General features: G+C 41.4%; 1 protein-coding gene across 2 annotated transcripts; it reads left to right on the top strand.

Moving 5' to 3' along the window:
* The first annotated feature begins 69,957 nt into the window (after positions 1-69,957).
* On the top strand, positions 69,958-130,310 carry LOC147628560 (protein TONNEAU 1b-like). 2 transcript variants are annotated; one of them, XM_086813749.1, is made up of 9 exons: positions 69,958-70,140; positions 92,291-92,423; positions 99,325-99,413; positions 99,518-99,643; positions 127,845-128,032; positions 128,125-128,219; positions 128,883-129,063; positions 129,275-129,316; positions 129,860-130,310. In XM_086813749.1, exons 1-9 carry the CDS (start codon positions 70,054-70,056, stop codon positions 129,924-129,926), a joined length of 1,008 nt encoding a protein of 335 aa, XP_086669875.1. In that variant the 5' UTR covers positions 69,958-70,053; the 3' UTR covers positions 129,927-130,310. The 2 variants fall into 2 exon arrangements, with proteins under 2 accessions (XP_086669875.1, XP_086669874.1); XM_086813748.1 differs by having other exon boundaries at positions 69,959-70,140; positions 127,842-128,032.
* The last annotated feature ends 13,869 nt before the right edge of the window (positions 130,311-144,179 follow it).

Genomic DNA, 144,179 nt, shown 5'->3' with positions numbered 1-144,179 from the left:
ATAAATATGAAACACCAAAATAAATGCCAATCATGTGATACCTCAAATCGGTAACCTTCACAACACGATTACACGGTTTTTAATATCAAGTGTAAAATTCACTGCAACTGTCTATGAAAGGAGTCGATCAAGGGGCAGAGTGTGTAGCAAGTGCATGGTCTGGAATCCACTAAGATTCTTCTATAGGATGATTCTTGTACTTAACCAAATATCTGACATAAACATTGCAATTGCGAGTTGTAGTTTGCTCACAATCAAGAACTACTTCTGGAACTAAAATTTATGTATCATCCTATAGGAGAGGTGGGTCATCATAAATGGGGATAGAAGGTGGTGTATCTTTAATGGGTCTAAGAAGACTAATGTGAAAGGAATTATAAATAACCCAATGGTCACGAAGGGACAAACGATAAGCATTGTCATTGATCTTAGCAGTTATTCTAAAAGGCCCATAAAAATCGTGGAGATAATTAAATGGCTGGATGTTTCTCAAACAATAGACTCTAACCTTCAACCTTTAATTTTCTATCCCCAGGACCTAAGGTCTTACATGACGACTTACAAAAAAATAAAGTAAAAATGAGATGAATGCATTCCATCTAAAATAATCACCCTTTATATAAAGAAATCATGTGTGTGTGTGTGTGTGTGTGTGTGTGTGTGTGTGTGTGTGTGAAATACTTATTTACGTATTAAAAATATTTAGACTAAACATATATACATATATATGGATAAGAAATTGTAACTATAACTATGATGCATGAAAACACTTTTAATGAATAATTGGGTAACATAGGAAGCAGTTATGGTATATGCAATTCTAACAATCTTGATTAAGTAAAGAAGTCTAGATGATGAAAGATTAATTTTCATTTGAAGTTGAAATAAACTTGAATAATAAATATGAAACTTAGCAATCATAAGGTTGAGTTAAGCGTAAGGAAGTCATACCTTACATATATTCGATTGCAATGATGTTTTGGAAGGTGCTTGAATCACTGTCTGAAAGGTAAAACTTACATAGAAATATTGGAGGAATTATTTACTAAGTTTTAAAGGCTAGAAACTTACTTACAAGTGTTGGATAGCTTTGCTACAAAATACATTATTAGAAGAACACAAATCACAAGTATATGTGATGTTTTAATTTTGTTGTTTGTAAACGAAGTAGATTTAGTGTCACATACACATGGGGGATGGACTTAGGTTTTGATGAGTCATTTACATATGTGCCTTTGGGGGCCTTGGGCTATATGATATATTGGGCTCATGGGCATTTTATTGATCATTTGACTATTATCTTTCTTGGAGCTCTCATGCCCAAGCTTTCATGGTGAACTTCTCCCATATGAGATGTGAAGATGGTGACCCACACCCATGTTGTCACTCCATGCCTTGAGTGGCCAACCCTAGTTTCTTGTAGTGGTATCACAGCCTTGTCTTTGATCCAAGACTTTTGAAAAATTCAAAACAAATTTAGATTTTCTTGATTTTCTTGGAGTTTCTTGGGAATTTTCTTGATTTTGATTGAATTCTTGATCAAGAAATGGGGCATGGGGAGTGTGGAATGCTTGAATTTTTTATTTGAGTAAAGTTTTGGGGCCATGGATTGGCTGAGGACCAAATTCTAAGGCGGCTTCTCCAAAATTTAAAAGAAGGGACCAAAATTAGAAAAAAAATTAGTTACTAATCTTGATTAAGTTTTCTCAAAATATTTATGATTTTCTTCCTTCTCCACATGCTTGATTTCTAAGGGAAATAGGGCTTCTTCCTTGCCATTGAGTAGCATTGATTTAGGGTTTTGGACGAGCAATTCTTGATCTCTCAAACAACATCTTGATTAGGCGTTTTGTTTTTAAAATTTCTCTCCTTGTAAGGTTCCTCCCTCTGGCTTTTGAGGTGTGCATGTGTAAAAACCTCCCCTTCTGATCTTATAATTATTCCCCTCTCTAAAATAAAAGAAAGATCCTGTTTTACCGTGTTTTAGCCTAGAGAGAAAATGTCTACAGGAAGGTAATTCAAAATTGAGATATTTTTGGATATAAAAATCCTCCTAGTGTCTAAAATGGTTTCCCCTGAAACAGATATTCAAAAAGAAATTTCCAATGTGCAATTGGAATAAATTGAAGTCAGGTAAAAGGGACCTTAGCCTAAGGGTCTAGATTTTCTAAAATTTTTGAATTAAGGTTCCTATGGACCAATTAGATTAATCCAAGTGTAGGGAGGAGATAAATTGAAGAATAAAAGGAAATCCTCCCAAAAATGAGTAAATACTCACATAAGATGAAGAGTTGACTAAGGACAAGGTTATTAGTTAAAAAAGAAGAGATATTTAGAAGAAATGATGCATTTTTGATACCTCTGTGTGGGGGAATTCCCCTCATGAAGGAGGTGCCTATTTCACATGTGTGGTTGAGTTTAAACTCACAAATAATGAGATATTTTTATCTCTCCTCTCTCCTGCTTCAACTAGATCCAAAAAGTAAGCTAAACTGACCTAAAAATGGTCAAAAATTGACCAAACTGATGTAGAAAATTCTAGAATCAGTTTGCTTGGTTAGAGGCTCATTTTTTCCTATAAATGAAGCCTCCCCCTTTGTAAATGGTTAATAGTGTTTTATGCAGTGTTACTCTACTCCTCCACAGAGCCAAAAACACTGAATTTATTGATAATTCATTAGTTTTTGTCCATTTCCTCTTCAAAAGAATTGGTGGCCACTCTTGTTGCAAACAAGAGTAGATCCCTCAAACCATCAAGCCAAAGGAAAGCTCACAAAAATTCATGTAAGCTAGAAATCCCACTTTTTCTTTATCCCATTTAATGGTTTTCTAATTTTTGTTTTCTTTAAAATAAAAAATGATGCTATGCCTTGTTGGAAAGACTTCCCCCTCTCTTCATTCTTGAATTCAGCCTTTCTTTATCCTAGATGTGTAATCAAATTGTTAGAATTAAACTTTTCATATTGTTTCTCTTTAAAAAGTGAATTTGATTAGTTTAGAATGCTTTAAACCATTTGGGATAATTTCTAAGTAACTTGAGAATGAAAAAATTTGAAAAATGGTCAGCCATACAAAGGAGGTTATGGAAAAATTTTCTTAATTTTTGTGAACTAAGTTTTATCTTTTATTATTCAAAAAGAGTAATCCCCACCACTTGTATATTCTAAAAGTGTTATTTTTACTCTACGCATAGAAAAATGCATATTAGAAATATTTTTATAATAAAAGTGTTATTTTCATTAGAATTAATTTCTATGCATAGAAAGATGCATATTGAGAATATTTTGATTATAAAAGTGTTACTTTCATCAAAATTGATTTTTATACATAAAAAAGATACATAAAGATTTTTTTTAATTCATAAAAGTGTTACTTTCATTAAAATTTAATTTGTGCATAAATAGATGCATAAAAGAATTTTTTTTATAAAAGCGTTACTTTCATCAAATTTTGATTTTATACATAGAGAAGTTTATTTTTATTTCAAAAGAGTTATTCTTATCAATTTTAATTTTATGCATAGAGAAATTTATTTTTATTTCAAAAGAGTTATTCTCATCAATTTTGATTTAATGCATGGAAAAATGCATAGAGAAATTTATTTTTATTTCAAAAGAGTTATTCTCATCAATTTTGATTTTATGCATAGAAAGATGCATAGAGAAATTTATTTTTATTTCAAAAGAGTTATTCTCATCAATTTCGATTCTCTATGCATAGAAAGATGCATAGAGAAATTTATTTTTGTTATTCTCATCAATTTTGATTTTATGCATAGAAAGATGCATAAAGAAATTTATTTTTATTTCAAAAGAGTTATTCTCAAATGAATAGAGAATGGATGTGATGAGAATAGAAGTGATGAGAATGAGAGGTAAATAGATGTGATGAGATGGGATGCAAATCAGATAGATGGGAAAGAATGGATGGATGGATGTGATGAGAATAGAAGTGATGAGAATGAAAGGTAAATAGATGTGATGATATGTGATGCAAATCAGATAAATGTGAATGAATAGATGAGATGTGATGTCATGTGAATCAGGATGTAAATGAATAATATAGGATGTGAATGAATGTGATAACATGTGAATGAATGTGATAACATGTGAATCGGGATGTGAATGAACGATAAGGGACGTGAATGAATGTGATAACATGTGAATCGGGATGTGAATGAATGATAAGGGATGCGAATGAATGCGTTAGCATGTGAATCGGGATGTGAATGAATGAGATGTGATGTGAAATGGATGTGATGAGATGCGATGTAAACTGGATAGATGTTAATGTATGTGAAGTGATGAGATGTATGGGTAGATGCAAGTAGATGTGATCTTGATGAGGATGAATGAGGGGAATAAGTGATGAGTTAAAAAAAGATGTGATTAGATGAGAATGGGAATACTTATAAAATGAATATGGATTGACGTGTGGATTGATGTGGATGTACGAGTGGATCATGTGGATTGATGTAGATGATGTGGATGGATGTATGGATGATGTGGATTGATGTGTGGGTAATGTGGATTGACGTGTGGATTAATGTGGATGGATGAGTGGATAATGTGGATGATGTGGATGAATGTATGGATGATATGGATTGATGTGTGGGTAATGGTGATTGACGTGGATGGATGTATGGATGATGTGGAGGATTGATGTGTGGGTAATGTGGATTGACGTGGATGGATGTATGGATGATGTGGATTGATGTGTGAGTAATGTGGATTGTAATGTGGATTGACGTGGATGGATGTATGGATGATGTGGATTGATGTGTGGGTAATGTGGATATTGATGTGGATGGATGAGTGAATAATGTGGATTGATGTGGATGGATGTATGGATGATGTGGATTGATATGTGGGTAATGTGGATTGACGTGTGGATTGATGTGGATGGATGATGTGGATTGATGTGGATGATGTGGATGGATGTATGGATGATATGGATTGATGTGTGGGTAATGTGGATTGATGTGAATGGATGATGTGGATTGATGTGTGGATAATGTGAATTGATGTGGATGGATGTATGGATGATATGGATTGACGTGTGGATTGATGTGGATGGATGTATGGAAGATGTGGAGGGATGTGTGGATAATGTGGATTGATGTGGATGATGTGGATGGATGTATGGATGATGTGGATTGATGTATGGATAATGTGGATTGATGTGTGGATGATGTGATTGGATGTGAATTGATGTGGGAATGATGTGATGTGATAGGGATCGATGAAGAAAAAAAATTTGTGGGAAGATGAGAAAAGATGGGGACTAATGTGAAAGGATGTGGAGTGAGGAGAAAAAATGGAAATATTGTTGGAACTTATTTGTATGTGAAATCTGTTTTTAAATGACTGTTTTATGTCAAGAATGCTAGGGAAGCATTTTGACCGTCTTGTGAATGAGGTCGTAGAGACCTATCTGTTAAAGTTGCAACTGCACGGAGAGTAAACGGAGGACGTCTCACGTAGCAAGGTCGGTCGAGGTCTTGACCAGCCTCGGTTTGATTTAAATGGTGAGCTTCCAGTACAGTGGATGAGGGACCAAGCGGCCTATGAATGAAGCGCCAGGTGACCTGCAAAAGGATCCTAGAGGGTGACCATACGGTGCTCGGGCTCTGGGTCGTCGAAGACACCCACATGTACGTCGGGGAAGATATTGGAACAAGGAGGAGTAAGAGTTGTAACAAGGAGGAGTAAGAGTTGTTTTCTAAATTCGGGCATGGATCTGGTTGGTTGACCTTGCTGGTCCTCAACGAATGAGTCCATGACTCATTCGTGTTGCTGGTCCTCAACGAATGAGTCCATGACTCTTTTATATGGATCTGTTGGTTGATCTTGCTGATCTTCAACGGAGATTCCATTTTGATATGTGAATATATTGCCGGGTACTATAAGCTAGGAACTATCAAAAAAAGTCCCCTGAGTGAACAGGTGGTGAGTGTTCTGGTTGCCAATGATGCCATAGGTACACCGATGAAGGAATGATTGGAAATAAGGATTCAACTGGAGATTTTGAGGATTGTGATCAGTGACATGATGGTTTCATTAAATGATTGTTTTAAAGATAGCTGATGCTGAGAAAAAGGCAATTTCATATTGGGTGTGTAGGTGGTGTGACTAGTTTTAAGTTTGCATGAATATCCGGCTAGGGGGCCTGGGAACTCTTTTCCCTGGTACCCAAGACAAAACCTAACCAACTTCTTGAAAAGATGCAGGGGGGAAGAGAGCTTGAGCTCTTGCAAGCACACACACACACTCACAAAACCCTAATAGAGAACACACAAGGTGAGAGGCTGAAAATCTTCTTCTTCTTCTCTACTCAACACTCAACACACCATATACAAGAATAAGAGTACACCCAATATGAAAGGTACTCAACCAAATACATACACGAGTTCTCTATAGTGTGAACCCGACTAAATGAGCTGGCGCTATAACTATGCCAGTCTCTAGAATGGCTGTCACACAGCCTGTCATCCCACTGGCCACATATCACCCAAGATCTCACCAACCATGCCAGTGGTGTAAGTGTGGGGCCTATCCCCCAGGCGGGTCATCCGTGTCCACCGCCTCACTAGAGCTCGATATCTCAACACTCCCCCTCGAGCTCAACTCCATCTCATGTACACCAAGCGAAGCCCTGAATCTGCGGAGCTTCTCTGTACCCAATGCTTTGGTGAAGATGTCAGCTACCTGATCCTCTGTGCTGACATAAACAAGGTCAAGGTCTCCTGCCAAGACCTTCTCTCTGACGAAGTGGTAGTGGACCTCTATGTGCTTCGTACGAGCATGAAAGACTGGGTTCCTGGCCAACTGTATACTGCTAATGTTGTCACAGAAAATGACAACTTGTCTATCCACTGATAGACCCAAATCTGCAAGTAGCTTTCTCAACCAAGCTACCTCACATGCTGCCATAGCAGCTCCTCTGTACTCGGCCTCTGTACTCGATAGAGCAACCGTAGGCTGCTTCTTGCTGCTCCAAGTCACAGCAGCACTCCCCAAAGAAAACATGAATCCACTGGTAGATCTTCTGTCTGAGATACTACCAGCCCAATCAGCATCTATGTACCCATGTACACATATCTCTGTCCCAGTCTCATAGAATAGTCCACAATACAAAGTAGACCTCACATACCTCAGTATGCGTCTCACAGCATCCAAATGCGGTTTCCGTGGAACCTGCATAAATTGACTCACCAACCCAACAGCATAGCTCAAATCTGGTCTGGTGATCGTCATGTAGATCAAACTTCCTACTATGCTCCTGTACATAGTAGGATCCTCCAAGATCTCTCCTGAATCTGCACTCAACTTGCCATTCTGATCCAATGGCACAGAAATAGGTTTACAGCCTGTCATACCATACTTGGACAACATGTCCAAGCCATACTGTCTCTGCAGTAATCCAATACCATGTGGTGACCTAATCACCTCAATGCCCAAGAAATATCTGAGCTCCCCCAGATCCTTCATCTCGAACTTTTGTCTAAGCAAGATCTTTACATCAAAGATCTCTGCATCATGGTCCCCCGTAAATGATCAAGTCATCTACATAGATGACAACAAGCACAACTCCTCTATCACCATGTCTCACATATAATGAGAAATCTGCATTGGCTACATGAAAGCCAATAGTGACAAGATATTCAGAAATCTTGTCAGACCATGCTCTTGGTGCTTGCTTTAAGCCATACAAGGCTTTCTTCAACCTGCAAACATGCTCGGGGTGACCCACATCCTCATAACCAGGTGGCTGCAACATATACACCTCTTCTTGCAAATCCCCATGCAAGAATGCATTCTTTACATCCATCTGATGTAAAGACCATTGCTTTGACGCAGCCACTGCTATCACAACTCTCACCGTTGCCATCTTGGCAACTGGGCTGAAAGTTTCCTCATAATCAATCCCATATGTCTGCGCATATCCTTTGGCTACCAATCTAGCCTTGTACCTGTTTATGCTTCCATCACTGTTATGTTTAACTTTGTACACCCACTTGCATCCAATGGCTTTCTTGCCTTCAGGCAATTGCACTAAGTCCCAAGTTTCATTTCCATATAGTGCATCCATCTCCTCATCCATAGCTTTCTCCCAACACACATTTCCAATAGCCTCATCAATGCATGTGGGCTCTACAACCTGCACAACCTTTGCCATATATGCATAGTGATGTGCCACATAACCATCATATGTAAATCTCTGCACAGGGTTTTTCACTCTCCCTGATCTTCGCAACTTTTCATTCATGGCTTCCATAGCCTTCTTTACACCAGGTGTTCTCATAGCTGGAATCCCAAGCTCCTCATCAAGGCTCATATCTGAGCCACTAGACTCTCCATCAACATGAGAATGCCCTGCAGAAATGTCAGGCATACCAAGGGGCTCAACCACTTTCTCTTTTCCTTTACGTGATGTACTAATCACATTTGCAGGGCTGGTATTATGACGCAGCCTGCCACTCCATGGTCTATCAACAGACCCACTAGATGAGGACTCTCCTGGTCCACTCAAAGACTGTGATTGCTGACTTGCATTCTGTGCAACCACACTTCCACTCAAATCAGCCCCAACAGCTTCTTTTTCAGCAGCATACCAGCTGCTCATCTCATCAAAGACAACATCCCTGCTTACCCTCAACTCACGTGTAGCAGGGTTATAACACCTGTATCCCTTTTGCTCAAGGGAATATCCAATAAACACACATTTTTCAGCTTTCGGATCCAGCTTAGTTCTCAGCTCATATGGCACATGCACATATGCAATGCATCCAAAGACTTTCAGATGAGACAAATCTGGTTTTCTGCCAGTAAACCTCTCCTCTGGAGTTACATCATGTATGGCTGCAGTTGGAGTCCTGTTCATGATGTATACTGCTGTAGAAACAGCCTCAGCCCAATAGCAATGCGGCATATTTTTCTCTTCCATCAATGCCCGTGCAATCTCAGCAATGTGCCTGTTTTTCCGCTCAGCAACTCCATTTTGCTGCGGAGTGTATCTGCATGTATACTGTCTCCGAATTCCATTCTTCTTCAAAAATTCAGAGAACTCATTGGAGAAGTACTCTCCCCCTCCATCTGACCTTAGGCACTTTACATATTTCCCTGTTTGCTTTTCAACCAAAAACCTGAAATTCTGAAAGTGAGTGAACACCTCACTCTTCTCCTTCATGAAATATACCCACACTTTCCTTGTGTGGTCATCAATGAAAGTGACATAGTACCTGCAGCCTCCCATAGACACGGTCTTCGTAGGACCCCATACATCTGAATGCACAACATCTAGTGCATTTCTGCTCACATATCTGTTACGTGGAAACACATGCTTTGTTTGCTTCCCAAATTGACATGCTTCACATATTTTCTGCATACCTTCCACTTTAAATTTTGGCAGCCCTGTCACAATTCCTTTTGTCTGCATAGACTTCAATCTCTGCACATTTACATGACCAATCCTTTTATGCCATATGTCTGTGTCTGCAACAACTCCTGAACCATTTGCAAACATCGCAGCACTCATTTCAGGCATGTCTACATCCAACGTAAACATTCTGCCCACTCTGTTGCCTTTTGCAACCAACCTGCACTTGTCTTTGAAATCTTCAACATAACACCCATCAGGGTTAAACCGAACCTGCAACCCCTGCTCAATCATCTGGCCAACTGAAACCAGATTCTTTGTTATGTTCGGTACATGAAGTACATCTGCAAGGTACTTCACTTTGCCATCCTGCATAGATAATGGCACATCTCCAACGTGGGCAATTGGATGAGCAGTGTCATCCCCTGTTTCCACAAAACCTGGTCTTTCCGGGTTCTTCATCTCCTTGAACCACTCCCCATGACTCGTCATGTGGTTCGAAGCGCCTGAATCCACATACCATACATTATCTTTTTGTGCTACATCAACATTTTCAGACATGGCATTTACAACATGCTGCATAACAAACAACCTTTCATTGTCCTCATTATTTCTGCTTGAGGATGCATAGTTGTTTTGCTGCACTTTCCCATTTTGCATGTCAGCCTGCTTCTTATAACATTCTGACTGCACATGTCCTGGCTTACCACAATAGTAGCATTCACGTGCATCATTATATTGCCTTTGCCAATTTCCACGGCCTCTTTGACTCCCCCTGCCTCTGAATTTGCCTCTTCCACCTGCGTGTTGTTGTTGTTGTTGATTTTGGGACTGTTGTTGCTGCTGCTGCTGCTGGCCATAATTCTGATTACCTGTTCGGCCACCTCCTTGACCGCGTCCACGGCCTCCTCTACCTCGTCCTCTTCCTGAACTCGTGTAGAAGGCCTGTTGCTCTGAACTGTTTTTGCTTTGTGAAGACTGTTGGTCTTCACCCAAGTTCTTCTCTTCGATAATCAGCAGACACCAAATCTGTAAAGTTGGGAATGTTTTCCCGAGTCTGGATAGACGTCTTAAACGCCTTGTATTGTGGCCCGAGACCACGTAGACAGACTTCCACCTTGTCATCATCATCTACTGACACACCAATAGATGCAAGGGATTCCACAATGCCCTTTATCTTCAACGCATAGTCATTCACAGACATGCTCTTTTTCTCCACAGTATGAAGTTCATTCTTCAACTGTATCTTACGTGCCTTGGTATTTGTTTCATAAAGCTTTACCAAGGTGTCCCACGCCTCCTTGGGGGACTTGGCATCCTGAATGTGCCCAATCATGGTGTCCTGTATACTAATGGAAAGCCAATACATTACTTTCCTGGCTCCTTGGTTCCAGTCTTTAAACTCTTTCACATCTGCAGCAGTCGGATTTATATCCGGTATCTCCGGTGCCTCTTCATGCTCACCTTCTATGTAGTCCCAATAACCTTTTCCCATCAGGAAATTCGTCAACCTGAACCTCCAAGCATGGAAGTTATTCTTATCCAGCTTCTCAGCCACAATCTGTGTTATGCCATCATTAGACATCTTGCCAAACACACAACTTTACCAGAAACTGCACTCTGGTTTGTCTGCACAAATGTTGTATTTTCTGCACAGCGGTACTGCAGTACTCTCAAATGTCACAACCAGTGACTTCAATGCACATACATACACCCAATGGCAACTGTAGACCTCTTTGCAGCACCCACAGTGTCTGCACAGTCAATCTGTCTTCCTGCAGTTCTTAAAACAGAGTTCTGCAGAGAATCGATGACTTACCCGCAGTGCTCGAAAACGCCTGCTTTCTGAAAAACGGAGGTGCAGACGCGCCCGAAACGCGTTTTCGGCCTGAAAATTGTAGTCCATAGGACTGTATAGTTGCCCTGTAGCTTCACTCCCGCGAAGCAAGCTCCTCAATCGGAGATCGTTTGCCGGTGCCTCCCGTAGAGCTCCCGACAAGGGTGTAGTCACCAACACAATAGGGAAGAGTAGTTGAAGCTCTTACCCTCGTACCGCTTCCTGTGGTTCTCTTGCTTGCAGCTCAGCCCTTAGCACGAACCAGGCTCTGATACCATGAAAAGATGCAGGGGGGAAGAGAGCTTGAGCTCTTGCAAGCACACACACACACTCACAAAACCCTAATAGAGAACACACAAGGTGAGAGGCTAAAAATCTTCTTCTTCTTCTCTACTCAACACTCAACACACCATATACAAGAATAAGAGTACACCCAATATGAAAGGTACTCAACCAAATACATACACGAGTTCTCTATAGTGTGAACCCGACTAAATGAGCTAGCGCTATAACTATGCCAGTCTCTAGAATGGCTGTCACACAGCCTGTCATCCCACTGGCCGCATATCACCCAAGATCTCACCAACCATGCCAGTGGTGTAAGTGTGGGGCCTATCCCCCAGGCGGGTCATCCGTGTCCACCGCCTCACTAGAGCTCGATATCTCAACACTTCTTAATTGGATCCCATCACTAAAATGGTTGGGCGGTTGATGAAGTAAATCCCGGACAAAAATTGTTCTATGGAAAAGAATCAACGGTTGTGCCTCTCAATGAGGAAAAAAGCGTTGGTCTCTATGATCCAGGTGCAGTCTTTTCCCTCATCTGACTTGGGACTTATGAGTTTGGTCAGATCAGTTCACTTCAATTAAGGCTTTTGACTATGTTAGAGAAAAGTTATCTTGGAGGAATCGCCCGTGCTTTCCAGGCAAGGGAAGTTTTTTCGGGATCGATTTTGGAAGAACCGATGGATTAACCTCTTGTCCAGATATCCGTGGGGGGCGAGGCCCCGAGTGTGAGACCCTTCCCTATGCAAGAAGTGTTACTTCTGCTGCTAGAACCCACCCCTGAATTCGTTGTGCAGTGGGATTACGGACTTCACAGCTGGTATCAGAGCGAATTGGCTAATGAGGATCAACCGAGAAGCCAAAAATGTTAAAAATTTATGACGAAGCAGTAAAAGGTTGTAATTGTGTGAAAAGAAATTCATAGGAATTGATATTCAAATTGAAATTCGTAAACTAGTAATTGGGTCTTAAGATGGAAGTACCGCAATTATATGGAATCCCTGACTTGCTTGAGGCCTTAGACATGATGGTATTTACGTTATAGTTCCAAGGACCGTGACTACTCATATATACTGAGGGTATAACTGCAGCTCTTTACTCGCAGTATATACGAGTAAATCTAAGACTTGAAATTATAAGCATTAATACTATCCAGATGATGAATTCAAATGTGGTTGATATGATTTTAAATTCTGGTTGAGAACTGAGAGTTTATTTGGATTCTAATTGAAAAATGAAGATTCCTAAATTTTGGTTGAAATGTAATAAACTAAGCAAAACCACAATGAGGATGAATGGGATGAGTCCCTATGATGATGTTCGTAGTTGGAATGACGTTAATGACTTCAGCAAATCACTATGAGATTAGTGGATTGTGCTGGCAGATTGCTATTGTTAACACTTGACCCAGTGGATCAAGTTAAGGGATGTCAAATTAAAAATCTGTATAATTGAAAATTTCCATGAAGGATTGTTCAGATAGAAAATTCGGTCTAATGGACCATTATTGTGATAAGGATTTGAATGATACAATCTAAGTGAATTATTATTTGATGATGAGTTTTATATAAGGGATCTTTATCCCAGGATTCTGTTGGGTTCACCAGACTATAAGGAACCCTAGAATTAGTTGGATCTTAAGGAAAAGAGTTCTCCTCTAATTTTGCGAGATGAGGACATCTCGCGTTTTTTTAAGTGGGGTAGGATGTAAGATTCCTCCCTCCGGCTTTTGAGGTGTGCAGGTGTAAAAACCTCTCCTTTTGATCTTATAATTATTCCCCTCTCAAATAAAAGAAAGATCCTGTTTTAGCCTAATGAGAGAAAATGTCTAGAGGGAGGTAATTCAAAACTGAGATATTTTTGGATATAAAAATCCTCCTAGTGTCTAAAATGGTTTCCCCTCCTGAAACAGAAATTCAAAAAGAACTTTCCAATGTGCAATTGGAACAAATTGAAATCAGGTAAAAAGGACCTTAGTCTAAGGGTCCAGATTTTTTGAAATTTTTGAATTAAGGTTCCTATGGACCAATTATATTAATCCAAATGTAGGGAGGAGATAAATTGAAGAATAAAAGGAAATTTACCAAAAATGAGTAAATACTCACATAAGATGAAGAGTTGACTAAGGACAAGGTTATTAGTTAAAAAAGAAGAGATATTTAGAAGAAATGATGCATTTTTGACACCTCAGTGTGGGGGAATTCCCCTCATGAAGGAGGTAGGCCCTATTTCACATGTGTGGTTGATTTTTAAACTCACAAATAATGAGATATTTTCATCTCTCCTCTCTCTTACTTCAACTAGATCCAAAAAGTAAGCTAAACTAACCTAAAAATGGTCAAAAAATTGACCAAACTGATGTGGAAAATTCTAGAATAAGTTTTCTTGGTTAGAGGCTCACTTTTCCTATAAATGAAGCCTCCCCCTTTGTAAATGGCTAATAGTGTTTTATGCACTGTTACTCTACTCCTCCCAGAGCCAAAAACAGTGAATTAATTCATTAGTTTTTGACCATTTCCTCTTCAAAAAAAAATTGATGGCTACTCTTATTGCAAACAAGAGTAGATCCCTCAAACCATCAAGCCAAAGGAAAGCTCACAAAAATTCATGTAAGCTGGAAATCCTACTTTTTCTTTATTCCATTTAATGGTTTTCTAATTCTTGTTTTCTTTAAAATAAAAAATGATGCTATGCCTTGTTGAAAAGGCTTTCCCCCTCTCTTCATTCTTGAATTTAGCCTTTCTTTATCCTAGATGTGTAATCAAATTATTAGAATTAAACTTTTCATATTGTTTCTCTTTAAAAAGTGAAATTTGATTAGTTTAGAATGCTTTAAACCATTTGGGATAATTTCTAAGTAACTTGAGAATGAAAAAAATTGAAAAATGGTCAGCCATACAAAGGAGGTTATGGCAAAACTTTCTTAAATTTTGTGAAAGAAGTTTTATCTTTTATTATTCAAAAAGAGTAATCCCCACCGCTTGTGTATTCTAAAAGTGTTATTTTTACTCTATGCATAGAAAAATGCATATTAGAAATATTTCTATAATAAAAGTGTTATTTTCATTAGAATTAATTTCTATGCATAGAAAGATGCATATTGGGAATATTTTGATTATAAAATTGTTACTTTCATCAAAATTGATTTTTATGCATAAATAGATGCATAAAAGATTTTTTTTTATAAAAGTGTTACTTTCATTAAAATTGAATTTATGCATAAATAGATGCATAAAAGAATTTGTTTTTTTATAAAAGCGTTACTTTCATCAAATTTTGATTTTATGCATAGAAAAATGTATTAAAAAATTTATTTTTATTTCAAAAGAGTTATTCTCATCAATTTTGATTTTATGCATAGAAAGATGCATAAAGAAATTTATTTTTATTTCAAAAGAGTTATTCTCATCAATTTTGATTTCATGCATAGAAAGATGCATAAAGAAATTTATTTTTATTTCAAAAGAGTTATTCTCATTAAATTTGAATTTATGCATAGAAAGATGCATAAAAGATTTATTTTTATTTCGAAAGTGTTATTCTCCTTAAAATTGAATTTATGCATAAATAGATGTATAAATGGATTTTTATAAAAGTGTTATTTCCCACCACTCAAGTTGTTCTTATGCATAAATAGATGCGTAAAGAATATTTATATAAAAAATAAGAACTCTCGTACATTTTATAAATAGATGTGATAAGATGTGATATGAATCAGATAGATGAGAATGAATAGAGGATGGATGTGATGAGAATAGAAGTGATGAGAATGAGAGGTAAATAGATGTGATGAGATGGGATGCGAATCAGATAGATGAGAAAGAGGGGATGGATGGATGTGATGAGAATAGAAGTGATGAGAATGAGAGGTAAATAGATGTGATGAGATGGGATGCGAATCAGATAGATGGGAAAGAATGGATGGATGGATGTGATGAGAATAGAAGTGATGAGAATGAGAGGTAATTAGATGTGATGAGATAGGATGCAAATCAGATAGATGGGAAAGAATGGATGGATGGATGTGATGAGAATAGAAGTGATGAGAATGAAAGGTAAATAGATGTGATGAGATGGGATGCAAATCAGATAGATGGGAAAGAATGGATGGATGGATGTGATGAGAATAGAAGTGATGAGAATGAAAGGTAAATAGATGTGATGATATGTGATGCGAATCAGATAAATGTGAATGAATACATGAGATGTGATGTCATGTGAGTCAGGATGTAAATGAATAATATAGGATGTGAATGAATGTGATAACATGTGAATCGAGATGATGTGAATGAACGATAAGGGACATGAATGAATGTGATAACATGTGAATCAGGATGTGAATGAATGATAAGGAACGTGAATGAATGCGTTAGCATGTGAATCGGGATATGAATGAATGAGATGTGATGTGAAATGGATGTAATGAGATGCGATGTAAACTGGATAGATGTTAATGTATGTGAAGTGATGAGATGTATGGGTAGATGCAAGTAGATGTGATCTGATGAGGATAAATGAGGAAATAAGTGATGAGTTAGAAAAAGGTGTGATAAGATGAGAATGGGAATACTTATGAAATGAATATGGATTGATGTGGATTGACATGTGGATTGATGTGGATGGATGAGTAGATAATGTGGATTGATGTGGATGATGTGGATGGATGTATGGATGATGTGGATTGATGTGTGGGTAATGTGGATTGATGTGGATGGATGTGTGGGTAATGTGGATTGACGTGTGGATTGATGTGGATGGATGAGTGGATAATGTGGATTGATGTGGATGGATGTATGGATGATATGGATTGATGTGTGGGTAATGTGGATTGATGTGGATGGATGTATGGATGATGTGGATTGATGTGTGGGTAATGTGGATTGACGTGTGGATTGATGTGGATGGATGATTGGATAATGTTTACTATCTAGGATAAAGAAAGGCTGAATTGAAGAATGAAGAGAGGGGGAAAAACTTTCCTGTGGATTGATGTGGATGATGTGGATGGATGTATGGATGATATGGATTGATGTGTGGGTAAAGTGGATTGATGTGAATGGATGTATGGATGATGTGGATTGATGTGTGGATAATGTGGATTGATGTGGATGGATGTATGGATAATGTGGATTGACGTGTGGATTGATGTGGATGGATGTATGGAAGATGTGAATGGATGTGTGGATAATGTGGATTGATGTGGATGGATGTATGGATGATGTGGATTGGTGTGGATGATGTGAATGGATGTATGGATGATGTGGATTGATGTGTAGATGATGCGGTTGGATGTGAATTGATGTGGGAATGATGTGATGTGATAGGGATTGATGAAGAAAAAAAAATTATGGGAAGATGAGAAAAGATGGGGACTAATGTGAAAGGATGTGGAGTAATGAGAAAAAATAGAAATATTGTTGGAACTGTATTTGTATGTGAAATCTATTTTTAAATGACTGTTTTATGTCAAGAATGCTAGGGAAGCATTTTGACCATCTTGTGAATGAGGTTGTGGAGACCTATTTGTTAAAGTTGCAACTGCTGATGAGGACGGAGAGTCAACAGAGGACGTCTCTCGCGTAGCAAGGTCAGCCGAGGACTTGACCAGCCTCGGTTTGATTTAAATGGTGAGCTTCCGGTACACTGGATGAGGGACCAAGGAAGCGGCCTATGAGTGAAGCGCTAGGTGACCTGCGAAGGATCCTAGAGGGTGCAGACCATACGGTGCTTGGGCTCTGGGTCGTCGAGGATACCCATATGTACGTCGAGAGAGATATTGGAACAAGGAGTTGTTTTCTAAATTTGGGCATGGATCTGGTTGGTTGACCTTGCTGGTCCTCAACAACGGATGAGTCCATGACTCTTTTATATGGATCCGTTGGTTGATCTTGTTGATCTTCAATGGAGATTCCATTTTGATATGTGAATATATTGCTGGGTACTATGAGCTAGGAACTATCGAAAAGGCCCCTGAGTGAACAGGTGGTGAGTGTTCTGGTTGCCAATGATGCCATAGATACACCAATGAAGGAATGATTGGAAATAAGGATTCAACCAAAGATTTTGAGGATTGTGATTAGTGACACAATGGTTTCATTAAATGATTATTTTAAAGATAGCTGATGCTGAGAAAAAGGCAATTTCATATTGGGTGTGTAAGTGGTGTGACTAGTTTTAAGTTTGCATGAATATCCAGCTACTAGGGAGCTTGGGAACTCTTTTCTCTGGTACCCGGGACAAAACCTAACCAAATTCTTAATTAGATCCCATCACTACAGTGGTTGGGCGGTTGGCTTGGGCGGTTGGCTAACCCAAGGGACTAGATGGGGTTAGGCTGGATTGATGGATCCTTAAATTGAGACTCAATTCTGTTATGGTACGATAGATGAAGTAAATCCCGGACAAAAATTGTTCTATGGAAAAGAATCAACGGCTATGTCTCTCAATGAGGAAAAACGTGTTGGTCTCTATGATCCAAGTGCAATCTTTTCCCTGATCTGACTTGGGACTTACGGGTCGTCGAAAAGCAAGCCCAATGGATCCATGCACATCCCGCACACTAACCCTACCACTCATTTGCACTGACATTCACAATATAAGCTCAGAATATGTGACAAGGAAGAGGTGATCAGTCTCGCTTGCATATAAAATAAATATCCATCAAATAAATCCATAAATTCCAAATAATGTGAATAATTCCAACAATTCTTGGAGAAAATATCTTTTTAGAAGGATACTTTATGTACCTATACCATCATCAATCTTAGCATCACAACCACCTCTACCTCCACCTCCACCGATCAATTAGGTTTTGAGTGAGGAGCCAACAAAAGAAGAAAAATATCGTTTGTGAGTAGGTTGAACAATGACTATGAGGGGATAAAATATATCTTGTCAGACTTTTGGACTTCTATGTCATGCAAGGTGCTACACCTGTTCTTATGTTTTGTACCACGATCATCAATGTGAAAGGGATAAGATGTTAACTCTATTGTGAGGACGGCTCCATTGTAATGCTATATTTTCTAGGAACCCCACCAATTAGCGGGGCAAAGTACCCTCTCAAGAATGTTGTGCCTAATCAATTAGAAGCACCTGTGCAAATAGTAGCACCCTTTACATGTTCAAAATGTGGACTAGAGAAGAGGACCATTTAATTTGAGACGATCCTTATTATAAAAATCAAATGGGACTTTGACTTGTGCCAAGCCTCCCCATGATTAGTGTCAAAATTAAAAGAATATCATATATGAATAGAACAACCCTACTAAATGTATTAACTTATGCCCAAACTTGACATTAGAGTCAAGATTAGGTAAATTTTTAGTTATTAACTTAAACCTCTAAGCTAAGGAAAAAAAGGTAGGTCAAAAGGTGGGAGATAAAAAATTTATGGTTTAAAAGACAATTTGGGATGAAGAGACCATAGAGACACAAGATAGTCTAGTGAAGAGGATCCAATTTTGCAAGAATTTAAGGTAGGTCCTAACAAGAATTTAAGGCAAGTCCTAACAACATAGAGACACAACATAGTGTAGTGAAGAGGATCCCATTTTGCAAGAATTTAAGGCAGGTCCTGAGAGACAAGAAGGATCAAAATCCAAATAACGACCTATAAACATCTAAGAAATTAAAAAACTTGAAAGACATAAAGCCTTAGTCTAAGAACTCCAAGAGAAATTTAAGGCAACACAAAAGACAAGTAAGACAACTGACAGTATGCATCCCTATGCTAAAGTTTTCAAAGAGTCTAGATAATTGTACATCCTTGATCTTGTCTTCAAAACAAGTGGAGGATGTACCCAACTTTGACTCAAATTCAAAGTGTAAGATTCCTCCCCAGCCCCCAAGATGTCCAATTTCTTCCCCTGTAATCAATCCCCTTTTAATAAACGATCTTATTTCTACCTGTTTTGGCCTAGAGAGAGAAAATATTCTAGAGAGAGATAACTCAGTTTTTAGATCTCTTTGGATGAAAAAATATCCTTTCTTGTTAAACTAAATTCCCCCGAAACAGAAGTTTAAAAAGAATTTCCTAAGGTGCATTAGAAATAAATTATAATCTGCTCGAAAGACCTTAGCCTAAGGGTCCAGATTTTCTAAAAATTTTGGATTAAGGTTTTGAGGGGCCAATAAGATTAATCCAAATGTAGGGAGGAGATAAATTGAAGAAATAAAGAAAAACCCCCCAAAAATGAGTAAATACTCACATAAGATGAAGAGTGGACTAAGGACCAAAGGAAATATTAAAAAATGATATTTTGACACCTCAAAGTGGGGATTCCCCCTCATGAAGGAGGCACCTTTTTTCCCATCATTGCTTTCCATTTTAAATCAATAAAATGAGATATTTCATCTCTCCTCTCTCCTATTTCAAGTCTAAAAAGTAAGTTGAACTAACCCAAAAATGGTCAAAAATTGACCAAACTGATCTGAAAATTTCTAGAATTAGTTTCCTTGGTTTGAGGCTCACGTTTTCCTATAAATAGAAACCTCCCCCTTTGTAAAAGCTTAATAGTGTTTATGCACTGTTACTCTACTCCTCCCCAGAGTCAAATACATTGAATTCACTTGATAATTCAATTGTTTTTTACTAAATCCTCTCCAAAAGAATTGGTGGCCACTCTTGATCCAAACAAGAGTAGAACCCTCAATCCCTCAAGCGCCAAAGGAAATCTCACAAAACTCCATGTAAGCTAAAAACTCTACTTTTTTAATTTCTAATCTATGCTTTTCTAATTTCTTGCTTTTTTAGTGAATCTTGATGATATGCCTTGATGAAAAGGCTACCCCCTTCTCTTCCTTAAGAATTCAACTCTTCTTTATCCTAATATGAGTAACAAATAAATTGATTTAAACTTTTCTTATTGTTTACTCTTTGGAAAGTGAAAATTGAATAGATTGGAGTACTTTGCTTCAAATTGGGATTAATTTTAGATTGATATTAGAATGTAAAAATTGAGAAATGGTCAGCCATACAAAGGAGGTTATGGCAAATTTTTCTTAAATTTTGCGGAAATAAAGTTTATCCTTATGTTATTCTAAAAGAGTAATCCCCACCGTTTGTGCATTCTAAAAGAAATATTTTTATTTACTCCATGTACATATTCATCTATGAATATGCATGGATATCATTGATATAATTATTGAAATTAATTTCTATGCATATAAAGATGTATATTGAAAATTTTTTTATTATAAAAGTGTTATTTTCATTAGATTTAAATTCTATGCATAGAAAGATGCATATTGAAAATTTTTTATTATAAAAGTGTTATTTTCATTAGATTTGAATTCTATAAATAGAAAGATGCATATTGAAAATTTTCTTATTATGAAAGTGTTATTTTCATTAGATTTAAATTCTATGCATAGAAAGATGCATATTGGAAATTGTTTTATTATAAAAGTGTTATTTTCATTAGATTTAATTTCTATGCTGAATTTAAATTCTACGCATAAAAAGATACATATTGGAAATTTTTTTAATTATTAAAGTGTTATTTTCATTAGATTTAATTTTTATGCATAGAAAGATGCATATTGGAAATTTTTTTATTATAAAAGTGTTATTTTCATTAGATTTAAATTCTATGCATAGAAAGATGCATATTGAAAATTTTTTTATTATAAAAGTGTTATTTTCATTAGATTTAAATTTTATGCATAGAATACAATAAAAGTGTTATTTTCATTAGATTTAATTTCTATGCATGGAAGGATGCATAATAGAAATTTTTTTATCAGAATTATGAACAGAAGTTTTTGGGGATATTGATTTAAGATATACTCATTGTATTCAAAAGAAAATCAAACTGAAAACTTGCATAGAAACCCTGCTCTCTCTCTCTCTCGGGAGGGTTGTGTTGGCCTAAGAGGGTTTTTTTTCTTTCTAGTTTTGAAACACTGGTGTCGGGTTAGAAACTTAGATCCATTGCCAATCGAGACACAACCTAGTGGTGGTAAGGTGTTGAAGTCCTATGCATGAGGTGCTGGGTTCAAAACCTACTGGTTGTTGGCGGCATGAAAAAAAAAAGCACACACACACATGAGCACAAAAGATCCCCAAAAAAAAACTTGGATGCATTGCTTATGGACTTTTGAGAAGCCTAGAATTAGGCCTTCTATTATTGTGTGGCCCTATTTTTAGGAAACAAAATAGGATATATAAAATACATTAAAAATAAATATGATGCTTGGGTAATGATAAAGATGGCAGCACTATGTACATGCTTTAAAATTGTATTTATAAAATACAATACTTAGTGATGTCTAGAAAACTATGAAGATGGTAGCCCTCTATCTTATGTACCTTCAGTTTTGCAGCCCCCCTCGACGCTCCTCACTTTTCTTTTGATTGGCTAGTCCATAATGTCTTTCTCACGCTAAAGAGGTTGTAGGTTTAATTGGATGGCCCATAATGGATTTCTCAAGCTAATGCGATTGCATGTGATTTGCAGGCCCATAATTGTTTTCTCATGCTAATGCGATTGCATGTTTGATTGGATCAGCCATTTTGGATTTCTCATGCTAGGTTTAATTGGCTAGCAATATCCGCTTCTTCTCCTCACTGAAGCTACACCAAAAAATAGGATGGTTGAACTCTTCTTCATAAAATTTAAGATGCTATTTACAGACCTAATTGGTGAATCCAAAGCTTAGAGACCTGTTGGTGGCTCCTGTTTCCAGGTGTTCTACTATTCCTCCACTCACATCTATGTTTCTTGGCTTATTTCTTCCCAAAGATCCTCGCTTGAGCTAGATCCGAAGGAGTATAGCGTTCTTAACTCTGGGAAGCACTTTGCTAAGTACTGGGTCACTTGGATTGAAGGCTTGATGGGTTTAAAGAATTGTGGTCTAATGCATTGTAATTGACTATATTATCATTTCTAACAATTAGTCTAGATCAGGTTCCCACCATCAAAGGTTTCTACCGCTACTTCTAGATGAGGTCCAAGAATGATTTTAGGTAAGGTTTTTTTTTGCTATGTAATAATAATTGAATGTATTATCACTTCCAATAATTAGTCCATATCGAGTTCATATCAAAGGTCTCTATTTCTTCTATATTAGGTGCGAGAATGGTTTTATGCAAGTTTGTTTAAAAGAGTTTTTTTTTGGGTTTCTCTGCTAGGTGCATATGTCTAGGTTCACATCTCTAGGCTCACATCCATAGCTTCACGTGCCTGGGCTCACGTCTCATGGCTCATGTCTCTAAGTTCACATCTCTAGACTCATGCTTCTATAGGCTCACGTATACACGTTCATGTCTCTAGGTTCATGTATCTAGGTTCATGTATGTAGGCTCATCCCTTTTTTGTATGAACTCAACTCATGTACTTTCCTTGAATAAAAAGAGTCTATGTAGGGCACATAAATCTAGGAACTAGGCCTATGACAAGTCTCGAGCAATTATTAAGTAATAATAAGTGTACTTAAATATAAAACAAACGATAAGAAATTTCCTTAGGATTTATAGTAGGTGGTATAGATTGTATGACAAGAAGACCTTCCAAGGACATTGGTGGGTATGTCTGTATAGTTCTTTATGGCCTGCACTATATTAGGTTTACCTACCTCTACGCTCATGTCCCCAGGCTCCAGGCTCACGTTTGCAGGTTTATGTGTCTATGCTCACTGCTCACATGTCCAGGCTATGCTCACTGCTCACTGCTCACGTGCTCAGGCTCACCTCTCACGGCTCACATGCTCACATGCTCACATGTCTAAGCTCATGGCTCTCATCTCTAGGTGCACATCTGCAAGCTTATGTGTTTAGATTCACGTCTTTTTGTGCAAGACTGTGGGCTTAAGTCCTCTACCCCGAGAGCTGGTTTGGCCTATTTTTTTGTGGTTTTTGAGATTTTTTAGACTTGATGGGATGAGATTAGGGATCCTAATTCTAGTTAATGATTATAATACAACTAATTAAGTATTTTTTGATTATTTTTAGATGTTTTTGCATGCTGAGTCTTGTGCATAGACTTTTATGTATAAGAATAGGAAACCATGCATGAACTCTATACATAGTAATAAGGTGTAATAGACTCGGTGCATAAACTTTATGCAGAAGACTAGGAAACCATACATGAACTCTATGCATAATAATACTATGCAATAGACTCGATGCATAAAGATTCTAATTAGCATAGAGTCTATGCAATAGAATCTATGAATAGACTCTATACATAAGTCTATACATAGAGCCTGTATACATAGTCTTATGCATATAGGCTATAGACTCTATACATAGAGCCTATACACATAGTCTTATGCATAAGACTACACATAGAGTCTATATGCATAGTTTTATGCTGTAAGGCCCCCGACCCGTAGGGCGGGGGAATCCTTTTGATAGGCGGTTAAGTCTCGTGTTATTTTCCGATTGACGACACCTCGATCTCGTAGAAATACGAGGTTACGAGCAAACGGACAGACCTAACTCTATCTCGCAGGGGAAGCGTAGTCATCCTAAAGGAAATTCTAATCCCCAGCACGAAATGTGCGTGGAGATGGAACAAGACCCACACTTGGTTCAAGGAAGCCAACGCCTTTTTCCCCCGTATTTCATGAGGCACGGCCGCTAGCTCGGTCCCCTAAAACAAATCTTGTTGTGACTCTACTATTCCCTAAGTATCGTAAGTTACGACTAGTAGAAAGCTACCCGACTGATCGGGTCCACCCATCCTTAGAATGGTACCGTCAGGGCATCCATCCTCCCACTTTCCACACACTCACCCGTTCAATTGTTTTCTAATTAAGTCCTACCACACTGTGAAACACTTAAAAACAAATTCCTTTATTAATTAATTACGCTTGATTCCTTAAAAGAAATCTTCCTTAGCACAACATTGAAATCAACGAACATACTTACAGTGAAAAATATTTACAAAGACCCTGAAACCGGGCCGATATTCCAATCCAAACTTCATGTCCAAACCATAACCATAACCATAACCACAATCCAACCACAACCACAACCATATCGATGATCTAGAATTCGATCTTCCAGCCTCAACCAGCTGGGTAAACCTCACGGACCGTCTCCCCTCGTCGTCAGCCAGCCGACGAGGGCCAAGCCGTCCTGTCACCCCCTCAGGTACTGACGCTTGTACCAAACCCTCTCGCTCTTCGGAGGGGACGTCTCCTCATGAGGTGGGGGTTAAGTCACCGCACTAGCCTGGACCCACAGAACTAGGCAGCATATATACATCACCCTGGTGGTGAAAACCAATTCCCAGTGGCATAGGAGGAATTGCCCTGGGCCGACTCCCGGCCTCGCTATATCCTCCACCCGGCTACACAGGCAAGCACAGAGTTAGCTAAGGGGGGGAGAAGCTGTACCTGCATATTAGCAATAAACCAGCAGTATATCCAATAAAAAGAGACATAGCCTTTATTTAATGAATTCACACATTAACAAAAACCATCGTTTCGGAAAGACAATGATTCAAAAGCAAGATTATTTTCCTATAACTTTACTTAAGAGTAACCATAAGGTACTTTAGGCCATCTATACTAGGGGTTTAACCTTGGTTCCTTTCCTATTATTTCGAATCTTTGCATTAAGCTTCATAAGAGAGAATTTTACTTAAACTTGTTAAATGACCAACCTGGTTATCGTTTTCGTGCCTATTCGCTTCAAGAGGGGCGAAGTCGATTGCAGGGACGCGATTCGCTTCATTCCCTCCTTGGGCAGCGCGTGGTTCTTCAATTTGGCGGCGTTTCGGTGCCATAGGAGCACTAGAGTTTTAAGAGGATAGAGAGAAAACGAGGTGAATATAAGAGGTTGGGAGCGTGAAGAGAAAAGAGAGAATTCTACTGGTGCAAACGGATTCGAAAACGGAGTCCGTTTGGGGTAGGAAAAGCTTGTTGGGCTTATGGGTAGGAACGACCTCTTTTTAAGTCGCCGCATATGGGGGGGGAATTGAGAGGGTGTCCTTAACTTGGAGAGCTCTTGAGAAGAGTGTACGTCTAGGGAGGCATAGGGAAGAGTAAGGTAAGGGTTAGAGGAGAAGCACACTTTAAGTCTATTCACATGGGGGGGAGAAGAGTGTAGGACATGTCCTAGAGCTTGAGAGAGGGCTTGCGCGTAGGGGCTTGCTGGGGGCTTGTCTGGAGAAGGGGGCTGGGAGGGTCCTTTTATAGGTGCTGGAGGGTGAACGTCCGGGTGCGGGAAGGTGGCACCTGGGTGATGTAGGTGTCCGGGAGAGAGTGTGGGCGTGAGACACCTGGGGGTGGAGGTGTCTCGAGGAGAGAGAAAGTGTGACACATGGGGGTGGAGGTGTCTCCAAGAGAGAGAGAGCGCGACACCTATGGATAGAGGGTTCTGGGAGGAGGGGGTACGTGTAGGGGTGTGCTGGAGGGTGCGTCTAGGTCGTGTACACGCTTGGGTGTCCCGGGTGGATTGTCGGTTTTTTTCACGGGCGGCGCCCGTGGTGGGGCCCACGCCGGCCGCCCGCCGCCGTCGTCCCGGGGGGTCAAAAAAATTTTTTGACGGAAATGTCCGGCCTTGCCCCGTGACCATGGGGGCGTGTTCCGTTCGTTGATTAGACGCCTGAATAGTTACTATTTTAGGTCGGAAGTTCGCAGATTAAAGGCTTAAAAGATTAATTAAACCCATTCCGGGTACCCGTTTTTAGTTCAGAAAAAACTATTTTAAGCGTAAAATTACGCGTAGATTCCAAATTTGGATTCAAAATTACAAATTTCTAAGTAAAAATGGCTCATTTTCCAAAAATAGAAGTTTTTTGATCGTAAAAATGACAAACTAAGTTATATTTTTCAACTCTGAAGCAAGTACATTGTTATTTACAATGGGTATGTTACATCCTTCCCTACTAAAAGAACTCGAGACGTCCTCATTTCGACACGAATTCTGGGTAATTCTTTTGGAGGGTTGACTCTTCCTCCCAAGTGGCATCCTCCTCTCAGGGTAATCTTTCCATTCCACTAAATGTTCCCTAAGGATTCTATTGCGAAGCACTCTTTCTCTAGAGTCGATGATTCTATTAGGTCTCATTTCAAGGACTCCCTGAGTTGGCATTACAACTTGTTCATCATCAAGAACATGATCAGGATGAGGCACATATGGCTTTAGTAAGCTTACATGGAATACATCATGGATTTTGAGGTGGGTTGGGAGGCGAAGTTTGGGAGGCATGTTTTCCCAAACATTTGATGACTTCATAAGGCCCACAATACCTTGGACTCAGCTTCCTAAATTTTCCAAGAGATAAAGAACTTCTCTTTGGCCGCACTCGAAGAAAAACTTTGTCTCCTTGTTTGCTAAAAAATTCTTTCAGATCTTTGGTATCAGCATAATGCTTCTGTCGATCCTGGGCGGCTTTAATATCCTTACGAATAGCTTTGGTTTGTTCTTCCATTTCTTCAAGCATTATCCTGGAGGCTTCAACCTTTAGTGTGGGGTCAGAGAAATTTAAGGGAGACAAACATTCCTGACCATAAAGAGCTTTGAATGGTGACATCCCTATGCTTTGGTGATAGGATGTATTGTAAGAGAATTCCACTAGAGGGAGATACTGAATCCACTTCTTTGGTTCACGCCCACAAAAGGCTCTCAGGATGTCTTCTATAACCTGATTAACTCTCTCAGTTTGACCATCTGTTTCTGGGTGGTAAGTTGTACTGAAACAAAGTTGTGTTCCAATAGCCTGGAATAATGATGTCCATAACTTTGAAGTGAAGTCAGAGTCCCGGTCACTGACTATTCTTTTTGGCAATCCATGAAGCCTAAAGATTTCCTTGATGAAAAGGCGGGCAATATCAGAAGATTTAAATGTCTTCTTTACTGGGATAATATGGGTCACTTTGGTAAGCATATCCACAACTACTAAAATAGAATCATAGCCTCCTTGTGTTGTGGGAAGACTTGTGACAAAATCCATACTGATACATTCCCACTTCATTTGAGGAATGTCCAGAGGTTGGAGTTTCCCGGGCATTTTGATTCTTTCAGCTTTAATCCTTTGACATGAAAGGCATTGTCTGATGTATTGGAGGATATCTCTCTTCATTCCAGGCCAAAAGTAACTTCTCCTTAAGGCATTCAAGGTTTTTGCATAACCTGGGTGTCCTGCTATACGGGGCTATCATGAGCTTCATACAAGATCATCTTCTTCAGTGCAAGATCTTTGGGAATACATAACCTATGCATGAAGTAGAGGCATTCATCATCGAGGGTGTATCCCTTGATCAATACATTTTCCTTTTTTGTGGGTGCCTCCTTGTGAACTAGTCTTACTAGCTTTTGGTAATCAGGGTCATGAAGTGAAACCTGCTTTACCTTCTCTAGGATGGGGTTATTTGGCATAGAGATTGCACTTAGGAAGGACTTGCGACTGAGGGCATCTGCTACAACATTATCCTTTCCAGGACGAAATTTGATATCAAAATCAAACTCTTGCAGAATCTCAATCCACCTCCTTTGCCTCATGTTGAGATTGGGCTGGGTGAAGATCCACTTTAAACTCTGGTGGTCAGTTATACAAGCAGAAACTTACGGCCTAGGAGATAGTGTCTCCATAACTTGAAACAATGAACAACTGCAAGGAGTTCCAAATCATGGGTGGCATAATTGACTTCATAGGATTTAAGCTTACGAGAAGTGTAAGCCACAGGCCTTCCTTCTTGAATTAAGACACCACCAACAGTGCAAGGCGACTAGCATCAGTGACAACCTCAAACTCTTTGGTGAAGTCAGGGAGCTTCAAAACTGGTGCTGAGGTGAGGATAGTCTTAAGTTGGCTAAAACTGATTTGGTGGATTGGTAACCATACTATCTTACATTCCTTCTCGAGGAGATCAGTTAAGGGTGCGGCTATCTTGGCATAATCCTTGATGAAGATCCTATACCATCGTGTGATGCCTAGAAACCCACGGATTTCTTTGACTGTCCTAGGGGGTGGCCATTCCAATATATCCTTGACTTTGGCAGGGTCTACTGAGATGCCCTTTGAGGAGACAATGAACCCTAGATATTCAATTTGGGAAGTGAAGAAGGTACATTTGCTTTTCTTGGCATAGAGCTTATGTTCGCGCAGTATTTGCAATACTTTGCATACATGCTCCTCATGTTCCTCTTTTGACTGAGAATAGACCAAGATGTCATCAAAGAAGACAAGGACAAATTCATCCAAGTAGGGTCGGAAGATATCCTGCATCAGGCGGTTGAAGGTGGCGGGAGCATTGGTTAATCCGAATGGCATGACTGTAAATTCATAGTGGCCATAGCGGGTATTGAAAGCGGTTTTGGAGATATCTGATTCCTTGATCCTAATTTGATAGTAGCCAGACCTTAAATCCATCTTGGAGAAAACTTTGGATCCATAAAGTCTGTCAAGAAGTTTGTCGATGTGAGGAATGGGGTATTTGTTTTTGACAGTGACCTTGTTTAGGCCTTGGTAGTCAATACAAAGATGAAGCGTGCCATCCTTCTTTCTCTGGAAAAGAACAGGCGCTCCCCATAGGGAATTACTAGGGCGAATGAATCCTTGCTCAATGAGCTGCCTAAGTTGTTCCTTGAGCTCTATGGCTTCAGGAAGAGACATTTTGTAAGGTCTCCTTGAAACTGATTCAGCTCCAGGGATTAACTCAATCCCATGATCTACTTCTCGAGATGGGGGTAGTTTTGTAAGTTCCTCTGGAAAGATATCTGAAAACTCCTGGAGCCAAGAGGGTTCTAAATCTGGGTTGCTTTCTTCTACCTTGTTGAGTTTGACAAGGAAGATCTGTTGGCCCTTGCGCACTCCCTTAAGAAGGTGATTAGCTTTGACCAAATAAAATTTGGGTTTACCTGTTTTTCCCTGGGCTGATACTACCTGTCCTTGACTATTCTTAAAGGTGATGCTTCCTTCAGCACAGTGAATGTCAGCATTGTTTGTAATTAACCAGTCCATACCAAGGATTCCATCATAAATCCCTAATGGTAAGCTTCTGAAATACTTGTGGGTTGATTCACCACCCAATTCAAATTCAAGATCTCCCACACAATGTCGGGATACTTCTTCTTTTCCACTAGCTAACTCAACAATCATTGCTTGGGCTGGTTTTTGATCTAACTGTAACTTACGCAAGCATTTTGGAGAAAGAAATGAATGCGTACTACCACAATCAATCAAGAGCTGGAAAGATATACCTTGATAAGTAGCCGGAGCTTGGATAACAGAAAACTGTTGATTAGGTCCTTGATGTTCTATAGCTGCATGAATGGTGGCTTGCTCTTCTTCTTCCATCTCTAAAGTCAGTTCACCAATCATAGAGCAGACACGGGCAGTCACTCCACGACCTCTACCACGTCCACCACCACCTCGTCCAGCCTGGCGGTTATTAGGAATCCCACGACCTTGAACTACCCGGCCGCCTTGTGGAGCAGCAGTGACACTAGGATTGAGAGAGGGTCTTGCAAGTTTGGGGCATTCATTCCGGAAGTGGCCAACTTCATTGCAATAAAAGCACCTTTGGTCCCCATAGGATTTTGAAGTGGAATTAGCATAACTGTGGGGGATAAAATTATTGGGGTACTGACCAATAGTGTTGTGGCGGAAATTCGATTGGTACTTCCTCTGAAGGCGCCCCCTTGGGTTAGACTCAGGATAGACTCTCTTCTTTGCTTGACCACTCTTTATTTCTTTAGCCAGAGGTTTGGCTCGGGTAAGAGCATCTTGCAAGGTAGTTGGCCTCATTGCTTCAAGGCGAGAATCCAAAGGTTCATTCAGCCCTTGGCAAAATCGAGCCACTTGTTGAGTGATCGACATAGGTGGAGCATATTTGCCAAGTGTGACAAATTTTGAGTGATCGACATAGGTGGAGCATATTTGCCAAGTGTGACAAATTTTGAGTGATCGACATAGGTGGAGCATATTTGCCAAGTGTGACAAATTTTGAGTAATATTCCTCCAAGGTTAAGCTAAGCTGCTTGAGGCTGAAGAACTCGTTCATCTTAATAGATTCATGAGATGGGGGAAGATAACGGCCCTTCACAGCTTGCTTAATGTCACTCCAGGTTTGGGTATCTTCAGTGATGCCCTTATCTCGGCACCATTGCTTCCACCAAAGTTTGGCGTCCCCGGTAAGACGGAATCTGGCAAGCATGGATTGATTCCCAATTCCTGTACCAGCAGCCGAAAAGTAATCGTCCATGGCTTCTATCCAAACTTCTGCATCCCTTTCAATCTTTGAACCTTCCCCATTAAATGAGGGAGGTTGCATTTGTTTGAGGAGAAGCTTCTTCTCCTATGTATCTGTATATAATGCATTGGGAGCAAGAAGTTGACGATCCTGGTTATCCATAAGAAGCTAAATTTAGAATCATGTCACTTAGGCGGTTTAACACACATAAGACAATGAGTGTGAAAATCAAAACCTTTTATTCCAAGCTTTAATATTTACAAGTAAACCAAGCCATTTACAAGGATTGGACTAAATCCAATCTTATTTATTTACATGGTAGTCCTCTAGGGAACCTAATAAAGATCTGCGGTGGTAGCATTGAAAAAGTAGGGGGGTTCTCCCATGGTTTCAAGAACTCAATAAGTCTCTGGTAGGGGAGGTAAACCTCGTCTAGAAAGACGGGTAACGGCTACTCTATCAGGGGATACAACTTGAGTCACTCTATCATAAACCCATCGATTCTGCAACATGCGATTCCCATCGATAGTGACATAGGTGTTACGAGAAGTGCCAATAAACCAGAACAGGCGAACCTTCCGCAACATCTCGGCATATCGGATCCGCCTCAAGTCGTTGGTGAGATTGCCGACGTGCTCAGCTCGAATGATGAAATAGGTAGATCGACGATGCCAATACTCAGCTCTGTTCCATCCCCTTTCGATGCGAGTGTAAAGAGGAAGGGTTAGCTTGTCTACAATGTGCATCATAGTGTCACGGAACTCAAATTCAGAAGAGCGACAAGCAGTCATGAACATGCATTGGAATACCAGGAAGCGAGAATAGGGATCCATCTCGTCCTCCTGCGTCCAGCCGTAACTAGGTTAGTTTAACAAGAATTCCTAGAGCAACAAGAGAATACAATATGAAATCACCCAAGTCTAAACCCGCTCTGATACCACGTGTAAGGCCCCCGACCCGTAGGGCGGGGGAATCCTTTTGATAGGCGGTTAAGTCTCGTGTTATTTTTCGATTGACGACACCTCGATCTCGTAGAAATACGAGGTTACGAGCAAACGGACAGACCTAACTCTATCTCACAGGGGAAGCGTAGTCATCCTAAAGGAAATTCTAATCCCCAGCACGAAATGTGCGTGGAGATGGAACAAGACCCACACTTGGTTCAAGGAAGCCGACGCCTTTTTCCCCCGTATTTCATGAGGCACGGCCGCTAGCTCGGTCCCCTAAAACAAATCTTGTTCGTGACTCTACTATTCCCTAAGTATCGTAAGTTACGACTAGTAGAAAGCTACCCGACTGATCGGGTCCACCCATCCTTAGAATGGTACCGTCAGGGCATCCATCCTCCCACTTTCCACACACTCACCCGTTCAATTGTTTTCTAATTAAGTCCTACCACACTGTGAAACACTTAAAAACAAATTTCTTTATTAATTAATTACGCTTGATTCCTTAAAAGAAATCTTCCTTAGCACAACATTTAAATCAACGAACATACTTACAGTGAAAAATATTTACAAAGACCCTGAAACCGGGCGGCCGATATTCCAATCCAAACTTCATGTCCAAACCATAACCGTAACCATAACCACAATCCAATCACAACCACAACCACATCGATGATCTAGAATTCGATCTTCCAGCCTCAACCAGCTGGGTAAACCTCACGGACCGTCTCCCCTCGTCGTCAGCCAGCCGACGAGGGCCACGCCGTCCTGTCACCCCCTCAGGTACTGACGCTTGTACCAAACCCTCTCGCTCTTCGGAGGGGACGTCTCCTCATGAGGTGGGGGTTAAGTCACCGCACTAGCCTGGACCCACAGAACTAGGCAGCATATATACATCACCCTGGTGGTGAAAACCAATTCCCAGTGGTGTAGGAGGGGATTGCCCTGGGCCGACTCCCGGCCTCGCTATATCCTCCGCCCGGCTACACAGGCAAGCACAGAGTTAGCTAAGGGGGGGAGAAGCTGTACCTGCATGTTAGCAATAAACCAGCAGTATATCCAATAAAAAGAGACATAGCCTTTATTTAATGAATTCACACATTAACAAAAACCATCATTTCGGAAAGACAATGATTCAAAAGCAAGATTATTTTCCTATAACTTTACTTAAGAGTAACCATAAGGTACTTTAGGCCATCTATACTAGGGGTTTAACCTTGGTTCCTTTCCTATTATTTTGAATCTTTGCATTAAGCTTCATAAGAGAGAATTTTACTTAAACTTGTTAAATGACCAACCTGGTTATCGTTTTCGTGCCTATTCGCTTCAAGACGGGCGAAGTCGATTGTTGCAGGGGCGCGATTCGCTTCATTCCCTCCTTGGGCAACGCGTGGTTCTTTAATTCGGCGGCGTTTCGGTGCCATAGGAGCACTAGAGTTTTAAGAGGATAGAGAGAAAACGAGGTGAATATAAGAGGTTGGGAGCGTGGAGAGAAAAGAGAGAATTCTACTGGTTCAAACGGATTCGAAAACGGAGTCTGGTTGGGGTAGGAAAAGCTTGTTGGGCTTATGGGTAGGAACGACCTCTTAGCCTAAGTTTAAGTCGCCGCATATGGGGGGAGGAATTGAGAGGGTGTCCTTAACTTGGAGAGCTCTTGAGAAGAGTGTACGTCTAGGGAGGCCTAGGGAAGAGTAAGGCAAGGGTTAGAGGAGAAGCACACTTTAAGTCTATTCACACGGGGGGAGAAGAGTGTAGGACATGTCCTAGAGCTTGAGAGAGGGCTTGCGCGTAGGGGCTTGCTGGGGGCTTGTCTGGAGAAGGGGGCTGGGAGGGTCCTTTTATAGGTGCTGGAGGGTGGACATCCGGGTGCGGGAAGGTGGCACCTGGGTGATGTAGGTGTCCGGGAGAGAGTGTGGGCGTGAGACACCTGGGGGTGGAGGTGTCTCGAGGAGAGAGAAAGTGTGACACATGGGGGTGGAGGTGTCTCCAAGAGAGAGAGAGCGCGACACCTGTGGATAGAGGGTTCTGGGAGGAGGGGGTACGTGTAGGGGTGTGCTGGAGGGTGCGTCTAGGTCGTGTACACGCTTGGGTGTCCCGGGTGGATTGTCGGTTTTTTTCACGGGCGACGCCCGTGTGGTGGGGCCCACGTCGGCCGCCCGCCGTCGTCCCGGGGGGTCAAAAAAAATTTTTGACGAAAATGTCCGGCCTTGCCCCGTGACCATGGGGGCGTGTTCCATTCGTTGATTAGACGCCTGAATAGTTACTATTTTAGGTCGGAAGTTCGCAGATTAAAGGCTTAAAAGCTTAATTAAACCCATTTTTCGGGTACCCGTTTTTAGTTCAGAAAAAACTATTTTAAGCGTAAAATTACGCGTAGATTCCAAATTTGGATTCAAAATTACAAATTTCTAAGTAAAAATGGCTCATTTTCCAAAAATAGAAGTTTTTTTATCGTAAAAATGACAAACTAAGTTATATTTTTCAACTCTGAAGTAAGTACATTGTTATTTACAATGGGTATGTTACATATGCATAGACTTATGCACATCCTTAACTATTGATTCTAGCATAGAGTCCTTGCTTAAGACTATGCATAGAGTTTAAAACAAATAGTGTATTTTAAAAAAACATATACTCCTATAGCACCCAAGGGTGCATCATTAGATTCTTATGTAAGATTCCTCCTCAGCCTGAATAATGAATAAGCCTTTACTTCAATACCCCTTAATTATTCCCTGTTTCTGAATACAAGAAAATATTAGTTTTCCTTGTTTCTGCCTAGTGAGATAAAAATTTCTAGAGAGTGGTAATTCAATATTGAGATATTTTTGGATATATAAATTCTACAAATATCAAAAATATGTTTCCCTGAAACAAAAAATCAAAATAAATTTTCCAAGGTGCAATTGAAATTAATTAAAAATTATTTAAAAGACCTTAGCCTAAGGGTCAAGATTTTTTGAAAATTTTGGATTATGGTCCAATTAAGGTTTCTATGGACCAATAAGATTAATCCAAGTGTTGGGATGAGATAAATCCAATGAATAAAAGAAAATACCAAAAGCATGGATTATTCTATGAATAAGACTATGTAATAGACTCTGTACATAGATTATTATGCATAGACTCTATGCATAAGAGTCTAAGCATAGATTATTCTATTACATAAGGAGTTTATTTTTTTGGCGAGCATTTGGCGGCGGCAAGCTTTTTCATTTTTTAGTAGCGAGGTTTTTGCTTATGTGGACTACTTTGATGATGTGGTCATTGATGTGGACTACTTTGATGATGTGGTCATTGATGTGTCCATGTAAGCATATGACATGGCATGGACATGGACATAGATGCATCGTGGATATACATGGATATACATGCTATCATGTGCACCATGTACATACATGTATCATCCACATGATGACCATGTATGATGTCATAGATCATGGGATTGGATGGTCCATACATGTGTGGAATGGGTTGTATGGGATCTCTACATGCTTGGCCTTCTCTTGGTGTACTCTCTTTGGTCCATTTGATCCGCATATGATCAGAATGGGCTCTATGTGATTCCTATATGGCTAGTCTTCCCAAGGTGTGCTCTGCCTTGTCATTTCCTTTGAGATATGTACATGGTCCAAATGGGTTACCCAAGATATTTACATGCTCGGTGTCATCTTGATGTGGTTTTCAAGGTCTTGGATTATCCATATGGTATGTAAATGTGCAAGATGGTCTGTATGGGATCTCTACATGCTTGGTCTTATCTCGATGTGCTTTGTACAGCCCGTGTGATCTCCATATGGTTGGTATGTGCTCTATGTATGCTTGGTCTTATCAACATGTGCTCTAGACCTCATCCTTTGTGATTTGTCCATGGTCCAAATGGGCTACTCGAGACCTCTACATGCTCAGTGTTGTCTCGGTGTGATCTACATGGCCTTCAATGGTCCATATGTTCTATACATGTGCGGAATGGGCTCCATGCAATTTTTATATAGCTGGTCTTCTCAAGGTGTGCTCTGCCTTATCCTTTGAGATATGTCTAGTCTTCTGAAGGTGTACTCAGCCTTGTCTTTTGAGATATCTACATGGTTTGAATGGGTTTCCCAAGATATTTACATGCTCGGTGTCGTCTTGGTGTGGTCTTGGATTATTCATATGGTATGTAAATGTGTGAGATGGGCTGTATGGGATTTCCACATGCTTGGTCTTCTCCCAATGTGCTTTGTATGGTCCATGTGATCCGTATATGGTTGGTCTACGCTCTGTGTGATTTCTATATGCTTAGTCTTGTCAATGTGTGCTCTACCTCATCCTTTATGATCTGTCCCAAATGGGCTACTTGAGACCTCTACATGCTTGGTGTGATGGGGGAATGTTTGTTTGTGGATTGTAAAAGAAGCTGAAACCACCTATCGCTTTGGTAGGTCCCATTGTTGGGGGCTTTGATGCACTAGTGGAAGCCGCCCGTTGAGCTAAAAGCGTAGCTTGACAAATCAAACTTCTAAGAAGGGAAAGCATAATCATGATTCAGATTCCTCGGACTTGAACCAAGAAGTGGAGGACACTTCGGATGCGGACTCAGATTCAGATTCAAATTCAGACTCAAAGCACTAGAACCGAAAGAAGCAAAGGTAGAAGCTGGATAATGAAGTTGATGTGAACGATTGTTAGTAGTATAGGGGCGAAGTTCATCGGAGGAAGTGCTAGAGGAACTAGATTTGGATTTTATCCTAGTGTTTGGTGTGCCAAGTGCTCCAATGAAGGCCATACCAAAGGAGGAGTGCAAGCTGACCCTATATTGTGCAATCATCTATGAGACCAACACACATAGCGGCTTGTAGATACAATAGTCATGTTCATTGTCTCTACAAACAAGTCACATGTCCAGTGCAACCCATATTTTCCTTACAACAAGTGGCGCCTATCAATCCGGTAAATGCTGACACACAACCTTATCATCTTTATGGGCGCGAAAGATCCGAAGGTGCACCCAATGGCAATTTTCATTGTTATTACTATAAAGCCCCTGGTCATCATCAAAAGTCTAAATGTTTGGTCTGGAAGTTCCATCAAGGGGAATTACAATAAAACTAGGCAGATGGGTCTACTTCACAAGCTCCATTAATTAATATGGTCCAGATTGAGCTTCTTCTAGTGAAAGAGAGTCCACCGATGGTGGCTATATTGGCAATGACATGTTCACATGAGCCAGTGACTTGAGAGAAGCATGATTTGCCAAGGACAAAAGACATCCCATAGATTGGGTAGAATAAAAACATGTTGAGGAGACCAGGATGCCAAGTTAGTGCAAGAAGAACAAGGCGAAATCCAAAACAATCAGCAGGTTCCTTCCCAGATCCAAGTGGTTGTGTGTCATCCATCGGTAAGTACAACTTTGCAATTGGTAAAGCACTATAAGGCAAGTACTCTTGTCATTCCTGCTTCTAGGAATCCTGACAAAGGCCAAAGTAAGACGTAGTTATGGATGGTGCGGTAAGAATCCAACATCTGAGAGGAAATCTCAAAGGATGAAGGAGGTCGGAAAGTGCTAGTTTGCACAGGATGCATGAAAGAAGTCCAGTTGGAAAATATTTATCCAAAAAGGCGAGAAGTTATACACAAGCCACAGGAAGCGGGAAGCTTCAGCAGTCGAATGGGGGAGCCGACCCCCCCAATGAAGATAAGTACATTAAGGCCACATGATACTGTCCGAGAGTATGGAAAGTAGAAAAATCTTGGATGTGGAAAGACAACAGCTTTTGAGTACAATCTCTAAGAAGATCTAAAGAATATGAAGCTCGACATGATGGTGGATCAATTTTTGTTGTGTCTAGTACCCAATTACCGTACACAATTAATCCAAAAGCTTGTAAGCTAAAGACTACCTTCTTAAGGTTTCACCTGCACTCGTTAGCACCCAAGAAGAAAAAGAGGATCAATCAGTCTTTAAGGTCCAGCCAATTTGCGAATTGGGATGAGGCAATTTGAGAAGTAACAGTTCAGATACAAGGGAAGACCATCAAAGGTGTGGTCCTTGATGGTAGATGTGGAGTGAATATTATCAGATAAAACCCGTCAGGAACTGGGCATCCTAGAGCGAGAATTGGGACCGGCTTTGTTTCTGATCTAAATGGTAGATTGGCAAAGAGTGAAGCTGCTTGGGTTTATCTGGAACTCCAAAGTCCAGATAGTAGGATGTGATTTCCCAGTAGCTTTCATTGTATTGAAAATGGAAGGAATTTTTTGATCTTACCCCATGTTGTTGGGAAGGCCATGGCTGAGACAAGCAAAGATTAAACACAATTGAGAAACCGATTAGATTACAATCTATAACCAAAAGAAGAAAGTTTAGGTGCAAGTGGCATCTTGTGATATGTTACAACAATTTGTCCACCCAAAGGATTGAATTGGCTAGAAAAAGTAGATGTGTGGATGAGGAAGAAATTATTAACCAAAATTTAGATTTAGTATCAGTCACATTGAAGTGGACATGGATAAAAAAAACTTCCATTATAGGCCAACTCTAGATATGGCCAAGTCCCCAGTGTCCCGAAAGCAATCTCTTGGATTACGCAGGTGTACTGGAAGAAGTTCGAGCTCTCATCTGCAGCCGCGAAAGAAAATCATGAGAGGGATATGAAGAATATATGTCAGGTCACAACAGATGAACTAGAAGATATGAATCCGGGAGATGAGAAGAATCCGCAGAGATGGTTTGGGTCGATGAAAATTTTAAATAGAATCTCTAGTAATTATTAAAATCATGTGTGGATGTATTTGCTTGGAGTTACAAGGATATGACAGATAAAAGCCGTCAGGAATTGGGCATCCTAGAGCGAGAATTGGGACCGGCTTTGTTTTTTATCTGAATGGTAGATTGGCAAAGAGTGAAGCTGCTTGGGTTTATCCGGAACTCCAAAGTCTAGATAGTAGGATGTGATTTCCCAGTAGCTTTCATTGTATTGAAAATGGAAGGAATTTTTTGATCTTACTCCATGTTGTTGGGAAGGCCATGGCTAAGACAAGCAAAGATTAAACACAATTGAGACACCGATTAGATTACAATCTATAACCGGAAGAAGAAAGTTTGGGTGCAAGTGGCATCTCGTGATATGTTACAACAATTTGTCCACCTAGTTTGTGCCAAAGGATTGAATTGGCTAGAAAAAGTAGATGTGTGGATGAGGAAGAAATTATTAACCAAATTTCAGATTTAGTATCAGTCATTGAAGTGGACATGGATAAAAAAAACTTCCATTATAGGCCAACTCTAGATATGGCCAAGTCCCCAGTGTCCCGGAAGCAATCTCTTGGATTACGCAGGTGTACTGGAAGAAGTTCGAGCTCTCATCTACAGCAGCAGCCGCGAAAGAAAATCATGAGAGGGATATGAAGAATATATGTCAGGTCACAACAGATGAACTAGAAGATATGAATCTGGGAGATGAGAAGAATCCGCAGAGATGGTTTGGGTCAATAGTAAGCTTGATGAAAATTTAAAATAGAATCTCTAGTAATTATTAAAATCATGTGTGGATGTATTTGCTTGGAGTTACAAGGATATGATAGATAAAAGCCGTCAAGAATTGGGCATCCTAGAGCAAGAATTGGGACCGACTTTGTTTCTGATCTGAATGGTAGATTGGCAAAGAGTGAAGCTGCTTGGGTTTATCCGGAACTCCAAAGTCCAGATAGTAGGATGTGATTTCCCAGTAGCTTTCATTGTATTGAAAATGGAAGGAATTTTCTGATCTTACTCCATGTTGTTGGGAAGGCCATGGCTGAGACAAGCAAAGATTAAACACAATTGAGAAATCGATTAGATTACAATCTATAACCGGAAGAAGAAAGTTTGGGTGCAAGTGGCATAAGTTAGATACACCAAAAGGTCATACATTCAAGATATGAAGCAATGGTGTTCGAATATACAACTTGGACGGGTGCTTGTATTGGTCTTATGGAATACTTATGGTGATTTCAGCTTCAAGAGTATGTGGTAGAGAGTTAGAATGACATCCCAAGCGATGTACTTCATGGATATATTATGAAATGAGTCATTGTAATAGCATTATGCCTCTTATGAGCCTAAAGTGCCCGGCCGGCCACAATTTAAGTGAGTGTTAACACTTATGGCCATGTATATAAGTGAATATCCCTTATAATATAAAAAACTCTCCCATTGTGCAATAAAGTCTTGCTCTTTCTAATCCTCTTGATAATATCTCTCTCTCTCTAATGCATTATAGTGAGTATGTGTGAGTAGGAGGGAGGAGTACATGTAGCATAATGCGACAGTGTGACAATGCTCGGGAGGCGCGCTGGAATTGCTTCTCAAGGAGTTGTAGAGATTAGAGACCTCAAGGGTTATGAGCTCGGCAATTGGAAATGTCCTCACGATAGTTTCGGTTCACCAAGTAAACTCGTGTGTTGGATATATTTCAAGGGGGGTTTAGGCACCGCTTGCCAGGGAGGAGTCATCCCTTGGCTTTTTTCATCATTTTGCTCTAATCTATGCATTACCCATTTTCCATTATCTTAATTAATGGTCTCCCATAAAAACGATGTGGTTTTGATGGTCATTTGTGTGTGATTTGGTGTAGAATAGCTCTCTTTTTTGTTTTATAAAGAATGCCTTTTTGCTTAATTTTTAGCTTAAATCATTGTTTTGGTTGTTTTTAATTTAGTTTTTAATGTTCCTAGGGCTTGCACATAGAGTGTATTATGCTTTGTTTGCTTCCATTGCATCAAAAAATACAATAGAATGCAATTTTTGGTGATTTTTAGCTCTCTTAGAGTTAAACATAGAGCTAAAATCATTAATTTTTGTTTGATTTGTATGCATTAAAGGGTTAACAAGCATTAGAAGTAGCTTAATCATAGAGCTAAAATCATTAATTTTTGTTTGATTTGTATGCATTAAAGTGTTAACAAGCATTAAGAGTAGCTTAATCATTTTTAGCTCTCTTAGAGTTAAACATAGAGCTAAAATCATTAATTTTTGTTTGATTTGTATGCATTAAAGTGTTAACAAGTATTAGGAGTAGCTTAATCATTTAAAACATTTATCAACAAATCTTGAAATTGATTAATCTTCCTTAATTGACTAGTTTTTGTCATTAAGTGATGATTAGTTCAGTTCAAGAGGCAAAAAGATTAGAAAATATGTTTTTTGGGGGTCAAAATTGATTGTATAAGAGGTCGAAATTAGTCTTTTTTAGTGTTTTGAGAGCATTTAGATACATCAAAACACCTAATTACATCAATTGGAGAAATTTCTCTCTTTTGCTTAATGTTGCATAAAGAGAAGATACTAGAATTAAGAGTTTAATTAATCTCTAATTATAGATTAATTTATACCTTAGTTAATGCACATAGCTTAGCAATTCCATGCTCTATACAATGATGTGCTCGATGGTGTAAATTAATTAGTGATTAGTGGTTAATTAGAGCTCTTAGTTAGTCTAAAAGGGGGAAGGATTAGTGGAATGATTAATCTTTAATTAATTCCTAAGAACTTTTTTCCATAACTCATTAAGGCTAATGAGCATTGAATGAAAAGATGACAATGAGTTGTCAAGTTGTCCATTTTGGGATTCATTTTATGAAGGTGTAAGGGGGTGTCATAAAAGTATTGACTTTTTTTATTCTCACTTGCCTTTTTAGGAAAATGTCCATATCTCCTCATTTTAAAATTCAAAAAATATTCCCTCTATACAAGGAAATTCTAATTTCCCGCTAGACTCCAAAAAAAATACAAAAAAACAAAATCCAACGTTTCATGGGTTAAGGATTCACGGTGTGAAACAACCCCCGTCTGTGGCCAAAAAAAAACGACATTTCACGGGTTCTCTGTTGTTTCACGGCGTGAAACAACCCCCACGACCAAAAAAAAAATCGACATCTTACGTGTTAGTGTTTCACAAACTAAGCGGTTCTTCACGGACTAAGCATTTCACACCCCTTAAAATTTTTTAATTTAATTTAATTTTTTACGTGAAGTCCATTTCACATGAAACCCTGCTAGTTCACGTCGTGAAGGAGGGTCCGTCGTTTTTTTTTTAAACTAGTCTAGAAAACAACCCTGTTTGGAGGCTCATATTTCCTAGACCGTGCTCTAGTGCTCATCAGAAAGCTAGCATCGAGCTCTTCAAAATTGATCTTGAACGTTTGAGGGAAAAATCCATCATTTTGGCTTCCAACCAGCAATCTCAAAATTCGACCCGAAAATTAACACAAAAAACGACCCTTAGAGTACTAAAAAACGACCCTTAGGGCACTAAAAATCGCCCGAAATAAACCAAAAACGATTGCGAACCATATTTGGACTACTTTTTGAGTGCCTAAACGACAAAATCATGAAAAAATTAGAGCGAAAGTTTTAGTACTCCAAAAGAACTACAACTCTCTCATACAAAGTTTTTCCAAATTCCTTTTGGAACACATTCAAAAATGGGTTGCAAAACAGGGAAAATCTTTTCGGAAAAAAACATCTTGTGACAGTGATGGAAAATAGGTTTTGAGACCTCCTCTTTTATCTGGGAGGCTACTGGCATGTATCTTGTTCACGTACGAGTAGCGCCTAAGCTAATTAGGGCAAACGGACACTTGTTTCACCCAACGAAGGGTACACCAAGCCTCGAGGCTATTAACGGGCTGTAAGAAAACCTAAAAAGCAAAAAAAAAAACTCACATGCTTGCTCATTAAGGAGCTATTGACAACGTCAAGATATAGCAATGTTAGAGAAATTATATAGACTCACACCCAGAATGAATCCAATGCCTGATATCTTTGAGCCATTGAGACCCATGCCCCTTATGCATCTCCAATACCATTTGCCATGCCAATAATAAGCATGTCATTTGGTTTTACATCCCTTGTCACATCAATCCCTCCAGGATTTAATCCCTTGCCTAGCACTATCACAAGTCCTAAGCCTTTAGACATGCTAGGACCAACCCTTTACAACCCCTAGATACCCACACCTTGGACGTATTGACTAATCTAAGGAGGGTTGCACAAGGAGGACTAAGTGAGTCCCTACCCACATTAGCACTCACACGTGGCCTCAATGACTCATATAAAAACACAACCGTACATATTTTCAAAATCATGGGCAAATACGATAGAATGACTGATCCTGTTCAATTCATACAAATGTTTGAACAAAGATGCAAAGCCTTTGGAAATTAAATTGCCCCACCAAGGTACATGCGTTGAACCTATGCTTAGTGGGAAAGGCCAGTCAATGGTTCATCACATTGATGTCGGTGCAATCAAGATGCACTTCAAGACCTTGAGAACAACTTTTATCCCCATGGCTTTTCAAGACAAGGTGATCATTGGAGCGCAGCAAAAGAAATCTATTCAATTGAGCATAAACAAAATGAAACCATTAGAGATTTTATCCTTCAAATAAAAATCTTAGACTCATGATGTGAGCCATGGGAGAAATTAAATGATGCTCAATTGAAGAGATGTTTCATGATGGCTTAAATAATAATAGCTTACACAACTTGCTCATTATATCCAATCCAGAAACATTAGATCAATGTTTTAAAGAAGCAATACGTTTAGATGACAACATGATGGAGGATAATCACGAACGAGATGTTTCTCATCTAAACTAAGTGTATCAGGGGCTAAAGAAAATTTGATTTCGAGATTGTCATTCCCTGAATTCTACGCAGCCTTACTTAAATGCTTTGAACCAGAATCTCCAAGAGAGGATAAGCCCCCTCAAAACCAAACATCCTTAATGCCTCTCAAAGTGATAGGTGAAATTCCTTGTGTTCATTGCCATGGCTACGTCCATCCCAAGCCCCATTGTGCGTACAATGCACCTATTTTTTTGTACTACATATATTGCAAAATCTTTGGTCATGACACACCACAATGTCCCAAATCACCTACAATTAACTAAAAACCTCCATCTCTCATGTCCCAAACAAAAACAATCCAAAGGGTCGAAACTACTCAAGAAGTAGTTAAGCAAACACTTTAGTGTTTCTCAACACCACAATGAGCTTCAAAACTTAATAGGCAACTACTATGGCTAGATTTGGGATTCTACACCATGCTCTGATCCATGATAATAATCCTTTTCTCTATCTCTCTATTTTATCAAAAGTTCTAGGGCCAAAAAGGAGAAAGTTGTAACAAACATGTGAATCCCATTTTTTATGTTTCTTGTAAAAAAGAAGCTAGAGTGAACCTCTTATGACTAGATCTGGGATTATGCGCCATGCTCTCATCCATAATAATAAACCTTTTCTCTAAATCTTTATGCTATCAAAAGTTGTAGGCTCAAAAAGTGGAAAGTTATAACAAACATGTGAATACCGTTGTAAAAGAATCTCGGGTGAACCATTTTTTGATGTGCATGTATAGTGGGGTCACTCCCATTTTGGTATTGATCGTATATAAGTGCTTTAATATTCAAGAATAGTGATGAATTCTTTCATCCAATCTGGCTGAATTACAAAATCCTCAATCTTGGGTTGTGGGCTTCATCTATATCTATCTTTGTTTGGCCACCTTATGTCTCCTTTAGGTGCTCCTTCTTTGACTTGTAGTAGCTATAAGAGATATCATATATGTGACTAAGTAGATTTTTAGTAGATCTTGTGAATATGGGTTTGTTAGCTTGGTGGAGATTGCCATATTCTTCCATAAAGTTCCATCCCTTGCAATTGGCATTAACTCTTCCCACTCTGGCATGGACTCTTGTATTGGATAAGAATCTGTTAACCCATTCCTAAGGTTAACAAGAGCTACTACCATTATCTTATATCAAGGAGTCAAGTTAGATACACCAAAAGGTCATACATTCAAGATATGAAGCAATGATGTCCAAATCTACAACTTGGACAGGCCCATAATGGTCTTATGGAATACTTATGGTGATTTCCACTTCAAGAGCATGTGGTAGTAAGTAAGGATAAATTCCCAAGTGATGTACTTCATGGATATATTATGAGAGTAGTCATTATAATAGCATTAGGCCTCTTATGAGCTTAAAGTGCCTGGCCGGCCACAATTTAAGTGAGTGTGAACACTTATGGCCATGTATATAAGTGAATATATCTCATAATACAAAGGACTCTCCCAGTGTGCAATAGAGTCTTGCTCTTGCTAATCTCTCTCTCTCTAATGCATGCTAGTGAGTGTGTGTGAGTGAAGTGAGGTGAGAGGAGGGACGAGTACACGTAGCATAGTGCGGCAGTGTGAAAACGCCCACGGGGGAGGCGCGGTGGAATTGCTTCTCAAGGAGTTGTAGAGCTTGGAGACCTCAAGGGTTACAAGTTTGGCCATTGGAAATATCCTCACGATAGTTGCGGTTCACCAGGTAATCTTGTGTTGGATGTGTTTCAAGGGGGGTTTAGGTGAGTCATAACATTTTTGGCACCACTGTCGAGGAGTCATCCCTTGGTTTTTTCTATCAGTTTCCTCTAATCTATGCATTACCCATTTCCCATTGTCTTGATTAATGGTTTCCCATGAAAACATTGTGGTTTTAATGGTCATTTGTGTGTGATTTGGTGTAGAATAACTCTCTTTTTTGTTTTATAAAGAATGCCTTTTTGCTTAATTTTTAGCTTAAATCTTATTATTTTTAATTTAGTTTTTAATGTTCCTAGGGCTTGCACATAGAGTGTATTAGGCTTTGTTTGCTTCCGTTGCATCAAAAAATGCAATAGAATGCAATTTTTAGTGATTTTTAGCTCTCTTTAGAGTCAAACATAGAGCTAGAATCATTAATTTTTGCTTGAATTGTATGTCTTTTGCTTGAATTTTATGCATTAGAGTGTTAGCAAGCATTAAAAGTAGCTTAAATTTTTTTTTTAAATTCAAAACCATCAAAAAACCCTTGAAATCGACTAATCTTTCTTAATTGACTGGCTTTTGTCATTAAGGGTGATTAATCCAGTTCAAGAGGTAAATATTTTATAAAATGAGTTTTTTGGGATGAAAATTGATCATGTAAGAGGTTGAAATTAGTGTTTTTGGGTAGTTTTAGGAGCATCTAGATGCATGAAAACATCTAATTGCATCAATTTCTCCATCAATTGGAGGAATTTGGCTCTCTTTTGCTTAATTTTGCATAAAGAGAAGAGATTAGAATCAAGAGTTTAATTAATTTCTAATTATAGATTAATTTACATATTAGTTGATGCACATAGCTTAGCAATTTCATGCTTTATCCAATGATATGCTCAATGTTATGAATTAATTAGTGATTAGTTGTTAATTAGAGTCCTTGATTAGTCCAAAAGGAGAAAAGATTAGTGGAAGGATTAATCTTTGATTAATTCTTAAGCACCTTTTTCCATAACTCATTAAGGCTAATGAGCATTAAATGAAAAGATGCCAATAAGTTGTCAAATTGTCCATTTTGGGGGTCATTTATGAACGGTGTAAGGAGGTGTCATAAAGTGTTGACTTTTTTTATTCCCACTTGCCTTTTTGGAAAAATGCCCATATCTCCCCAATTTTAAAATTCAAAAAATATTTCCCCCAAGCAAGGAAATTTTAATTTTCCTCTAGACTTTAAAAAAAGATCCATGAACCACCTAGTTTACGTCGTGAACCATACATGCTATTTCATGAAACAGCCCCACGTAAAAAAAATCCCTAAACCACTAGTTCACATCGTGAACTGTACTTGTTTCACGTCATGAAACAGTCCCTACATTGTTTTTTAAAAAAAATAAAAATAAATAAAATCTATGAACCACCTAGTTCACGTCGTGAACTATACCTACTATTTCATGTCGTGAAACAGCCCCCACATTTAAAAAAAATAAAAAAAATACATGAACGGTGCACCTAGTTCATGTCATGAACCGTACCTACTGTTTCAGGTCATGAAATAGTCCCCGTGTTTTTTTTAAATCGAATGTTTCAAGCGTAAGGTGCACCTAGTTCATGTCATGAACCGTACCTACTGTTTCAGGTCATGAAATAGTCCCCGTGTTTTTTTTAAATCAAATGTTTCGCTCCTTATGCAGTTCGCGTCTTAAGGACTCACGCCAAAAAATAAAATCAAATTTGATAAAATCTGTGAAGTCCAATTCACGTCGTGAACCGCACCCTATTGGTTCACATTGTGAAAGGGGGTTTGTCTTGAGTCTGGAAAACAGCCTTGTTTGGAGGCTCATATCTTCTAAACCATAAATCTGATGAACACACTCTAGTACTCATCGAAAAGCTGGCATTGAGCTCTTCAAAATTGGTCTTAAGCATCTAAGGACAAAATCCATCATTTCGGTCTCCGCAACCTCAAAATTTGACCCAAAAATCGAGACCAAAAACAGCTCTTAAAACACTAAAAATTACCCAAAACAGCCCGAAAACGATTGCAAACCATATATGGGCTACTTTTTGAGTGTCTAGATGATGACAAAATCACGAAAAACTCAGAGAGACAAAGTTGTAGTACTCCAAAAATACAACAACTCTATCATGCATAGTTTTTCCAAATTCCTTTTGGAACACATTAAAAAACGAGCTGCGAAACAGGAAAAATCTTTTTAGAAAAAATTGTAATCTTGAGACAGTGATGGAAAATAGGTTTTGAGGTTTCCTCTTCCATCTGGGATGCTAGTGGCATGCACTTTTTCCAGAAAAAAAATATGTCATTTACGTACGTGTAGCGCCTAAGCTAATTAGGACAAACGGATACTCGTTTGACCTAGCAAAGACTGTAACGAGCTGTACAAAAACCTAAAAAACAAAAAAAAAACTATGCTTGTTCATTGAAGGAGCAATTGACACATCAAGATATGGCCACGATACCAACACTCACACCCAAACTAAACCCAATTGCTGATATCTTTGAGCCATTGAAATCCATGCCTCAAATGCATCTCCCAATACCATTTGCCATGCCCACAACAAGCGTTTCATCGAGTTTTACACCCCCTGTCTCATCAATCTCCCTAGGATTTGGCCTCTTGCTTTTTACCACTATCACAAGTCCTAAGGCTTTAGACATGCTAAGTACCAATCCTTTTGCAAACCCTAGATATCTATACCTTGGACATATTAACTAATCTAGGAAGGGGGGTTGCCCAAGGACTAAGTGAGTCTCTACCCACATTAGCACCCACACATGGCCCAAGCTGTAAGATTCCTCCCTCTAGCTTTTGAGGTGTAAAGGTGTAAGAACCTCCCCTTCTGTTCTTGAAATTATTCCCCTCTTTGAAATAGAAGAAAGATCTTGTTTTACCCTGTTTTGGCCTAGAGAAAGATAATCCAAAATTGAGATATCTTTGGATATAAAAATCCTCCTAGTGTCTAAAATGGATTCCCTTGAAATAGAAATTCAAAATGAACGTTCCAAGGTACATTAGGAATTAATTGAAAATGTGTATTAGGGACCTTAGCCTAAGGGTCTACATTTTCAAAAAAATAGATTATGTTTCAATTAAGATTCCAATGGGCCAATTGGATTAATCCAATTGTTGGGATGAGATAAATCCAAAAGAATAAAAGAAAATACCCAAAATTGAGTAAATGCTCACATAAGATGAAGAGTTGATTGAGTACAAGTTTTATTAGTTAAAAATTATGAGATATTACCAAAAAAATGAGATATTTTAGAATAATGATGTATTTTTGACACCTTGGTAAGGAAAGGAGGACTCTTGAGGTAGGCGCCTCTTTCACATGTATGGAAGGGTTTTTAATTCAAAAAAATTATGATATTTTTATCTCTCCCGGATTAAACCAAATCAAAAAAAGAGCCAAACTGGTCCAAATCTTGTCCAAATTGAGTCAAACAGAACCTAGAAAATTCTAGAACCCAGTTGGACTTGGTTAGTGGCCTCCCTCACCTATAAATAGACTCTCAGTCATTTGTAATTAAATATTGGAGCTATACCATGCCAGTATTATATTAAAATAATCATATTTTCTATTATCTCTGAAATTTTTCTCTCTTGGGAGCTTAGAGCCCTCTCTCTCTACAACAACTCTTGGAGTTGCTCTTCTCCTCTTGCTAGACCAATTGATTGGTTGGGAGCTTCACTGCAATTAGAGAATCAAGCCAAACTTGGAGGTAAAATTAATTTTTATGGTTTTTCCAATTTATCTCAATGACTTTCTTCTTCTCAACCCCTCTCAAGCTTGAGAAGCTTTCTAAATGATTGTTTTAATTCAAATCAAGCTTTCCCTTAAAGTCTTAATGCTTAATTAAGAGAAAGTTAATCTTTATGCTTATTTGTAATGCTTTCTTTAAATAAATCTCTCTCTCTCTAAAAGAATAACCATCTTTATGGCTAAATCCCTTGAAAAAGGATGCTTCTCAATGATAGTCTCTTGATTCAAAGCTAAACTCTAGGCTTGATAAGCTAGAGATTAAGAAAATGGTATTTTTATGATTTTGTGTTAACAAAATAATAGTTATTTCTTTTAGATTATTTATAAGTAGTTAAAAACTACTTTGATTGATTCTAAATGAGAAATAGATTATCCTATCAATTTGGAAAAAGAGAAATAATGGAATTAGCTTGATCAAGTGGGATAATCATAATTAAGTTTATGATTATGGTTAAAATTATGATTTAAATTCATAGTTTGATTTTAAGCATAAAAGAGGAACTACTATCATATTTTCTTTACAAGCTTTTATTCTTTAGAAAAAATTGAGAATTATCAGTAATAGCAGCAAAGCTATGGTAAAATTTTTAGAAAATAATACATACCTTATTTTTATACATAATACTAAAGAGGACTTCCTACCATATTCTAGGATTAGATATCCTATGCAAAAATAATGATTTTCATCATATTCATGAGAAATATTTTTTTTGTAATTATGCATAAGAGTAAATATTGGTAAAATTATTTTTATACAAAAAGAGGAATTCCCATGATATTTAAGATCGAAGTAATTAAATGGTAAAAGAGAAATTTTTGATAAATTTATTTTTATACAAAAAGAGGAATTCCCATGATATTGAGATCCAAGTAATTAAATGGTAAAAGAGGAATTTTTGGCATAATTCAAATTATGAGTATTTATCAAAAGTGAAATTTTGAGCATTATTAATTTTATTTTGAGAAATATGGGTAGAATTGATTTTTGTAAATCCCATGAATCTTTTACTCAAAAAGAAGAATATTGAATATATTTTATGTGAGAAATTTAAGAAAGAATATGAAAATATCCATCGAGAAAAAGTACCTTTAACTAGGCCAAGCAATTGGCAGAAACTTAGAAAAGTCTCATCGGTATCGAAAGTAGAAAACAGTACTAAAAGTGGATGTGATAAGATGTGATGAGGAGCCGAATGAATGTAAATGAATGTGACAGGATGTAAATGGATACGATGTGATTAGATGAGATGTGAATGTGATAAGAGGAGAAAAGTGAAGTGATAAGAGGAGATGTAAATGTGAATGTGATAAGAGGAGATGTAAATGTGATGTGATAAGGATAGATGTGGATGGAATGTATATGATGTGATGTGGGTGCGATGAGAGTCCATGGCTCTTTTATATGGATCTGTTGGTTGATCTTGCTGATCTTCAATGAGAGTCCATGGCTCTTTTATATGGATCTATTGGTTGATCTTGCTGATCTTCAATGGAGCGTCCATCTGGATTTTCTTGAGTGAATATATTTCCGGGTGAGCTAGGAACTATTGAAAAGGCCCCTGAGAGTGAATAGGTGGTGAGCGTTCTGGTTGCCAATGATGCCATAGTAGGTACACCGATGAAGGAATAATGGAAATTAGAATTCAAGTTAGATATTTTGGAGGCTTATGATCAGTGATACTATGGTTTCATTAAAAGATTGTTTTAAAGATAGCTAAATCTGTGAAACATAGAATTTCATATTGGGTGTGTAAGTGGTCTGACTATCTTGAAGTTTGCTTGAAGCACTGGCTAGGGGGCCTGGGACCTCTTTTCCCTGGTACTCGGGACAAAACATAACCAAATTTTTAAATGGATCCTATCACTACAATGGTTGGTTGGGCAGTTGGCTAACCCATGGGATTGGATGGGGTTAGGCTGGACTGATGGATCCCTAAAATGAAACTCAATTTTATTAAGTTATGATAGTTGAAGTAAATCTCAGATAACCCTTATTCTATGGAAAAGAATCAACAGTTGTGTCTCTTGCTTCACTACAATGGTTGGTTGGGCAGTTGGCTAACCCATAGGATTGGATGGGGTTAGTAGGTTGGACTGATGGATCCCTGAAATGAGACTCAATTCTGTTAAGTTATGATAGTTGAAGTAAATCTCGGATAACCCTTATTCTATGCAAAAGAATCAACAGTTGGATGAGGAAAAAAGCATTGGACTCTATGATCCAAGTGCAAGTCTCTTCCTTGATCTGACCATGAGACTTACGGGTACGGTCGGATCAGTTTGGTTAGTGATGACCTTGACTATGTTAGAATAAAAATATCCTGGAGCAATCGCCTATGTCTGCTGGGCGAGGGAAGTTTTTTAGGTTCGATTTTAGAAGAACCGAGGGATTAGTCTCTTGTCTGGATATCTGTGTGGTGGGCGAGGCCCCGAGTGAGAGGCTCTGCCCTGCGTAAAAAGTGCTACTTCCGCTGCTAGCACCCCAAAATTTGTTGCGTGGAGGGGGCAGGGATCTTTCATAAGTGACTCATACAAAAACACGGCCATACATATTTCCAAAATCAAGGCAAATACAATGGAACGACTAATCCTGTTCAATTCATACAAATGTTTGAAGATGCGAAGACTTTGGAAATCCAAACTAGCCCACCAAGGTACATGTGTTGATTAGTGGGAAAGGGTAGTCAATGGATCATCACATTGATGCTCGCTCGATGATCAAGAAGAACTTCAGGACCTTGAAAACAATCTTTATCCACGGCTTTTCAAGACAAGGTGATCGGTGGAGTGCAATGAAAGAACTCTATTCAATGGAGCAGAAACAAAATGAAACCATTAGAGATTTTATCCTTCGAAAAAAAATATTGGACTTATGATGTGAGCCATGGGAGAAACTAAATGATGCTCAATCAAAGAGATGTTTCATGATGGGCATAAACAATAACAGCGTACACAACTTGATCATTATATCCAATCCATAAACATTTGATCAATGTTGTCAAGAAGCAATATGTTTAGATGACAACATGATGGAGGATGATCATGATACGAGATGTTCTTCATCTAAACCAAGTGAAGCAATGGCTTTAAAAAAATGATCTCGGAATCACCATTCCCTGAATTCTATGCAGCCTTGCTTAAAAGACTTGAACTTGAATCTCCAAGAGAGAATAAGCTCCTTCAAAACCAAATATCCTTAATGCCTCTCCAAGTGATGGGCGAGATGCCTTGTGTTTAGTGCAATCACTACGTTCATCCAAATCCCCATTGTGCATACAAGGTACCTATTTTTTGGTACTGCATTTATTGCAAAACCTTTGGTCATGACACACTTGAATGTGCCAATTCATCTACAATTAACTCAAAATATCCATCTCACGTGCCCCAAACAAAAACAATTCAAAGGATTGAAACTGCTCAACAAACAATTCAACGAACACTTCAGTGTTTCTATTGTCATAGACTGCACAAAGTAGCATAGTTTTGAATACTTCCATACCCAAAATCACTAACATTTTGCAACCCATATGTGAATGATGTGGAATCAATCACATATTCCAAGATTTCCTAAGGAGAGTTCCTTCTCTGCAACCTGTCTCATAGAATACAACTTCTAACATCTTGAGTATACAAAACGAGCAATTTTCAATGGTACCCTTGAATGTGCTTACACGCTTACAAGACAAGGCACGAGAAACAGTCAAAAAAATGCAAAAGAAAATACTTTGAAATCGGTAGAAGAGCATGCTATTAGAGATAAAAGTAAGGCATATAAGGATGATGTACACATTGATAGCTCCTAGAAGGACTTGTGAAATGCCTTGTTGTTGGCTTCAGCAAATGAACTTGTAAAGTATCTCCTTTTTTTCCCTTAATTCTCTTAATAGCTTTGATCTCTAGAAGATAATTGGAGTTATAGTTACATGTTGATTTCTACTAATTGTATTAGCCTAAATGAGCATGCTATTATTAAATTGATCTTGAGAGACACTCTCATAAATGTAAATAACATTTGTGAGTGTAACCCCCAAGTCTTCATGAGCTCTTTACCACATGAGGAGGTCTTCATAATAAGGAAGTGGAGAGCAAAGGAGGAAGCCATGGCTTCCCTTGTGACTTGGGGTTACTTGGCTCAACATATATTTCTAGTGAGAAGGTTTATACACACATTTCCTTCAACCTTAACTTTGTTAGATGTGGGAAGCTATAAAATTTTGCTTAACTATTGTTTAAAGGTATATAATGTGGAATGAAAGAGGGGAATGCATAGTTTGGCACATGAAGTACCCTTGGAACAAAGACCTTAGCTTGAAAAGAAATTTGTTATCCTTAAGGGAATCTCAAATAGAATGGGCAAGGTAACATATCCTTCTATATAATTTATGTTGGTGGATAAAGTGTTTTCCTTCTTTTAACAGAGTTCATGTTTCCTAGGTATTACACCATATTGATCCTAGAAACGGGAATGTATGGAAGTCTACATTGTTTTCATTGTGCTTTGATAGTTTATAATCCTTCATGATATTAGAAAAAATGAAAACTCTAGCCATGGAAGAATTGAGGATACAGAAGAAGATTATAAAGCTATCCTTGCTAGAGGCAAATAAAGTGATGAAGGATATGTATCCACATGCCATGTAGAGATGTTGAGACAGAGGGTAAGCCCACCTTTATCTTAATTATAATAAGTAGCTTGCATTGCAAGATATACTCGCAAGCTTGTTTTTAACTTTCATTGTCAAGTACAGCTGGCTTGCTAAAGAGGTACTTTTGGAGAAGGTGGAGACTCATTCCTTAACAAACTTAGAGAATTTATGTGATGTCACAACCTATTTTGCATTGAGATATCAAGCTCAAGTAGTACGGATATGGATGACATGCCAAGATGGCAGCTCTACACTTATGCCACTAGCAAGGTTCATGAGATTAGGGGTGATATGCCACTAGTGGTTTTTACAGGCTATGTGAGACAACCACTTTGGTTTAATAGATGGCATATTATAGTACTAGCTCATGTGGTTGGGTTCAAACTACTACAAACCAATGTCTTATAGCACCAACTCATATAGTTGGGTTCACAGTACTATGGACCGACCTTTTTTATTTTAGTAGAAGAGTACTCTTATGTTTATGTTATGGTAGAGAATAGAAGAGTACTTTCCCTTGTAGTATGTACTCTTATCTTTATGTTATGGTTATATATAGAGAACATAAGAGAATAGAAGAAAATTCAGCCATCCATCTCTCTTTTGTATGTGTGTTTTCTTACAAGGAGCTCAAGCTTGCTCTTTCTTCTCATGGTATCATAGCGTCGTTTCATGTGAAGAGCTCAAGAGACAAGAAAAGGAAATGGTACATGGGTAAAGCTAACTCTATCTCTTTCTATTTGATTTGGAAGAAAATCTCTACAGGTAGTAGCTAGTCATGTGAGCAACGTGCAAACACAATAGTAAGGTGCACTTTCACATCTTAAAGGGCTTGTATTGTGCAAGCAAGGTTCGTAGATTCTTAGTGTTTTCAAAATTTAGATTTGAGGCCATTTGGGTGTTGGTAATAGGGTTGCATGAATGCGCGCGCGTGCACACACACACACAATGAAGAAGCTCAAGGGAGCACACAATGAGATGATAGATAGATGATAAATGTGTGCTATACAAAGAAGATAAGTATACCCCAAGAAGGGTGTATATTAGCACGAGGGAAAAAAAACCTCCTAAAGAGGGAAAAAGTGCCCAAGCTAGTCCTAGTGTGTTTATACATCACTACCAAATAGGGTAAGGCATGGCTCAATAGAAACTACTCAACCCTATTTGGGGGCATTGGAGTGGTGGAAAGTTTGATGATGGTAGTGTGGTAATTGAATCTGCCATGGCTTTATATAATATGCAAACAAAAGAGATCTCAATCTACACGTGGGTTGGCCAAAGAGATCTATTGAAGGCATACTCAACCACCCTTTGTACTAGAGTTTCAGTTGTATTCTTTCTTCTTGTACATAATAAAGATAATGGTTTTGTACTAGAGTTTCAATTGTATCCTTTCTTCTTGTACATAATACAGATAGTGGTTTAGGACTCGTGTGTGTTGGGTGTTGTTTTCACCACCGCTGCACTCTTCTCTATCTCTTTTGGACATAGGCACAAGCCTACAATTGGTACAAAAAATAGATAGTAGTTTAGGGCATTATCCAACATAGGCTAAATTTGGATGATCTAAGGTAGGAGTGCATGGAACATTTGTGCACAACACTGCTTGTGCCTAGAATCATCAAGGAAGCACTGCCTTGGTGGGTGCAAGGCCACGATTACTTTGTCACCCTTTCAATAAGCATGTCGGCCATCTCCTAGGCCATGTTTGACCCCCTCTAAACATCATCATGTAGCCACGCACACCTTCATCCATGTCGGTATTATGGTGTGGTGATTGCCATAGCATGATCATCTAAACATCATACCTTACCATGGCTGCCAAGCACTTAAATATCACCACCGAGTGAAACCGCTTGGCTGCCAAACCCTTGAACATTTTAAACAAATGCTAAAATAGTGATTCAAGCGATTCATACAAGATATTTGTCAGCACAAGGTCTACAAATTGTCTACTCTTTTCTCCTAAAAAACCATTAGGCCTTTTGGAGAACACTATCCCTGCAAGGTGTTCATGGCCAACACCATTAAGCCATGGCTTATACAACCATGGCCTAATGGTGTCAACCATGATAAGTTGTTCATGGCCATACACCATTACAAAGAAGCTTGCAAATTTGGTTAGCTTCTTAAATTTTGGTTAGCTTGCAAATTTGGTTAGCTTCTTAAATTTTGGTTTTTATCGTATTCATGCTTTGCCCCCCTTTTCCATCCTTAAAGGCCCTTTATCTATGTAATACGAACAAATTACCCATGAATTTGATTATCTCTCTTTTATATTCCCCTCCCCACCCCCCTAGAAACTCCCCACCACATCTTTTTTATCTCTTCTTTTCACTTTAGTTTCTCTTCCACACTACAATACAAATCTATATTCAATTAAGGTGTTCATGTCCATACATTAAGCCATGGCTTAATGCTGTTGGCCATCGTAATGGATGCCATGGCATGGCAATCACCATAGGCGAGGCTTAATGGTGGCAAGCTAATAGCATTACCACCATGCTGCCTTTGCATGTAGCATTGCCATAGAGTCGCCACAAGCACTGCCACCTCCAACAAGGGTTGCCGCCAGGATAGGAAGGCGAAATAAAGGAAGAGAGAGACAATCGTAATACATGTGAGAGAGAGAGACAATCGTAATACATGTGAGAGAGAGAGAGAGAGAGAGAAAATAAGAGGTGCCATTCTAATTTTTGAATAGTAAAGATATCTTAAAAAATCCTTATAAAAACTTTTAAAAAAACAATGATTGGTCTTGATTTGAAAAAGGGGTTTTAGAGGTGGTTTTAGAGGGGATTTTTAAAAAGTGAAGATGTCTCAAAAAATTCCATAAATTTGTTGGTGGAATTCAATGTTTTTTTATAAAATACAAGTGAAGATATTGAAATTTGATGCCATCACTTCCACTATGGGAGTGGGTAAAGTTGAGCCCTCTACATCCCTTTTCGGCCAGAGGCATGGGTGCTATTGATGGGATAAATCCTAGGAGGCGAAGTTGAATTCAATAAATACTAGTGTAACTTCCCTCTAATAAATACTAGTTACCCACTCAAAAAAAGATAAGAAAAGCCATCCAAGCTAAATCCAATGAAAACAATGTGAACTCTTCTTTAGAGACTCTATTTCTAAAACCCTCCACTATGGCTTGTTCTAACTCTTTGAGATGGCCACAAATTGATAAATGGCAAAGAGACCCATATCCTCAAAGTTGTACATAACTTCTACATAGTTTGAATTCTAAGTTTAACATAATTCAAAATCTCATCAATCAAATTTTGCACATTTAATCGCTTATTATATTATACATGTGCTATGCTTTTAGTTAAGACAAGGTAGATTAACAATCACACTATGTGAGGAGCATATGCTCTTTTAAGGTTGATTTTTTTTAACTCCTCTTCTTTATATTTTTAGGAGTCAAAAAAAATATACACTTTGACTCCTCTTCTTTATATTTTTAGGGGTCAAAAAAAATGTACTCTTTGAATTGATTGGCTTGTTTTTATCTTCGTGATATTTATGAGTATGAATAAAGTCTATAAATGGGCCTTGTTCATTAGTTCAATGCATACCCTTTAGTCCATGTTTGTTGAGGTGGATAAACTATGTTGGGTTTCGTAGTCCGTCTTGTGTATGTCGTAGTTCGTCAAGTGTCCACTCTTTATGTGTGTGTATGTGTTCCTCCTAAATAACAAGAGAGTAAACCATGTTGAGTAAGTTTGCCTTTAGCTAAGCAGAGATGTCATCACCTCTTAGGTAGATATTATCTCCTATTATTTAGGCCTTTAAATTAGCCGAAGAGATAAGGCTTAGCCAAGCCTATAAAAGGGCCCTTGTACTTTCATTTTAACTTAATCAAAGAAGTACTCGTGCCAATCATTCTTGCGCTTTTAACTCTCACACACTCATTTGAGTCGGCCTTCAAAGTTTGACATTTGGGTTACAGCTTCCTACCTACGGATGCCACATCAGCATCTAACCTAGCAGATGCCACGTCAGCTTCTAACCTTCTCATGCCATGTAAGCTTCCCACCTACTGATGCCACATCAGCTTCTAACCTACAGAGTCAGGTGTGGGAGTCAACAGTCTAAATCAGTCATCTGAATTGGCTGTCAGAGTCAGTTGTTAAAGTCAACCACCGTTGGAATGAGTAGTCTAAATTAGCCATCAGAATCAGGTGTCGGAGTCAGTTGTCTCTGAATTAGATGTTAGACTCAGCTATCAGATTGGAATCCAGTCAGTTATCGAAATTAGCTTGTAAGCAAGAGCAGTACAGTTCATCCTATCCATTAAGCACTCATAGATTCTTCCAAAGCTTTGGAAAAGCTTCTTTCTCTACAAATATTCTCTAGAAAAAAATTCCCTACTTGGCAAACAAAGATAAGACTTCTTCTCATGCGGGATAAGGTCTAGGAGTTGTCAATGAAAATGAAGAAAAACTTGAAGGCACACTATCGTCACTTGCAGTAAAGTCCTGGAATGAGCATAATGACAAGGCACTTACTCACATCAGCCTTGGTCTTGCAGATAACCTTATCCATCATCTTGATTTGGACAAAACAGCAAAAGAGGTATGGGATAAGCTTAAGAATCTATTTGATGACAAAATTAATAATTTTAAATTTTTCCTCAAAAAAATACTACAATCTAAAAATGAAAGATAATCAAACTCTTCAAGAACATCTCAATAACATTGGCTCTCTCTTGTAACAACTTGGTGCATTAAATACACATCTCTATGAGGACGACAAGAAAGTTGTACTGATCTCCAGCTTAGAAAAAATTAAGAAGTACAAAAAAATGCTTTCTTCACTTTGAGTGTCTCGTGATGTAAGATTCCTCCCCAGCCCCTCAATATGTCCAGTATCTTCCCCCTATAATCAATCCCCTCTTCAAAATAATAAAAGATCTTGTTTCTACCTATTTTGGCTTTGATTTGAGAGAGAAAATATTCTAGAGAGAGATTATTCAGATTTTAGATATTTTTGGATGGAAAAATATCTCTTCTTATTAAAATAAATTCCCCCGAAACAAAAGTTCAAAAAGATTTTCAGAAGATGCATTCGAAATAAATTATAATCTGGTCAAAAGGCCTTATCCTAAGGATTCAGATTTTTTAAAAATTTTAAATTAAGGTTTTGAGGAGCCAATCAGATTAATACATATGTAGGGAGGAGATAAATTGAAGAAATAAAGAAAATCTCCCCAAAAATGAGTAAATACTCACATAGGACCAAAGGAAATACTTAAAAATGAATTTTTGACACCTCAGAGTGGGGATTCTCCCTCATGAAGGAGGCGCCTATTTCACATGTGTGGTGGAGTTTTAAATTCTCAAATATTAAGATATTTCATCTCTCCTCTCTCCTAATTCAAGTCTAGTTCCAAAAAGTAAGCTAAACTGACCAAAAAATGGTCAAAAATTGACCAAACTGATCTGGAAATTTCTAGAATCAGTTTGCTTGGTTAGAAGCTCATTTTTTCCTATAAATAGAAGCCTCCCCCTTTGTAGAAGCTTAATAGTGTTTTATGCACTGTTACTCTACTCCATCCCAGAGCCAAAAACAGTGAATTTATTGATAATTTATTAGTTTTTTACCTTTTCCTCTTCAAAAGAATTGGTGGCCACTCTTGTTACAAACAAGAGTAGATCCCTCAAACCATCAAGCCAAAGAAAAGCTCACAGAAATTCATGTAAGCTAGAAATCCTACTTTTTCTTTATTCCTTTTAATGGTTTTCTAATTTTTATTTTTTTTAAATGGAAAAATGATGTTATGCCTTGTTGGAAAGGCTTTCCCCCTCTCTTCATTCTTAAATTCAGCCTTTCTTTATCCTAGATAAGTAATCAAATTGTTAGAATTAAACTTTTCATATATTTTCTCTTTTAAAAGTGGAATTTGATTAGTTTAGAATGCTTTAAACCATTTGTTAGAATTAAACTTTTCATATATTTTCTTTTTTAAAAGTGGAATTTGATTAGTTTAGAATGCTTTAAGTAACTTGAGGATAGAAAAAATTAAAAAATGGTCAGCCATACAAAGGATGTTATGGCAAAATTTTCTTAAATTTTGTGAAATAAGTTTTATCTTTTATTATTGAAAAAGAGTAATCCCCACCGTTTGTGTATTCTAAAAGTGTTATTTTCATTATGGGCATAGAAAAATGCATACTAGAAATATTTTTATTATAAAAGTGTTATTTATATTAAAATTAAATTCTATGTATAGAAAGATGCATATTAAATAATTTCTTTTTATCATAAAAGAGTGGTTTTCATTAGATTTAAATTCTATGCATAGAAAGATGCATATTGGATTTTTTTAATTATAAAAGACTTACTTTCATCAATATTGATTTTTATGTATAAAATGATGCATAAAAGAAATTTTTTTATTGCTAAAGTGTTACTTTCATCAATATTGATTTTTATGCATAAAATGATGCATAAAAGATTTTTTTTAATTATAAAAGTGTTACTTTCATCAATACTGATTTTTATGCATAAAATAAATTTTTTTATTGCTAAAGTGTTACTTTCAATATTGATTTTTATGCATAAAATGATACATAAAAGATTTTTTTATTATAAAAGTGTTACTTTCATCAATATTGATTTTTATGCATAAAATGATGCATAAAAGATTTTTTTATTATAAAAGTGTTACTTTCACCAATATTGATTTTTATGCAGCATAAAAGATTTTTTTTATTATAAAAGTGTTACTTTCATCAATATTGATTTTTATGCATAAAAGAATTTTTTTTATTATTTTAATATTGATTTTCATGCATAAAAGAATTTTTTTCGTATTATAAAAGTGTTACTTTCATCAAAATTGATTTTTTGCATAAATAGATGCATACATAATTTTTTTTAGAGTTCTCTTTAATCCTATGTTTAAATCCCATGAATATTGGTAAATGAATAAGTAAATATTCTGTGAGAGAAAATTCTACCATTTCATATTCTCTAGGATGGTAATGAGAAAATTCAGAAAAACTATTGAAGTCAAAATTTTAGATAAATGATTAATTTATTCCTCATAGGAATTAGTTTTGAATTTAGTTAAGCAAAATACTCAATGAATGAAATTCAATAAAGTAGTAATTGAAATATTACCCTTCGTTGGAGAAAGATAGTTTAGGGAAGAGAACCTTTCCAGACTCAAACCCTGAATCAGACTATGACCAAGACATAACTCCTTCGTCAGTTTCAAGAAAAGATGATGTGACCAGTTCAGGAAAATTCACTCAAATCACCCACCGAATCTGAAATCAAGTTAAGACCCTTGATTCTGATTTGAGGATCAAGGTTACAGAATTCAAGAAATTCTGTTGGAATTTTAGACCTGCGATCTAGAAGTATTGGGATATGGATTTAAGATATACCCATTGAATTTAAAAGAAAATCGAAACTGAAAACTTGCATAGAAACCCTGTTTTCTTAAAGAACTGTCTTATGCCAGAATGCTGGTGGAGGGAGCATTTGGTACGTGTGTTTTTCTAAGGGAAGTTCGGTTGCAACAGCTGGCATGGGGAGTGTTCAAAGGGTGGCTCACGCGGCAAAAACCTGCCCAAGTCTTGACATCCTGGGTATGGTGAAAAATGGTGTGCTTTCGGTACGATGGGCGAGGGTCGACGAAGTGGTCCCTGAGTGAAGTGCCAGGACACCTAAGGAGGATCCTTGAGGGTTTTGACTAGGCGATGCACAGGCTCGCGGTGCTTAGGACACCCATTAATATGTCGTGGAAGATATATATATATATGATGACGAGAAAATTATTGTAATCTATTACTAGATCTCGTTGGCTGACCTGCTGGTCTCAACGGAGAGTCCAGAGTGATACTGTTTTGTGAGAAACAAGGATTGAATGGAAATTTTGAGTTATGACATTTGTAACCAATAATTGTTTGTCAATGGATTGTTTTAAAAGTTAAAGTTTAAAGAGGAGTGTATGCATATCTGTATTCTAAAGCAAAAGTTAAGAAAGGCATTCAATTTTGGGTGGGTGAGTACTTGTCTGGTTCTACCAATTCCAGTGGTTGGGCAGTGGCTAACCCATGGGCCGGATGGGGTTAGGCTGGAATCAGTAGAGTTTTAATAATAAAATTGATTAATAGGAATACGTTTAGAACTCGAGTAGTTAAATAAAAGCCTGAAGACTTCTCTAATGAATAGATCAACGGGGCTGTGCCTGATTCATTCGGAAAAAAGCGTTGATCCCTTCAAGTTAAGTCTGTAATAGTTTCCCTTCTATCTGGTTTATTCAGATGAAGGTTAGTTCAGTATCTTGACCTCGTTAGAAAAATTCATTAAGAAAATAAAAATGGTGGAATCGTCCCCATTTTTCGGGCATGGGAAATTTTCTCGGTTTCGGTTTTCGGAATGACCACCGGCTTAGTCTCGTGCCCGGACATTCGAGGGCCAGGCCCTGAGTGAGAAACCCTGCCCCGCTCAAGAGGAAGCTACTTTCGCTGCTGCTACCATCCGAGAATCTGGTGTGTGGAGGGGACAATGGGATCTCACACGTGAAATGCCATACAAAAGTATGGTAGCTATTCTCATTGACGAAGACAAGAGACTTCAGGAAGAAGTGGTTGTGCTTGATTTAGAGAAATCTTTCCTCTCTAAAATCACTTTTCCAAAGAACAAGGGCAAAGGAAAGGCCATAAAATGCACATTTTGTAGAAATCTTGGTCTCATGGACATATGTCTTAAGAAAATGACACAGCCAGCAGGAAAAGGACCATGCCAACCTAGTTGAAGAGGAAGATAAAGATCTTGAAGATTCCAAAAGCTTCCACATCTGCAACATAGAATGCTTTATTTACTACAATCAAAGGACTCGACCTCGATGATGAGGATGAGTATGCCTTGTAATTTCCCCTTCATTTATGCTTTTCGTGTTCAGTTCTATAATGGGTCCTCTGCTTGGGTAGTCCACCCAAAATATGTATTTCTTGTTAGTATATGTTCAATGCTTGCCTCTCAGGCATGTATCTCACATTTGTATAATGGGTCCTCTGCTTGGGTAGTCCACCCAAAATATGTATTTCTTGTTAGTATATGTTCAATGCTTGCCTCTCAGGCATGTATCTCACATTGATGTATGGTGCACATTTGTACGGCCCCATTATGAAGAGAAGCCATTAGTGCACATATCTTTAGTGGGAACCCTAGCTTAGATGCTGGAAGGGGTTGTAGTTGTGACCGTCGATGGTCTCGGCCCAAAAAGGTATATGGAATATTCCTTTAAATATTCCCTCGGATACTAATTTCATCATTAGTAGAGGCAGTGGTCGGTTGGGACGCATTATGAATACGTGGGTGGTATGCCGCATCAATGCAGCATAGCCGCCCATGTCTTGGATGCATCCACCGCACTATCTGTAGCATTATAAATAGACATAGTGGCACAAGCAAAGGCATCCAATGCTTGTGAGCATATATTCCCTATACTCTCAGTATGCCCTCCATCCAGAGTCTATCTAGATCGCCATCTAAGCTCTATACTAGAGCGCACAAGTGGACATCACCACCATCATATTATACCTATCTCTTGTTTGGTATAATAAAAATTTTAAAATTCTGTCCATTCTTTCTATTGCATTGTCTAGTGTACTTTCTCTTGATGTATCATTTTTCGTTATGCCATATTCATACATTTCTTTATTAGCATATGTGTGTTTCCACTATGATGTCAAACTACTCTCTGTATAGAGTAGGGGGGCTGTTTCTAGGAGCTGAGGGATTTCATGTGTGGTCAAGCTCCTAGTAGGCATGACATGAGAGTTTGAGGTGTTTGTACACTATGATCTTTTGTATCACGTGTACAGTCACAGCCCATATCATCATGGATATGAAGGCTACCCACATAACAACTCGTTGATTCTGAAGGGGTGTTTATTAGGTTTTGTAGTCTGTCTTGTGTTCGCCATAGTGTCTGCCATTTATTTGTGTGTATGTGTTCCTCCTAAATAACAAGAAATTAAACCATATCGAGTAAGTGTGTCTTTAGCTAAGTAGTGATGTCAGCACCTCTTAGGTAGATATTCTCTCCTATGATTTGGGCCTTTAAATTAGCCGAAGACCAGGCTCAACCAAGCCTATAAAAAGGGCCCTTGTATTTTCATTTTAACTTAATCAAAGAAGTACTTGTGCCAATCATTATTGTGCTTTTAACTCTCACGCACTCTTTTTGAGTCACTAGTAGACTCCGCGTAGTCTTCGACTCTTGCACACCATGTGAGCTCCAAGGCTCTAACAAACTATGCTCATGATTGGGGACAAGGCACAGTCCCTTTAGTTTAGTCTATGTGTTATAAAAGCTTTCTCCTTTGGTGCCTTACCCATTGATGTGAAATGTAACCTTTGTGGTCACCATTTGGCCATGGTCTAGGTTTAGTCCAATGCTAGACAAAGTTGGCATTCAGTGTATTTTTTTCTTAGTTGAAATTACCCCTATCTTTATTTTACAAGGAATTTTTTTTAAAAAAAATAAGTTAGTTATAATCCTAGCATGTAGTAGCTTTTTGGTTGTTTTTTTAATTTAATTTAAATAGAGTCTTCTTGAAGAGAATTAAAATGGATATTTTTTAAAAATTTTGTGTTGTGGAGGTCATGTGGAATTTTGAGATATGACAATTTTGGCCAACTTACATGGAAGCTTTTCTCACAAAGTCATGGAGCTCCTCACCTTTATATTATTTGTACATGATTTATATAATTTATATATCTATTATCTAAAATAGGCAATTTTTGAGAAAAATGCAAGAAAGATGTTAGAGCTTTAAGTACATGTAAAATAAATCACTGACATAATTAGTTGCAGCCAATTGTGGCGAGGTTCCTTTCATGGATGGAAAGGTTGTGGCTTCACATAAACTCTGCAAGATCACCTCAATTGCAATCATGATGTACAGTTGGAGGCTTTGATAGAAATGGAAGGGGATTATCAAGTTCTCTGTCCAACACCTATGTATAAAAGGATTGGTGGTGAGAAACATTTCATACTAAAATGTAGTTTATCTACCTTCCTTTAGCGATATTTGTTTGCTTTAATAAAGTGTTGACTTATTATTGTAGTTTATCTACCTTCCTTTAGCGATATTTGTTTGCTTTAATAAAGTGTTGTCTTATTATTGTGTGATATTCTTTGTAGATTAATAGATGAAGAAGTCAAATAAGATGGGTCATGTAATAAAAACATTATCCTAGATATTGATATGGAGACTTCATTTCTAGAACCACTCTCAACATTCCAAATAGTTTGAACTCTTCCAAGTGCTTATCTCTTCAAGAGTTTGGTGGAAGAATGTGAATACAAGGGTAAAATAACTGATCTACCAAAGCTTTGTATCGAGAATTCTATTCATGAATTGGTAAATGGAAAAGGGATGGAGCAGAAGTATGATATAATTACATGGACAAAACCACAACAGATTTAACAAAACCTTTGTTTTAAGAAAAAACTTTTATGGTAGAACCTTTCAATGTATGAATGAAAGATGTTTGTTCTTTGCTCATTCAAAGGTTCTGGATAGACTTTATTAGAAAGGGCAGTTATTGAAGGCTAACCCAATAGGCGCTCTAACAATGGGCGATTTTGGAAACTTAGAGGATTCTTCTGTAAGCATGTTTCTCTATGTGTGGGGATATGCCTGGTATGTATATATTACTTTATGCCCAAAGACACTTCACACATTAGACTATTTATACAGAGGGGGATGCATACATATGAGGCTCTAAAAGGGATGTGTAGAGTAGCTTTAAGAAACACAAAAGTCCTAGTTGCTTGAGTCATTAGCATAAACTGTTGAGAAGTGTGGTGCCATAAAGCACATGTAGAGGCAGGGAGTGAGCATGTGAGCATGAAGCCATATGGCAAACTGGATTATCCCACATGCATGGAACAAGCAAAGATGTACTCTATCCATATAAAAGGGCTCATTTTCAAGCAATGAAAGTAATGTGATTAGCTTAATCCACTTGCATTAGTGAAGGTACCATGGATTTTAACATAGACCACAATGTGGGTCCAAGAAGGATTCAAATGATTATTGGTAGGGAATTTCTCTTGAAAGAATTTACAGATGAAGATAGAAAGGTGAGAGAACTCATGTCTGAGAAAGAATTTTTTGAGATAGCATAAGAGCTCCAAGGATTATTGAAGCTTAGCAGTGATTCCCAATAATTTTATGTAGTGTAGTAAGATATTTCAAAATTCAATGTTTATGAATAATACATTTGTGCATGTTAAAGCAAATGATCATGCAGAGTTGAAAGATTAATCAACAGGGTAAAGGGATAGAAGCAATCTTGAAACTGAAGAGAAAAAGTCATTTTGAGTTCTTCCATGGTAGTCATTTCCCCTTACAAGCTCATAACTCACATGAGAGATGTTTCATATTTAAGATGTTAACAATAGGTCTAGGATCAAGGGTGGACATTATGGATTGAATGGATGCTAACGACATTGGTGATTGCGACACTCTTAGATTTTCTTTGATCATGCTCATAGAATTGAGGGATGGCACACAATGGCTGCACATGTGTATAACCCCTAGTGAGAGTAGTTTTCTCTTATTGGCAACCATCATTAATGAAAAGTTTACTTGTACTAGTCAATAGTTTAACTTATTAATTAATTTATTTTTTCAGCATCCAAGCGTTGTTAACAGTACCCACACATGAGTTCAAGGAAGAAGATGAAGAGGCACATATCTTATTTTGGGAGAATATAAATTTAGTTATGGTTGAGCATCAAGGGAAGCCTGCAATTTTTTAAGGATTGATGGCTCATGAAGCTCGAGCTAATTGGAATGCTAGTCATAGGGTTTACAATAGTGGTGAAATAATGATTGGAAAAGCATGCTCATGCCTTTTCATTAGAGAGATATTCTTAATGTCCATATAAATAAATATATTTTCTCAGTGTGCTTAGAGGAACATATTGCAATGTGTGAAAAGTAGAGAACACATAAGATAAAATATGATGCTCCAATTTATTAAAATACGAACTTGGTGGACAACTAGAAGTAAAGTTGCAGATAACAGCATTGCAAAACTTGAGAGAGCTGGCTCAATTGGTGGCATTTCAAAGTAGGCCACTGGGGACACTTCCTTGTATAGATGCATAAAGGTTCTTTGTTTTTTGTTTTCTTCTCAAAATAAGATCATTTCAAGCCCTAAGAGTCGTGTGTGTAGGGTGGGGATCCCACAATCAATGCATCGGTGCCTAGGACTAATCTATCTGAATCAAAGCATGGGCGTTAGGTAGCAAGAGAGGTTTATAAGCACAAAATTAGCCTATGTGATGCTTGTGTCACGTATATGATTAATGCAATTTTACAATGCACTCGACAACTAGCTTTCATGGAGGGAAAATATATTGATAGTGGACTTGATCTTCAAATGCTAATATCTAGAACTTTGTCAAGGCAAAAGACTAGCCCTTCACTTGCACCACTTTATAAATAGTTGGTGATGCAGTCATGAGAACTCCAATGTTTATAGATAGGATCAAATTTAAGGGGGAGAAGAAGATTGTTTGAGCAAAGAGACCTCTTCACCAAGGAGAAGAGGAAAATGCTGCTAATTGTAGTCATAGACCTGAATTTATATAACTCTGTGACCGAGTAGACTCTGTAAAAGCAAAGGATGCGACAATAGACTTGGAGGAGTAGGACCCAGATAAACAACTACTAGAAATGGAGAAAGAAATTGATGACACTAAGTGGGCTATTAGGAGAATTCCAAAGATAACGGGTAAAGTGATATCATTGGGCAAAGGGTTGTAATGTGATGTACAGCATTGAGGTGGGGATGTAGCTCCATGTTTTTCAAGTGATGTCAATTGTCACAATGGACAAAATATAAGATGTGCTATTTCTGCAATACTATTGTTAAACATACATGGAAAATTAAAACAATGGTTTTACATCCACCCCCTAATACTATTCCTAATGTATAGCCCATTGCAAAGGGCACATCCTTGAAAATTGGGGAAGCACAAAATTTTATTCCTATAGGTTTTAGTGTTGGTATTCACTAGAGGACCTCCAAATATCCACAACTTCACATGGTGACAGTGTTGGAACAAAAAGCCATAAGTTTTTTTTACAGAAGAGATATATATCTAAAGCAGCATTTGAACAGATTTAGCAAGCATCAGACATGAAAGCAGCATTTGAACAGATTTAGCAAGCATTAGACATGAAAGATTGTTGGAGGAGTTATATACACAGTTAGTGTCAAAGAAATCTTTCATTTAAAAACAAAGGATACTGATGAGAAGGAGTGGCCATTTGAAGTGGGAATACAAAAGCAGTCCTCATATTCATCTGCTGCATTTATGGAAAGTGTAAACAACACAAAGACATATCTTGTTTGAAAGCACATATATTTTGTGTTTTTTATGGTGCTTGGGCAAGATGTGAATAACCATATGCACATCCATCAAACAAAAATAGCTCGACATGTTTTGAAGGACATGTTGATAGGATCTATAAGGAGCTACCCTACTACTTCATATTAGGCAAGACTTGCATTATCTCTTTTGATGTTGTACTCTTTTTGGTTGACCAAATATACGGGGTAGATCTTAACTCCTTTTTCTTAGATCTTAAATCCTTTTTCTTAGATTTTAACTCCTTTTTCTTGGAATCTTATCATGAAATGTAATCTGTTTTAGATTCTACTAACTAGCGCTATAATGTTACTTGTTCTTGCCTCAATATTTTACCCTTGGTATATTTTGAATGTTACATGATCTATAAATTTGTTGTAAAAAAAGATAGGTAGTTTAGTAAATATTTAAATCTCATTAGTTCCATCTTGCTCGCTCACACACTAGTAAGATATCGATAACGCAATCTGATTTTGCTGACTCGTGCTCGCTCCACATATGCACTCTCTATGTGACAATCACTTTGATTCAATAAAGTTATGGCATAGTTAGTCGATTTAACACTATGGACCGACTTTGTATGTTTTACTAGGAGAGTATTTTTCCTTATAATATGTAGTCTTATCTTTATATTATAGTTGTAGAGAAGAGAAGAGAAGAAAATTTAGGCCATCCATCTCCCTTGTGTGCTTAAGTACCCTTGTGTGTGTGTGTGTGTGTTTTCTTCTAAGGAGCTTAAGCTCACTCTCTCCTCCACATTCTTCGCATGGTATCAGAGTGCCAGTTAGTGTGAAGAGCTCAAGAGAGGCAATCAAAGGAAGCAGTATGCATGGGTAAGGGTAACTTCATCTCTTTCCTTTTGACTTGGAAGTAAATCTCTATTATAGATAGCTGACACAAGGATTCCCATCTAGGATGTGTTGGGGATTGCAGGTTTGCTACTGCTCTAAGTGCAAAAGTTTCTGAAAGTACTCTTTGGTAAGTTAGTGCGGGTAATCATGTCTAACTGTCTACCTTAGATTGTGAGTAAAAAGCTAGACAATAACAAATTCCAACCATGGAAGTTCAAGATGAGAAACTTCGTCATGGGAGTTTATTTTAGGCGACGAGAAAAAGCCAGAGCTTCTGGAAGAAAATACCACTCCTCAACAAGCAGATGCCTTTAAGGCATGGCATATGACAAATCCATCAAAGTGATGAATACGAGCAATGTGTTAGTGTGTTGGGGATGCTATCATAGATTATATACATGATGCAACAACACCTAAGGATGCATGTGATACCTTGGTTAAGCTGAATAGCACAAGCTAAGGTAAGAAAGATGTAGGTAAGAAAGATGCAGTTAAAGCAAGAGCTGTATAACGTGCAGAGAAATAAGCTGAGTATCACAATTACTCATTGAAAGAGAAAGCCATTTTGGAAACAAAAATCATGGTATGTAACAACACGAATCTAGTGCAATTAAAGAACGATGCAGTTAAAGCAAGAACTGCATAATGTGCAGAGAAATAAGTTGACATTAAAAAGAAGTCCTTTGTAAAAAGCCAAATGACATTAAAACTGGGAAGTAGCAAGGGAACTATGTATCTTCAAGCAGAATGACATTAAAAGTGAGAAAGTTGTAATAAGGGAGCTATGCATCTTAATGTCATTTTGCTTTTTATAGCAAAGGACTGCTTTTAATGTTATTCTACTATAAAAAGAAAAATGTCATTAAAAGTGGGAAGTTGTAGCGAGGGAAATATAAAAACGAGTTGAAGAGTCCTAGAAGTGTGTAAAAGTAAGATAAGCATGGAGGTCAGGTAGGTTTGATATTTTGGGCTAAAGCCAAGTATGGCTTCTTTTGCAAACACAATATATGCTAGTCTTGTCACATCAATAAAAATAGAAGAAGTATTTTCATAAATATATGTGTTTTCTTCTCTCCTCTTTTAACAACAACCTATTGTAGACGACGAAGGGGCAGCAGAGAAGGAATACTATCTTAGGGTTGCTTTCTCCAGCTAATGAAAAAAAACATAGCTTAATGTGCTCAAATTCAGTTTAATATAATGGAAAAATTGGGAAAACTTCCTCCAAAATCGTTGTTATGCTGCCCAAGTAATAATGTTGCCATAGAAACATGATAAAAAGTAATAATGCAAAAAGGCAAAGTAATATTTATAACAATAAAGGAGTAGTGGATTGCAAGAATGACAATTATAAATGCACCCTCCTTGTCTATGGGGTGAGTGAAACGAGCGCTCTCTCTCTCTCTCTGTTCAACACAAAACACAACACATACGAAAGCCATAGCCATGGATGAGTACGCGCGCGAGATGATGGACCTCAAGACTCTGGTCACCCGCACCCTCGAAAAAAGGGGTGTCCTCGCCAGAATCCGGGTACGTATATATATATATATATGCATATTTTCGAAATTGTTTTTAATAAATCTGTTCGAAATCTAATTAATTGAAAGCCTTTCCGATCTGCATTCTTTGGTAATGGCTTTGGTTTTTCTCCAGCCCATGTGTGTTGTCAAGAAGCTTAGCAGAGAGTATGGTTGGCGCAGAGATCGCCCACATCTTTTTTTAGAAATGAACCCCCTCAGTCTGCACTAGGTACCCTGCACCTACAGTGAAGCGGCTTCTCTAAACCTTGCAGACCTGTGTTCAAAGGGATCCAAGTTACACAGTGTGTGTGTGTGTGTGTGTGTGTGTGTTTCAACAATGTCCATCATTTACAATTATGACCCACTATTAACAACAATTCTGAACTTGCCTACGAGGGAGCTCCAAAGTGTGCATTTCTCCGGTCTTACTTCTATTCTTCAATGTTTAGCGATGACCGGCACGCTTGAGCTGCTAAACTGGCAAAAATTTCTTGAAGTGCTGATTTGTACATATTTGCATGAAATGACACCATGCAGAGTTGCGAAATTCTCAAATGGGCTTATAATCCTAACTAGGGGGATGTCACCATTTGGGCCAAATCCGCAGGAACCAGGTCATAGGTTGTGGCTGCATATCTAGAGGGCATGTTGGATCTTTTTGGAGTTCGTGCCGGGATCCAAATTTGCTAGTACAAGTAATATGATTTTCCAATACAAGGACTTGCATTGCATCTTGGATAACATATATTGAATGGTTTCACGAAAGGCATGCGTTGTATTGTGATGCTTGCTTGGACTCTGTTAATGTTAGTCTAGTGGCACTAGAGTCTGGGATGCCTGGAACTCCCCACCACTAGAGCATGCACCGGAACATGTTTTGTGACCTTGCCATTTGCTTGAGTTGTACATCAGTTGGAGCGCCACCTTGCAGCCCTTGTGTGCCCTGTGTAGTGCCACCCGCCATCCCTGTGCGCTGCCTGTAGCCCTTAGTGCCCGGCTTGCTGCTTTGTATGCACCAACTTTGCTGCCTAAATTGGCCGTATAGGAGCTTCGTTTGTTATGTACCTGTACACTAATCTTTACAGATTAGGGGTCTAATCCAGCGGAGTTAGGGGGCCCCAGGATTAGGGATTAGTAGGCTAGCTCATTCCAATCACGACCGGCATCCACTGATCTCCCCCCGGCCAAGGCTAGGGCTTCCTGCACAATCCCATAGTCCAACTACTAACCTTGGTTTTCAATTGTGTTTAGGGTAAATTCAGGGATGTACTTTACAATTGGCATAGTTATCACTATGAGTGAGAGCTTGGGTTATTGTGAGACATAGTTGTGTGGATGCACCACTGAAGGTCTGGCTTGGACCAGGAGAGAAGACAATGGACATGCTAGGTTGGTGTGTCGAAAGTCTATGGGCAAGCTTTAGTGGTATGGAACATTGGAGTTACACATGACCGTCATCCACCACCGATCTCCCCCGAGCCAAGGCTAGGGCTTCATGCATAATCCTATAGGCCCGTGTCTAACTCTAGCGCCCCATACCACCGAAGCCTGTCCGTAGGCCTTCAACACACCAACATACATACTCCATTGGCGTGGCATGAGCATGTCTGCTCTCCTGGACCAAGCTAGACCTTCAGTGGTGCATCCACACAACTATGTCTCACAATAACCCAAGCTCTCACTTATATAGTGATAACTACGCTATAACTGGCTAACTTGCTATAAAAGGCCATTAAGCTTGTTTTATCAATCTAGGAATCCTAGCCAACTATCGGCTTGCTAATCCCTAATCTTGGGCCCCCCTAAGCCCACTAGATTAGTTTCCTCATCTGTAGATTAGTGTCCAGGTACATAACATTGATGGACTTTACATTTGTCTCCGCCCATTTGCAGCCTTGCCGCCACTTTGGTGCATGTTCCCCATCTATTGTGCCACTTTGCAAGGCATGGGTCTTGTGATGGCACCATCATCTCGTGGGAGAAGAAGGATGATGAAGGGAGGTGTCCCATCAAGCAGAAGTCCCACTGGTATTGCCACTCGTGGCTCTTGAAGACTCAAGCTTTGAAGTGTTGCTGTTGTTGAAGTGTGCTAGGGCCTTGTGGATGTGATCTTCTTGGCTGGAATTGGCCTTTGTAAAGTCCACTAAAGGCTAGGATAGCGGGAAGACTACCCTTCTTTGGAAGGCTATATGGGAGGTCTCCTCAAGCATACCATTATTCATGGGAGCTTGTTCAAGGACCAGAATTCTTGAGTATCTTGGTATCTCAAGCCCGGGTATATTCTTGAGGTTGGTGATTGTATTTCGTTTTCATTCAATTGTTGTTCACATAAATATGGTGACCACTTTGGCACTCGCATGCTTGTACTTGAGTGACTTCTTGGATAAGAAAAGATATCCTTGGTGGGGGGTTTGGGGGGGGGGTTCATTTCAGTCCTTGTAGTGTCAGCATATCTCTTATTTAGTTGTTATGTTGCTGTTCATCTTTTTCTTGAATGGTATTAATTGGTTCATGTTTAATTGTGGTTAATCATACTCAAAAACTAAGTGACTCTGAGAAATACAGCATAGTTACATCTAGCCACTAAATTAATAACTCTCTAATGAGCCCTTAATCAATATAATCACTAAAATTATAATAATTGGGACTGCATTGGCCTTTCACATGGGAAGCTCTGGGAGTCTTTGTTTAGTATATTCATGTTGATGCAAAACGCAAGCAAGAGAGATGGAGAGAAGAGACAGAGATAGCTGAGTTTTAGTATATTCATACAGTACAAAAAGGTGTACATCATGGCAAGCCTTTAGCTACCCCTCAAAAGGTGGAAAAGCTCCTACCTAATCCTAGTCTATGACCACATTCCCAAAAGGAATGAGATGACCAACAATGAGCTATGCAATTGCCTTAAATATGCCTTGGGAGCAAGGGTGGATTGGCCGACTTGCTGTCGGCCAAGTTCTTGGACCCATAAATCCATTTTGCTGCAGCCGACAGGAAAACCCCTACACTGTTGGCCAACAGGCTCCTAGTCTTTCCACCACATCTTCCGTGCCAATAAAGTTGTAGAGCTTCTAAATCTAATCCTGAGTTTTGTTCTTTATCTGTTGCCCTTCACGGATCAGCCTTGGAATGAGCATGCACATGTCTTGCACATGACATCCCCCTTTGATAAACTTGACGACGAGATTCCAACTTCTGTTCTTGGATGACTGTTAATTTGCTGAATATCCGTGCATTTGTTCCATCTTGTCCCCTAGCCCTTCATGCCCGCTTTCTTTGGTCTTCTATTCCTGAGTATTGAGTCTGGCGCTCTCACTCCACCCCTTGCAGGATTATCCTCCCTTGGAACAATTGCTTGAAAGCCTTTCTTGGTATGCCCCAAGTGGCATCCTGTTGGAGGTGGCAATTCTTGTAGCTACTCTCGGGTTATCGCATGACTAGAAGTTGTGGTGGATTATCCCATATGCAAGAGCATGGGAAGTCGAAGAGCCATATATAGGGTGTGGTGGCACCTTGTCATAGATATCTCCTCCGGTCGGGTTTTTGGGGGGGGGGAGCAACGGCTAGGAGATGGGAGCCCAGCCACCGACATTGCTCAGTGTCCTAGGGTGGTGTGCGTGCTGCTGCTACGTGGCTTTGACATGGTATCGCAGCTCGGCTTGTGTGGTCCTAGGTGGTCCTAACATCTGTTTGATCGAGGTGCTCGAATTGAAGGAGGGTGTTGGAGGTGGCAATTCTCGTAGCTACTCTTGGGTTATTGCATGACTAGAAGCTGTGGTGGATTATCCCATATGCAAGAGCATGGGAAGTCGAAGATGTCAGAATGCATAGCGAAAATGAAGACAATTGCTGTAGAGAGCAATACACAAATGAAAGAGAGAGAGAAGCTTGTGTAACTTTGCTATATACACGAATAAAATCTCGGAATACACAATGAATGAGGGTGAGGGCAAGGGGCCATTTTATATGGCCCCTTGGCTGCTGGTCGGCCAGCCCAAAACAGGCTGACAGCAGCCTGACTACTCATGACCAGCAAAATGGTCAGTCGGCCAGCACTGAAAGGGTGGTCACGTATCAGCAGAACAGTCGGGCAGCCAGTAGACACAGTCGGGCAGCACCTGGGGCAGCCTCGACAGCCCATACACAGCTCCAGATAAATGGGAAAAAAATACGGAGAGTGAGGAAAAATGGGAAGACACCAAATACGGGCGGGCACACCCACAACAGAGGCCCTGACATAGTGACAGACATGAGATGATTGCTAACACCCCCTCTCAGCTCCTAGATGTGGAACCAACCCTAGTGAGTTGGAGTGCCGCCGGAGCATAGCCTGAGGTAGAGACTTCGTGAAGAGGTCCGCCGCATTGTCCTCCGTCGAACAATAAAGAAGCAAGATGTCACCAGCCAAGATCTTCTCACGAACAAAGTGATATTGTATCTCTATGTGCTTGGTCCGGGCATGGAAGACCGGGTTCCGAGCAATAGCGATATAGCTCTGGTTATCGCACCGGATGACTGTGGGCTCCTTCTGTGGAAACCCAATCTTGCCAAGCAATCTCTGCAGCCACACAACCTCGCAAGCAGCACCACAAGCAGCCCGGTACTCTGTCTCTGTCGACGACAAGGCAATGGTTGGCTGCCTCTTGCTGCTCCATGAAATAGCTCCCGAGCCAAGGGTAAAACTGTAGCCTGATGTAGATCTCCTCGTGTTTGGATCTCCTCCCCAATCTGAGGCACTCCAACCTTGGAGTCGAACTCGTTCCTTTGTTTCACCTCCAGTGGTGTAGAAGAGTCCAAGATCCTTAGTACCATGTAGATACCGCAAGATCTGCAATCCTGCGCCCAATTAGACTTCAACGGCGTCTCCATAAATGAGCTCAACAATCCCATAGGAAAGCTCAAGTCCAATCTGGTGTTTAGCAACCAGATCAATGAACCAATCCATAAATGAGCTCAACAACCCCAGAGGAAAGCTCAAGTCCAATTTGGTGTTTAGCAACCAGATCAATGAAGCAACCAGCTTCCGGTACAGAGAGGCATCAACTGGCTCACAAGGATCATTCACTGTAAGTTTTGTGTTCGGGTCCATTGGTGACGTGATAGGCTTGCAGTTCTCCATCCCAAAGTCCTCAAGCAACTCATGGACATACCGTTGTTGAGAGACAAAGAACCCCCTTTGGGTCTGCCAGATCTCCAATCCCAAGAAGAAGTGGAGTAATCGGTCATCTCAAACTCCTTTGACAAGGTAGCCTTCGTCACTGCAATGTGCTCCATATGACCGCCGGTGAGAATGAGGTCATCCACATAAAGGATGATCAACGTGACCATGCCGCGTTCCCAAAAGAGATATAGGTTGGGATCTGTAGCCGATCTATGAAATCCGGTCCGTAGAAAGAAGGAATCAATCTTCTGATTCCAAGCCCTGGGAGCTTGCTTAAGACCATACAAGGCCTTTCGCAACCTGTAAACAATCCCCTTTGATCCTTGAACCTCAAAGCCTTGAGGCTGGTCAACATACATCTCCTCTTGTAGGTCAGCATTAAGGAACGCAGATTTAACATCCATCTGAAATACGGACCATCGCTGAGAAGAGGCAAGGCAAGAACGGTCCGAAACGTGGTCATCCTCGCTGTCGGTGCAAAGGTATCCTCATAGTTGATGCCAGGTCGCTGAGCATAACCCTTAGCAACAAGTCTGGCTTTGTGTTTGTCCATTGACCCATCTGACGTATACTTGGTCTTAAAGACCCGCCAATGACAGACCGTTTCGACGGCCTCAGAACCAACTCCCAAGTGTTATTCTTCTCAATGGCATCTAGTTCCACTTGCATGGCTTTCCTCCAAGTATCCTGTGCAAGGGATTTGTTGATGGAAGTGGACTCTTTGTCTCACATGATACGAGACATCAAAGCATAGTTAAGCTCCGCTGAATGACTTTTATCATGAACTCTATGCGATCTTTGAGGTCCGTCCTCTGTGGTCCATTCGGAGGGAAGCTCCGTAACACCCGACTCCCGAAGGGTGTCTAGCAACCACCTGGATACTTGAACAGAACGTGGAGCCTCCTGCTGTTGCAGGGGCTCACCTCCAGCTGCGGGCTCAACTTCTTCAACTAACTGAGGTTGTCTAGCTGGAACAATCGACTGGGAATCATCATCAGAATCATCTGGGTCTCCAAGAAGTGGCGGCTCATCAACAGTGGAAACCGGAACATGTTCATCAAAAACCACATCCCTGTTGACGATGACCTTTTCCTCTTTGGATCATACAACCTTTATCCCTTGGAAAGAGAGTTATATCCCACAAAGACAAGCTTTTGGGACTTTGAGTCGAGCTTCCCCCTCTGTTTCTTTGGAATGTGAACATATGCATCACTCCCAAACACACGGAAATGGGAGACATCTGGTTTCCTGCCAAAATACCTCAAAGGGAGTCATGTTCGGTACTGAAGTCGTCGGAGAACGGTTGAGGATATGGACAGCCGTAGCCACAACCTCTCCCCAAAGTGGATGAGGAAGATCACGATGCTTCAGTATCGTCCTCGTCATCTCCACCACAGTCCTGTTCTTACACTCAACTACTCCATTCTCTGACGGCGAACGTGTATTGGCCAGCTCCCGCTTGATGCCATGTTTCGCACAAAAGCGCACGAATGCATTGGAAGAAAATCCTCCTCCTTTGTCAGCCCTAAGAGTCTTTATCTGCAAGCCAGACTCTTTCTCCACCATGACATGCCACTCCTTGAACCAAGCAAAAGCTTGGTCCTTTTGTGAAAGAAAATAAACCCATTTGAATCTGCTACAATCATTAACAAGCAGCATAAAGTACAAAGAACCTCCCAAGAATGCTGTCTGCATAGGTCCACACAAGTCAGTGTGTACCAACTCCAAAGCTTTCGAATCCTGCTTCGGAAAAGATTCGATGTGCTGTTTACCACGAATGCAAGAACTACAGTGTCCTTGCCTGCTGCCAACGTCTGGCAAGCCAACTACCATTTGGTCTCGGAAAGCTCGCCGCAGCACATCCACATTCAAGTGGCCAAACCGAAAGTGCCACAAATCAATTTGAGAACCTATCAAAGAGGAGAGTGCGGAGCGTTTGTATCTACCATTCTCCACGTTGCCTTCCCAAACAACTTGGCTAGTCTCGCAGTTACGTAGAGCAACAGAATGCTCCTCAAACTCCACCCGGAAGCCAGTCTTGCACACCTCATGCACTGATAACAGATGAAAACCAAGTGTGGGGACGTAAAGAACACGAGAGGAATGCTTTCTCCCTTTGCCATCGGGAATGATCTCCATCCGGCCCTCATTGTGAATCGGTATGGTGGAATTATCGCTAATGAAAATGCGACCTGACTGCCGTTTCAGATCCTGAAAAAAGCCACGGGAAGGAGTCATGTGCTTGGAAGCACCACTATCAAGAATCCATTCCCGAGTATCCTTGGCGGTGAAGCCAACTGCCTCCTCGCTTGAAGAAGATGAAGCATCGGTGTCCAACATCTCGAAATGCACAAAGGCTGGAGTCTTTGCAGTTGAAGCTGAAGAATCAACACTCTTCCCAATCCGCTTGGGACACTTCCTCCAATAGTGGCCTTTCTCGCCACGATCATTACAGGTCCTCTCGGCCTTCAGTTTCTCTCGGTTTGATTCGGGCTTCTTCTCAGAAGACTTCTCCGATGGAGACTTCCCTTTTCCCTTCTTGTTGTTACGGCCTTTCGACTGTTGGCTAGACAAAGCCTCAGAACTTCCGCCCTGTGGAGGGTTCGTGAATCGCTCTTCCTGGTCCAAGACCATGGGCATAAGCTCCTCCCATGTGATGGTGCTGAGTCTGCCACTGGTGATCAAAGAGGAGTAAAAGGTTGAGTAGTGAGAGGGCAAATGTGACAACAACGTTATGGCCATATCCTGCGTCGATAACTCCTTCCCGGCCTGGAGAACCTCTTGCTGAAGAGCCTGCAACTTGTTGATGTGCTCCCGTATCGTTGACGACTTTGTAAGATTCATCACCCGCATCTGAACTTCCAAGGAGATCCTCTTCATGGGTGATACTGTGTTTTATAGAGAAGTCAAATGCTGCCAAATCCCTCTGGCCAGCGTCATATGCTTTATGTGATTGATCACCTGTGGTGTGCAATTGAGGAAGATGAAAGAACGGACTCGGGCATTAGCACGATCCCATAACTGTGCCTGTGCCTCCCGTTTCAACTTCCTTCCGAATAGAGGGTAACTCCCCATCTTCCAACTCCGGCTGCCCAACAACAATGAAATTAGCCAAGTCATAGGACTCCAAAACATATTCCATCATTACCTTCCATATGCCGTAGTTGTTCTTGTCCAACTGTCGGTCCACGGGGAACGTGGGGAGTGTTGGGATCTTCATGTGCTTCTGTGCCATGTCAAGCAAATCTGCCATCTCAAGGGTTCACAAGGTCTTGTGAAGGGAGGTGGGTGGGAAAAAAGAAGAAGAAGAGACTGCAAATAGAATGCAAGGTGGCTGTCCAACGGTGATGGCCGCCTTCTACTCAATCTCCAAGTCCCATACAGCCCAAACAGTCTCCAATCAGCACCTCAATCAACAAACCCTCGACGTCCCACTGTCTCCAAGCTTCAAGCCACTTGGGGCTGTCATACCATGTCAGAATGCACATCGGAAATGAAAGAAAGAGAGAAGCTTGTGTAACTCTGTCACAGGACTGAGTTTTTACCTCTTTTCTTAAGCATTGTAATTATGTTTTAAGCATGTTTAGCATTCACTAATCATGTTTTACTCTCTATATGCATATGTAAGATTGTACACATGTGAGGGTACATATACATGTTTAGTGTGTGTGTGTGTACATGTGTGTGCATGTTTTTTTGGTCTTTCTCTTATATTGTTGCAGGAGCATCAGCTGAGGCATCTTGTGGGTTAGCTCTGCAAGTACAACCGGGTACAGGCAGCCGACACGTGGCACTGATGGCAGGCAACTGATGTGGCATTGCCACGTGGCACAGGTGATGTGGCAGCTGACAAGTGGTACGGCTGGCTGCACAGGATGGACTGTAGCTGATGTGGCACCTGGCTGAAGCGCACGTGTGTGTGGTACACCTGGCTGCAAGAAGCGCAAGTGGCTGGGCAGTCGTGGCTGCAGGTGCTGTTTGCCACGTAGGCAGGTGCACAAGCAAGCACAAGAGAGAAGTGGTGGCTGACTGCATAGGCAGGCTGCAGGCACTGCCACATAGGCAGCTGACGTGGCAAGCGCTGCAGTCATGCAGGCGCACAAGCAAGAGAGAGAGAGAGAAGTGAAACACAAGGCAGCAGCGAAGTGTGGGCGCCGGGCAGCAAAACGTGCAAGGAAAAGCAATGGAGAAAAGCGCCGGGCAGCAAACGCGCAAGCGTTGTTTTTTTTTTTTCCTAAAATGCTACTTGCTTATTTTAAAAAAAAGAAAAAGAAAAAAAAAGAGAAAAAGCTATTCGATAGTCTTTTGGGAAAAGCCTTTGTAATAGATTTTTCTAAGGGGAAAAGCATAGCTTTTTCCGCCAAACTTGTATAAAAAGGGGGCCAAGGCTCTTGTTTCACCACAACACAAACTTTGTGAAAGTTCAAGGAGATCTTCTTTACGTGGGGCAAGGGGATTTCTTCTTGGGAATTGTACAAGGGCTACGCCGACCTCGAGTGATAAATAAATACCTGCGGGGGCGCCACGTTTTGGGGCCAATTGGTCTTTTGTGCAGGAGCACTCTAGCTCCACTTATTCTTTTTCTTCTTCTTCCAAGTTTATTATTCCAGGTCGTAAAGAGATTTAAGTGCGATTAAGTGTGCTCACCGCCCGTGAAGTTTTTGTACCCAACATGGGCATGACTGGGAGCTATGGTATGCAACCAGGTATGCATGGAGGTATGTATGGAGGTTTGCTAGGAGGTATGTACATTGTATGGAACTTTTGGTGGTGGTGGTGGAAGTGCTTTTGGTATGCCTGGTATGGGAGGTGGTATGATGGGCATGGGATCTAATGCTGTGGCAATTCTTTTCTCAAACCATATCCATATGATAATCTTGTTCAAGGCGAGAAGCCAAAAGATTATAAAGAGAGTGGTGCTGCAGTAAAGTTTGATACTTTTAGTGGTGCAAAGGATCGTTTGAAGGCTCTCACCTTCATTCAACTGTTTGATGCGACATTTTTTGGTGGTAACTTCACAGAGGTATCTTAGGTACGAAAGGCAGCTTATTTCCTGAAGGGAAATGCTCTTCAATGGTGGTCGACACTTCTTCATCAGGGAATAGCACCAAGCACATGGGTGAAGTTCAAGCAAATCTTCTCTTCTTTATGGTTGACACTGACTTTTGAGGTGGATGTTATGACAGCTTGGCATCGATTAGATTCCAGCGATTGTAGCAATCTGGAAGAATATAACAAGAAATTTTGGGATGCTCTGCTACCGGTCACATCCTTTAGGCCCGTGTCACTGGTTGAGCAGGTAGAGACATATTGCTGTGGGTTACCCAAGGAGCTTCGTGATTATTGCATTAAAACAAAGGTCATTAATATGACTCAGATGATAGAAAATGCTTAGACTGGATATGCCATGCTTAGTGTTCTGATGTCAGGATTCAAGAATCAACGTCTCTTTTCTAAGAAAGCATCAAAAGAGGCAAAGGAGTCAAAGGAGACCAAAAACACTGAACCACGAGAGAAGGGCCAATCCAAGAAGAGAAAATTTCAACCCTTACCTCAAAGAACAGATGAAGAAAAGAAAGAGCTTATAGCTGGCAACAAATGTTTCTCTTGTGGAGAAGAGAGACATCGTTACTATAGGTGTCCGAAGAGAGCACTTAAAAACGCAGATGATTCACAGGAAGAGTCTAAAGCAAAGAAACAGAAACCGTCTACTGGACTAGTACTTGACTTGATAGGGATGAAGCAAGGGGATGCATCTTCAGAGTTGTGCAGAGCATGGGGAAGACTTCGAGATCAGCAGGTTTTGATCTTTTTCGATCCTGGGGCTCGTGCAAACTTCATCACCCTCGAGCTTGCGGCAAAGTTGGTCATCAAACCAGAGGAGATGGGTGTGTTACATGAGGCTACTTTGGCTTGTCTTGGACATTCGATTGAGGTTACACCGATCATTGGGAAACTGCGTCTCAGTGTGCAGACTTACACAGACAGAGAGGATGATTTCTACATTATGCCTTTGGAGGGTTGTGATGTTTTGTTGGGTATGCCTTGGTGTCATAAGGTTAAAGCGGTAGTAGATACTTTCAAGAGGAAAATCTCTCACTCACAAGAATAAGGAACACACTCTTGATGTAAAGCTTAAAGCAGAATCTATTCTTGTTGTATCGGCCTCGGCCATTTCTCGTTTAATAAAGAAACATCTTTTTGTTTACTTAGTCTTTGTTAAAGAGAATCAGGACACCACAGATTCTAACCTGTCCGAGTTGGACAAGGAAAGATTGGACTTTCTCAAAAGTTTTCAAGATTGTTTTTCAGAGGCTTTGCCAGGGGAGTTGCCGCCTGCTAGGCCTGAGGATCATGGGATTAATTTGATTCCTGGAAGTTCACCACCGAATAAGCCACCCTATAGAGTGAGTGCAGCCCAACAAGAAGAGATTATGAGCCAAGTGCGTGATCTGTTGGACAAAGGGTTGATTCAGTCGAGCTCTTCGCCCTATTGTTCACCAGTGCTTTTGGTACAAAAGAAAGATGGTTCTTGGCGGATGTGCATCGATTACAGGGCACTGAATAAGATTACCATCAAGAACAGATTCCCTAGACCTCGAATTGATGATATTTTGGATCGGTTACAGGGAGCAGCTTACTTCAGTCGTATTGATCGGAAGAGTGGATACCATCAAATTCGCATTAGGCCAGAAGATGTGCACAAGACAGCTTTCAGGACAACTTTTGGACTTTATGAGTTTTTGGTCGTGCCTTTTGGTTGTACGAATGCTCCAACGACTTTTAACAGGATGATGGATCGGATTTTTCGACCCCATCGTGCTTTTGTGGGCACCTTCTTTGATGATATGATTGTGTTTTCTCATTCAGAGAAGGAGCATCGGGAGCATTTGACCAAAGTCTTTGAGGAACTTAGAAAGCATAGGTTGGTTGTCAATGGAAAGAAGAGTGAATTTTTCATGGAGGAGATTCATTTTCTTGGGCACATAGTGTCTAAGGATGGCGTCAGGATGGATCCAGCGAAAGTTGAAGCGGTAAAGAATTGGCCGGATTTGCAGACCGTTCATGATGTGAGAAGTTTCTTAGGACTTTGTTCATATTACAGGAGGTTTATCCGATTCTTTGCAGAAATTGCTTCACCTTTACATCACCTGACCAAAAAGGATGTAAAATTTCGTTGGACAGAGAAGGAAGTGGAAGCTTTCAACAAGCTTAAGGAAAAGCTAACCACTTGTCCAGTTGTGGTTCTACCAGATCTACATAAACCTTTTGTGGTACAGTGTGATGCATGTGGGAATAGCATTGGACCTGTTTTTATGCAGGATGGACATGTTATTGCTTATGAGGGTAGAACTCTGTCACCAGCAGAAAGGAATCTACAAGTTTATGAGAAGGAGCTTCTTGCGATTATTCATGCTCTTTCTACTTGGAAGCATTACCTTCTTGGGGCTGATTTCATGGTTCAGAGTGATCATTAGACTCTTCGATACTTCCTTACTCAAACGAAGCTCTCAGAGAAGCATATGAGATGGACAAACTTTTTGTCCATGTTTCACTTTCAAATTGTTCATGTGGATGGCAAAAAGAATGTGGTTGCGGATGCCTTGCCTAGGAAACCACATGTGGCCGCCGTCTCTATTATCTTTCATCATGAACTTGATGATATGCGAGAACAGATTTAGAGTGGATTTTTGATCGTTTGACTGAAGGAGAGCGAGTTGATCATTATTCTCTCAAGGAAGGATTTTTGATGATGCAATGTGCATGACAAATTGTCACATCTCAGTTGAGGTAGAAGGTTTTGACAGAATGCCATGCTCCGCCTTATGCAGGCCATCGTGGTATTGAGGCTACAGTGAAAGCTTTGGAGGCATTCTTTTATTGGCCTCCTATGCGCAGGGATGCTGATGCTTTTGTTCGTGATTGCATCATTTGTCAAAAGGTGAAGTATGACCAAACATCTATTGTTAGTAACCGAGATCCTCGAATGACGAGTTTATTTTGGAGAGCATTGTTCGAGAACATGAAGACCTCATTGAAGTTCTCATCGTCTTTTCATCCACAAACAGATGGGCAATCGGAAATTGCCAACTCAATTGTATTGGATCTTCTAAAGTGTTATGTTTCGGATCATAAGGAACAGTGGGAAAAGTATCTTCCTTTGGTGGAGTTTGCTTACAACAACACCATTCACACTTCGACAGGTAAGGCACCTTTCGAGACTGTGGAAGGCGGGAAGAAAGTACCTCCGATCTTGCATACAAAAGATAAGATCTTCGAGGCAGATTGTTTTGTGGAGAATATGGATGAGGCTTACAAGAAGGTCAAGGTGGCTCTTCAAAGGACTCAAGAGAAATAGAGAAAGCAGCAAACCTACACTGTCGATCATTGGTTTTTGATTTGGGTGATTGGGTGCTTTTGAGATTTGAGAAGGCGAGACTTAGGAAAATGAAGGGTAAACAGAGCTTATATCCTAAACTGAGTATGCGCGGTACTATGGGCCTTTACAGGTGATTGAGAAGATGAGTGATGTTTCTTATCGTCTTCAGTTACAGGATCATTGGAGGATTCATAATGCATTCGATGTGAGTCTTCTTAGACCTTTCAGAGGTGAGGTGCCTACAGATCAGATTGATGAGACACAACTAGAGGTAGAAGAACTTGATGAGATTCTTCAACCGGAACAGATTCTGGCACATAAAGAAAGAAAAGTCAGAGGAAAAGTTTCACGTCGATATCTGGTGAAGATTGTGAACTATTCACCTACGGATTTGAAGTGGATGGAGGAGGGTGACTTGGTAGATTCACCGAGGATACTACAACTTTACCTCGAGGCTTTTGGTTTGAAGCCTACCTTAGAAAGTGCTTCAACAGGTCAAGCTGTGGATTCCGGAGTACTACCTCTTACTCAAGAGGGGGGTGACTCCGCTCCCTTGTCACAGAGTTCACTTGGATGAGATCTGGAAGTCGCTTGGTGTTCTTATCAGCACACCCGAGGTACTAAACTGATAGTATATCTGCCTATGGGATTGCTATGATATATGTGTACTAGTCACATGGTTTGATTCATGGATATACGAATCTTTATCCATGAATCATTGAGAGAATGGGGATGCCTATTCTAGACTTTCATTTGATAAGCATCAATGTTTACTCATGTTCATGATGTATTGCTGATCATGGGTCCTGAGGGATGGCCATGAGCGGAGCAGGTAAAGCATCCAAGGGGACATGACTATTCACGAGATGGATGCTCTTGATTTATGTTATTCAGATGTTCTGTTTCAGTTGGCAGGACATAGCTTTCTTGTTGCTCTCTTAGGTTCTGTTTCAGTTGGCAGATCCTTTCAATGAACAATCAAGGACGATTGCTTTGTTTTAAGAGGGGGGTATGCTACAGGACTGAGTATTTTACCTCTTTTCTTAAGCATTGTAATTATGTTTTAAGCATGTTTAGCATTCACTAATCATGTTTTACTTTGTACATGCATATGTAAGATTGTACACACGTGTGAGGGTACAGATACATGTTTAGTGTGTGTGTGTGTGTACATGTGTGCGCATGTTTTTTTGGTCTTTCTCTTATCTTGTTGCAAGAGCATCAGCTGAGGCATCTTGTGGGTTAGCTTTGCAAGTACAATCGGGTACAGGCAGCCGACACGTGGCACTGATGGTAGGCAGCTGACGTGGCACTGCCACGTGGCACAGGCGATGTGGCAGCTGACAAGTGGTACGGCTGGCTGCATACGATGGACTGTAGCTGATGTGGCACCTAGCTGAAGCGCACGTGTGTGTGGTACACCTGGCTGCAAGAAGCGCAAGTGGCTGGGCAGTCGTGGCTGCAGGTGCTGCCATGTAGGTAGGCGCACAAGCAAGCGCAAGAGAGAAGCGGTGGCTGATTGCATAGGCAGGCTGCAGGCGCTGCCACTTAGGCAGCTGACGTGGCAGGCGTTGCAGTCATGCAGGTGCACAAGCAAGAGAGAGAGAGAAGCGAAACAAGGCAGCAGCGAAGCGTGGGCGCCGGGCAGCAAACCCGCAAGCGTTTTTTTTTTTCTAAACGCTACTTGCTTATTTTTTTTAATTTTTTTTAAAAAAAAGAGAAAGCTATCCAATAGTCTTTTGGGAAAAGTGTTTGTAATAGATTTTTCTAAGGGGAAAAGCATAGATTTTTCTAAGGGGAAAAGCATAGCTTTTTCCCCCAAACTTGTATAAAAAGGGGGCCAAGGCTCTTGTTTCACCACAACACAAACTGGGTGAAAGTTCAAGGAGATCTCCTCTACGTGGAGCAAGGGGATTTCTTCTAGTGAATTGTACAAGGGCCACGCCAACCTCGAGTGATAAATAAATACATGCGGGGGCGCCACGCTTTGGGCCAATTGGTCTTTTGTGTAGGAGCACTCTAGCTCCACTTATTCTTTTTCTTCTTCTTCCAAGTTTATTATTCTAGTTCGTAAAGAGATTTAAGTGTGATTAAGTGTGCTCACCGCCCGTCAAGTTTCTGAAGGCCGGTTTCAAACTCTGCTATATACACCAATAAAATCCCGGAATACACAATGAATGAGTGTGAAGGCAAGGGGCCATTTTATATGGCCCCTAGCTGCTGGTTGGCCAGCCCAAAACAGGCCGACAGCAGCCTGACTGCTCACGACCAGCAAAATGGTTAGTCGGCGAGGACTGAAAGGGTGGTCGGGTATCAGTAGAGCAGTCGGGCTGCAATAGACACAGTCGGGCAGCACCTGGGGGTAGCCGACAGCCTATACACAGCTCTAGATAAATGGGAAAAAAATACGGAGAGTGAGGGGGGGGGAAACAACCACCTAGGTGGTCTGGAGTGCCAAATGGGGTCACCGCCTCTATCTGTGAGAAAAGGGCCATCTGGCTGAAGCTGTCGCCTGCCAAAAGGTAAAGATGTTATCCAAAATACTCCGATCCTGAACAAAACCAGTCTGAGTGTTATGGATCAAGTCTGGGAGGGAAGATTGAAGTCGCCTTGGCCTTGGCCAAAATCTTGTAGGCCGTCCTAGAAGGGTGATGGGTCTCCACCACTGCTGGATCTCTAATCTATCACCACCCTCCTTGGGAATCAAATGTATCAAGCCCTCTGTGAGCTTCTTTGGCATGGGACCTGTGAGCATAATCTCATTGAAGGCAGTGCGAAGGCCACCTTCCATGAGGTCCCAATGGCGAAGAAAGAAAGAAGCAGGAAGCCTATCCGCCCCCGGGCATTTGCCCCTGGGTAATGCCTTCACCGCCTCCGCTAGCTCCTCTGCAGTAAAAGGGGTCGAGAAGAAAGACCGAAGAGAGGGGGGAACCACCTCTCTCGTGTCTCTCCAGACTCTCTCGTGCGCATCCATCACCTGGGGGGGTAATGGGGCACTAGTGAGAAGAGACCGGAAGAAATCTGTGGTGATGGCTCTCACTTGCGGGGGATCAGAAACAATACCTCCATCCTGGCCACGTAGCCTGCGAATACCGTCTCTCCTTTTGTGAGGGCCAGCTATCTCAAAGAAGTCTCTAGGAATTCTGTCACCGGCCTGAGTCCAGAATGAGGCCGTGGCATGGTATCTATACTCCACCCTCCTCTCCTCAATGGACCGAATCTCCGTGCGGGCAGCAGCGATTTGACTCTCAATCCACGGGCTGTCTGGGGAACTCTCCTGAAGACGTTGTAAAGAGGCTAAGCCCCTCCTCAGACTCCTCTCCTGCTCCCGAAATCCCTCCAATCTCCTCTGGGTTGCCTCCTGTAAGAAAATACTGACCTCCCCAAGGCCCTCATCCAAAGTGTACGTTGCAGATCCTGAGGAAAAGTCTAGACCTGCCCATATCTGCTTACAAATCTCGGGGTCCTGAATGAGGTTGTCTGGAATCCTGGAGCTCACATGTCTATCATGGCTCCATGGGTCCTCTAGGGACAGAATAACTGGGGCATGATCTGAAAATGTAGTGCTTGCCAGAATACCAACCATGCCTCCACGGCTGCAAGCCCACTCGTCCACATAAAACTTGTCTAGTCGAGAGAGGTTGGGGCCAGTGGTTCTTCTATCCGATTGAGAAAAGCTAAGACTCCCAGTGCTGCGCCCAAACTCTGGAATATGCGAAGGGTCTTGTCCCCTAAGAACCAGTATCATCTCCTCCCATGCAGAGTACTCCACCCCTGAGACAGAGGTCGTGCGACCCCAAGTCTGTCCTCCGCTGCCTCTATCATGTTGTTGAAGTTACCGCCCATGCACCAAAAATCAGTTGGGGAAGGGCCTGTCGGATAGTGCTCCAAAAGATAGCTCTACCTGCAGCCGCATTGGGGGCATAAATGTTGAGGAAGCCAATGCAACGTCCTGGAACTATGACTCCTGATTGTGTCACAGGCGGTAGAAGCTGCTCACTGACAGAGAGAGACATTCCTCCCTGCATCCCTGAAGGGCCGAAGGATGGAGACCAAAAAGTATGACTCCTGCTTGGTAGAATCTTCCCGTAGCAGCGGGTACACCCCTGAGTAAGATGGTGCTCCTGAATGTTCCATGAGACAATCCTCATATCAATCTTAGTGTGAGGTGAAACTACCGGAACTGCCCTCCACTCGAAGAGTCTTGGGCGCAGGCTTAGACGGGGAATAGTCATAATCTGTCTTGGTGCAGAGTCGTGCCAAGTGGGCGTGGATCTTGCCCTCCATGTATTGCCACTTTGCCCGAGCATGAGAGAGTGCATACTCCGTGCTCCATCGATCACAATGGAGGTATCTGTAAGAAGGGGGGAGAGGTCTCTGTGTGTTGATCCAGTAAGCTCCATCTTGGCCAAAGGCCATAAATGAGTAAGAACGTCGGTGATCCAGAGATCTTGTAGATGATGCGACAGCTCAACTGCCTGATCTTGTATGGTAGTAGCCACTGACTTTAGATCCCACTTTGTCTTGGGGGCTGCGCTCAAGGGGAAAGAGAAGATCATCGCGCCATTCTCTGGCGTAGAAGGTCTGGAGTTGTGGAAGACCACACATACTCAAATAGGGGCTACGGTCTCCTAGAACTTGTTTGTCCCTTCTGTCGGAAGACACCGGAAGAAACTATAATCCACAGGCTGCCCCAAGATCCTAGGGGGCCCACGTGGAGACTCAAGTGGGAGAGCCCTCTCTGGTGAGGCCGCAATGGTCATCTCCACCAGCTCTGAGAAACGATGAATCAGGCGGTGTAACGGTACTCGCCGGCTGTCTCCTCTCTGGGTTAGGGGTTGCAGGGGGCCAACAGGAATGCTTTGGAGGGGCGGGGGGGGGGGATCGTAGGCACAGAGAAAGAGGAAGGGGAAGATGGAGCGACTACGGGGAGAGTCGGAGGTGAGGGTGGGGGAGGGGGGGGGATCGTAGGCACGGAGAAAGAGGAAGGGGAAGATGGAGCAACTACGGGGAGAGTCGGAGGCGAGGGTGGGAGAGGGGGGGGAGGAGGGGTCGGAGAGGAATGCTGCTGAGAGGTATCCATCGGAGAGGAAGGTTGCTGGGGAAGGCTCGACGAAGCGAGGGTGGGGTCAACCTACCCCACTGGGCACTGAAGGTCAGAGGAGAAGTTGCAACGAGGAATCGGCCCCCACCTCGGGAGGGGGTGTTGTGATAAGTTCTCAAAACGATTCTATGATAGAACCGAATCCTCTTGCATGTTGCCAGCTTGGCGTGCACGGCAGCAATGCTCAGCTCTGGTGCTCGGCTGGCGACCGGGGCGGGGGCCAACCGTCTGCCACTATCCGGCTAATGGGTCATCCATGGTCGGAACGTGGTGCTCCGCGGCCTAGGAACCTACTCTTCCGTTGGCCCCCTGATGAGGATCTGAGTGGGAAGTAGGAGGGGTAACCACCGAGGGCGGTCGCCTACTCTGACGCCGAGGGCAAACTTTGGCCAGATGACCCATCTGTCTGCAAGTAAAGCATTGGCTTGGAAGGATGGAATACTCCACTCGCTGCGTAATGGGATCGCCTCGAAGACTGGGAATAGATATCATGTGAGGCACTGAATCCGACGAGGCAATACAAATGCAGAGAGATGGAATCCCCATTGCTCGTGCGAGGGCCGAGGCAGCGGTGGGGGTTCCATCACTCTCCCGATGGCACCACCAATCACTGGGAGAAGAGGAAGGTATTCCTTCTTGAGGCCTGGAAAGCAAACTGTCACGAGAAAGCCTGAAACTCTAGCTAATGGGTTAGATATGCCGGGTTGAAGCCGTGCTGCCACCGTACGCAGTGCAAAGAAGGCATGGGCCGTACGCAGTGCAATGGGGCTCAGCTGCATGTCAAGATCAGACGCCGCTGGTGAGTCGAACTCAACCTGGTGAGTTGGCCACGCGCGGGGCGGCTATCGACAATCTTGCATACCAAAGTGGAGGCCTCTAGGGATGCGATAGTCGTAGCGAGAAGCTGTAGGTTCGCTTCGGAAAACAAAAGGCAGGTAACAGCGGCCTCAGTCGGGGGAGATGGAGCGATTGCCATGGAGTCCTCTTGGGGGCGAAGACCAGAAGAGGCTGAAACTTGCCGAGACAATGAAGAAATACCCACAACTTGAGGGCCTTGCCGGAGGAACAAGGACGGGCTAGAGATGGTGGAGAAGAGAGGAAAGGGAGGGGTGGAGGGCGCAGAAAGGAAACGAAAAAAGAAAAAAGAAAAGAAAAGAAGAAGAAGAAGAAGAAGAAGGAAAGAAAGAAAGAAATGAAAAAGAAAAAGAAAAGAAAAAACGGGAAAAAAAGAAAAGAAAAAGAGAAAAAAAGAAAAAGAAAAAGAAAAAAGGAAAAAAAGAAAAGAAAGAAAGAAAGAAGAGAAATAGAAGAAACACCAAAAAAGGGAGGGGGAGCGGGCTGAGGAAAGGGTGAGAGGGAGGGGCTGAGGCGGGCATAGGCGAAAAGGAAGGGGGGGGTGCGAAGGCGGAGAGAGGAAAGGTAGGCGGAGATGTGTGTTGGGGGGGGGGTGGCGGAGAGGTGGAGAGGAGAGAGGGGGGGCAGGCGGAGAGGAGAGAGGGAAGCGCAGGCAGCGAAGGGGGGGGGGGCACGCACATTGGCAGAGAGAGGGGAGGCAGGGAAGGCAAGTGCAGCGGGAGGGGGGAGGTTGGCGCAGCTGTAGAGAACGGAGAAAGAGTGAAAAAAAAAACTAGGGGGCAGAAGCAACGGGGGCTGAAAGGAAGGCACGAGGCAGAAGGAAGGGGGCGGAGAAGGAGGTGAAGGGGCGCAGGCAGACAAACGCAGGTGGGGGGGGGAGCTCAAGGTCGCGCTACGCTATCCATGTTGCACATAGCTTATAATCAATATGATGATGATTATGATGATGATGTTGCTACCAATGCTGGTGTTGATGCTGATGCTAATGATAATGGTATGTTGGTGCTAATATTGATGATGATGTTATTCTAATTGTTGCATTAAGTAGGGATTAAGGTAGTTCATGTTGAAGATTAGCCATGGCACGGGTGTGCACGTGACATTCCCTTCTACTAAACTTGATGACGGGGTGGACACTTTGTCATCCTTCCTCCATGGACTTCTACTAACCTTGAACTGCCACCACTGACTTTGACTTTATTGATTGATATTTTTGTCTGAACACCTTTACTCCTGATCTCCACATCCAAGTCTTGATGAAGAACTGAGCATCTGGTCATTGTTGTCCTCATGCTTGCTTTCCCTTAACCTTGACACAGCGTTGGGTCACCTACTGGAAGTGATCATGCTTGTTGCTAGGCCTTTGGAAATGATTTGAGGGCTTAATGAGGTACTGGGTATGTGTACCTACCCTCAGGGAATGCTTCCTCTAGCTTCGCTTGTTTGAGACCACTCCATCTGCTACCTTGCTGTATCCTTTCTGCTGGAATTGTGCACCTTCCTTGGTTAGAATTCTGCACCTTCCTTGGGACATATCTTAGTGGGCTGAGCCTGAATGCTATGATATCAATGTTGCATGTGCGGGAGCCTTGTTGTATTGATCCACAGCCCTAAGCATTATTAAGAACATTGATGCTAATTAACACAAGATTAAGATGGAGGAGAGAGATTAGGTGTCAGGTTTTCTTGTATTACTATGGTACAAAAAGGTAATTTGATGCTTGTACATGATGTAGGCCCATAGGGGTGACTGAATGATGAATTATGAACTGAATGTACTTGATGATGTAATGATTTATACCTTTTGCTTATATATATGGGGGAAGGTTGCAGTCAGCCAGAAGCTTGGACCTGGTTTTAAGTATTTAATGCATAAATTGCTGTGCTTCATATATGATGTTGCCCAAACCTGCTGCCATGCCAGTTGACTGCCAGGCCGCCTGCTGTTGGAACCCCTGATGGCTGCTGACAGCATCTCTGCTGGCTGCTGACAGGGTTCCCAGCTCTTCATTCTGCTGATGATGATGTTGCTACCAATGCTGGTGCTGATGCTGATGCTAATGATGATGGTATGCTGGTGGTAATGCTGATGATGATGCTGACCTAATTGCTGCACTAATCAGGGATTAAGCCAGTTCATGCTGAAGATTAGCCATGGCACGGGCGTGCACGTGACAAAAAAGGTGTACATTGTGGCAAGCCATAGGCTGCCTCTCATCAAAGGGTTCTTGACTCATAGAGTCCTACATCTAGTGATTCGACTCCCTAGAGGAGTGAATGATCCAACACTTAACTTGGCATAGCCTTTTACAAGCTCTTGGTGCAAGAGCCCTGGCCGACCTGTTGTCGGCCAGCAGAATACTATACCCGACTTGAATACTGTGTCGGCTAGCTCTGTAGCAACATCATATATGAATTAAGATCAATTAATGCTCTAGTCACCCTCTTTCAATTTCTTCTAGTGTATTGATGTAATTCAAAATTTGATAATTGTTGCATGGAATTGCCTAGAATGTTCTCAAGTTGAAGCAAATTTAAACATTTCTACTAATTATTTCTAATTAATGATTCATTCGGTTTAATTCCATTCCTTATGCTTTTATACATAGTGGACCCTACTTTGATTGAGAAGGCTTTAACCTTGAATGCTTTGTATACAGGCAGAATTAAGAGCAAACGTCTTTGCTGCAATAGAGGAGGAGGATAGAGCAATGGAAAATGATGAGAATCCTACCTTTGCTTTGCTGGGAAGCTGCAATGAACGTGCAAAGGAACTTCATGCCTCCCCTACAGGCATGTATTTAATAAAGTTTTTCTGTAAGTGCAATTGCATCTATCAGTCAAAGACATGCTGGTGGGCGGGTGCTGTGTGCTTTGATAAAGCTGCTCTGTGTTTGACCTTTACAAAGATGTGTGCTTTTTTGTTGGACCTAGATCTTACTCTTATTCTGACAGATGTACAACACCTGGATCTGCACAATTCGACATGCAGGTTTAGGTGCTGGTTATAGCGGGTGTAATGGGTGCAAGGGCGTAAGAGAAGGTAGTCTTTGTGGAAAGGCAAGTAAATCTCCTTGCACAAATCTGTGTGCATACTATTTAGATTAGGAGAATTTTGGGTGTGGGGTCAGGATGATATGCAGCAGATTATCAGGATGAAGGCACCTTTGCTGTGGACAGGCTTCCCAAATGCAGTAGACCTGTGGACTAGGGACAGAGGATGTGTGCAGAACAGTGTCGGCCAAAGCAGCTGCAAATGGGTGGACTCGGTGCGTGCTCATATCCTTAGAAGCCTTACAGGCCCGTGACCATCATCCCCGGGGGAGGGGAGTCACGGGAAAGCTGTCCAGCGGTCAGCTCTAGCTGCACAGAGACTTTTTGCTGCTTACATGTTCCACTGAGAGGAAAGGAGCCTATTTAGTAATTATAGGCTGCTCAGTTGCCCAAGTTCCTACCCTGGCTTTTAAGGTGTAAACATGCCTCTAGCCCACCCATTTGCTGCTGACTCTTCTGCACATCCCATGGAGTGCCTGCCTCACAATCTACTGCATTTGGCGGCAGCCTGCCCCACTGGTAGTCTTTCATGAAGTATTAGTGTAGTGTAGGGACAGTAGTTAAGATGGCAAGTAAGTGGGGCTCAGGTCAGTGTTAATATGCTGGTAGTTAGGGCGAGCAATTTTCTGAAAAGGAATGGCTGTTACTCCAGCTGTATTCATGGGATTCCCTTAAGCCATCGGGTGAGGTGGCCAATTGAAGGAAATGTCCTAGGGATTTAATTGTCTTAAATGTGTAGGGTCTCTCCTTAGGACATTTCTCCTCTAATTGGCCACCTCACCCACTAGCATAGCCCTTGAGACTTTCTCACATACCCATCCACAGGGGTATCCTGTAAATACAGGTGTTATAACAATGGTTGGCAACAACTACTTTTGTGCATCTATAAGGTTTCCATAGACCTAACCAAGGATTATCTGATGTAGAACCACAAAGCGTTAGGGCTAGACCCACATACTTGAGACAACCTAATAGAGGTTTCATAGACCTGACATCGTAGTATGCATTGCATGGTTGCAATGGATTGTGGCTAGAAACTCACCACCCAACTGTAGGTTCGGTACCTCAAACCACCCTCGCACTTGAGGTCCGATTGCCTCGAGCCTACCAAGACTAGATAACCCCAACCTGGCGTGCCATAAGGTTGAGCCACTCGTTTGCAGCTCCATGGCCCTGAGCGAGAATTGTGAGGTTGGTCACATCTAGAGTCGGGTCCATGATCAAATGCATGTGGTTGAAAGGAGTCTTGACACTCAAATGATAAGAATACGACCCTTTCTGTTGGTGAGGGTGCTGTGAACGTTGCCAAGGGGAGTTGGGTTGAAATTGAAAGTTGCCAGTTGAGGATTGTTCAGAACCATCGCAACTCGCTCGGTGTAGTGAATGGTGGCAACAAGGTGGACTTGACTGTACTTTTGCTCATCGGTACGAAGTGGGGGCTGTAAACCTTCAATGAAGGCATGAAGCTTGTCCATTGGAGACAAAGAATCAATCTGTAGTATCGGACTAGTTATTTGTTGTACTGATTTGCTACTTCCCTTAGTGCTAGTCTTCATTATGGCTGAGTGTGCCCTGCATCTCTGGAGGTTTGACAGAAACTCAGTACGAAGGGCTTTGTGTGAATATTCCTCTTATGTGTGTGTGTGTGTGGAGTGCGTGTGTGAGAGCATATCTTGATACAGAGTTCTACACCCACTATTGGGCACTGATGACGTTAGTGGGGATGTCGTAGTATCTAGTCCATACTATGCATAATGGAGTTGATAGTTATATAGTCTTGTGGGTTGACTACCATGAGTATATAACATGCACGTTTCTAAAAGGTGAATTTGGACATGTTCCTGGATTCATCTAGGTATATATATATATATAAGAAGCGAGAGAACTAGTTTGGTCCAAGTGGCGTAACCGAGCTCGCGCTTGAAAATCTACATTTGTAGGAATGAATTGCTTACGGATGACTTGGTCAAATTTCTTCCACGTTGTAACCGTTTTTCTAGTATGCTGTCGTCGTTACCACCCCAAAGCAAAGTTGTGACATGTGAAGGATGTGACCGTCGTAAACACAACCTTAGGCTAACTAAACTGCACTTAATGATGCTTAAGAAATAGACAGATAGTGTCAATGCAATGCAATGCAGTTGTATTAGATGAATGGGTTACAATGAGATCTGAATAGATCTATGATGTTGTCCTAGGTGTAGATCCTTCTCGGGATGAGAAGAATGGGCTGAATGCTGATGCTGAGGACTGTTCCTTGCTCCAATGCTGAGGTCCACCCTTCGATGCCGGCTTCCCTCTATGTAGGAGATAAGAATCATGACTTATATGGTGAATATGCTGATATGCTGGATAAACTGCTGTCCCACTGACTTTCCCTTGTCTCCTGGGAAGGAAACATTGAAGGGATGGCTTGGAACTGATGTGATGCTGAACTGATGCTGAAACGCAGATGCTCTCCTTGTTGCCTGGGAAGGAAACGCTGAGTAGATGGATGCTCAATGTGTTTGCTGAACTGGATGAGATGCGCTGAACTGAACTAGATGATCTATGCGTTGAACTGTCTACAATTGCTGGATTTGAGAAGCCAGTGTGTCCATGAGTGTGTCCATGGACTCTTGAAGATGCTGTTGGAATTGCTACTGCATCTGCTGGCTTCAAATTGATGTTTCCATGTATTCTATGCATTTAGTGTTTTTTTTACATATTTTATACAGTATATATTTGAAATTTTGTACATGTGAAAACTTGTAGGTAGGAAACTTGTAGGAAACTTTGGACTGATTTTATGAAACACGTTTGGAATGCGTTTGAAACTTTTAGGAAACCCGTTTCAAACAACCCCCTAACTACTATGATTGGGACTGAGTTGTTGCGGATGAAGAGGGAGCAGAGAGGTTTTTTATTTTTTTGTAAACCATAAATCCAAATTTGCACACCCAAAGTGTGTTGTGTCCACATGATGATGAATTTGTGGGTTTCTTGAACATCAAATGTCCACATTGTGTTGGGTGTTGTTTTTGTTGTTTTTTTCTTTGTTAAAGGCAAGTACTCGTCAAAGGTAAAAATACTTTTTTGCTATTTTTCTTCACGCTTTTTTTTTCTTTGCTTTGGGCCAGCCGTGGGCATGCGTGTTGAGCTGCTTGTTTTTTTTTCCCCCTCTGTTGATGATGTGGCCTTTGATAAGGCTAAGGTTTATAAGCCTTATTGTTTTAAAAACATTGTCTTTTTTTTTTTTTGGAAGAGTCATGGCTTTGTGGTGAAGAGAGGCGACTCCATAAAATGACGATTCACCCCTAGAAGAAGTGATTGCATCCCACAATGGTCGGAAGTGGTGGAGGGAGCCCACTAGGCCTTTTTCAACCTCCGTCAGTCCATCAAAATTTTTTTTTTCTGTGTAGAAGACGCTACTGTGTATTTGGGAGAAATGGAAAAATTAGGCAAAATTGGGCAAAGGGGTAAAAATTAGCAGGGGCATTCTCTCCCTTTCTTCCATACAAACCTTGCTAAAGCTGATTTTAGGTTGACCACCTTAGGCCTTTTTAAGACTCGGCCCACTTCAAAAAAACATGCCCTTTCTTGCTTTCTAAAAAAAGCCATAGCCTGCTTTTCTTAGTGCATCAACATGCCACCATTCTCCTGCACAATCTCATCCTGCGGGCTCTCTCTACGTGAGGATCATCTGCCTCTTCCTCTCTTGCATGCAGGCCCTCTGTGCTTCCGCCTGTGCTGCTGCCGGCTATGCGCCTTGCGTTGATTGGTCCCAGCGTTGCCTTGGCCGCCCATCATGTGGCAGGCCCACATCTGCCGCGTTGCTGGCCCCTCACAGGTGGCTGCTGTGCATAGCTTTGGCAGTCGGCAAGACTGGCCCCCCTAGGGTGCCGCATGGCTGCACATACAGCCATCTCAAGGCTGGCCAGGCTGCCCCCCCTCTCTGGCCGCCCTGCTAGCTGGCTTGCGCGCCCATCTGGTCGGCTGGTCTGGGCTGTGCCAACTGGCCACCTTGTGGGCTGCCTTGTGTGCCCCTTGGTTGGCCGCCCTTGACTACGCCTCCAGGCCCCATGGCTGCGCTGGCCAGGGCTTCCCTATGTTCGTCCAAACCTGGCCATGCGCTGGCCGTTCTGGTCACGCCCCTAGCTGGGCTCTCTTGCCCCATCTGCACGGCCTGATTCAACCCATTTCCTGTGCGCCAACCAGCCCATACACCCTGCCTGAAATATGTTTCCCAGCTTCTCAGGTCTCAGCGCTGGATAGCGTTGCCTCTAGGTGGCATCATGGCTTTCATGCATGAAAGGGTGAAATCAGCCTGCATATACAGGGTGCTTTTTCCTCGTTCCCCTGCTCCTTGCACATCCATGCATAAGAGCTCTCCTTTCCCAAAAGCAATCGGTAAAGGCATTGTCTTGTGTACTTCTTGCGTTAGCCCATCAATCCCCACATCCATGGGTTCTATCCTTGCAAGATCCGGGTCTGTTACCACTGTTAACCCACATACGTGAGAAACCCTAATAGAGGTTTTGTAGACCCGACGTCGTACGCATCACATGACCACGATGGATTGTGGCTAGTGACTCACCACCCAACCATAGGTTCAACCCCCGAGCGTGAGGTCCGATTGCCGTCAGCTTGCCAAGACCGAATGACAAGCTTGCTTGTCCGTTGCGTGGATACCTCTCATAAGTGTCCCCAAGGTCACTTATATAGCAATAACCTAGCTTTTTTTTTCCCCAAGAAAAAGATCCTTCTATTAGTAAATAGCCACGATGGGCTAAATACAACCCTGAAGGGCTAGATACAAACTCGCCTCGTGTATAGGGCGGGTACCAAATAATCTGAATGTGGAGAAAGATGGACTTCCCTTTTGGCTGACTGCTCTACGAGGAGAAGGCTATCTCATACAGAGGGAGGGGGGGGGGGGGAGGATAACCACACAGGTGGTCTGTAATGCCAAGTGGGATCGCCACCTCTATTGGTGGTAAAAGGGCCAGGCCGCCATAGCCTCAAGAAAGCTTCCTGCCACTTCCGCATGTAGTTAGAGCCACTTTGCAACTTCCCCATTGACCGCGGAGGGTATGGATGATGTTGAGCCAAATGCTCGTGATGGACTCCTTAGGCGGAGTGTGGGTACCCTCGATGGCTTCGTTGCATCTCGCTCGCCATGTGCTAGGCTGCAATGCTACTGCAAATTTCCCATCTCTAGCATGAGCCCGATCTCCAGTGTCAGTGGCTGGTACTTCCGAAATGCGGAGGTGAGAAACCTGAAGAGCTAGCCCCCCACCATCCTCCTCATAAGCTCTAGCAACCTCAGCCTCTGTGGCCCAAGCGACGGTGCCCCATGTAATGATCCGGGTTGAGGTCTTGTCCATCGTGAAGATGCGGAGAATCCGTTGCTAAACCTGCTGAGCCTTCGGGAAATCCCAAAGACAATGTCGCTAAGACTCTCGAGGGTGGCCGCACCTCGTGCAAGCTGCTGGTCGACCTCCAATGGCTAACCACGTGCCAACCGCCAACCTCCTGTATGCCATCAGCCAAAGAAAGAGGGTGATCTTTTGAGGCCGAAAACTGTCCCAGAGCCACTTCTAAAAATCTGAGAGGAAACGTTGGGAGAGGCCCTGACTGCCAATGTACTGCTGTTGCTAGGGTGCCATCAATCTTTGGCATCTGAATCTTGCGACCTAGCCGCGTTGTGTATGCAAAAAAAGGGGGCATCCAAAGTCTCCTCCCTATTAGTAGGATCACGCCAAGTCCACTTTCCCGAGTTCCACTCGAGGCGTGTGAGAGATCGGCTCTCCCATATCCATAGCTGCCAGAATCTCTCCCTGGCCACCTTGGCCAGTGGGGGGCTATGTGCCACTCACGTGACTGAAATCGAATCACCCTCAACCGTTGTAAGGTGCAACCATTGAAATCCTCCAAGGGGCTCTCAGATCTCTCTAATATGCCATGGGGACCAATAGAAAAAGTGAGTAAACCATTGGCCTCATCCACTCTGTGGACGGCCAAAAGAATATCATGCCTAGTAAATATGCCTAGCCATAGTGGGGGGGTCGGGTTTGGGATAGGTGTTAGCCACTCCTGAGGAATAGCAGAGTCGATGTTGATGCTGAGCTTGTCTCTACCCCGGATCCCTGCAAGGCCTCTCTCCTGAACCTCCGGGGCTAACTGTCTGTGTGCAAGCCATCTCCAAGGGACCTGGCAGGTCCTATGCTCAACGCGCCCCATAGTCACAAAAAAATGCCTTTCGTCGAAACGAAAGGTGCGAAACGTTTCTAGCACAAAACTTTTTGGAACAAATTGGAAACGTGTGAAATTTTGGCATTTCACCCAAATCTGACTCTCTCTCTCTATATATATATATTTTCACTTATGATGCAGTTATTGTGTTCAGATCTGTTGAGGGAAGGAAGGAAAGGAGGGAGGGAAGGGGAGCAGGCAGGTCTGACGGATGCGGGGTGAGAGGGAGGGAGGGAACGCTCATGTGTGTGTGCGTGTCTCAATGGTGTCCGTCCACCCGTTCCCTAATCCTGCCATGCTTTTCCCTAGTGTAGTTTGCTGCATCTATATGTGGGGGGTTTGTTTTTCAATTATTCACAAGTTGCCCAATCACTCAGAAAGTGTTGACAGCTTTTACCTTCTGCAGGTAAACTTCTGACTGCCCTGATATGCGACTACTTGGAATGGTGTCAATTGGAACACACCTTGAAAGTGTATCTACCTGAATGCAATCTGGTATTATGGCTTTTCCTTACAAGACATGCAAGCCTTTCAATGACCTTTTGGACTCTTAGATCTATCTTTGCAGGCTAATTATGATAGTGATACTTGTTTATCAGCCAAGAGGGTTTTGGAAATCAGAGCTGAAAGAGAAATTGGGCCAAAAAGCAGATATGGGAGCAAGCAAAGAGGAGGAGCGTTTTCCTCTTTTAGTTGACATTGTGGAATCATACTTGAAGCTCGAGGTATGCAGTTTTTAACCACTTGATGACAAAGTATAAAAGTGACACATCAAAGTTTCAACTTTTAGCCATAGTAGGATATTTTTAATGTTTATGCATGTGTATATGTGTGGAGTCTTTTTTTTTTTTTCCCCATTGAGTAGATCCTACTAATAGTTAACCATATCGCCGTGCGTACGCACTTTCCCCGGCCTTAGGTACATCTACCTTGGCCACACCTAGCCATGCATAAACGGGGTGCCTTCAGTGGGGCTTAAATGACTGGATCTACCATCTACAGGTTGATTGCAGATGTGTGGTGCTCAATCTGCAATGGAAGCTACACAGTTAATGAGTGTTCCCATGGAGACACTATAAAAAATCTTTAAATAGAGTGGGAAATTCTGACACTCAAAACTGCATGTGTAGGGAAAGTAGGCAGCTAACAACCCCTCTCCAGGGACCACATAGGCGACTGCTCAATTTCAAGAGCCCATGCTGCAGGCTTCTGGACTGCTTGTGCTAAGTGAACCATTCCCACTACGAGTATGTTGCGTGCGAATACAATACAAACAGCAAACATGGCTGGAGAATACGAGGTTGATCTATTCCTCTATAGCTTGGGGGTGAGCTAGTGTCACATGCTGAAGCCTTTCTACCTGTGTTACTGAGTTAACTGTGCACTCACTGTGGTGCATTAACATGAGAGAAAGAGGAGAGAGAATACGTAGACGCTGGATCGGATCCCAAAACACAGACTATCTCAGGCGTCAGTCTTGTTGCTCCCACTATATCCTCGTTGGAACAACCTGGCTCTCGTGTGTCGCTGAACTCATTGTCGCCTTGGTCCACTGAAGTGGAGTATTGTCGTCTTAGTCCTCTGTGAAGTGGAGTATTGTTGTCTTGGTCCTCAATGCTCCTGCTGATGCCTGGGATCCAAGCTCACTGGGCTGAATGGGGAGTGGATGGGCCTATCTGTAGGAAAATCCTTGTTCAACTAACATCAGTCCCTCGGCCTTTTGTGAGCCCTAAAAAGGTGTCATAAAAGTCACCTAACGTATTCAAAACTGGGCTAAAAATATGCAGCTAGATTTTTCCTGAACTAGAGAGAGAAGAGATAGCAGCGGAATGGAAGCGCAAGCGCACACAAGTTTTCGTAAGTTCTGTTTATATTATGTACAACGAAGGAGTTTACAACAAGTACAGGAATAAACCAAAGGAGATCCCAGATCCTCTGCCTAAAGCGCTGTTAGATGCCAGTGGTCAGCCCAACACATCTGCTTCAGATTGCTCCTTTGCACCACAAAGAATTACTCTGCTAGCTGGTGTGCTTAGAAAATATGAGATGATGAAATATGCCCCCAAACGATCCCTTTTATAGGCGCACATATTTTTGGTCGGCTGTCCTTCACCTCGACTTTTTACAAAAGGTGCTCACACATGTTTATACTGGTTGACTGCTGTGCACACCTGGCCAAGCTTGCCTGTATGGCCCCCACACATACACATGCACACAACCTCAAGCACAAAGAAACCTGAGAGTGCTGGAAAAGATGGACTCTATAAAATTATGAAAGTACAATATGAGTACATAAAGTAGCCTAGGGCAAGGTGTCCAACACACATAAGTGTGTTCACACGGGGAAAAAACCTGTGTCCAGTCACAGAGAAAAAGTGCCCGTGAGTAAGCTGTATTCACACCTGAACTAGCCGGGAGTGGTCATGACCAACAAACCCCCCTCAAGTGAATGGTGTGAACTGGGACAGGGTGTAGCAGACTACCCTGGAAGAGGTTGTAAGCTTAAAGCTTCGCGGAAAGCTTCAAACTTTTCCCTCGAAAGAGGCGTTGTAAACCCATCTGCTATATTGGCATGTGTAGACACATAAGCCAAGTCAATCTCTCTTGCATGGAGCCTTTCCCTGACATAGTGATAGTGAACCTTGATATGCTTTGTGCGGGCATGAAATACTGGGTTTCGTGCAACTGCCAAAGCACTTTGACTGTCAGTGTAAATGGTGGTAGGAGATTGTTGTCCAACACCAAGATCGGCTAGAAGGCGTCGTAGCCAAACACATTCCACAGTAGCTGTAAAGGCTGCCTTGTATTCAGCTTCACAACTAGGAGTGGCCAATGTAGGCTGCTTCTTATTGAGCCATGAGATGCATGAGTCACCAAGAAGACCACTAGTTGACACTTGCGTGTCATAGCAACCTGCCCAATCACTGTCTGTAAATGCAAGCAAGCTTATTAGTGTAGAAGAACTGCCATGAAACAAGGCAAAGTTTGTAGTGCCTTTGAGATAGCGAAAGACACGCTTACACGCTTGCCAATGCATAGTGCTCGGACAATGCATGAATCTGCTCAACTGGAAACAGCATATTGTATGTCCAAACAAGTAGAGCATAAGTAGATAAGGCATCCCACAGCTTGTTGATAGGTGGCAACATCAAAAGGCTCACCAGCATGCTCAAGTGACAGTTTTAGACCTGGTTCCATAGGAGTAGAAACAGGTTTACAATCTGTCATGTGAAAACGCTCAAGGAGTTGCTCAACATATCTGCACTGAGATAACATGATACCACCCTCAAAAGGTATAAACTGTATGCCCAAATAGTAATGTAAATGCCCCATGTCTGTGACATCAAATGCATGCTGCAAATCAGCTTTAAAAGCTGAAATATCACCCTCTTCAGGGCCAGTGACGAGCATGTCATCCACATAAAGAATAAGGATGAGAACATTGTTCCCAATGTGGCGTACATAAAGTGTACTCTCAGCTGAACTATTCTGAAACCCTTTGGCAGTCAAGTATGTATGAATTTTGTGGTACCAAGCACGAGGGGCCTATTTAAGACCATACAGAGCTTTATGTAAACGACATACTTTATTTGCTGCACCTTTTTGAACAAAGCCAGGTTGCTGAGACACATAAACTTCCTCCTGCAAATCGCCACTCAAAAAAGCAGTTTAACATTGAACTGATGTATACATGCCACTGCTGGTGGGCAGCCAATGCAATAACAGTACGTATGGTAGTCATACGTGAAGTGGGAGCAAAGGTCTCCTCATAGTCAATACCCTCACGTTGGGCATACCCTTTGGCGACCAAGCGAGCCTTATGGCGATCAACTGAACCATCAAGCTTACGCTTAAGTTTGAAAACCCATTTTGTGCCAATAGCACGCTTGTCCGGGGGCAAGTCACATAACTCCCAAGTACCGTTTTTGTCAATGGAGTCTAACTCCGAACGCATGGCTGCCACCCAATGGTCATCCTCCAATGCATCAACATGAGAAATGGGTTCCCCATTACAAGCGGTGGCAACAAGAGCTGTATCCACATAGTGTGAAGATGCATGGCGAGAAGCAGCACATGTACGACCTGGCATAAATGTAGACTGTTTGCTATCACGCAAAGTGTCAACCAGCCACCTAGGAACAATTTTTGACTTCCTAGTATCTGGAGCTTCCCGTGCCAATGCATCACCCAAGGTATCTTGATGAATTTGAGGCATTTCATGATCAACTTGGGACAAGTTCAGCTGCTGATTTTGCTGGTTTTCAGCATGCATAGGTGGCGGTAAATGAGCTAAAACTGGCTCTACATTGTCCGCATTTGAATTGAATAAAGGCAACAAAGTATCAAAGACATCTTCCGGCCCAATAGACGGCTGTTTGGTACATGAGACAAGTGGTTGAGATGCATATTCGTCAAAGATAACATCTCTTGACACAATGATCTTGCATGTATTAGGCACATAGAGTCTGTATCCTTTACTCTCAGTACTATAACCAATGAAAATGCATTTGATTGCCTTTGCATCTAGCTTATGTCTTTGTTGTGTGGGCACATGCACATATGCCAAACACCCAAAGACTCTCATATGAGTCACCACTGGAATCTTGCCATTCCATGCTTCATAGGCAGTCTTAGATTTCAAGGCTTTAATGGGGCAATAGTTAAGCACATAATTGGCACACATAACCGCCTCAAGCCAAAACTTACTGGGCAGATCCTTGCTTTTGAGCATGCAACGTGCCATCTCCATGAGTGTACGATTACGTTTCTCTGCAACTCCATTTTGCTGAGGAGTATAGGGGGTAGTACACTGATGAGAAATACCATGTAACTGCATGTAAGCTGTGAACTCATTTGACATATATTTCCCCCCTCGATCTGTACGCAATGTGACAAGCTTGTGTCCACAAGCATTTTCAGCCATGGGACAGAAGTCTCTAAAAGCTGCAAAGGCACTTGACTTCATTTTTAAACCATACACCCAACAAAACCGAGTGTAGTCATCAATGAACGTGATGAAGTACAAGTGTCCTTCAAAAGATGGAGCCCTCATGGGGCCACAAAGATCACTATGAACAAGCTGTAATGGTCGGACAGCCCTCATAGCCCCATCTTTAGGAAAGGAATTTCTGTGCATCTTTTCAAGGAACATGCTTGAAGGGAACTTGCATAGGAGGAAGCTCATGCACCATACCTTGCTTCTGCAAGCGTACAAGAGATGGGAAGTTCAAGTGACCAAACCGAGCATGCCATAACTCAGTGCCACTCAACACGCGGGATGTGGAGGCAATCATAGCATCATGAGAATAAGTACTCCTGACATACATATCAAGCTTATACAAGCCACTGCATAATGTCCGAGAAAGCATAAGAGAAGCTGAATCTTTGCTGTCATACACTGAGCGACAATGATCAGAAAACTGAACCTTAAACCCAGATAATGCAAGGGCTGAAACAAAAATGAGATTCTTCTTAATGCCTGGTACATATAAAGTGTCACAAAGAGTAAAGCTATTCCCATCACATGCTGTTAGCTCCACATTGCCAATGTCTTTAATGGAGTAAGAGGCATCATTGGCACACATAACTATGCCACTTGGAGGTGAATCCTGCAAATTGGCAAAGAGATCTTTGCAAGAAGTGATGTGCTTAGAAGCACCACTGTCAAAGTACCAATCTCCAGCTGAGATAGACATACAAGTAGCAGGCAAACTCCGTGTAACCACTAATGCATATCCCTCATGAGCAAAGTTTGCCTTTTCTTTAGTGTCCATAGTAGCAGCCAAACCTTGCTGCTTCTTTTTCTTTTCACTCTCAATGCGCTTCCTACATTCCTCAATAAGATGGCCAGGTTTTCTACAATAGTTGCATCTCTTCTTTTTCTTGTTGTCACCCTCTTTAGACGAGGTAGAATCTGAATGGGCATGTGGTTTGCCCTTAGGTTTACCACTAGATGAAGCCCCAGATTTACCTTTGTTTCGATTAAAGGCACCAAATGCTTGATCAGCAAAAAGCATAGTGGTCCTATTAGAACGAGACTGCTCCTCCTGCAGTAAGAGAGTCGCCAACTCATCAAAGGTATACAAGTTTGGATTACCCTTCATGAGTAGACGAAGAGTAGTAGCAAAACCTTGATAGGATTCTGGCTAACCCTGAAGCACTGTAGATACAATTGAACCATCTGGAATGACCTCATCAATATTGATGAGCTGCTCTCGCAAATCCTTGATGCTGGTAAGGAACTTGTCCATTGAGTCACCCTCATCCATATGCTCAGACTCAATCTTCTTGCGAAGATAGGCAATAGAGAGCTTCGCGAGTTTGTGAGAGCTCTATGGTCTTGGAGCCTGGATCTAGTGCAGATGTGCACCTGCTTTATGCAGCCGAGGCCGGCAGCAATCTCGAGGCCCGCGAGGGTAGCTTCGTGGCGGTATGGGACGTCGCGAGGAGGAGATTGGTCGGTACGTCAACCTAGTTAGCTCAGCTCGTGGCTCGGTGGGAACAGCCAAGACTGTGGGCTTGCCCACGGCTGTCATGGTTGGGAGGTGAGTCAGGCCTGCACTCCCTTGTTGTTTGTTTGTTTGTTTGTAGGTTTCGAGTCTCGTACCAGGAACGATCATGAGGAGATCCGGTGGGGATTTGACAGTGGTATCAAAGCACACCTCGTGAACGAGCAAGTCGGTAGGTAGAGAAGATGAGGTCGAAGAAAGGTATGTGTTAAAAAAGCTTGCTGTTTTTTTTGTGTATACTGCTGTTTTCAGATTCAGTATGTGTTTTTTTTCATCAAAGAAACCCATGTTGATGGGCATGGTAGTCTAAGTAGGGTCGGTTTGCTTTGCAAAGAAGAGGCATGATGTTTGTGCAGTCGCACGAACTGCAGAGAGAACACAAACAAAAAGCATGTTCGTTGCTTTTGGTTGAACGCGAACGAGATAGAGAGAGAGAGAGAAAGCGTGCGAGGCGAACGCTGCAGTGTTGGTCGTGACGTGTTGCACGTGGGCAGACGTTAGGCATGCGTTGGATAGCCGTGCCTATGGAGGCGGCCAGGCTTGCAGCCGGCCAGGCCTATGTAGGCGGCCTTGCTGGCGGGTGCATAGGCTTGCGTAGCCAGGCGGCCAGGCGCCTAGGCCTACGTAGCCAGGCCTATGCAGCCTAGCGCAGGCGCCCAGGCCAAGCGAGGCAGGCGCAGGCAGCACCGGCAGCAGCATGGTGGCGTTCGTAGGCAGCCGGCAGCGCTATTTCCTGTTGGGGTAAAGGCGTTATGCCCACCCTTATAGTGTGTACAAGCCCATAAGTTATAGTACATAGTACACTTAGTACTTTTAATGTACTAAGTGCACTATGTGTACTAGTGCAATATACATGTGTGATAGGGGAGTCACACACTCATGCTTTTGATGAGTTGACTTATCCCCACAACTCTCTCTCTCTCTCTCTCCCTTGCTTCTCTGTGTATGTCTCCCATGAATGAACTCTAAACCCTAATTCAGTTCCTTCTCCCATCAACTGGTATCAGAGCAAGGTCGCCTGCTGAATCTTTCTTGGAGTGTGCCTGTATCTTTTCTGGTCTCTGCCCAGCCAGTAGGCGTGGGCTGGCTCAACTGTTGCCCAGCCAGCAGCGTGGACTGCCCAGCAGCCAGGCGGGCTGTCCAGCAGCCACGAGCGAGGAGGGCAGCATAGTGGCGCAGGCAAACACGTGTAGCGCTGGTGTACGAAGAAGCGATAGGCGAGCGAAGGCGCCAGCAATAAGCGAAAGCGTGAGCGTTGGCGAACACTGAAGGCGGCGGAGAGTCGAGTAGCGAAGGGAGCCCGTCGACTTCAGGCGTGTGGCTGGCGCTAGGCGAAACTGAAGCGAAAGTGCTTCGCTCCACGTTAGCCAGGCGAAGCGAAAGGTGCAGCAGCAGCGTTGGGCGTCCAACTGGGTACTAGGCGGATGAGTCCTTGTCCGCTAATTCTTCAGCAGCAGGAGGCCTTCTCCTCTTGAGCGCAGGGGTACCCTCTCCGGTTCCCAGGCTGCCGGCAAGGATCCCACGCCCTGGGCAAATCGGTGGTCTGCTGAGGAAAGCTACGCTGCCCAGCCCGTACAGTACTTGCAGTTGATCTAAATTTGCAGCACAGCAGGTGCATCTCCATCAACACAAGCAGCATCAATAAAGCAATACAGCAGCATATTCATCACAACCCCCTCCTGCAACAGAAATCAACCTGCAAATCAGAGAAATTCAGAAATTACAAGGTATTCTGCTTCAAATTTTTTTTTGGGATTTGCAATTGAGCAAGTACAGTAATCAATTGAGCAGGTACAGGTGCCCAATTGCTCAATTTTTGAGCAAAATTGGGTGACATTGGTCACAATCAGGATAAATTTGCAGGAAATTGGTCAAATCAGGATCAATTTGCAGGAAATTGGATGTCGAAATTTGGGGCTTTTGATGTAATTGTGCAATTAAGCACTCATACATGCTGTATGATGTGAGAAATCGCACATTTGGGCAAAATTGCAGCAAATTGCAGTGCAAATCAAGGGGCTTTTGTGCCGATTGTGTTGATTTGCATGCAGGCGATCGCATTTGATGCTGTGGTTAATGTGCTGATGACTTACAAGCACTCAATGTGCCTGTAAATCAAGGGGCTTTCATGTATTTGATGTATATGTGGCCAGGGGGAAGCATCGTGAACACTCTGGATGCCTTCATGTGCGTCAATGTACCATGCATGATCAGAAATTGATCTCAAATCAAGGGGCTTTTCAAGTTTGTATGCTTGTTGAGCTTGGCAAAGCAGCAGGCAAGACATTTATGTCTTGAATCCTCAAAAATCAGCTTGCAGTCAAGGGGCTTTTGCCCAATTTCTGTTCGGGACTGTTGTATGCAGTGTACGGGACTGTAAAAGTCTGATTTTCACTCATTTGGACAGCCAGGAAAGCATTTATTGCTATTGTACCTGCTGGTACAGATTTGGCACAGCTTTGTGCATGTTCTGGCATGGCTGTACACTGTTTTGAGTGATCAAAAGGTTCAAATTCAGCTGCTGAAATTGCCGGTACAGGTTTGGTACATCATTGGTGAGCGCTTAGTACTGCTGTACAGTACTTTGGAAGGGCAAAAGAGCACATTTAAGGTGCTGTCCAAAATCTGCAGCAACCAGATTTTGGTGTTTTCATCACAAAAAGTGGGAGAAAAGTTGCATTCTTGCTTCCGCAGTGGGAGATAAAGCTTGGGAGAACATTTGTGAGCACTTTGTGTGCTCTGGGTGCAGTGTTTGCACATCTTGGGTGCAGTGTTTGCACATTTGCAGGGAGTCAGGCATTACAGGTTGCATTTTGCTATGGCAACCACAGGTGAGAGCTCTTCATTGCTTCACATCAAGAAGCTTGAAGGCTCGCATAACTATGATATTTGGCAAACCCAGTGCTACAATGTGTTGCTCCAGAAAAAGCAGCACAAGCCTATCAAAGAAAGGGGTGTGATGCCCGCTTCTCTTACAGCTGAAGAGTGGGAAGATATGGATGAGCTGGCAAGATCTACTATCATGTTGTCTGTGTCAGACTCATTACTTTTCAGCATTCGTGAAGAGAAGACAGCTTGGGGAATGTGGCAGAGATTGCAGGACTTGTATGCCCAACAAAGTGCCTCAAGCAAAGTGTATTGGTTGAAGAAACTCATAGGTCTTCAGATGAAGGAAGGGGCTTCTATGACAGCCCATTTAAATGAGTTTAATGGTATTGTCAGCCAGGTCATCAATCAAAAGTTGGCAATGGACGATGAGTTCAAAGCCACTTTTTTGTTATGCACTTTGCCAGAGAGTTGGGACACATTCAGGACAGCCACTAGTAATTCGCATGCTATGCTGTCATATGCAGATGTTGAGGGTGCTCTTCTTCAAGAAGAGATGAACAGGAAAAACAACTCTGTGGGAAAGTCCAATGCAATGAATGCACGTGGGAGATCCCAGCAAAGGGGGAAAAGCCAAGAAAGGGGAAGGAGCAAGTCTCGCTCCAAAAAGGATTTGGAATGCCATTATTGTGGCAAGAAGGGACACATTAAAAAACAATGCTACAAATGGAAAAATGATCAAAAAGAAAAGGGAAAAGGCAAAGACAAAGAGAAAGATGAAGCCAAAGATGTAAAGCCAAAGGGCAAAAGTGGAGTCAAGATCGAAGAAATCAATGTGTCACATGCAGGTGGCAGTGAGGATGAGGTCCTATTTACTTCTTCACTTGATGCCCATTCACTTCTTACAGGTGGTCATGGTATGCACTCATGGATCATTGATTCAGGTGCCTCCTTTCATGTCACAGGTTGCAGAGACTTGTTTGTCAGGTACACTGCTGGCAATGAAGGAGTTGTTTATTTGGGTGATAACCATGCATGCAAAATTCTTGGCAGAGGTGATGTGAGGCTTGTATTTTCAGATGGCTCACAGCTTATGCTCCATGATGTCAGGCATGTGCCTGAGATCAAGAAGAATCTGCTTTCTACTGGACAGCTTGATGATGCTGATTATGTTACCACATTTGGTAGTGGAAAGTGGAAGATTAGTAAGGGCTCACTGGTTGTTGCCAGAGGCTCTAAGGTGGACACTCTTTATTTCATGCATGCAGGTGTTTGTCACCATGCTAATGTAAATGCAACCGAGCTGCCGGAAATTTCTATGTGGCATAGCCGGTTGGGACACATGAGTGTCAAGGGAATGGAGCAATTGTCTCGTTTGGGTTACTTGCCTTCTCTAAAGTTTTCAAGTTTTCAGTTTTGTGAGCATTGTATATATGGTAGGCAACTACAGTGCCCCCACAAGAAAGCTCTTGGACAGAAAGATGCTCAGTTAGAGCTTGTGCATACAGATGTATGTGAGATGCCTCAGCTTTCTTTGGGAGGGGCAAAATACTTTGTGTCTTTTATTGATGATGCCACACGCAAGGTGTGGGTTTATCCTCTTCGTTTGAAGAGTGATACATTCTCAGTGTTTGAGAAGTTTGTTGCTCTTGTTGAGAATCAAACTGGCAAAACACTGAAGGCTTTGCGTTCCGACAATGGTGGAGAGTATACGTCCAAACAGTTTCAGGACTTTTGTGATGCTAAAGGCATCAAGAGGGAGCTCTCTACTCCTTATGATCCTCCACAAAACGGGACAGCAGAGAGGATGAACAGGACCATACAGGAGAAGGTCCGTTCTATGTTGTCACATGCTGCATTACCTCATGGTTTTTGGGCTGAAGCTGTTATGACAGCCGTTCACCTTATAAACAGGTCACCTAACACGAGGCTTGGTGGAAAAGTGCTAGAAGAAGTATGGACAGGGAAGCCTCCGTCATACAAGCACTTGAGAGTATTTGGTTGCGTTGCGTACGTGCACATACGCAGGGAAATGCGCACCAAACTTGATCCTAAGTCTCACAAATGCATATTCCTAGGATATGGTGACAGAGGTGAAATGGGGTATAGACTTTGGGATCCCATGAATAAAAAGATCATACGCAGCAATGATGTCATTTTTGATGAAACATGCATGTATAAGGAGCCTGCAAGGCAACAGGAGCCTGGCAGAGTCATCTTTGATGATGATGGACATCATGGACAACAACAAAGGGCTGTAAATCAGCCATTACAGCAGGAAAACCAGCCCTTAAATGGTGCTGAAAATGGTCCAAATGGACAGCCAGATATGGCAGAAAATATCCCTATGGATATACCACAGTTGGAGGAGATACCGGGCATGATTTTTCAGCCTTATGGCATGGAACAGGAGCCACCAATGGGTGATATGCAGGCTGGACAGCAACCTGCAAATGATGGTCATTGGGTACGGAGGTCCACTAGACCCTCCAGAGTCCCTGACAGGTTTGTTCCAGGGGTTGACTACTTGATGCTCACTGACTGTGGGGAGCCCTCATGTTATAAAGAGGCTTTACAGAGGGCAGACAAAGCTCTATGGGAGCGTGCCATGAAGTCAGAGATGGATTCTCTGCACAAAAATGGAACTTGGAAGTTGGTGCCTTTGCCTGCAGGCAAGAAGGTTTTGCCATGCAAGTGGGTATACAGGCTCAAAGTTGCATCAGATGCTAAGCCAAGATACAAAGCCAGGTTAGTGGCTAAGGGCTTCAAGCAGGAATATGGTGTGGACTTTGATGAGATCTTCTCTCCAGTGGTCAAAATGACCACACTTAGAGCTGTGTTGGCTTTGGTTGCGCATGATGATCTGGACTTGATTCAGATGGATGTGAAGACTGCTTTTCTTCACGGTGATCTCCATGAGGAGATATATATGCAGCAGCCAGAGGGTTATGCAGTAAGTGGAAAGGAGAAGCTTGTATGCAAGCTGAAAAAGAGTCTTTATGGGCTCAAACAGGCACCAAGAGAATGGTATCATAAATTTGATACATTCATGAAATCTCAGAAATTCAGGAGAAGTGACATAGATCACTGCTTGTACACCAAGAAAGCTTTGGATGGCAGTCTCTTGATTCTCATTTTGTATGTTGATGATATGTTGATTGCCGGGAAATCTCGTAAAGAGATGGATGCCTTGAAGCAGAGGCTGCATCAAACCTTTGATATGAAGGATTTGGGTGATGCAAATCACATTTTGGGTATGCGGATACTTCGGGACAGAAATCAGCATGTGTTGTATTTGTCTCAGAAGGAATACATTGGCAAAGTCTTGCAGAGGTTCAATATGGACGGGGGGAAGAAAGCTAGTACTCCTTTGCCTCCATATGTGAAACTCAGTGCTATGGACAGCCCACAGTCAGATAGAGACAGGGCTGATATGGCCAAGATTACGTATGCTTCAGCTTGTGGCAGTCTCATGTATGCCATGGTTGCTACTAGGCCAGACATTGCATTTGCAGTGGGAGTGGTTTCTAGATACATGGCCAACCCTGGCAAGAAGCATTGGGAAGCAGTGAAAGGTGTCATGAGATACCTGAAGGGCACACAGGATTTGTGCATTTGCTTTGGCAAACAGGATGCATTAGTGCATGGTTACACGGATTCGGATTATGCCGGTCATCCAGATAACCGGAAGTCTACTACCGGTTATGTGTTTACATTCACAGGAGGTGCTGTGTCATGGATATCCAGGATGCAGAAGTGCACAGCCTTATCTACTACAGAGGCCGAGTATATTGCAGCCACAGAGGCTTGCAAGGAGGCATTATGGCTATCTCGGTTAGTGGTTGATTTGGGCTATACAGGGGATATTCCATTGTTGCATTGTGACAGTCAGAGTGCCATTCAGTTGGCAAAGAACCCTGTTTTTCATGCAAAGACGAAGCATGTGGATGTGAAGTATCACTTCATCAGAGAGGTGATAGAGAACAAGCAAATTCAGCTTGTTAAGATTCACACGGATGACAACCCGGCTGATCTGTTGACAAAGAGTTTGCCTCCGGAGCGGTTTGCTCATTGCAGACACTTGATGGGCATTGGATGAGGCCATTTTCAGCCTTGATATGGCCTTGTATATTATCATGTACATGCTGATTTTTTCTTTTCCTTTACTTAAGGGCACTTTGCCTTTAAGTGGGAGGTTGTTGGGGTAAAGGCGTTATGCCCACCCTTATAGTGTGTACAAGCCCATAAGTTATAGTACATAGTACACTTAGTACTTTTAATGTACTAAGTGCACTATGTGTACTAGTGCAATATACATGTGTGATAGGGGAGTCACACACTCATGCTTTTGATGAGTTGACTTATCCCCACAACTCTCTCTCTCTCTCTCTCCCTTGCTTCTCTGTGTATGTCTCCCATGAATGAACTCTAAACCCTAATTCAGTTCCTTCTCCCATCATTTCCGACGGGACGAAAAAAAAAGGCAAAATAGCAAAAGCATGCGCCCAACTCGATTCGGCGCTTTTGTTTTTTTGGTTTCTATTAAACTTTTTGTAACACGCGGAAGCTCTGGGTAGTCTTCTTTCAGCCCTAAACACTCTTGGAAACCTTCTGATGCGAAAACGCACCATGATGCAAAAACGCAGGTAGAGAGAGAGTAGAGAGAGAGAGTAAGAAGTGCTGGAATTTCAGTATATACTATGGTACAAAAAGGTACATATCTTTGCAGCCCTTGGCTGCCCTCTTGAAAAGGTGATAACACACCTAAAATCTGCCCTAGACTAGGATCCTACTGACTCAAACCCCTAGTGGGTTGAATGACTCAAACAAAGAGCAAGTGTGCCTTTATATAGGCCTTGGAGCATGTGGGAAACTGGCCGACTGCTGGTCGGCCAGTTCATAATTCATTAAATTCCATTTAATGCAGCCGACTGTGGTATCTTCCATATTCCTTGATGCGCCTGCTGCCAGCACCCTCTGGCCTGCAGCCGACAGCCCTTTGGTCATGCTGATGTCAGCCTCCATGCAGCCGATAGCCCTTCTGATCCATGCTTTGCTCCAAGTCCTGCTCCATGTCCATCTTCTACTGGTTCATAGTCTTTATCTGCTTGCCCCTTCTGGATTTAGCGCTAGAAATGTCCATGGCATCTGTGATGCACATGACATCCCCCTCTGCTAAACTTGATGACGGGAATCCAACCTGCTCTTGGATGACTGTCATCATCCCAATCCTGTTCCGAAGTCCCTCTGTCATCATCCATCCCTGGCAAACTTTTTCTCTGAAAATCCGATCTGTTCTCCAAACCACTCTGTCTCTGATAAGATCTATGCATCTGGTCTTCCTCTAGTCCACAATCCATTCCCGCCCTGGCTCTGAACACCGTCTTGGTCTTCTTTCCTGGAACTGAGTCTGGCACTCTCACATCACCCTTGGAGGATCAACCTCCCTTGGGACCGTTCCCTTAGAACCTATCTGGCTCATGGAACTGCCATCCCCATCCGGCACTGTGGAACACCACCAACAAACCTCCTGGGAGTTCTTCCCGCTCTGTGTTCTTGCCTTGGGCTTCGAATCCGTGTACTTTCCTGTACCTTGGACCTGTACACCATCATCTGGGACTGAATCAGTATTTAGCTTGGCTGAGCCTGAGGCTCTGATACCAATGTAACACGCGGAAGCTTTGGGTAGTCTTCTTTCAGCCCTAAACACTCTTGGAAACCTTCTGATGCGAAAACGCACCATGATGCAAAAACGCAAGTAGAGAGAGAGTAGAGAGAGAGAGTAAGAAGTGCTGGAATTTCAGTATATACGATGGTACAAAAAGGTACATATCTTTGCAGCCCTTGGCTGCCCTCTTGAAAAGGTGATAACACACCTAAAATCTGCCCTAGACTAGGATCCTACTGACTCAAACCCCTAGTGGGTTGAATGACTCAAACAAAGAGCAAGTGTGCCTTTATATAGGCCTTGGAGCATGTGGGAAACTGGCCGACTGCTGGTCGGCCAGTTCATAATTCATTAAATTCCATTTAATGCAGCCGACTGTGGTATCTTCCATATTCCTTGATGCGCCTGCTGCCAGCACCCTCTGGCCTGCAGCCGACAGCCCTTTGGTCATGCTGATGTCAGCCTCCATGCAGCCGACAGCCCTTCTGATCCATGCTTTGCTCCAAGTCCTGCTCCATGTCCATCTTCTACTGGTTCATAGTCTTTATCTGCTTGCCCCTTCTGGATTTAGCCCTAGAAATGTCCATGGCATCTGTGATGCACATGACACTTTTTTTTTACAAAAGTTGAGGGTCCCTAAGGTTCAATGTGTTTTTTTTAAGAAAACAGCACTTATATATATATATATATATATGTATATATATATATCTATATATATATGTATATGTGTATATGTATATATATATATGTATATGTATATATGTATATATATATGTATATGTGTATATGTATATATATATATGTATATGTATATATGTATATATATACGTATATGTGTATATGTATATATATATATGTATATGTATATATGTATATATATATGTATATGTGTATATGTATATATATATATGTATATGTATATATGTATATATATATGTATATGTGTATATGTATATATATATATATATATATATATATATATATATATATATATATATATACATATATACATATACACATATATATATATATATGTATATGTATATATATACATATACATATATATATATATATATATATATATATACATATATACATATACACATATATATATATATATGTATATGTATATATATACATATACATATATACATATACACATATACATATATATATATATATATATATATATATATATATATATATATATATATATATATATATACATATATATATATATACATACATATACATATACATATATATATATACATATATATATATACATACATATACATATACATATATATATATACATATATATATATATATATATACATATACATATACATATATATATATACATATATGTATATATATATATGTATATGTATATGTATGTATATATATATATATATATATATATATATAACACAAAAGCAAAAGCTCAAGAAGCTTTTGGGGCTAGCTATATAAATCCCTTAAGTGGGCTTCTTGCCACACATCTCTCAAGTTTTCAAGCTCTCAAGCTCTCAAGTTCCCTCGCACTTTTATTGTGCAAAGATCGAATTTTCTCTCCACTTACCCTCTTCACGATGTCGACCCAAGAATCGGAGTTGGAGCCCCTTGTGGAACGCGAAGGTTTGCCGGCTACGGAAGATACCGATGCCGATCTTTTTGACGATTATGTGTCAAAATCAGATTTCCAAGAGTTCAAAGTAGCTCTCGAAGCTTCTTCAACGGAACGTCAGGCACAAATCGTAGCCCAAATGCAAGCTTTGCGAAACTCCATCGCTCTCTTGACCACTATCCTCTCTACTCTATCGAGTATGGATACCTTGGCTTTTGCTTTGGGCCCCAACATTACTCCAGAACTGTTCGAGGGCGAGCAAAAGCAGCGCACCAAGGAAATCGTGGACACTTGGCTACATAAGTGGCAAGTTCACTGTCAGTGTCATCCATATGATGATGGAAAAAAGATCCAGTTAGTAGCAGGTTTTCTGTCCGGCAAAGCTTTGCTTTGGTGGAAGGAACTCAACCCTAAGCCAACAACTTGGGCACAATTCGAAGACGTCTTCAAGAAGGAATTCCTCAAGAAAGAGGATGATTATGATGTTGTTGCTCGGTTTTCAGCTTTGACTATGACCTCGCAGCATCTCACTTATGAGGTCTACCTCCAGAAGTTTAGGGACTTGCAGATGAAAGCTACAAAGATGGATCCCACTACTCTTTTGGGGTTCTTCGTAGCTGGTTTACTAGACTCATACCGTTTACAAGTTAAAAATAACAAATGTAAAACATTGGATGAAGCCATTCATTTAGCTCGTATCTATGATGATACAATGGTTTCTTCCAAGTCTAAAATAGTTACCGAGCAAGGGAACAAGCATAAAAGAAAGTTCTCCGCACCTATGGCTAACACGACTGAAGGAAAGTCTTCGGACCAACCTTTGAAGAATTCAAGTTCGACACCAAGAAAGAAGAAACGACTCCTTAGGGCTTTAAAGCTCAAGAAGGAAGGACGTTGTTTTATCTACGAAGAAAAAGGACACATGCGTAACGAGTGCCCAAAGCAAAAGGGTGCAAAGACAAACGCAGGACCCAAGCCAAAGGCAGCTAACCAGTTGTCTTTGACAGGTACGTCAGTTACTGTACTTTCTCGCTCTAGTACTTGTTCTGATTGTCTGTTCAATTCTAAAGTATTTGGCTTGCATGATCTTCTCCGAGTTTATGGAGATGAATGGCCATAAGATTCACATTCTTTTAGACCCTGGCAGCTCACACAACTTTGTTAACTACAAACTTGTGCAGAAATTGAGTCTTGATACGACACCCAGCGATCATACCTATGAGATACGCTTACCTGCGGGAAGGCAAGTATGGGATCGAAAGGTAGAGATGCTTCCAATCCAGATTCAAGACTACAAAGATACTCTGGAATGCTTTGTAATGCATCTAGAAAATGTAGACTTGTTATTAGGGATTGAGTGGTTTAAGACTCTTCAAGTCCTATCTCGAAAAAAAAAAAGACTCTTCAAGTCCAGATAGATTGGTCTAGTCATATTTTTTCTTTTCAGCATAGGGACACCAAGTATAGTATTTTAGGTGATTATATGCATCCCTCTTAGGGAGCTCTTGTAAATACAATTGATTTTGGAAATATAATGGATTCTTCTTTGTATACCGCTTTCCATTGTGTATTGATTCCACTTTCTTCATTTCTTATACCTTCCATGGATGTAAATGAATTAAGTGTGTTTGAAAGCAAAGAATTACAGAAGATACTTGATTCGTTTCAAGACGTATTTCCTAAGGAACTGCCATCGGGTTTACCACCTGAACGGGCAGTAGATCATGGTATTGACTTGATCCCTGGTGCTCATCCTGTCAGTATTCCAACTTACAGGATGAGCAAAGCTGAGGAAGATGAGTTGACTAAACAACTCGAAGATTATTTGAGGATGGGCCAGATCCGTCCAAGTAAATCACCTTGGGGTGCACCTGTGTTGCTTAGGAGAAAGAAGGACAATACCTGGAGAATGTGTATAGATTACAAGAGATTGAACAAGCTGACCATTAAGAATCGTTATCCTCTCCCTAGATCAGATGACCTGATTGACCGGTTAGCAGGAGTGAAATATTTCACGAAGATCGATCTATGTACTGTCTATCACCAGATACGTATTCATGAAAGGCATGTTGAAAGAACCATCTTTCGGACTAGGTATGGCCATTACGAGTTTCTCGTATTACCTTTTGGGTTAACCAATGCTCCACCCACTTTCCAGAAAATGATGAACGATCTTTTTCGTGAACATTTGGGGAAATTTGTGGTGGTGTTCCTGGATGATATTTTGATATAGAGCCGTACTCTTGAGGATCATGTCAGACACCTCACGATTGTCTTATCTATTTTAAGACAGAATCGACTATATGCTAAGTTAAGTAAATGTGAGTTCTTTATGACAGTAATCATTTACTTGGGACACAAGATCACTAGAGATGGATTGAGCATTGACTATGACCGTGTTCAGAAGGTTTTGGATTGGCCTATACCGTGAACAGTGAAACAACTTCGTTCTTTTCTCGGTTTTGTTGTTTTTCTTCGGAAATCTGTGCGGGAGTACTCTCAGCTCACACTACCGATGACTGTAGTCTACACAAAGGCGTGCAAACTTGTCCTTCTTTTGGACAAATAGGATGGGTGCAACAAATGGTGAGGAAGAAGGCCGAATGAATCCGACTCGGAGGAGCTCAGATAACTGTCTTTCTAGCTCGCCCTCTAAAGTCTTGGAAAGACAATAGGGAAGCCTGCTAGGAGGTTCTGATCCAGGGACCAAATCAATATGATGGTCCTTAGGACGGGATAGAGGGAGACTGGGTGGAAGGTCGTCACTAAGCATAATTTCTTGATGTCTGGACATGAGGTCTGCTAATTGTGGGTTGGAAGATGAGATAGATGCTAGTGATGAGGTAGAGGCTGTCTGAGCACGAACATAAAGGAGTGCTCCTTCCGCTCCCTTGCGGATAGCTCGTCGGACCTGGAGATGCGAAATCAATGGAATGCCGAGAATGCTTCTATCCCCACGAATCATGACGGGCTTAGGAAAACCTTTACAGATAGTAAAAGTGCCTTGCTCCCAATCGGGAATAGGCTTATATTGGCGAAACCACTGGATTCCTAAGATAATGTCACACCCCAAAAGAGGCGAGAATGAAATCTCTTTGGAATGAGGCCTTCTGAACGTGAAAGGCAAACTGTTGTCTTCTGAGATATGTGGGTGCGGAGGCCAGGTGTGAACCTGTCCACATCCAAATGATATGATACTTATGTGCAGCTCATCTTGTTAGCCAACTGGGGAGAGATGGCATCCTCAGAATTGCCCATGTTAAACAGGACTACAAACTGCCGGTCCTTGGTAGAGCCATAAGCTTGGACGAGGCTTTTCTGTGCAGCATCGCTCTCACCCTCTTGCTTAGCATCAAATACCACGGATGGCATAGGATGCATAGAAGGTAAAAGCTGAACTGCATTGGTGGTAGTAGGCGGGGTTGGAGGAGTTAGAGAGGCTGTGGCAACTAAGGCAGAAGGTGCTTTGGCGGCTTGCTCCGCTTGCCATTTGTGGCAATCCTTCTTACCATGCCCTATGATATGACATAAAAAACATCTGTTTTTTGATTGGTATTTCTTTTGCTCCTCTGGAGGGAGATAACCTCCAGTGATGCCTGCTTTAGCCTTTTCATCAAGGGTTTTCTTAGGCTTAGATTCATTATCCTTCTTACCTCCTGAACTGGAGCTATTACTGCCGTCCTTCTTAGCATCTTTGGAAGATGCATTACCTTTCCCTGGTTGTGTAGCAGATTGCTGTTGTTAGGGTTTGGTACTGGATTGGGATGACTGCTTGGGCTTGCCTCCGTTCATCTTCATTTCTTCATTTTGAGCGAGAGTCAAAGCCCGGTCATATGTACTGGGTTCAAAGTTGCGAATTGTGAACCAGATGTTGGGATCCAATCCACGAATGAATTGCTCCATCTTGGCCTACGCAGATAGCCCTAACTGTTGTACTAAAGTGATAACCTTGCCGGAAAACTGAAGCATTGGAGACCCGTTTTGTCTGAGTCCATAGAACTCATTTGCCAAACCAGTCATATACTGGGGTGGGAGAAATCTGGTCTTCAGGTCATGAACAAAAGTATCCCAGCTAAAAGCTGTGACACGTGTGGTCTGGTCTGTATGAAGACTAGACCAATGCTGCCACCAAGTGACTGCCTCACCTATAAGGTGGGGAGCCGCTACGTGGACTCTATTCTTATTCTGAGGATCTGTGATCCTAGCTAATGGAAAATGAGCAGTAAAATTGATGAATAAACTGATTAATTGCTAAATGATCACGCTTACCATCATACTTACTAAAATTTGGTTGACTTCGAATGACGGTAGTCCATGCTGCGGACTGTTGGCTGGTGGCACCTGAGGCTAGGGAAGCTGAAGAGAGATGCGGGTATCTAAGATGTGATGGGGAGAAACCTGTAATTAGGGTTTAGAGATCATTCATGGGAGACATACACAGAGAAGCAAGGGAGAGAGAGAGAGAGAGTTGTGGGGATAAGTCAACTCATGAAAAGCATGAGTGTGTGACTCCCCTATCACACATGTATATTGCACTAGTACACATAGTGCACTTAGTACATTAAAAGTACTAAGTGTACTATGTACTATAACTTATGGGCTTGTACACACTATAAGGGTGGGCATAACGCCTTTACCCCAACAACCTCCCACTTAAAGGCAAAGTGCCCTTAAGTAAAGGAAAAGAAAAAATCAGCATGTACATGATAATATACAAGGCCATATCAAGGCTGAAAATGGCCTCATCCAATGCCCATCAAGTGTCTGCAATGAGCAAACCGCTCCGGAGGCAAACTCTTCGTCAACAGATCAGCCGGGTTGTCATCCGTGTGAATCTTAACAAGCTGAATTTGCTTGTTCTCTATCACCTCTCTGATGAAGTGATACTTCACATCCACATGCTTCGTCTTTGCATGAAAGACAGGGTTCTTTGCCAACTGGATGGCACTCTGACTGTCACAATGCAACAATGGAATATCCCCTGTATAACCCAAATCAACCACTAACCGAGATAGCCATAATGCCTCCTTGCAAGCCTCTGTGGCTGCAATATACTCGGCCTCTGTAGTAGATAAGGCTGTGCACTTCTGCATCCTGGATATCCATGACACAGCACCTCCTGTGAATGTAAAGACATAACCGGTAGTAGACTTCCGGTTATCTGGATGACCGGCATAATCCGAATCCGTGTAACCATGCACTAATGCATCCTGTTTGCCAAAGCAAATGCACAAATCCTGTGTGCCCTTCAGGTATCTCATGACACCTTTCACTGCTTCCCAATGCTTCTTGCCAGGGTTGGCCATGTATCTAGAAACCACTCCCACTGCAAATGCAATGTCCGGCCTAGTAGCAACCATGGCATACATGAGACTGCCACAAGCTGAAGCATACGGAATCTTGGCCATATCAGCCCTGTCACTATCCGACTGTGGGCTGTCCATAGCACTGAGTTTCACATATGGGGGCAAAGGAGTACTAGCTTTCTTCCCCCCGTCCATATTGAACCTCTGCAAGACTTTGCCAATGTATTCCTTCTGAGACAAATACAACACATGCTGATTTCTGTCCTGAAGTATACGCATACCCAAGATGTGATTTGCATCACCCAGATCCTTCATATCAAAGGTCTCATGCAGCCTCTTTTTCAATGCATCCATCTCTTTACGAGATTTCCCGGCAATCAACATATCATCAACATACAAAATGAGAATCAAGAGACTGCCATCCAAAGCTTTCTTGGTGTACAAGCAGTGATCAATGTCACTTCTCCTGAATTTCTGAGATTTCATGAATGTATCAAATTTATGATACCATTCTCTTGGTGCCTGTTTGAGCCCATAAAGACTCTTTTTCAGCTTGCATACAAGCTTCTCCTTTCCACTTACTGCATAACCCTCTGGCTGCTGCATATATATCTCCTCATGGAGATCACCGTGAAGAAAAGCAGTCTTCACATCCATCTGAATCAAGTCCAGATCATCATGCGCAACCAAAGCCAACACAGCTCTAAGTGTGGTCATTTTGACCACTGGAGAGAAGATCTCATCAAAGTCCACACCATATTCCTGCTTGAAGCCCTTAGCCACTAACCTGGCTTTGTATCTTGGCTTTGCATCTGATGCAACTTTGAGCCTGTATACCCACTTGCATGGCAAAACCTTCTTGCCTGCAGGCAAAGACACCAATTTCCATGTTCCATTTTTATGCAGAGAATCCATCTCTGACTTCATGGCACGCTCCCATAGAGCCTTGTCTGCCCTTTGTAAAGCCTCTTTGTAACATGAGGGCTCCCCACAGTCAGTTAGCATCAAGTAGTCAACCCCTGGAACAAACCTGTCAGGGGCTCTGGAGGGTCTAGTGGACCTCCGTACCCAATGACCATCATTTGCAGGTTGCTGTCCAGCCTGCATATCACCCATTGGTGGCTCCTGTTCCATGCCATAAGGCTGAAAAATCATGCCCGGTATATCCTCCAACTGTGGTATATCCATAGGGATATCTTCTGCCAACTCTGGCTGTCCATTTGGACCATTTTCAGCACCATTTAAGGGCTGGTTTTCTTGCTGTAATGGCTGATTTACAGCCCTTTGTTGTTGTCCATGATGTCCATCATCATCAAAGATGACTCTGCCAGGCTCCTGTTGCCTTGCAGGCTCCTTATACATGCATGTTTCATCAAAAATGACATCATTGCTGCGTATGATCTTTCTATTCATGGGATCCCAAAGTCTATACCCCATTTCACCTCTGTCACCATATCCTAGGAATATGCATTTGTGAGACTTAGGATCAAGTTTGGTGCGCATTTCCCTGCGTATGTGCACGTACGCAACGCAACCAAACACTCTCAAGTGCTTGTATGACGGAGGCTTCCCTGTCCATACTTCTTCTGGCACTTTCCCACCAAGCCTCGTGTTAGGTGACCTGTTTATAAGGTGAACGGCTGTCATAACAGCTTCAGCCCAAAAACCATGAGGTAATGCAGCATGTGACAACATAGAACGGACCTTCTCCTGAATGGTCCTGTTCATCCTCTCTGCTGTCCCGTTTTGTGGAGGATCATAAGGAGTAGAGAGCTCCCTCTTGATGCCTTTAGCATCACAAAAGTCCTGAAACTGTTTGGACGTATACTCTCCACCATTGTCGGAACGCAAAGCCTTCAGTGTTTTGCCAGTTTGATTCTCAACAAGAGCAACAAACTTCTCAAACACTGAGAATGTATCACTCTTCAAACGAAGAGGATAAACCCACACCTTGCGTGTGGCATCATCAATAAAAGACACAAAATATTTTGCCCCTCCCAAAGAAAGCTGAGGCATCTCACATACATCTGTATGCACAAGCTCTAACTGAGCATCTTTCTGTCCAAGAGCTTTCTTGTGGGGGCACTGTAGTTGCCTACCATAAATACAATGCTCACAAAACTGAAAACTTGAAAACTTTAGAGAAGGCAAGTAACCCAAACGAGACAATTGCTCCATTCCCTTGACACTCATGTGTCCCAACCGGCTATGCCACATAGAGATTTCCGGCAGCTCGGTTGCATTTACATTAGCATGGTGACAAACACCTGCATGCATAAAGTAAAGAGTGTCCACTTTAGAGCCTCTGGCAACAACCAGTGAGCCCTTACTAATCTTCCACTTTCCACTACCAAATGTGGTAACATAATCAGCATCATCAAGCTGTCCAGTAGAAAGCAGATTCTTCTTGATCTCAGGCACATGCCTGACATTATGGAGCATAAGCTGTGAGCCATCTGAAAATACAAGCCTCACGTCACCTCTGCCAAGAATTTTGCATGCATGGTTATCACCCAAATAAACCACTCCTTCATTGCCAGCAGTGTACCTGACAAACAAGTCTCTGCAACCTGTGACATGAAAGGAGGCACCTGAATCAATGATCCATGAGTGCATACCATGACCACCTGTAAGAAGTGAATGGGCATCAAGTGAAGACGTAAAGAGGACCTCATCCTCACTGCCACCTGCATGTGACACATTGATTTCTTCGATTTTGACTCCACTTTTGCCCTTTGGCTTTACATCTTTGGCTTCATCCTTCTCTTTGTCTTTGCCTTTTCCCTTTTCTTTTTGATCATTTTTCCATTTGTAGCATTGCTTTTTAATGTGTCCCTTCTTGCCACAATAATGGCATTCCAAATCCTTTTTGGAGCGAGACTTGCTCCTTCCCCTTTCTTGGCTTTTTCCCCTTTGCTGGGATCTCCCACGTGCATTCATTGCATTAGACTTGCCAACAGAGTTGTTTTTCCTGTTCATCTCTTCTTGAAGAAGAGCACCCTCAACATCTGCATATGACAGCATAGCATTCGAATTGCTAGTGGCTGTCCTGAATGTGTCCCAACTCTCTGGCAAAGTGCATAACAAAAAAGTGGCTTTGAACTCATCGTCCATTGCCAACTTTTGATTTATAACCTGGCTGACAATACCATTAAACTCATTGAGATGGGCTGTCATAGAAGCCCCTTCCTTCATCTGAAGGCCTATGAGTTTCTTCAACCAATACACTTTGCTTGAGGCACTTTGTTGGGCATACAAGTCCTGCAATCTCTGCCACATTCCCCAAGCTGTCTTCTCTTCACGAATGCTGAAAAGTAATGAGTCTGACACAGACAACATGATAGTAGATCTTGCCAGCTCATCCATATTTTCCCACTCTTCAGCTGTAAGAGAAGCGGGCATCACACCCCTTTCTTTGATAGGCTTGTGCTGCTTTTTCTGAAGCAACACATTGTAGCACTGGGTTTGCCAAATATCATAATTATGCGAGCCTTCAAGCTTCTTGATGTGAAGCAATGAAGAGCTCTCACCTGTGGTTGCCATAGCAAAATACAACCTGTAATGCCTGACTCCCTGCAAATGTGCAAACACTGCACCAAAAGATGTGCAAACACTGCACCCAAAGCACACAAAGTGCTTACAAATGTTCTCCCAAGCTTTATCTCCCACTGCGGAAGCAAGAATGCAACTTTTCTCCCACTTTATGTGATGAAAACACCAAAATCTGGTTGCTGCAGATTTTGGACAGCACCTTAAATGTCCTCTTTTGCCCTTCCAAAGTACTGTACAGCAGTACTAAGCGCTCTCCAATGATGTACCAAACCTGTACCGGCAATTTCAGCAGCTGAATTTGAACCTTTTGATCACTCAAAACAGTGTACAGCCATGCCCAAACATGCACAAAGCTGTGCCAAATCTGTACCAGCAGGTACAATAGCAATAAATGCTCTCCTGGCTGTCCAAATGAGTGAAAATCAGATTTTTTACAGTCACGAACACTGCATAAAACAGTCCCGAACAGAAATTGGGCAAAAGCCCCTTGACTGCAAGCTGATTTTTGAGGATTCAAGGCATAAAAGTCTCGCCTGCTGCTTTGCCAAGCTCAACAAGCATACAAACTTGAAAAGCCCCTTGATTCACAGGCACATTGAGTGCTTCACAGGCATCAACACATTATCCACAGCATCAAATGGTATTGCCTGCATGCAAATCGATCCAATCGGCACAAAAGCCCCTTGATTTGCACTGCAGTTTGTTGCAATTTTGCCCAAATGTGCGATTTCTCACATCATACAGCATGTATGAATGCTTAATTGCACAATTACATCAAAAGCCCCAAATTTCGACATCCAATTTCCTGCAAATTGATCCTGATTTGACCAATTTCCTGCAAATTTAGCCTGATTGTGACCAATGTCACCCAATTTTGCCAATTTTGCTCAAAAATTGAGCAATTGGGCACCTGTACCTGCTCAATTGATTAAATTGATAAGAAATTGGCAAAAAATTAGAGGCAAATACCTCTGAAATTTCTGATTTTTTTCGGGCTGAATTTGAAAAAGGGCAATTGATGCTGTTGCAGTTGCAAGATTTGTTGATTGTTGATGCTTCCTCTGTGTGTTGATTTCTGATCCTTGCAGGTGAAAAGGGGGGGCACTGTTCTGTTGCTGCTGCACCACGAGTCTCTTCCAAAAAAAAAGAAGTCGGGCTGCCTCTTTCCTGCTGTACTGGCTGTGCTGACACGTGTTTGTATGACAGAAGGCGCTTGGCTGGTTACGCACGACCTGGGCAGATACGGGATGCTCTGGCTGATTGCGTACGTGCTGATTTGCTGTCCCGTAGGGCTCCTGTGCAGCCCGTGTGGCTGCTGCTGCTGCTGCTGGGCAGCCCCTGCGCTGCCTAGTTGGGCAGCGTGGCTGCCTACTGGCAGCGTGGCAGCCCACGTGGCTGCCTAATGGCAGCGTGGCAGTCCACGTGGCTGCCTTATGGGCTGCAGGCGACGTGAACAGGGCAAGGCGACCAGCATAAACGACCAGTTATTGGTGACCAGCAAAACGACCAGCAGCTGTGCATACACAGGCGACCAGCAAAACGACCAGCTCTATGGAGGGCTCACAGAAATCAGCAATTGAATGACGGAGCAGCTCACAAATCAGATTAGGGCAAGCAAAACAGGTGCAGTAGAATATGAGCATGGTGCAGCCATCATGAAGGTGCAAGAGGGAGGGAACCTATGCTCTGATACCAGTTGATGGGGAGAAACCTGTAATTAGGGTTTAGAGATCATTCATGGGAGACATACACAGAGAAGCAAGGGAGAGAGAGAGAGAGAGTTGTGGGGATAAGTCAACTCATGAAAAGCATGAGTGTGTGACTCCCCTATCACACATGTATATTGCACTAGTACACATAGTGCACTTAGTACATTAAAAGTACTAAGTGTACTATGTACTATAACTTATGGGCTTGTACACACTATAAGGGTGGGCATAACGCCTTTACCCCAACAAGATGCATGGCCTCCTTTTCCCGTTCTTGATCAAGCTCTCGTTGGTGCTCTCGAGCGGCGAGTTCAGCTTGACGCCGGTCTTCTTCGATCCTGCGTTGGGCTTCCTCATAGTCCCGTCTAACTGCTTTTTGTTGTTGTTTTCTTGCTTTTGCTTTTGCTTTTTCTTCTCTCTGTCTGGTCTCGTCTTCTCTTCTTTGTTGTTCCATATGAAAGAAGAGGGAGATGTAGTCGGGGGTTGCTAGAGGACGACGTGCTGCTCTTGCCTCCAAGAGTTGGAGATGCTCCATGAGAAGCTGCTTCTGAGCTCTAAGTAGAGCTATGGTGTCTGCTGTAGTCGGAAGAGCAAGGTCTCCTTCGGGGGAGACTTCTTCCGGCTGATGGGTACTCTCCTCTGTAGACATGTAGCTGAAGTCAGTGGTCGTGCTGGAACGCAATCTGAGCATCCAAGGATGCCCTCACGCTAGGATACGGTGTGTGTGGACAAGCTGAATCTGATACCAATGCAACATGCAGCGGAAGTATTCGTATTGAGGATCTTGTCACGCAAATGCTCACACCGTCTTCTGTATCCTGAGTTTCGTGAGTTTAGCAATCCACTTTAAGACTTCAAACTTTAAGAGATTGAGAGAGAGACAGAGATGGAAACTGTACACCGTATGGGTTCCCGAATTACCCACTGAAGGGCCCCGTATTAAGTGTATTATAGTTGAATAAATATAGAAGAACTTTCTATGGGTGCCTACCTTGCTTGGCTATATATATATATATATATATATATGTATGTATGTATGTATGTATGTATGTATGTATGTAGGCAAGTTACAAAAGACCCAAGGGTCTGTGAGACCAAAAGTGTTACAATGTGTCCAGGAAATGACAGAATCATAGAAAAAAACCCAATTCAAGCTGAAAGGAAAAAATAAGACAGCCCTGTAAGTGCCAGTGGTACAATGCTACAATGTGGGGAGCAATCATCAAACTGGGTCCTCCACATCTATGACTGACTGTATAGAGGCTCTCCAAATCATTGCTTGTGGAGGGGCACTCCTGTATCTATGGAGGATCTCTCGAATCTGAAGCTGTCACATGGAGCATTGCCTCAGACCAGTGGGTCTCAGGTGTCTAGCTCACTGTGCCTGGATCACCCTGTCTAGAGAGACGCCTGGGAGGTGGGGTGGCATCTGTGGCACGCACACTGTCAGTGTGCTCAGCCTTGTCCGTTTAGAAGGGGCATCCAGGTGAGGGTTATCTCGTGGTGTGTGTGTGTGTGTGTGTGAGAGAGAGAGAGAGAGAGAGAGAGAGAGAGAGAGAGAATGTGGTTTTTACAAAAACTTATTTTTTGAAGTGGCCCCTTGGCCAGAAAGAACTTGTGCTTAGACATGCCTTTTTCATAGGCAGGCCAAAAAACTGAATTTGTGCCATGCTAACACTAATTATAATTTGGCCCATATTTTCACTTTTCTTGCTGTTTCCAGCAGCAAAACACGGCATCGAGCTTGACTGGAAGCTTCACAAAATTAGCAGTGAGGAGGACGCCGCTAGACAGTGCATCTCTGCCGGCTGCCTCTGATGACTCACAGCCCGACCTTGACAAGGCCAACTCTACCAGAAGATCCTCATCAGCTGCTTTGACAGGAAGTCTACCCCCTCTAGGACGCAAAGGAGGGCAAGTATATCCGTAGCTTGTTTCTATGCAAACCCCCTTCTTTATCCGTCCATCCAGATTTTCATTAAGATATCACTGTTTTTATATGGCAGGCTTACTCCCATTGGCCAAACCCGTAATTCCACGACTTCTATGAGAAATTATGAAGTCTCAACGGCAAGTGATCATGGTGTAACAGAAGAATCGAGTAAGCTTTCACGTCATGCAACCTCCATTACAAGTGTGCCTCGTGTGGAAAGTAAATATGGAGAGATGATGCAAAGCTAGTGTCATGTGTATCCATGTATGTGTGACTTCATATGGTAAGTATCCATGCATGTGTGTGTTTGCATATGCATCTGTATTCATAGAGTTTGTGTTGGCCTATATGCAAAATTTCTCAAGGAACATGATGAAAGATACCTCAAATAAAGTGTCATGCACTCGTATTTATGTGTGACTTCAGGTGTAATGTATTTGAGTGCTCGTGTGTGGATTGGCATACATTGGATTCAAATCAACATCTAGGATGAAAGATAACCAGCAGATTCACGTATCTATGTGTGACTTCATATGTTTTATATCCATGCAATGTGTTTTTGAATTGTTTTTTGAATAAGAGAGCTAACCTCTATGCACTAAGGTTCAATGAACATGATCAGAGATGATGTTGGTGTCCATGTGTCTATGTGTGAGTGCCTGCGTGTGTCTGAATCCATATCATTTCTTGAATAAGAGAACTAACCTCTATGCAAAATTAACAATGAAGAAACCTTACAAGATTGGGATCCGTGTACTAAGATGGTGAACGGGGCTGGTGTGAGCCTTGGGCTGTAAGATGTCTTCAACTAATTTATGCCCACTTTATCAGCCTCAAATGAAAGAGATTCAAACAATAACAATGGAAGTTCAATTGATGACCAATTGGATGACAATCTTCTTACCAAAAGACCAGCAGATGCTCTTTCTGTCGATGATGTGCTGCCCTTTGAGAAGACACCAGAGGGAAGTCGAAATGAGAATAAAAGTCAACATTTAAACAGTTTCTGGAGGTATAGACAGATAATTAAGCAGATCTTTAATGAATCTAATCAAAGATAAGAAGCTTTCTACTCCAACAAGGAACGCGTGATAATTCTAATATGGAACTTCACTTATTTTTATACTAAAACTAAGATTATCTTCATGGGTGTCGTTTCGAGGACACTTTCATTCCTACTGATTGTTTTTGGTCTGCTTTTCTTTGTTTTGATTACATTGCAGGCAAAACACATCAGTAGCTCTGCACGATGATGCCTCTTTGGAGTGAGTTTCTATACTTGTTTGCAATTATTATTTTTCTACTATAAATCATTGCAATGAATTGTGATGATATTTCTTAATATGGGCTCAATTCCTCGTGAAAGAGTGCACGTGCATATGTGCACAACTCCTGAAAGTGTGTTGTGTTGTGTGTCAGTGTTGATTGCCGCGAGGGTGAGTGAGATCGAGTGAGTGTGTGTGTCTTAAGAGCTCGTGCGTGTGCACATGCACAACTCCCTATTTGTGTGTGAAGTTTGCGTTTGCACCGTGTGTTCATACATGTGTTTGTTGAGTGTGTGCGCGTGCACGGGCTTGTCTTCTGTGTGTGCACGGTGTGTTTATACATGTGTGTGTGGAGTGTGTGCATGCATGTGTGTGTGTGTGTGTGTGGGGAAGCCTTCGTTTTCAAGGTGTGTGCATTCCTGAAAGTCTGTTTGCATGGTGTGCGGGCATGCAATTCCTCCCAGAAGTCTGTGTTTGCACAGTGTGTGTATGACAGAAGAGAACAGTTTCAGGTTTTAGTCTAATTGGCATATGAACACACAGGAGTCTCGAGGAGGTCCTTGAGGAAGAGGATGCTTCTTTTGAGAAAGAAAGTTGCTCGTCTGCATAGAAAAATCTCAAGATTTGTTGTAATTCTTTAATGTTCTCTATGGTATTTACTGTTACAAAACTTGGAACAAGCTTCCAACTTAGTTGGGCTGTGGTATGGTATGGTTTGAAACTAGAGGGGATTGATTGCTCTGCAGTATGGGTATACAGAAAGTCCTAGAAAATTTGGTGAAACTAACTACTAACTTATCAGGAGTGTGTTTCCCTATGTACACATCCCTTTTGTACTCAGAGCAATGGGGGCCCCATGCCTGTCGAATCTAGAAATGCCACTAAATGCTTTATTTCATATCCTTAGGGCATGTAATGATGGAGATTTGGTTTTGGGGCATGTATAATGGAGAGTACCTTTTTGATAAGTGGCTGCCCTCTTGGGTTTTTTAAATTTGGATTTACATAATGCTGATCTGATTTGTGCATTTTCGAGTTGCAAATATTCACTTGACCATCATGCTTGATCTAATGTGTGCATTTTGGAGTTGCAAATACTCACTTGACCATCATGCTTGAAGCTAGCCGCATAGTAATTTCCTTCTTGGTCACTTCATGTACTGCCTAACCAGCATCATACAGGCAGCAATTGTCATGAGCATCCATTGTGGACTAACCTTGTACTCTATGCACATGATCAAAGTGTACCCACATTACTTGCGAATTTCCTCCACGTCTCATCTTATTCACCAAATCCAAGCCACTTTCCAATCCAAGTGTTGACATCTTGAAAACATGAGGTTGAAGTTTTGTATTGAGCTAACCCAAGAATAGAATGCCGTGAATGAATGGGTACCTAATTCTGTTCTTGAGATCTAGAATTTCCTTCAGCCCCTTGGCTCCATAAGTGGAGTCTTTTCTTGCCTCTTCCAAACACCTTTGGATTCTTTTCTTGTCAGACAATGGATTAACCACACTTTTAATAGTTCAGTCATCTTCTTGTCATTGAACTCACCACATGCATTCTGTGATTCGTTAAGCAACAAATCCAAAACCATGTCTTCGTCCCGCAACAAGTTAGGGCAATCCAATTGCAGCACCGTAAATGACATGTACATCTACTCAATTGCACAATACTTGGAAAGAAGTCAGAGCTACATGTTATACAATTTGTCCCAACATGGCCATCATTTTTGTGTTCCATCCCTACCATTGAGGAGTCCCCCAAGCACGGTGGAAGCTTAAAATCAATATAACCATCATATGTAGACAAGAGCTCTTGCACTGCTCGTCTTTATTGCACATTAGCAAATGCAGCATGTAGGCTACTACTGAGTGAGAAATTTAATCATGTCAAACACACTTGTAATTTTTCTCTTCTCCTCATTGCTCATTGGTTTTGTTCATCCGTAGCCACATCATCACAACGATCAGAGAGAACATGGCCCGATGCAAGGAGGATTTGTAAAAAGAATGCATATCTGCATCTAGAACGTATCCTTGATCTGAGGATTTGAGAGTTTACACCTTAATCTTATTTTGTCACCACCTAGTGTCAATTTATGCATTAAGAATGTATGGATTTCGCCCAGTTCAAAATGCTCTTGTAGGTCTGAAATGGATACCTCTCAATATTGATGATCAGAACAAAGGACAAGTTTTGTTCCTCTGGTAGGCTCATATATTGTGACACAATGAGGCATTATTGATTGTTTGATATGGACACAAATAGAAAAACAAAAGAATCAAACATATCTCAAGCATGAACCATTCTACTCATAAAATGCCAACAATAAAATGGAGATATTGAGGATATAAGCACAGACAAAAGAACTTGTTGGACGAGCAACACGGTCCAATTTATTCTTAAAGTGATGGCCTTTCAATCATCATGACAACCCAATTTATACTTAGAGTGATGGCCATTGTGATGTAAAAAAATAAATAAAATTTAAGAAATTTCAAAGGCTTCTCACCACAAAGACTATGAAATAATTAAAATTTAAGAAATTTTGTAACGCTTCTCACCAAATTTTTTAAAAGCCTTGAAGAGGAGGGGAGAGAGAGTGATGGACCCAGTGATAAGAAGAGGAAAGAGAGAGAGAAAGGAATAGAATGAGAGAGAGAGAGAGAGAGAGAGAGAGGAGAAGTTTTAGATATTAAACTTTTAGTGGTTATAATCTAATCAAAATAAATTTGTCACTTTTAAAATTTTTAATCGTGGGTCCTCTTTTTGTTGTCCTCCTTCAGACCCTTCACTTGGCCATGGTTTGAACTCTTCACTTCTCTTCACGAACCCTAGCACTTCTTCAAAATTCTGTGCAGTGAAGGTCGAGCTCGCTCTCTCTCTCTCTCTCTCTCTCTCTCTCTCCATGCCGCCGAGAGAGCCCAAGTGAATATGCAGTCTATTGTTTTGAAATTCATAGTGTTTCCATTTATTGGATTATAAATATAAAATGTTTGGAATATGCACCCTTGCCCGCGCTGGCATGGGCTACAAGCTGTGCTACGTTCTTTTTGTAGCAAACAGCATGCTGGCGCGGGCTACAGGCTGTGCAATGGACATTGGTCATAGGTTGGTATGGCTATTGCAATAGACATTGGTCGCTTATGCAGCCCGCGTCAATGCGGGCTACATGCCCTGGGTGCGGAGGCAAACCTAACCGATGGCTATAGCCATAGCCATGGTTCGCCTGCGCAGCCCATGCTGGCGCGGGCTACATGCCATGGCTATGGCTATGGCAGCTATGGTGGAGCTTTCTTACAAAGCTAAGGCGATGGTCGAAGGAGAGGGTAGCGAAGGGCTAGGAAGAGGTAGCCATGATATTTGCCTTGCATGTGGCCCGCGCGGCGACGCTGGCTACATGCCATGGCTATGGCTATGGCCATTATCATAAAGAGTCAGTTCATATTAAACTAACTGGGCCACACAATTTGTCAGCCGGGCGACAAAACCCTCGTGACTACCATGTAGGCCAACAGTAGCCGCAAATCGTTGATACCGTAACCCTATCTGTTGCAACCACCCTCAACTTTTGCATGTGGGTTACATGACATGCACATGCTGAGGTATACATTGGCTCCATTGCACTCACATCTTCTCTATTTGGAAGAGAGAATCTGGATCATAAGTGACATCACCTTGCATTTGTGTTGTTGGACCGGCCTTTGAATAAATTGGATGAAGATCCTTTTTTAGCCGTGTATCTTATATTTGAAGATCCAACCTCCGATCCTTGCCTCCTTGTTAGGTTACTGTCCCATTTTCGGCCCTAGGTAGTAGATGAAAACCAAACAAAGTCTTCTATGAATTGGCATACTTGGGCCCATCTGGCATGCATATGAACTCCTTGCTACCTTATGACTGTTTAAAACCACCTTGTCCTCCAAACGAGTGTGGACCCAACCTTAGAAGCCGAACATTATGACTTTCTAAGCGTCAGATGGCAAAGCAGCAAGTTAGCAACTCACATTAGATGTACAACATGGAAAGCTTTTGCTATGGACACTTTTCTCACAATTTATAAAACCACAGGAAAGGCACTTCCAATTTTTCAATCTGTGATGTACTTCAAAAAGAGCATCATTAAATTATTGCAGAACATTATATACAACAAGAAAAATATCTAACCACTCCCCTAGTAAAGGGAAGTTTCCTAGAATCCTAAAAATAGTAAAAACCTTATTGAATGTTTTTGTAAGAAAGCCACTAAAACCATTTTGTTGTGTAGGTATCCCTATAGATTTATATGTTTTTTTGGATATTTGAGTTTCGTGACTTCACAATGGATATTTAATTAATGGGTGTGGTGTGTTTGTGTAAGTCTCCTTAAGTAGACTGTGTTGGCACGAGCTACAATAGAGACCTTGATTTTGTATTTTGAGGGAATCAAACTGTCCCATTCGGCATTTTTTATGGAACTTTGTTGAAATGAAATTGAATTAACATTACAAATATGGACTATGTCGGCATGGGCTACCAAAGGCACTTTGTTTTTTCATTATAATAGAATAAGAATCTTTTTTCGAAACCGCATGGGTTCACTAGGGTAGAGCACAGTCCGTCGAAGCTACGGAAGCGTAACTAGGCAAGCGGTCGAGCCGGGAAGGCTGGGTCATTTGAGGGGAATGGAGAGGCCGATTCCACCCATACCTCGTTACATGCCTAGCCCTTTACGGACGCACAGATGAATATGGGCTTACCATGTTCCATCAATGGCAGCCCTAGAAGATTCTATTCCAGAGATCCGGATGACACGGCACACGGAGATACTTGGACATATTGGTATATAAAATAAGTTATTTAATGTTTAATACGATGTTTTCACATGTGTAACTTTAGTATTTAAGACATTTTCAACAAGCATCAAGTGTCTATGAATTAGATATTTTGTGTTGGTGAGAGCATAATGTGGTTTCCATAGGTTCAGTTCTTTAAAGATTTACATAAGAAGATGGAACCAATGAGGCTTTCTTTATCTAAGGAAGAGTTGAGAAAGGTAGAGATTAAGAAAATGGATAAATTGATTAGAAAGTACAGTGATAAGATTGTAAAGGTAACTTCTTGCGAACAGCTTGGAAATTCTGTCTTTCAATAATATGTCCTGCACTTTTTACTGCTCTAGCATCTTATTTTTGGTTTTTTGTTTCACAATTTTTATCGTGGATAGATCCTGAGTATTGTTTGATATCTCTCTTAGGGAAGAGTGGTGGAAGAGAGTCTTCGCACTGAAGTGGCAGGGTGAAAGCTTCGCCACATTGGAGAAGCTAAATTTGCTTGCAATGTGATATTTTGAATGAGACAAAGTTATATTTGTTGTCTCTATTTGAGGCAAACAAGGCTACTAAATCCATGTTTTCCCTTCAAGAGGGGACCATGACTACAAAAAGTAAGCCTCTTTCTTTCTCTCTATTTTGAGTACTTTGTCATGTTGCAAAGAACACAAAATGAGTATATAAATAAACAAATCTCATGTAATATTGGAAATGTTCTCAGTTTTTGGTTGGCTTCAAAGAGAGGTTGCGTTGGAGAAGATATTCTTGAGAGATTAAGATGTGCTTAAGGATTTCATCGACGTGCTTGGTGGAATTGTAGTTTCTATCGAGTGCTCTTTTCTTGATTACTACGAGGAGGTGAGGATTGAGAAAACAAAGTTCTTGTTTCATATGGGTAGGTGTGTGAAGGGAAAGAGAAACTCTAAAAAAGCTTGACTTGATTCAGATGGTTGCTCAGAGATTGGTTTACAGGTATACTATTTTAGAGTGGTCGCCTGCACAGGCAGCTGTGTGTTTATTGGTAGGGGCATGTGTTTGAAATTATGGAGGTTTCTACTATTTTTGAAAGAGAATGGACACATTATTGCTCTATCCCTAAAGGGCTAGGCAGTGATTGCCGATCACTAATGAGGCTACCACGATGTATCCTCCTTATATGCATCCCCTTTCAAAGTGGGAGTTAGATAACTGTCCATGGTGGATCAATATGGATAGTGGTGAAATACTAGAGTGAGAAAAGGAGAAGCATGAACAATTCAAGAAGGAGATGGAACAAGGTGGTAGGAGGGATCCATTTGTAGACTTTCATGGTAGGATCATTGTGTTTTGTTTTGGATAAAAATTGACAATGATATGTATATTGACTATAGGCCTATGCAATGGTTTTGGTAGGTCATGAGAAACGTCAATAGGTAGCCTATTTATTCAGAGGAATGATAGTTCTTTTATTGGTAAGAAGCCATTCCATCTCATATGCTCCTTAATTATACAGGCTTGATGTAGTTGGCTCAAATGGGGTGACTCTTTGGTTGTTTGTGGGAGTGCGGACAACACTAGCCGAGTGCTTTCTAAGAAAAGAAGCACTTTTATCTATGTCCCTATGCATAGCATGGATTTATTACTTGTTGGCATGGAGAATAAGTGTATAGCCATTGTTGATGATTACATTGCCATAGGGGTAGATTTCTCAGGCAATAAGAAGAATCCCATGTACACAGAGATTCATGAGCATGTCATGAGATATTGGCCTCAAGGTAGAGAGTGTGTGAGGGAGGGGAAACCTTCGGGTGGGCAACAGATTTTATTTTTCTTAATCTCTTATTTGGTGCATTTCTTTATGGTTCTTTGCCTTGACTTGCATGGGATATGATCACAGAGGACAACGTGCAATATAGGATATCAGTGGTGGCAGCCTCTTTGCGTTCTGATCATGGATCCAATGGAGGTATGATTGATCGTTTTCCTTGTTGCATGATAAATCTTGGTGTGGTTCAAAGAATCAAATTATAATTTAGGTGCTTTGATTTTAGGGCATGTCATAGGGTGGATTGAGTGGTATTGTCATGTATCTGATCTTGAGATTTGGCATCGAGTTATTCTCATGCATCACTCTTCCTATGGCTATGTGGAGCTTGCGTGATCTATGAGATAGAGGTATGTCCACTCTTCTTTTGGTGTTTAATGATGCTTTGCTATGTTGTGCTTTATACTTTTGCATACATTAGCTATACTGAATATGTTCTTTGTCTTGTTTTGGATCCTAGCAGTATAGTCCATCTACATTGTTTATGATCTGTAGACGGGGATGGATCCACTTGTCTACTTGTCGGATAGTATGCCTCTTTTTGAGTCCCTTCATATGAGGCCATTGGAGTCTGTTACATACCATCATTCACTACCTGGCGAGGGCTAGGGGACCTGATGTTGGTGTGGGAGGATGGAGCTTAGTCATATATTCAGGGCTTGCTATTTGGAGCTGTTGTGCCTCACGGTGGTATAGCAATGGAGCTGGGTTGTGGCAAAGCCCCAATCTTGAGGGCATGCCTTCACACTGGTTGCATATGCATTTCAATGGATGCGGACGACAAGGTTATCACATCTTATGTGGAACCTCTTCTTCATGGCAAGAATAGAGCTGGAGGCGAGGAGGCCAGTACTTCACATATTGGCGATGATATGGTGGATATACTAGCGGGGAGCAATCCGTACAACTAGTAGGCACGTTCACCTTGTATTCACTAGCACTATTGTCACTATTTCATTTACTATTAGGATATTTTGGGGTGGACTGTTGTGAATCTATTGGTATGGATTTGTGAATGTCATGGGAATATTGGGTATGTATTAGGTGTAGTGGTGCTATTTTATTGTGTTTGGCACCTTTTAATGCTTTTTTTTTCCATTGTCGATTCATATATCAACATTTTTTGGTTGGTGGGTTGATTGAAAGATGCTTTGAAGGGAGATGGAATTTTTCATTTGCTTGGCCTAAAATTTCTTCTTGTTATTTTTTTGTCTATGTTGTGAAGTATTCTGCCAGAGTATGCTGAGGAAATTGTAAGACACATGGTAGGTGATCCCAGATATAATTAGGGATGTCGAGAGTGCCAACACTTACGCAACTTGTTTGTCGACGATGATGAGTGCGACTCGATGTAGTCCAATGGAGCACAAGCGATTAGCTAGTAGCTATGTTTTCACTGTCACATTTGGTTTGTGTGGCTCCTTGTGCCATCTATGAAGGGAATGTTGCTTTAATTAAGTAAATAAATCTCAATCATTTTTGTGCTAAAGTGATGTGATCTCGTGCAAAAGTGTGTCCATTACTTGTGCTTACACGTCCATTACTTGTGCTCACACGTGCATCAAAACAACGTATGTTCAACAATATTGTAAAGTTTTGTCAATTCTTTTCAATCTAGATTCTTTCCAAATCTAGATTCGCCAATAAAAAATATTTCCCATGCCGCCAATACACGAAGACCTCTATATGCTACTTCCATGAAATGCTCGCTCCAACAGAAATTGTAGATGGCAGTCTTTTCTTTTCGGGATTGTATTGATGGGATTCTCTCATTCTTTTTTTTTTGCTCATTCCCACTCGCTCCTAGTTTGGTATACCTCACCTTTTGGTTTACTGAATTGGATAAAATATGGATGGAAAAGAGAGAGAAACTTATTTTTTTCTCTCTTTTATTTTGCTTGAACAAATCCTAAAAAACCATAAAAAGTGGAGAGAATTGTGTCCAATTGAGAACAAAATTAAATTATTCATAGCAAACATTCTTTGTATCATTTGGATAGGGAAAACACTAGAAAACATCAAAAAATTAGCTCTCTATAAGTCACATGAAAATATCCTCACATACATGACTTAGAATAATGCATTTTCACATTCTCAATTCTCATGTATAAAATCTTTGACAAATTCTAAGAACTTAAGGATCACAGTGCTAAATTTAGGGTTGACCTTATCCAAGAACATCTTATCTCCTTATCACGTGAGAATCGGTTCTCATGCCATGATAATCAGGTTTGATCTTCACATTCGTATAAAAAATACGAGAAAACAAAACGGGCATAGGGTGAACCATCAACTGATTGAATTGATTTTGATTGATTGCAACAACAAAAAAGTATTAAAATAAACTTTTAATACTCATGATCATGAGAATTTATTTTCACATTCATGAAAATCAAAAGAAACCCCTAGCCTATTACTGGAACTGTGATTCACAACTTGATAATGCTTACTTTTAGGGAATAATAAAATTGGATAAGATAACTTGTCTGATCCAATTCTAATGTCGGTGAGATTCATGCTTACATTCTCACACCATGAGAATTGCTTTGCATTTTCACGTTTGTGAGAAAATTAGTCTAGAGACTAGAAAGAAGTGCAATGACTTTTATAATTTATCTTGTGTTTTGAGGGTAATTTTGCATGCTAAGAAAAAATATATACAACTGAGATTTGGGAGAGTTTTTGTGACAAATTCACCTTGGAAGACAATGTATCTTATCATCCGAGATCCTTCTATTAGTGGAGTATAGGATCTGGTCACTCGGCTAATACCCAATTGAGTGTGCTTGCTTGGAGGAGACAATTATCTTATGAAACAAGTAATGAGGATTCCATCGACAAGAACTGTGAAGAAAGTTGACGAGAGGATTGTATATCCCACAAGGATTGTATCCTTGTGGGAGAGGATTGTATCCTCTCCCACAAGCTCAAGTAGACTTTTGTGGATTATAACAAAGGGATTTGTATTATAACAAAGGTATTGCAATCTAAAAATGATCAAGTGGCTCAAACTATAATCAAGCATTGACTAGTGGATTGTTGAATGATGTTGGTCAGTTAGGTACTCAAAGTGAATGCTCTCCAAAGGAAATACCTTGTGTATACCTCTAAGGAACGTCAATTGACTCCTAGGATTAGGAGAGATGTTGATAGTGCTCTTAAGACTTGAGATGTTTTTTTCCCTACTGGAAGAATTGGAGTTAGATATCAAAGAGGCTCAACTATAGGTGTAATTTCTTCACTATAAAAGCTTGGATTTGAGATGAGCTAATGTAGAGAAGAAGAATATTGAGAATATGATTGGTCTCTAGATAATTTTGGGTTCCAATTTGACTAAAGTGCACAAACCCAAGCTCCAAATCTTGTTTGAGCTTTGGAAGAGTGAATGCCACCCTTAGAGCCAATTTTAGAAGGTTAAGGGAGGGGTAGGAGTTGGAGACTCATCTTGATGTTGTCGTAAGATACCCACTCATCCCTTCACCAGCAAAAGGGAGGCACCTCACTCGATAAGATCAATCCCAACCCATTAAGAGAGTTATCTCATTGGTGCCTCTCTTGGACAATCCGATTTATAAACAATCTCCACAAGGTTGGGGGTCTTACCGAATATGTCAAGGTTCCTTTTTGATTTCTAGTCTCTTGTAAAGGAAACACCCAACTCATCAGGTCCACCTGACCACCCGCTTCCTAGTGACTAGAACTGTTCATCTATGAGGTTTTTCCTAAATTACTAAAGCACAGTGTTTTCACTGATGCAAGTTACAACATGATTCATTTATTTATTCTTGTGCACAAATTCCCTTATCCCTTAATGAATACATTCTTTTCCAATCAAGTCATTCCACACACATACATAAATTCATCATAAGAACAACCATAATTTGAACCCTCAGCGTCCCTAGTTACATCCGTCTCTAATCCCTCGGCTCATTGCCGAGTCACAAAACACTCTACAGCGCTTACAACCGTCATGGCAAAAAAATCACTTGCATAGTATAATGAGAAGTTCCCCCTTCACCCTTTTCTTGCTATGGAAGACCTTTCCAGCTCAGGCTTGTAACTACTAGAAAGAACCCTCGCCCCCCCTCGTGGTGGGTTATCGAACGAAAGCGGTTGCCCCAATCTCTAAGAATTTCTAGAGTCGGTTGCTCTGGGTGGGGAGTACCTGGTTACCCCAAATTGATCACTAAATAGATCACATCAGAATGGTTGCCCCAAGAGAATGTGTCTCTTGGTTAATAAAGAAAACAATTTGAAAATAGATCTCCATACTCATCACAATCTTTTATTTCCATTTTCATTTGTAGCAATCCATGTAACCAAACATTACATACATAGGATCCTACATTTACCTCTCTAATATATGACTGGATGTATCAGGAAATCTATTTAACCAAAATTATAAATTTACTATTTAGGGTTAAGAACTTAGTAGATTGACCAAAACTTACAGTCTCATATGGTCACCGCCACTTATTCTCTGAGGTTAATCGTAGTCAAGGTGCCTGTTCTCCATTACTAACCACTCTCATCTCATGTTCAGATTACTCATATCATTTATATCGTCATCTCTCATACCCCGTCTACCTAGTTGAAATAGTGTATGTAGGCTACTATTGGAGCCACCACCAAAAGATCACTACCATCCATCGTGCATTTGATAAGGGAAGAAACACTAGCCCCTTTTAAGCCCCACTAAAGATCACCACTCCAATGGTCTAAGAAGGTACCAATACATTCAACGTTGCTCTCCTCCATCCCCTTCAGTAGCATCTCCCACCACCTGTCTCCATACTTGGTCTCTCATCTACATGCTTTCACTGTTATAATCAGAGAGCTATCTTCCTTATGACTCGGCGCACAATAGAATACACAAGGGGTTTACGGCTCAGGAATCCTTCACTCTTTGGCAAGGGCCTCCCTTCCAATGTACTCACCTCTCTCCCTTACAATGTAGTCACCTCTCTCCCTTACAATTATGTAGCATGCATCACTTGTGAAATGATCAACTTTTCAAGGGAAAAAAAACCTTTGTAAACCTCAGTAGAATCGAACATAAGGAATGTCTTAACTCGATGCACACAGATGTGAGTGAGTGAGAAAAAAAAACATGGAGACTAGAGAGAGTGATGGCCGTCTAGTTGACATGTGGGGGTGGCGGACAAGAGGGTGTTGCCTTTGACAATGTTGTAGGGTGTGGGGGAGGGTCCAATAGACTTTTAGAGGCTCCATGACCCCACTCCCGTTAGCTCTTGAAAGTGTGACTCTACCTTTGACTTTCCTTCTCGATATAACCCTTTGGCATAACCTCAACCACATCAACACGGGAGAGGGGGGAGAGAGACATACAGAGAGAGAGAAGAGTACTATCAGGTTAAGAGTTCAGTTGTTGAGAGGGAGAGAGAGGGAGTAGCTGGGAGCTGAGTTTGTTGAGAGGGAGGAGTTGAGACGTGGAGAGAGAACAGATCCCAGGGAGGGCTGCATGGATCTGAGAGAGAGAGAGATGGGCTCAATGGAGTCTCGAGTGACAGAGTGAATTGGTAAGGGAGGAGAGCTACGCAGAGGGCTGAGGGAAACCGTAGAGGGGGGTGTGAGCTGGAGAGCGGGTGAGGGAAACCAGAGAGGGGGGGTGTGAACTGGCGGGTGATGGGGTGGTTGGCGAGGAGACGAGCTAACAAGGGGGAGCGAGTGGTTACATGCAAGGGAGTCACAACCTACAAGTGGGAGGGCCGTCGTCGCTGATGAGAGGAGAAGGGATCGCACAAGTTAGGGGGTTAACGGAAAGGTGAGTGAGTTGGCTAAACGAGGGGGGGGAGGGGGGGATGCTTATTTATAGGCACAAGAGAGGGGGGGGTGAAGTGGTGCGCATGAAGAGGAGGAATTCAGCATCAATGGGCAGAGGAAAAAGACACAATCGGATAGCATGAAAATGTGGGATGGGAGGAGAAGACAAGCCAGCACAACACTTGCAAGGAAGAAAACATCGAGGGGGGGTCCAGCCGTGTTGGCGATTAGCATGGGGAGGCGATCAGCAGTGCTGTGGTCACCCTCTATTTTTGAAAATAAAAAAATTTAAAAATAAAATTTGAAATAATGGGATTTTATATCCTTCTCCCTTTAAAGAAATGGAAATGTCCTTATCTCGAAAATAGGTAAGAAAAATCTAAATACAACTTAGGTTCATGTTCTCAAGTGGCATCTTTTGTTAGTAAGTCTCTCCACACTGAACTAAATGTTAGTAAGTCTCTCCACACTGAACTAAATGTCACCTAATGACTATTTTTGAGAGATCTTTCTCTAGAAGTACGGATTTTGTCTGGTTATATCTCCAAAGTGCTTTGGTATGGCATAATCATTTTTTCATTATGAGCTTGCCTGGCATCTTTAGTCCTTTACCCTTGTTCCTTTGACAATCTAGTCACTATATGACATACCTGAGTACATCCTTCTTGAATCTCATCAAAAGAAACTCCTTCGTAGAACATTTAATATTATCACATATCGTGGATGTCTAGCTGATTGTCCATCATGAGATTCATGTATAATTCGATCTTTTAACTCTTTAATGTTTGGTATGCACGTTCGTAGTTGATAGAGTAAGCGTCACTAACAGTATAATTTTTATTATTATCCTCCTCTCTTTCTCCTCAGAGTGAGTTGTTTGGTACATGAGTTGTAAAATATGCCCAATTACTCATCTACGTTTATTTTGTCTCTCACTTCTAAAGCAAAGGGTTGCTTGGCATAGGAATTATAGCCACAAAGACTAAATGCATTTGCAACTATATTGTCTTTGCCTTACTTGGCATAGGAATTATAGCCACAAAGACTAAATGCATTTGCAACTATATTGTCTTTGCCTTACTTGTATTTGATTTGAAAATCATATTTTGATAAGACCTATATCCGATGCCTTTACCTCATGTTGAGATGTCACCATAGATTAAGGGCATAAATTACAACCAAAAGTTATAGGTCAAGAGTAGCATTGTTTCTCTCATAATTCTAGAGTTTTCTTGAAGTGTAAGCTATTGGTTTTCCTTCTTGTGAGAGGACTCCACTGATAAATAATCTACTAACGTCAATGTGACTATTGCAAAATATGTATCAAAATTTAGTAGTTGAAGGATGGGTGCAGTTGTGAGAGGCACCTTGATTTTGTCGAAGCTTTGTTGATGCTCCTTAGTTCCAAAATATTTTTGTATTCTTTTTACGTAGCTTGGTTAAAGGTGTGGTTATCCTTGCATAATCTTGAATAAAGATACGTTAACACCCTATGATACTAAGAAATCCTCGAATTTCCTTGATTGTGGATGGTTGAGGCTATTTCACTATATCTTGTATCTTGGCTAGGTCTACTAAGATTCCATCTTTGGAGATAATGAATCCTATATATTCACTTTTGTTTATAAAGAAGGTACACATTATTTTTGCTGCCCCCTTAGGATTTTGAGAATGAATCCTATATATTCACTTTTGTTTATAAAGAAGGTACACATTATTTTTGCTGCCCCCTTAGGATTTTGAGAATTTCTCTAACTTGGGTTTCGTGCTCTTTCCCATCCTTAGAGTAGATCAAAATATCATCAAAGATCATAAAGTCATGATTGTCTAGCTTCTTCCTAAATATATTTCCTAAATATATTTTATATGAGCCTATTGAAAGTTGCAAGGGCATTTGTCAACACAATTGGTATCACGGTGTGTTTATAATGCCCATATCTGAAGTTGAATGCTATCTTTGGGATGTCTTCCTCTCCTTTCTCAAATATGATAGTTACGAGACTCCAAATTGATCTTTGTAAAAACTATGTCTCCATTTAGTCAGTTTAGAGTTTCATCAATCGTAGAACTAGGATACTTGTTTTTTCACAATGAGTTGATTTAGACCTCTATACATAGTGCATATTTGGAAGGTTTTGTTGAGATGTCAAGCTTAACACGAGGCACCTGCATGACAATTCGACATTTACATCACTGGTGGTGGGTTTGATAGCTGGTACCGACATATCTTCTCGAGAGATTCTACAGCTGGACTACACTGACTAGTCTACATCTACTCAATCCTCTTAGAATGTTCACATTATGGACCGCTTGTATATACTCTATTATGTGTGTTAGTCACTTTATCTTCTTTGTAGACCTCTTTTGTTGTGTGAAGAAGAAGAAGAATTTTTAGCCTCTCACCTTGTGTGTTCTCTTCTAGGGTTTGTGTGAGTGTGTGTATGCTTTGCAAGAGCTCAA

The sequence above is a fragment of the Cibotium barometz genome, chromosome 19 (genome assembly GCF_041138505.1).
Source record: "Cibotium barometz isolate CiBa-2024 chromosome 19, ASM4113850v1, whole genome shotgun sequence".
NCBI lineage: Eukaryota > Viridiplantae > Streptophyta > Polypodiopsida > Cyatheales > Cibotiaceae > Cibotium > Cibotium barometz.
Note: the sequence above shows the minus strand (reverse complement) of the source record. Positions and strands in the feature narration are given on the sequence as shown.

Bases quoted from the DNA above. Each gene is read 5' to 3' on its own strand.
- LOC147628560 (XM_086813748.1), top strand. From the start codon at position 70,054: ATGGATGAGTACGCGCGCGAGATGATGGACCTCAAGACTCTGGTCACC. The intron at 92,424-99,324 runs GCATGTATTTAA...TACCTTCTGCAG, and splicing joins ACTTCATGCCTCCCCTACAG to GTAAACTTCTGACTGCCCTG. The intron at 128,220-128,882 runs GTAAGCTTTCAC...CCACTTTATCAG, and splicing joins TGGTGTAACAGAAGAATCGA to CCTCAAATGAAAGAGATTCA.